Genomic DNA, 121,209 nt, shown 5'->3' on the forward strand with positions numbered 1-121,209 from the left:
CAAGAGCACCATCACTCTCCCCTCTTGGTTTCTGAAGCACTGCTACCTCTAACTGTGGGGGCAGAGCAGAGCCCTCCTGGCTAATAGTCACTGATAGCAGGGGTCAGCAAACTTTTTCAGCAGGGGGCCGGTCCACTGTCCCTCAGATCTTGCGGGGAGCCAGACTATATTTGGGGGGGGGGGTGATGCAAGAGCACCATGAGCCCCAGTGTCTACTTACCTGTGTTTTATGAGTGGCAGGGGCTGGAGGGACGATGAGTAGCACGCAAAAGGGCTCCTGAGAGGGGCTGCTTAAAATGGGGGCCGCTCGAGCGCTGCTGCTGCTGCTGGCACCAACAAAGCCCAGCCCCCTTCCTCCTCTAGGCAGGGCCGGGAGAAGCCAGGGGGGAGGGAGGGAGGATGCGCCACTGCCGCCGTGTGAGGGAGAGGGAAAGAACGCACACACTGGCGGCGATTCCTGGACCGCCCATGGGCCGGATCCAGAAGGCAGTTGGGCCTGATTCAGCCCGTGGGCATTAGTTTGCCGACCCATGGCCTTATGCTCCATGAATGTATCTACTGTATATTCTGGCATATAAGACTACTTTTTAATCCAGGAAAATCTTCTCAAAAGTCGGGGGTCGTCTTACACGCCGGGTGGAGAATCTGCGGTCGAGTGTATATCAAACTCTATATTTTAACTGGAAAAATTGGGGGTCATCTTATACGGCCAGTTGTTTTATACGCCGGAAAATACGGTAATCCTTTTTAAGCCACCCAAGTTGGTGGCCATCACAGCCTCATGAAACAGCAACATCCATAGTCCATCTCTGTGCTGCACAAAGAAGGAGTTTCTTTTATCTTTCCTGGAAGTTCCAACATTCATTTTTATTTGATGTCAACGAGTTCTATCGTTATTGGGGGGGGGGGAATTCTCTATTCAGTTTCTCCACACTATGCACATTTTTTAAAAATTTTCTGTCACCTCTTGCTTGCCTTCTCTCTAAACTAAGAAGTCCCAAATGCTGTGTAACCTTTCCTCACAGGGCTTTTCTGAACTTTTTCGAACTCTACAATAACTGTCGCTGCCAAACTACATTTGCCATTACCACCCATTCGCTCAGTTTGGAGGGGTCCATTTGGAGCTCTTCTTAATCTGTTTTTGTTTTAGCCACCCTGTACAATTTTAGCACACATAGCCACCTCACTGCTCACCCCTAAGTCTGGACCATTTAGGTAAAGGGAGCCCTGACCATTAGGTCCAGTCGTGGACGAGTCTGGGGTTGCAGCACTCATCTCGCTTTACTGGCCAAGGAAGCCGGCGTACAGCTTCCAGGTCATGTGGCCAGCAGAGCAGTGCACAGAAACGCCGTTTACCTTCCCGCCGGAGCGGTACCTATTTATCTACTTGCACTTTGACATGCTTTCGAACTGCTAGGTTGGCAGGAGAAGAAGAACAAGAAGAAGAGTTTGGATTTGATATCCCGCTTTATCACTACCCGAAGGAGTCTCAAAGCGGCTAACATTCTCCTTTCCCTTCCTCCCGCACAACAAACACTCTGTGAGGTGAGTGGGGCTGAGAGACTTCAAAGAAGTGTGACTAGCCCAAGGTCACCCAGCAGCTGCATGTGGAGGAGTGGAGACGCGAACCCGGTTCCCCTGATTACGAGTCTACCGCAGGGACCGAGCAACGGGAACTCGCCCCGTCATGGGGATTTGAACCGCTGACCTTCTAATCAGCAAGCCCTACGCTCAGTGGTTTAGACCACAGTGCCACCTGCGTCCCTTGGACCATTTAAAAACAAGTTAAAAAGCCAAGGTCCCAATATTGATCCTTGGGAGACGGCACTTTCTACATCCCTCCACTTGGGAAACTGGCCATTGATTTTTACTCTTTGCTTCTTGCTACTTAACCGGTTCCTTATCCACATCTTCTCTTATTTCATGTCTGCTAATCTTACTCAGGAGTCCTTGCTACCTTATTGAAACCTTGCAGCCCAGTGCATAAAGAGAGGCTCAGATCAGTACTTACCAAACATCTTCCGGCCAGCCATGTTTTATTAGGTCTTCATCTGCAGGAAAAAAGCCAAACCAAGCAGTGAGCAGAAATCATTCCCTCTCAGCCCTCTCTGAGAGTCAGGTTACAACTGGACTTTTGGGACAGAGATTATCACTCGAGTCCACTGGGTCACAAACCAAACTGTGAAACAGGAAAATCTCTCTGGAAACAATGGAACTTAGTACTAAACTTTCAAGACAGGAACCATTATTTCAGTTTGAACCAGGCTGCAAATTTTGAATGTTGAAGTTCCTAACTGGATCTGAGCAGATGTATAGCACTGCTGAACGATTAATGCAACACTAGCAGTTCAAAAAGGTAGACCCACGTTTCCCTTGGTTGTCTCTGCAAGGGAAATGCTTTTTGCACACATTAAGTATCGTGAGACAACAGAGGTCTAACCTTTTATTCTTTGGCTTCATCTGGTTAGACGTGCACAGGATTGTGCTGCTAAAGGTTTCTTCAGTTTAAAAACACAAACAGACTTCAAGAGAGATATTGGGAGAATAGCTCAGATATAATCTAGAAGCAGCTGTTTTATTTCAATAAAGGTGCTCTAAACAACCACCACTGTACAGCAAGTATAAGTAAGTAGGGAAAAGCCCTGTGTAATTAATATTACTAAATATATTTATGTCTGTGAAAATGACCTCATATTTCAGTGCATAAAATTAAGTGACCCTTAACAAAAAGGGACGGATGATTGCTACTTAATCTTCATAGATTAGCACAATTTGGGACAATTGCCTGGTAGAGAGGACATAAATTCAGAGGAGATTTCAAACATTATTTTAAAGGGACCAAGCTCAAACAACTGAACAATTCTGGAAAACGTTTTCCATAGGATTAAAAATAATGTTGGTATCTGAAAAGTCATGGGTGACCATCAGAGAGTAATTTTAACAGTTGCATGTGCAAAAATAATCAACCAGCTGATGTATTTCAAGGAACTGCTCATTAATTTCTTGAACTCCTACCAAAAAATATATATATATTGCTTCCACAATTTCAATATTATAACATAAGAAAGTCTGTGACAGTGTAAGTAGAAACTGTTTTCCCTTTCTTTTGAAAGTCAGGCAACTTTCGGGCTACAAACTAATCAGAAACAAAGAATCTAGAAGATGACTTGCTTTTGAGAAAGTATTTCAAAGCTGTTGCTTAACGAAAATTGGATACAGATACACAGCATTTAGCTAAATGCCAGTTTATACATCAGAATTGCCTGACTGGCCTCCCTGGATTCCAATTTTAAGATAAAATCCCCCACCCAATCTCAGTGAGGCTGAGATCACGGATCAAGCACTCGTTCACAGTCCTATGTTAGGAAGTTCACTAAAAGCAAGAAAATGCCCTTTTAAAAAAATACTAATTTACACCAGCATTTGGCTCAAATGAGGAATATTAAATTAGCGTTAATGCAGTTGCGTTTCACTTCAGCGTATCTAGAGGTACTTATGTTTCCCATGAATTTTACTCCTGGAAACTGTTTTGAGACTGGCATGTATCAAGCTATCACAAAGTGTCAGGGATTTAATTCTAAAATGGTTTTTGTTTTCTAAAACAATGCTGGGCAAGGAAATCCCCACTGATCAGGATAAAGGCTTGTTTTCTGCCATACCAAAGAGCCAATGAGTTCTGACTGAAGATGCACAACTTATCAGAAGGTCTGTTTAAAAATAAAAATGGGGTCAAACACAAAATACATAAAATCGGTTCCATCTTGACAGGCATATCCAGAGTACTGTACTTACTTTCATATTTATCTTTTCCCATGTAAATTGTGTAGGCAGCGCCAGGAACAACTGAGAGGATGCAAAAGGGAAACAAAATGAACCAGAGTTTCAGATCAAACCCCACACGGACATACAGTGTGTTCCCCCGCAAAACATATTTGCTCCCCACCCACAACACAATCCGTTCTAGGTCCTGCTCTAGCTCAGAGGTTCGGAAGCTCTGTTCAAGGACCACAAGTTCTCCCAGTTCTTTCAGGTAGGTGGCCGAGATGTGAAAATGCCAAGAGGTGACCCCTCTTCAGTCTCACAGCTTTGGCAAGGATAAAGAGGGGGGGAACCCCCAATAATTGTTACAACCTACTGCACAGGACTGATGTGAGGATGAAATGGAAGAGTGGGGGATAACTAAGTATGCCACCCTTGATTTTTTTGTCTTTGGAAGATTTAATTAAAAAAAGCCTTCAATGTTGTGGCCCCAAAGCTGCCATAGGGGGCCGGAGCTGAAGCATTCAGGGAAGTGGATCAGGATTCTGATGTCCATATCAGCTCCAAAGACTTTGAATCGGCAATGAGCTACGGACCGGATACTTTGTCAGCGCTTCCTCTGCCCGGAAGTATGTTTCCCAATGAAAGCAACCAAAGGAAAAACTCCACAGCTAAGGTTGCCTGAAATCTACAAAACATTTTCCTTCAGAATCTTTCTATAAACAAATCAAGGTAGATATGATGCCATGGTCAAACTGCATTTTGAACCCTCCATGGGATGTATAGTGTCTTTAAACATATATTTTGGTTATCAGGATTGAGGTTGAATTGTGACAAGGCGGAAGTGACATGGGGCAGGATGGTGTGGAGGACTCCCTGGTACTGAATGGGGTAACTGTGCCCCTAAAGGAGCAGGTGCTCAGCCTGGGAGTCATTTTGGACTCCCAGCTGTCCATGGAGGCACAGGTTAATTCTGTATCCAGGGTGGCTGTCTACCAGCTCCATCTGGTACGCAGGCTGAGACCCTCCCTGCCCGCAGACTGTCTCGCCAGAGTGGTGCATGCTTTAGTTAGGCCTATCTCTTGCTTCGATTACTGCAATGCACTCTATGTGGGGCTACCTTTGAAGGTGACTCAGAAACTATAACTAATCCAGATTGCAGCAGCTAGACTGGTGACTGGGAGCAGTTGCCAAAACCATATAACACCGGTCTTGAAAGACCTACATTGGCTCCCAGTACGATTCTGAGCACAATTCAAAGTGTTGGTGCTGACCTTGAAAGCCCTAAACGGCCTCGGCCCAGTAGACCTGAAGGAGAGCGTCTCCATCCCGGATACCGGGGTCCACCTCCAAGGGCCTTCTGGTGGTTCCCTCCCTGTGAGAAGCAAAGTTACAGGGAACCAGGCAGAGGGCCTTCTCGTTGGTGGCGTCCGCCCTGTGGAACGCCCTCCCATCAGATGTCAAGGAAATACACAACTATCTGGCTTTTAGAAACAGGTAGGTAGCCGTGTTGGTCTGCCATAGTCAAAACAAAATAAAAGAATAAAAGAATCCTTCCAGTAGCACCTTAGAGACCAACTAAGTTTGTTCTTGGTATGAGCTTTCGTGTGCATGCACACTTCTTTTAGAAGACATCCGAAGGCAGCCCTGTTTGGGGAAGTTTTTAAGGACTGAGGTTTCAATGTATTTTTTTATCTTTTGTTGGAAGCCGCCAAGAGTGGCTGGGGATACCCAGCCAGATGGGCAGAGTATAAATAAATTATTATTATTATTATTATTATTATTATTATTATTATTATTATTACCATCATCATTCTCTCCCCCCCCCAGAGTATACTGCTTTCTGTATTTTGAAAAATAAGAAATAAAGGAACTGGAGTGTGTGCGTGTGTAGAAGAACTATGTGCGCGACCCTTGAGCTCCCCTGAGGGAAAGGGCGAGATACAGATGCGATGAAGCAACAGCAGCAACAGCCTCGAACTACCTCTCGGGGTTGTTGTGAGGATGAAATGGTGCGCTGGGCCCCCCCTCCGTGCTCCCTTCAGCTTTTCTGAGGAAAAGGGGGGGTGCAAATGAAATACAGTAATGATAATAAGTAGATACAGGGCGAATAAACCGAGGCGAGGAACCCCCCCCCCCCCAAGGCCCTATGGAGAGGGCCGGCGCCGTCCCCTCCCCCCTCAACCCAACCCCCCCCCGCGCCACCTACCGTTGGACGTGAAGTAGAACACCATGGCAACGGGCCCGTCCGCACCGGGTGGGAAGGAAGCCAGAGGCCCTTCTGAGCGGCGCGAGAACAGCGGCCAGCGACTTCCGGCGGCGGCGGCGGCTTCCCGGAAGTGACGCTCCCCTCACGACCCATAGAGCTAGGAATAAACGAAAAGGGGCCCTCGGAGGCCGTTCGGCCTAGTGGGCTCGCTGAGGAGAGCCCGGCGCCTGGGCGGGAGCCTCGGGTTCAAATCCCCTCTCCTCCGGCGAGGCCAGTCGCCACCTTTCGCCCCGGGAAGGAGGAGCCCGTGTGGGGAACCCGTCAGGCATTGTGGACTACGACTCCCGTCATCCCCTGACCATAGGAGTCGCCGCTGGGGCTGATGGGAGTTGGAGTGCGAAAGAAGAAAATCGCCAGGCGGGAAACGGATCCTCCATTGCGAAGCCTACCTCAGTCGCGGGGGTGTTGTGTGAGGGGCGAAGCGCTGAGGAAAGGAGGTCCGTGCATGTTCTTTATAGCAGGAGGGCGGGATGAAAAATAAATTTTAAAATTTTAAAAAATAAATAAATTGAAATTGAAAAATTAATAGTAGACTCATAGAATTGTAGGTTTGGAAGAGGGTACATAGGGACATCTAGTCGAACCCCCTTAAATGCGGGGCTCAAACTCACCACCCTGAGATTCAGAGGCTAATGTTCTACCGAGTGCGATATTTTAATTATTTAAATATATATATGTGTGTGTGTGCTGGATGCACCCTTCGTTGCAATTACAGTGAAGGATTGTTTTTTAAATTTTGATTTTACATCAATTATTGATGGTAATAATTAAAAATAAATGATCCCCGAGAAGGGCACAATAAAACAATTATGATAATGGACTCCCAGCTCATGGCACATGGTTTCCCCACAGAAAATCCTGGGAACTGTAGTTCCCAGAGCTACAATTCCCAGGAGGCTTAACAAACTACAGTACCCATGCTTCTTTCAGAGGGGGAGGGAATCACGTACTCTAAATGTGAAAATATTGTGTTTTGAATCTGCTGGACGCACTTGATCTGCCCTTGGTTTTTTCTTTTCTTAAAACCCAACAATACCCTAAAACAAGAGCATATGAGAAACAAATACCAGCAGCAATGACAGAAATGAATATGACGATGATGATTTATTATTTATACCCCGTCCATCTGGCTGGGCTTCCCCAGTCACTCTGCGCGGCTTCCAGCAAAATATTAAAATACAAGAATTCATCCAATGTTAAAAACTTCCCTAAACAGGGCTGCCTTCAGATGTCTTCTAAAAGTCTGGTAGCTGTTTATCTCTCTGACCCCTGATGGGAGGGCGTTCCACAGGGTGGGCGCCACCACCAAGAAGGCCCTCTGCCTGGTTCCCTGTAGCTTTGCTTCTCGCAGGGGGGGAACCGCCAGAAGATCCTCAGTGCTGGACCTCGTCCGGGCTGAACGATGGGGGTGGAGACGCTCCTTCAGGTATACTGGGTCATTTAGGGCTTTAAAGGTCAGAACCTACACTTTGAATTGTGCTTGGAAACGTACTGGGAGCCAATGCAGATCTCTTTGAGACTCCTTCAGGTAGTGAAAAGCGGGATATCAAATCCAAACTCTCAGGACCGGTGTTATATGGTCTCGGTGGCAAGTCCCAATCATCAGTCTAGCTGCCGCGTTCTGGATTAGTTGCAGTTTCCGGGTCACCTTCAAAGGTAGCCCCACGTAGAGCGCATTGCAGTAGTCCGAGCGGGAGATAACCAGAGCATGCACCAGTGACCACTCACGCCAGACAGTCTAAGGGCAGGGAGGGTCTCATCCTGTGTACCAGATGGAGCTGGTAGACAGCTGCCCTGGACACAGAACTGACCTGCGCCTCCATGGACAGCTGTGAGTCCAAAATGACTCCCAGGCTGCGCACCTGGTCCCTCAGGGGCACAGTTACCCCATTCAGAACCAGGGAGTAGTTTCCAGGTCACCTTCAATGTCATATCCTCCCACATTTTTCTGGTGAAAACAGAGACTCCTATTCCATACCCTCCCACATTTCTCCGGTGAAAATTTGTTGTTGTTCAGTCGTGTCCGACTCTTCGTGACCCCATGGACCAGAGCACGCCAGGCACGCCTATCTTCCACTGCCTCCCTCAGTTTGGCCAAACTCAGTAGCTTCGAGAACACTGTCCAACCATCTCATCCTCTGTCGTCCCCTTCTCCTTGTGCCCTCCATCTTTCCCAACATCAGGATCTTTTCTAGGGAGTCTTCTCTTCTCATGAGGTGGCCAAAGTACTGGAGCCTCAGCTTCAGGATCTGTCCTTCTAGTGAGCACTCAGGGTTGATTTCTTTAAGGATGGATAAGTTTGATCTTCTTGCAGTCCATGGGACTCTCAAGAGTCCCATGAAAATAGGAATGTCTTAAGGCAAAGCGGGACATTCCAGGTTCAAATCAGAAACTGGGATGGCTTCTGTCTATCTGGGGAAGAGGGAGCCTGGGAGGGTCTGCAGTATCCAGCACAGGCATGCTTGAGCTTCAGGTCCTCTCATTTCAGAATCGAAACCTCAGCTGTGGGGCAGGAGCCACTCTTGGGGGTCAGGGGGCTGTTGCCTCTCAGCCCAGCCCAGCTCAGAGGGCTGGACGAATGCCACCCATTCTGCTGCTAAAAACCAACAGACAATCACGGAAATACCGGTAAGAATCAAATATGAAATACACAAAACCGTGAAAAACTCTGAAGTATGAACTATAAAGATATATTATGTGTTAAGTTATGCTATTTTCTGTCAAGTTGTTGGTATAATATATTTTTATAGAGTTTTTCACGGTTTTGTGTATTTCATATTTCATGTTTGATTACCCATTCTGCTGCTGGCTGACTGATCACAGAGAGGCCCTGAGCCAATCAGGGAGGGCTGCAGAAGACATTTGTGATGCAAGCATTACCCCGAGAGATTGGGCCCCGTGAACTCCCAGCCTGAGTCCAGTCAGAGCAGCTGCCTTGCCCCAAGACCATGCTGGAAAACCTGCTGGATGCCATCCCAAATAGCTGCCATTTGCTGTCGCTGCTGGTGGTGGTGATTTTGTTGCTGTTTGCCGGTAACTGGGCTGTCGAAAACGTGGAAATATTATGGGTAAGTAAGCCGCAGCCTTTGGACCCAGGTGAGATCTGGGGTTCTGGTTCTTGGCACATAGAACTGGGGTTCTGGTTCTTGGCACCGAGAACGGCATAGCCTACGAACCGGTTGCTGCTGGACTCAAGACGCCTGTCACTGCCTCCTGTGGGAGAGAGTTCCACAGCTTAACTAGGCTGCACGAAGAAGTTCTTTATTTTATCTGCCCTGAATCTTCCAATATTCAGCGTTGTTGAGTGTCCACGAGTTCTAGCATTGTGAGAGGGGTTAGAATAGATGACCCTTGGGTCTCTTCCAAACCTAAGATTCTATGATTCTCCCTCTGCTTTCTCCATGCCGTGCATAATTTTAAAAACTATTCTGCTGCCACCTATTATGTTCCTTTTCCTTAAAAAGTCCTAAACTCTAAAACCTTTCTTCATAGAAAATATGACTAAAGCGACAGTTGAGTTTTCCTGGCTAAACGTGTTTAGCTCCCTCCAGGGGCGCCAACTATGGGGAGCTGTGGGTGCCTGAGGTCTCTTGAGGTCTTGGAATCGGAGTTTCGGTACCACCGGAAGTCAGGTTCCAAGGCCGGGGGGGGGGGCAGGGATGACGTCATGACCTGGGGCCCAAGTTGGCTCCCCTGTTGTGGACTCCCCTTCCTTGGAGGTTTTTAAGCAGAGGTTGGAGAGCCATCTGTCATGGATGCTTTTAGCTGAGATTCCTGCCTCGCAGGGGGTTGGACTAGAGGACCCTTGGGTGTCCCTTCTAACTCTAGAATTCTATGAAAGTAGCCCTCTCCTCGCTTGTGATTCCTAGCTGCAAGTGGCTTTCAGATGCAGATCACCTCTGACAGTGGAGGATTATTGTATTTTAAACATTAAAATACAATAATCTATTAAACAATAAAAGCTTCCCTAAACAGGGCTGCCTTCAGATGTCTTCTAAAGGTCTGGTAGTTATTTTTCTCTTTGACATCTGGTGGGAGGGCGTTCCACAGGGCGGGTGCCACTACCGAGAAGGCCCTCTGCCCATAGCTGTCAACTTTTCCCTTTTTTCAGATGCAGATCACCTCTGACAGTGGAGGCAGAGAGACAGATGCATCTTTGCACTCTCTTTCTACAGGCATTTCTCCTGACCCCCCTCCCGCCTCTCCCTCTGTGCTGTTCTGATGCTTTCAGAGGAAGCAGTGAGGGCCAATTCTTGAAAACGGGATTGGACAAGTTCATGGATCAATAGGAGAATAGCATCAATAGGACTATAGCATCTAGATCAAGGGAAGTAATAGTACCACTGTATTCCGCTCTGGTCAGACCTCACCTGGAATACTGTGTCCAGTTCAAGAAGGATACTGACAAGCTGGAACGTGTCCAGAGGAGGGCAACCAAAATGGTCCAAGGCCTGGAAACGATGCCTTATGAGGAACGGCTTAGGGAGCTGGGTATGTTTAGCCTGGGGAAGAGAAGGTTAAGGGGTGATATGATAGCCATGTTCAAATATATCAAAGGATGTCACATAGAGGAGGGAGAAAGGTTGTTTTCTGCTGCTCCAGAGAAGCGGACACGGGGCAATGGATTCAAACTACAAGAAAGAAGATTCCACCTAAACATTAGGAAGAACTTCCTGACAGTAAGAGCTGTTGGACAGTGGAATTTGCTGCCAAGGAGTGTGGTGGAGTCTCCTTCTTTGGAGGTCTTTAAGCGGAGGCTTGACAGCCATCTGTCAGAAATGCTTTGATGGTGTTTCCTGCTTGGCAGGGGGTTGGACTGGATGGCCCTTGGGGTCTCTTCCAACTCGATGATTCTAGGATTCTATGGAGGAGGAGGACGCTATGGCTGGCTCCCAGCCACAATGGCTCTGCTCTGCCTCCACATTCAGAGGCAGGAAGGCTTGTGAATTCCAGTTGCTGGGATCCACAGGAGACAAGGGTGCTCTTGGGCTCAGATCCTGCTTACGGGTTTCCCATAGAGGGATCTGGCAGGCCCCTGTGAGAGCAGGATCCTGGGCAAGATGATCCAGCAGGCGATTCTTATGTTCTTAAGAAAAAAACTGAGGGGAACCTGAAACACATCAAGACTAACAGGGCCGGCACTACCATGAGGCAGGGTGAAGCAGTGGCCATAGATGGCAATTAGGGTGGGACAGAGCTCTGCCTGTGTGACATGCAACCTGCACCTGCACCCACTAAACCAGGCTTCCTCAAACTCGGCCCTCCAGATGTTTTTGGCCTACAACTCCCATGATCCCTAGCTAGCAGGACCAGTGGTCAGGGATGATGGGAATTGTAGTCTCATCTGGAGGGCCGAGGTTGAGGAAGCCTGCACTAAACCAAGCTGCTGTCCTCGGGGTGTAAGGAAGGGTGTTGAAATAAGATTCGGCCATCTGCCTGGGAGGAGGAAACTCCTTGTCCTTTGCTTCAGGCGGCAGAAAGCCTTGAACAGGCCCTGCAGGCTATGACAGGGATTCAGTCCCGTTCACCTTCCCCCTCCCCTGCCTCTGCTTTGCCTTCAGCTCTGTTGTTTTTGCCTTCCTGTTCTCCGACAGGTTCCTCTTTGCCTCAAGAAGCAGACCAAGCACCCAGCAGCATTCGTAAGATGGAACACAAGCACAGAATCGGGAAAGAGGTGAGCCTTGATTCCTGCAGTGCAGGGGGCTGGGCTAGATGACCCTGGGGGGTCCCCTTCCAACTCTACAGTTCTGTGATTCCAGATGGGCAGCATCATCTCTCCCAGTTCCCCAAAGGTCATAGAATTGTAGACACTGAGAGTCATCTAGGCCAGGGGTAGGCAACCTAAGGCCCGTGGGCCAGATGCGGCCCAATCACCTTCTCAATCCGGCCTGCGGACGGTCCGAGAACCAGCATGTTTTTACATGAGTAGAATGTGTCTTTTTATTTAAAATGCATCTCTGGGTTATTTGTGGGGCCTGCCTGGTGTTTTTACATGAGCAGAATGTGTCCTTTTATTTAAAATGCATCTCTGGGTTATTTGTGGGGCCTGCCTGGTGTTTACATGAGTAGAATGTGTCCTTTTATTTAAAATGCATCTCTGGGTTATTTGTGGGGCCTGCCTGGTGTTTTTACATGTTGAATGTGTCCTTTTATTTCAAATGCATCTCTGGGTTATTTGTGGGGCCTGCCTGGTGTTTTTACATGAGCAGAATGTGTGCTTTTATTTAAAATGCATCTCTGGGTTATTTGTGGGGCCTGCCTGATGTTTTTACATGAGTTGAATGTGTGTTTTTTTCCCAAATGCATCTCTGGGTTATTTGTGGGGCCTGCCTGGTGTTTTTACATGAGCAGAATGTGTGCTTTTATTTAAAATGCATCTCTGGGTTATTTGTGGGGCCTGCCTGGTGTTTTTACATGAGTTGAATGTGTGCTTTTTTCCCAAATGCATCTCTGGGTTATTTGTGGGGCATAGGAATTCGTTCATTCACATGGTCTGAGGGATGGTGGACCGGCCCACGGCTGAAAAAGGTTGCTGACCCCTGATCTAGACGGACCGCTGGCCTGATCCAGCAGACTCTTACTATGTTCTTATGCTGCCCTGCTTCTCTGGTTTTTCTTAGGCCATGCGGGACCCTGAACCTGCAGCGCACTCTGCACACCGTGGACAAGAACATCCAGTATGTCGCCTGGCAAATGCAACGCATCAGCAGCACGTAAGGAAGTCCTAGAAAACGCCATGCCCTGGCAGTCTGAGGGGCTTGCAGATCCGAGGTTCCTTGGCACAAAGCAGCCACACACACACACACACACATACAGCCGGATGCCCTCCAGATTATTACTGTTTACATATTTGTATACCACTCTTCATGCATAGATCTCAGGGCAGTTCACGGCAGAAAAGCAAAGGTGAAAACACAAACAAGAACAATGTCATTTATTGGATTAGAACTCCCACGGTCCCTGGCCATGGGCCATGCTGGCTGGCAGGAGTGCCAGCTTGGCCCCGTGACCGTGGGTGCCTGGTGCAGTGTGCGTGGCCCTGGCACTGAAATTTGTGGATGCCCGGCCCCTTCATGGTCAGGCACCCAGGACCCCAGGGTGTTGGCACTTATGTTGGCTGGGGCTGACAAGAGTTGGCATCCAAAAATGAGAGATGCTTGACAATATAAGAGACTCGCTCGGGAGCTGGAGGTTTTTAAGCAGAGGTTGGATGGCCAGCTGTCCTGCGTTGCAGGAGGTTGGACTAGATGACTCTTAGGGTCTCTTCCAACTCTACAATTCCTTGCATTAGGACTATTCTTTGAAATAACAACAACAACTGTTGTTGTTGTTGTTGTTGTTGTTGTTGTTGTTATTTATACCCTGCCCAACTACTCTGGGCGGCTCCCAACAGAATATTAAATCATGATAAAACACCAAATATTAAAAAAAAACCCCTTCCCTAAACAGGGCTGCCTTCAGATGTCTTCTAAAAGTCAGATAGTTGTTTCTTTCCGTGACATCTGATGGGATGTATGTTCCACAGGGCGGGCACAACTACAGTACTGAGAAGGCCCTGTGCCTGGTTCCCTCAAGACAGGAATGGACCTTTATTCTCCATAATGATAAAAATCCTAGGTGGAGAAAACTTTTGTATAATAATAATAATAATTATTATTATTTATTTATACCCCACCTATCTGGCTGGGTTTCCCCAGCCACTCTGGGCAGCTTCCAACAGAACATTAAAATGCAATAATCTATTAAACAATAAAAGCTTCCCTAAACAGGGCTGCCTTCAGATGTCTTCTAAAGGTCTGGTAGTTATTTTTCTCTTTGACATCTGGTGGGAGGGCGTTCCACAGGGCGGGTGCCACTACCGAGAAGGCCCTCTGCCCATAGCTGTCAACTCTTCCCTTTTTTTTGCGAGGAATCCTATTCGGAATAAGGGAATTTCCCTTAAAAAAAGGAAAAATTTGACAGCTATGCCTCTGCCTGGTTCCCTGTAACTTGGCTTCTCGCAGTGAGGGAACTTCCAGAAGGCCCTCGTCACTGGACCTCAGTGTCCAGGCAGAATGATGGGGGTGGAGACGCTCCTTCAGGTATACTGGACCAAGTCCATTTAGGGCTTTAAAGGTCAGCACCAACACTGTGAATTGTGCTCGGAAACGTACTGGGAGCCAATGTAGGTCTTTCAAGACCGGTCTTATGTGGTCTCGGCGGCCGCTCCCAGTCACCAGTCTAGCTTCCGCATTCTGGATTAATTGCATTTTCCGGGTCACCTTCAAAGGTAGCCCCACATAGAGCGCATTGCAGTAGTCCAAGCGGGAGATAACCAGAGCATGCACCACTCTGGTGAGACAGCCTGTGGGCAGGGAGGGTCTCATCCTGCGTACCAGATGGAGCTGGAAGACAGCTGCCGTGGACACAGAATTAACCTGCGCCTACATGGACAGCTGGGAGTCCAGAATGACTCCCAGGCTGCACACCTGGTCCTTCAGGGGCACAGTTACCCCATTCAGGACCAGGGAGTCCCCCACACCCGCCCGCCTCCTGTCCCCCAAGAACAGTACTTCTGTCTTGTCAGGATTCAACCTCAATCTTTAGTATCTGTAAAGTGAATATTCGGAGGAGTTTGATTCTATTGATTTGATTTGATCTACTGTATTTCCATCGCATTTTTATTCAGGTGCATCTCAAAGCAGCTTACAAAGAATAAATATCAATAGCATAATGGAACAGCACAAATATATCATATAAAATAATTAACAAACCATCAATAAAACAATTGCAACCTATAAAACACTTAACGAAACAGCAACTAAAAAATAACCTCAGCGTCACAATTACATCAAAAATCATATTATATGATTAGCAGATCAATAAGGCATTTATAATCCATAAAACAATGTTAAAAATGTTAACAAAATAGCAACTAAAAACATAAGCTAAACACTGTTACGGTCATACACACACTCTCCACACCTAGGTCTTAAATATTTCATACAGTGAAAATCCGGACAGAGCTTTTTGGGCAAAATCGCTTTTTTAAAATGCCATTTTAGGGGGATACGGCAAAAACAGCATTGCCAACATGAGCAGCCATACGTCTGGCTTTTCCTGGACATTTTCCCAACTTCCACCCAGACGCTACTGCTGCCTGCAGAATTCCCGGTATGTCCAGGAAAATTAAGAGATATGGCAAACCTATCTACCCCCCTGTGACTCATTGCTGTTGCACTGAGTGGATCAGTTTTCCAGGGGTTCCAGGCCTATGTTTCCTTGTGGAAATGAGGCACATTTAAACACCACAGATATATGGTTTATTCACACATATATACAAGCTGAGGCTACGATGGAGGGCTTCACAGCATTAACATCTCCAAAGGGCCTCGCTTCGCCAAGCCACAGCCTTGCAATGAAACAGAATCATACAGAATCAAATCATAGAACAGAATCATAGAGTGGGAAGGGACCCCGAGGGTTATCTAGTCCAACCCCCTGCAACGCAGGAACCTTTTGCCCAACGTGGGACTGAAACCCACGACCCTGAGATTAAGAGCCTCGTCCTCTACCAGCTCAGTTATCTAAGTTCCCATTGTCTCATCAGGAAGCTAGCCTGGCTCTTCTGAGAATTAGAAAGATGCCAACGCTTTCAGCCTCTAACGCCAACTGATAAAAATATTTTATTATCTTTGCACTTTTGTCCCCCTGGGCAAGGGTCCTTTATGGTTTATTTCTTTTTGTCCTTCTGTTTTCTTTCACAATCTTCTTCTTGTTGTTGTTCTATGAAAACTGCTGCCTTTCCCTTATGGGGTATTCTAGAGCCCGTATAGCATGGGTAGGCAAACTAAGGCCCGGGGGGCCAGATCTGGCACAACCGCCTTCTAAATCTACATGAGCAGAATGTGCCCTTTTATTTTAAATGCATCTCTGGGTTATTTGTGGGGCCTGCCTGGTGTCTTTACATGAGCAGAATGTGTGCTTTTATTTAAAATGCATCTCTGGGTTATTTGTGGGGCATAGGATTTCGTTCTCCCCCCCCCCCCCCGCAAATAGTCCAGCCCCCCACAAGGTCTGAGGGACCGTTTACTGGCCCTCTGCTGAAAAAGTTTGCTGACCCCTGCCGTATAGAGTCCTTTTGTAGGTTCTCTGTCTGTAGGGGAAAACAGCAGAGGCCAACCAGAGAATATTGAGAAGCAAAGCAGCTAGTAAGCCTGATCTTTATTAAACTGTTGCAACAGGGTCCCCGTTCCCCACACGCAGAAGGAAGGAGAACCCTGAACAATGGTGCGCAAGCCCTTATACTGTATAGACTTTTGAAATTGCCCACCCTGTAGTCCAAAACCACCCCCCAAAACATTACACATACACCACAGGAGGAGGCGGTCTACAGCAGAACTGCCTGCCAGCCAGGATACCTGATAATGGTCACTGATTGGATTACCTGGGCAGCCTGGCCATTCTTTAGAAAATTCTTTCCAGTAGCACCTTAGAGACCAACTGAGTTTGTTCTTGGTATGAGCTTTCGTGTCCATGCACACGAAAGCTCATACCAAGAACAAACTCAGTTGGTCTCTAAGGTGCTACTGGAAAGAATTTTCTATTTTGTTTCGACTATGGCAGACCAACACGGCTACCCACCTGTAACTGGCCATTCTTTTGTGATGGTTAATACTTTAGTTCCTGAGTCCAGGTCACAGGCTCACCCTCTTCATACACAAATACTCCCTTAAGACAGGATTTGCAAGGGAAAATGAAGGCTTTCCCCATTTGCCTCCCTTCCTGCAGGGGAATATTTGAGGTCACTGGGAGAGTCGAAATGGCTCCAGGATTGCTCTCCCATCCTATTTCAGACACATGGTTCATATAATTAGATGGGTGTGCATTTATGAGTATTTATTCTATATTTGAGACCTTAAAATTCTTATAACATTCTGTTGCTGGTGACAAACGGGACAAAGTGAAAGAAGGCCTTTTCTGACCTCCTTCCTTTGCCATTCTGCCTCTCCCTCCTGACCCTCTCCAGGATCTCGCGGACACCATCCAATATCTCCATGGCGTCCATCGCCTCCATCTGCGGCTCCAGCCATTCCTCAGGAGGAGGAGGAGGAGATGTAGAGGAGGAACAGCCACAAGCTGACACCACCTGCTCCATCTGGTCAGCAGTGCCCCCCTCCCTGGCTCTTGCCTCCCTGGACAAAGCAGCAGCAGCAGCTCCTCCTCTCCCCAAACCCCCCAGGGTGGTCTGCCACCAGCCCCATCGCCAACCCCACCACCAGCCCCACCCCTGCCCCAAGCAGGACTCCAGCCTGTACCAGAAGCGGCTGGAGGGGCAATGGAGGAGCCCCACGCCTCGCTCGGACTCCACCGCCAGGCGCATCTGCACACCCCCTCCCTGGCACCCCGCAAGCAAACTCCCCAGCGGCCCGGCCCACCCACCGAAACCGCCCAAGAGGATCAGCTTCCTAGACTACAAGTCCCAGGAGCTGCTCAACTGGCACGTCCACACCAAGCAGCGCCAGGAGGAAGAGGACGCGGTGCTGGCAGAGCTCTCCCGCCGGGACGCCAGCCCCAAAGGCAGGGCCTGGGTGGTCAGCCTCGAAGCTCCCATGGGCGGGGGCCCTCAATGGGCCACCAGCCCACAGCTACCCACAGGTCTGAGGTCGCGCAGCCACACGCCCCCTCAGCCCCACCCGGCAGGGCGCCAGAGCCCACCCAAGACCCTCCACATGCGCAGCCCATGCCCCAGGTCCCCCACGCTGCCCCGGGAAGAGCTGCTGACTCCCCCCATCCTCTTATGCAAGAGCGTGAGTCACAGCAGCCTCCAGGACCAGGCCGCGGGCGAGCTGGCCAGCGAGGCCATCAAGGAGGGCCTCGAAACCCTCCTTGGCCTCCTCGGCCCTGGCAAAAGCCCCCTGTCCAAGGAGCTGAGCAGACCCAGCACCCCCAAGGAGGAGAGGGATGGCGGGGGCAGTTGGAGGCCCCACAGCAACCCCAAGGAGACCAGAGCTGCCAGCCCGAAGGCCAGAGCCCCCAGCCCAAAGGCCAGAGCCCCCAGCCCAAAGGCCAGAGCCCCCAGCCCAAAGGCTAGAGCCCCCAGCCCAAAGGCTAGAGCCCCCAGCCCAAAGGCCAGAGCCCCCAGCCCAAAGGCCAGAGCCCCCAGCCCAAAGGCCAGAGCTGTTAGCCCGAAGGAGATCGAGATCAGCACCACCCTGGAACGCAAGGTGCGACGCCTGAGCTGGGCCGACGCCACTGTGCCCGAAGCCCCGAGGCCGCTGGCAAACCGCGATGTGACGAGCGCCACCCTCCCACCAGTCCTGGACCCATTATTCATGTGCCAGGCGCAGCTGGAGATGCCCTGCTTGGCCCTGGGCCCAGCCCAGCTGCAGCAGGAGGTGTGCCAGCCTGCTGGGCCGCCCAGGAAGACCCCGTGTCTGGCCCATGCGGTGGTGGAGTCGCTGGACCAGGACCAAGCCGTGCAGGACCTGTACCAGGCCCTGGCCAAGGGGCTGAAGAAGGAGCGCAACCATCCATACGTGGAGTACCCCGTCTGCCTGCTGTGCGGCCGCTGTAACCCCTGCTGCCCCCACCCGCCCACGCGGTACAGCCCTTCCCTGGTGGTCTACCCCCGGCTGAACGTGCAGGAAGGCGAGGTCCACATGGGCCTGGGCTTCTTGCTGAAGATTAAGCGGTCCGAGGCCAACGAATGGGGGCTGGTGTGCAAGCCGGACGCCTCCCGGACGCGCCCGGGCCAAGAGGGGCTGCCCTCCAAGCCGGACCGGAGCAAGGGCAAGCAGTGTAAGAGCAAGTCAGCCGCCCCCCAGCCTCGGGACTCAAAGAAGGCCGTCCGGCTGCCCAGGGAGCACTCGGCAGAGAGGCTGGACCTGAGGCCTAAAAGCCATGGCAGGAGCGTCCCAAAACCCACCCCGCAACCGAAAATGAAGCCTGAGCCAGAACTCCGAATGCCGGCCCCCAGCACAATACTTGCCGTGCCCCCCAAAAAGCGCCCCAACATCCTGAAGCGGCTGCTTCTCTGCATCAAGAACTTCTGGGCAAAGGTGCGATGCAAAGACGGCAAGCCCAAGAGGCAGGGCTCCCCGCCTCCCCTCCCCAAGTCCCCCGAGATGCCGTGGTCCCCTTCATCCTCTCCCAAGAGGCGGGGCTCCCCGCCTCCCCTCCCTGCCTCCCCCGAGATGCCGTGGTCCCCTTCATCCTCTCCTGATGAGCCCCCAAACCAAGAGGGGATCTTGCTCCACAGGCAGGACTCTCTGCTCACAAATGTAAATGCCATGGAGCGCAGTCCCAGGCAAAGTTCCCGGAGGGTGTCCCTGCAGCTCGGCACACCCAAGGCACCACGGAGCCCCCCAAAGTCTGGGGCGCTGAAGAAATTGTCCAGGCAACCCTCCCAGGTGCAACTCGGGAAGGCCTCGTCCAGGCAGAAAACCGGCAGGAGCCGCGCACCCTAAGGGCCTCGGCAAAGGCGCTCAGTCCGCTTGCCTTTGCGCAGGAAAGGCTCCTTGGCCAGAGGGCTGGGGAAGGGGCGAGAGTGAAGGCGGAATAAACGTCCTTAAACATAGGCGTCCAGTATTTGAAAGTGTTTGAAAGCCTGTTTGGTGCTCATTTATTTCATAACACTTCTCACCCATCCTATCCACAGAGGACCACAAGATACTGGCATTGTTCTTCCAATGCACCCGTTCTATTCTCACAGCAACCCTGTGAGCTGGATTTAATGGTGGGAGGTAGACTTGCTGGATCCATTTGGGGCGGGATCACCTAACTAACAGATCGTGCCTTCTGATGGTTACTCAGGAGTCTAGGCAGGGGTTAGAGCGCGGTGCTGGTAACACCAAGGTTGCAGGTTCGATCCCCGTATGCATTGCAGCTTCATTGCAGGGGTTGTACTAGAGAGGAACCTCAGAGAAGTGATACGGAAATTATGGGGGGGGGGGTCACCTAAGCAAAGTCTCCTCCTGAGTAAACTCATTTGGGGTATGGAGTGATGCCCTTAAGGGGACCCATCTCTCTGCCATGATCCAGTAGGCGAGAGACCACGTACACAGGGAAATGCCTCAGCAGGTAATCTCTGGGTGCTTCAGGCTAATATCCCTCAACCAGAATCCCATTGTTCTCTCCCAGATAAGTGCTCAAGGTATCCTTGCCAGTACTTAACACCCATTCACACTTCTCAGGGCTATCTCCCTGATATTGCTCTGTTTCCCCCATATGCTAATCTTGTCTTTCCTGTTTTTCCTATATGTAAATCATGTATAACCCTTCCCTTTTGTGAGGTAGTGATGATGTAGTGATGATGTTTCCAAACTGTATTCTGGGATATGATAGGAGTTTTAAAAGTTCTTGTAACACTGTTCTGGGGGTGCAGTTTGACTGTAACCTATTGCGCAATAAACCCTGTCTTGTCCTTGCTCCAGTGGCTGGACTTCTTTTATTTAACTCCGCAGAAACCAGTGGGCCTATCCCTAAGGGCCAGGTGGCTGGGCAGTTCCACACCTGGGATTTTTTCCGTAACAGAAGAGAGAAGGGAGCCCACCACCCCGAGAAGGGAGCCCACGACCCTAAGCCCTTTAGAGAAGTTCCCAGGAATTCCAATGAGATTATTTGCAGGTAAATTCAGCAGCGATCCAGCTGTTTCTGATAAAGCAAGCAGTGAAGCAGATCATTTTGAAGGGATCCCCAAGGATCATCTAGCCCCACCGCCTGCAATGCAGGAATTTCGGGATCTCCCTGAGCTGCACTGAGCCCAGCAAGCCACCAGACGCGCAATTTGATCCCTCCACGTTCCGTCTGAATCCGGGCAAGCGCGTTGCCTGCCCCTCCCGTTGCCTCCCTGCGTGGATCCCACGCCCCGCCCAGCCCTGCGACGCAATTTACCGAGAAACTACAATCCCCACAATGTCTTGCGCCAAAACCCGGGCTTCTCCCATCATCTGATTGGCCAGGACTTGTTGACAGTGAGAGGATGGCGCTTTCTATTGGTCGGGGAGCCCGCGAAAGACGGGCCTCTTCCTTTACTCCCGCCTCCAGAGATTACGCTCGGTGCTCGGGCCAATGATCGCCGAGGCAGCGATCGGACTGGCGGAGCGGCTGGCCAATGGGCTTGAAGGCGCGAACGGGGAGAGTTTCGAACGGAGCCGCGGCGCCGTGAGGGGAAAAGAGCGGCGGGAGCTCTGAGGCGCCTTTGGTTGTGAAACGTGAGGTAAGAAATGGAGCAGAAGCGCGTTTTCTGTGAGGGGGGAAGTGGGCGCAGGTAGAAAGAGGCGGGAGGCGAAGTTTTCAGGGTGGTCATGGCGCCCGAAATCTCCCTAGGCTCCCTTCCCCGGCGAAGAAGCCTCGGTCGAGGGAAGGGGCGCCTCGGCCTCCTTTGGCGCGGAACTCCCTGCACGTAGAAAAGGAGCCCCTCAGGGAGAAAGCGCAGGGGGCTTTAACCTAATCAATAAAAGATAAAGCGATTAATAAAATGAAGCGGGGAAGGGGGGGAGAGACATAGAAACAGTTCTTCTCCCTCCCGGCGCCGGTGCTTGTGGCCATGGAACGAAGCTGAAGGCTGTGGGGTTTATTTAGGACAGAGAAAAGAAAGGCAGGGTGAAGCTGCGGAACTCCCTGCCACCGGAGGCAGGCAGCAATGGCCTCCCTGCCTCCGACCCCGGGCGGCTTCGGAAGAGGAAGATGGCGGGTGAGCTTCGTAGGAGCAGCCAAAGGGAACGACATCAGGGAGAGAAATAACTAGAAGCCCATCTCTCTATACGGAGAAGCAGAACCAACTCCCCCCGTGTGTGTATAATCTATACAAAAATCGCTTTAAAAGAGGATTAGACATTCACGGGGGGGGACTGGGGGCTGGACTAGATGACCCCTGGGGCCCCTTCCTGTTGGGTCTGGTTTCAAACCCTAAACTATCTTGGCAACAGAGAGGCAATGAACTGCAAAGACAGGGAGGGTACATGAACAGATCTTTATTTTACCTAAGTACATGTACAGAAAGAATGGCCGGCCCATGGGACTCTTGGTAAAAGGCTTTGAAACATTCATTTTCTCCTTACTCCTTAATTCCTATTGGTTTAAGATTGGTGGTTCTTCCATCAGAGGCAGCAATGCTTCTGAATAGCAGTTGCTGGAAAGTGCTTTTTCTCTAAGCTTGCTTGTGGGTTTCCCTGTGGGGCATGTGGTTAACTGGATGGACCCCCATTTGGCCTGACCCAGAAGCCTCTCTTTATAATTTGATTTATTCTTTTATCATCTTCCAGTATGTATTTGTCATTTGCTATGGTTGAAGGAGCCTGCCCTCTAACCTATGGTTACCAGATTTTTTTCAATGAATCCGGGGACACTTTTTAAAAAAATATTATTTTTTAAATTACATGCTTTATTATCTCTAATTACATCTATACATCAACTGTTTTGCTGTCTTGAGAAGTCCAGAGGAGGAGAGAAACCTCAAGGGTGGAGTTGGAAGCAGAGTTTGAGAATACGACTGTGGGATGATCACAGATTTGGAAAGGACCTCTGAGGGGCATCTAGGCCAACCCCCTGCAATGAAGGGACCTCAAATAAAGCAGCCTCAACTTAAAAGAACATAAGGCTTCCCTGCTTGTCGGGGACACGCTTTCGTTCACACTCTCACGCTCAGCTGCCTGACTCCATGCCAGCTCCGCAGCCTCTCCAGTTGGCAGAGGGGATTGAAGTCATTTCACCCCTCCGTGCCTTGCCCAGCAGAGAAACTGCACCCTTTGCACCCCACCTGGGCAACTGCCCTCCGCCCGCCAGTGATTCCCAAGCCTCCCCTGATCTCCTGCCCCCTTCCCCCTTCGTTTTGAGAGATTAACAGGGTGCGAAAGAATAACTTTGCACTTGCCCAGCAGAGAAACCGCGTGCCTTGCGCCCCTCCTGGGCAAAGGCCACCAAACTGGCAGGGGGGTGGGTAGGATCAGGAATATCAGTGGATAGGCAAGGGATGCAAACATGAGTTCTCATTCTAATTCCGGCTCTGCAGGCAGATAGAGCACACCTGTCAACGCATAACTGACTAACGCACCTGCCTCTGACTTGTAGGTACTTTGCTGAGGATATGGCGCTTGTAACTCCGAGGAAGCGAAAACGCAGTAATGACAGGTGAGATTGTCGTTGCAAGTTATCCGAGAGCTTCAGCTACTGTTGTGACTTGAAAAATCAGGGGGATTTATTTTTATACATGTATTACTGTTGGTTTTGGGATGCTACAAAACGACTGGAATGTACAATATCCTGCTCTCTTCCTCTTAGGTACCTTCATTCTTCAATTTCAGAATTAATGATTAAGAGATTTGGTTTAACGTTTTCCAAATTGGAGTAAGATGTATTGTAAGAGACATTGTAAGGCCGCCCAGAGTGGCTGGGGAGACCCGGCCAGATGGGCGGGGTATAAATAATAAATTATTATTATTATTATTATTACTGTTGTGTTATTTCATTTAGATCCAGTTTGTGATCTCCAATATTTTGCATAATGAATTTCCTGTGGTAATACAGGAAACTAATTATGTTTCTTCTGAATTCACTGATTGCTTAACATAATTTAATAGGAAGAACAGAGGAAGGAGTAGGAACCCATATCCTTACCCGTAAATCTTTATAACTTGATTTTAAAAAAAAAAATCATCTTCCAATATGTATTTGTCATCTTACACATCCATCACACGTGGAAATTTTTCAATTTCAATGCACCAAATTTCAGTACTGTATCTTCAACTGGCTAATCTAGCTCTTTTAAAAGATTGCATAGGTTCTGCTAAAGTAAGAATGATGTGATGTGCAAAAAGTTTTATCCCCCCCCTTTAAGTAAAGAGTGAAATATTAACTTTATATTGTTACGGAAATTACAGGGAGTGCACATCTTTAATGTTGCGTAAATGTATCCTTTTGGTTTGACAGCTCAGGGAAGTTACCTAGCTTTAAAAATCATATAAAATCAACTCCTGTGCCAGTCTCCTCCATTCCAATGCTATTTTGCCCTTGAAAAAGGGACTTCAGGAAGTGCCCAACAATTGCTGAGCTAATTGTTGGCCAAGGAAAGCCTAATCCCTTCACCAGACTCGCAAGGAGTCCAGAAATGCAAAGGAGGTTCTATTGTGCTTTGGGTGGTGGGACTTCAGAGGTGTTTGCCTATGCTAATCTTATACCTGGGTCTTGCCCTGACATGTCTGCTTATGCTAATCTTGAACCAAGGACTTGTCTGGACATGTTTGCCAAGGTTAAACTAGCGTAACCCCTGTCTACCCCTCCCCTTTTGTGACATGTCAGTGATGTAAAGATGATGTATCAATGATGCTGAGTGAACTAACCTGGGATGTGGTGGGAAGTTTTAAAAGTTATTGTCACCCTGTTCTCAGGGTTCAAAAATTCCTCCTTGAACCTGTTGTGCAATAAACATGGTCTACAGCTATTTGCTCCGGTTGGTGGCTGGACTCCTTCTTTGTTCCGCAGGGACCTGCGGGCTCTGCCTGACGAGCTGGGTGGCTGAGCAGCCTCGCACCTAGATTTTTCCGTAACGTTGTTGTAATGGATTACACTTCCTCACACCAGCCAGACCCCGACACCCAGCCCAGTGCCCAAACCGTCAACGATGTAATGACTGTCCCTCAGGAACCTCTGGGGAATGTAATGGAAATTCTTACTGTGATTTTCTTTTCCCAGAATTTCCTGAAGGACAGTATCCACCACACTGGGAGAACCTTCATGGTTCACTAGTTGTATCTGGAGGAAGCAATTTAAACTCAGTGCACTAACTTTTCTTTTATATGGCCTGTGTATGATACTTTGGATATGGAGTCGTCACTGGCTATGGTTGGTGTTTTACTGTGTTATTTTTATGCATAATGAAAATAAACATTAACTTTACATTTTTCAGCTTGTTACTAGTGCACAGGAATCCAGCAAAAAAACTGATGATGGAATTTGTTGAGGATCTGCCTATAACAGATCCTGCAGGACGCAGTACTGTATCTCAAATGTTGAGATTCCAAGATGAAGAAAAAGAAAATCAAAACATGTCCCAAGCATCAATAATATCACAGAAGCTTGATACGTCTCCATTACAAACAGCCAGTGTGCCAAAGGGGATACAAAGGGAGTTTCCACAGAGAACGTCTCCTGAGTGTGGCACTGCATACTGTTCCATTGTACCCACCAGCTCCTTTTACAACAAAGGGAAGCAATATCTAAACCTACTGGAGAGGAAACTAGCAAACGAAAGCCATCCTCTGAATCCAATAAATGATGTCGGAAACCTACCTATTGCCAACAAGACTGAGACAACACAGCTGAAAGTGATGACAACCAAGAGCAGAACTTCAAAAACATCCAAGCGCCCTGCTGCTTCTAGGAAGGCCAAGGCTTTGCCAAGAAACATCAAAAAAGCCAAGGTGGAGGTGGTGCTTCCCAAGCCGGTGGAGGGGAACAAGGATGCTAACTGTGCTATTGAAAATAAAGTGGAGACTCCTTTTAAAGTATTAAGCATGAAATTCAAACCTGTGCCGAAACTCCAGACGGGGGCAGCATTCTTTGCCACTGGGAAGAAATGGCAGTCTGGCTCTAAGAAGATACTTTCATCTCCACCGGCCCCCTGCTCATTTAGCAAGCCCACAGTGAAAGAGAGACAGGACAGACACCTGACTCATTCCAAGCTCCACTTGTCCACTGAAAGAGAAGCAACTGGAGCAGGCAGGAAAGGAAGCCCAGAAGAGACAAAACACGATCGTGTAGAAGATGGTGTGAAATTGATTTGCAATACAAACCAGGAGACTCTGTGTGAAGTGAACCTGTTGCAAGATACCAGCCTCCTCCAAACGTCTCATTCTGGTTGCTCAGAGACTCTGGTAGAAAAGGAAACTGATGCTGGAACTCAGGTATGTAGAAGCTATGAAAACTGGTAACCAAAAGTTTGCATTTATGGAATTTCTGTTGTGGATACACATTTTTGGAACTTCACCGTGTGTAGACAATGTTTTGTCCATTGAATATTTATTTAATTTGTATACTGCCCTTCACCCAAAGAGTGATTCAAACATAAAAATACAAAATGAGAACACAAAATACATAATGCATAATAATGCAAATAGCAAACCAATAACCCCCCTCCCACAAACACATTTTAGAAAGCCATAGAATGGTAATCAGCCAGATGCCTGGTTGAAGAGAAATATTTTCACTTGGCGCCTAAAGATGATGAAGAAGAAGAGTTTGGATTTGATATCCCGCTTTTCACTACCTGAAGGAGTCTCAAAGCGGCTCACATTCTCCTTTCCCTTCCTCCCCCACAACAAACACTCTGTGAGGTGAGTGGGGCTGAGAGACTTCAGAGAAGTGTGACTAGCCCAAGGTCACCCAGCAGCTGCATGTGGAGGAGTGGAGACGCGAACCCGGTTCCCCAGATAACGAGTCTACCACTATAACGAGTCTAAGATATGTAATGAGGGCTCCAAGTGAGCCTCCCTGTGTGGAGCATTCCACAAACTGGGAGCAGAAAATTTCCTTTATTGTGTTCTCGCCCTCCGGACCTCTCGTGGAAGAGGCATAAAAAGAAGGCCCACAAATGATGATTGCAGGGTTTGGATCTGTTCATATGGGGAGAGGTGATCCTTCAGGAATTATGGTCCTGAATGGTGTTGAATGCACTGTACATCAGCAAGTTATATGCCATCCTTTAATTCTTTTTTAAATCTCACAAGCAAGCAAAGAAAATTTCAATATAACACAGTATAATGAACACTTAATACAGTCATACCTCGAGTTGCGTACGCTCCGTGTTGCGCACGTTCGACTTATGGATCTCCGCGACCCAGAAGTCCTCCCCGGAGTGCACGCGGGTGCGCAAAAATGCGCAAACTTCCGCGTTTTGGGGGGGCATGTTCGTGTTAAGCACGCCCCTGTTATGTAGCGCGATCCAGAACGGATCGCGTGCGTAACACGGGGTACTACTGTATTAAAACAGGTGTTAAAATCAGTAAGATCAAATAAAGCCATAAATTAAAACTACTTCAGAAAAAATACTTAAAGGCCAAGGCCAAAAATTCATAAAATTTGATATCTGGGTAGCCTCTCTGAAGTAGGCTTTCCAGAGACCTTAAATGGAAACTTCCAAAGGGGTAACCATGTAGCAAAACCTATTATTGAGGCACCTTGAAAATTTGCCTTGTTGAAAAAATGCTTGTCTTGTTCATTAGGACCCTAAAGAAATCTTGCAGGAATCACCAAAAAATGTGGACAAGCACAAGACTGCCTCTTCCAGCAAGCTTTCTAGTACGATAATCAAGGATATAAGTAAGTAAAATTGAGAATCGATTATAATTTCAGATGCATCTGTTATGTGGCCATAGAAAGCTTGGTAGGCCACCCTATCCTGTTCATCACAATACTCATCATTGGGACCTGGGACAAATCGCCAATGGAGGATAGAAATCACAATTTTTTTCTCCTCCTTTCCCCAGAGCCATCTTCAGCAAGTGACACCCATCCATTTTTCAATACACCTTCCAGCAACAAAAAAAGGTATGGCAACCTTGTTCTGATATTCAGAAGTGATATGCAGGTGAAAAGAGTTCTTCAGTTTTGATACTTTTCTTTATGAACCTGTTTCCCCCTGTGAATATTTACTACATTACTACAAGATATAAATTCCTTAAATAAATTTCAGGCCACACAGTCTCTCAGATGAGCAGTCTTCAGCTGTGGCATTAAGTCCAGTAGGACGGAAGGTCCCTGCCATTCTGAGAACCAGCAAGAAGACAAAGGGACTGAGCAAAGATCAGATGATCATTGTAAGTATATTTCTGAATATATTGTCATTGACTTGGAGCTTCTTTTTTAGAATAGAAAAGCCCATCTTTGCTGCTAATCAGCTTTATATGCACTCCTAAAACATTGTACGGGTTTTTTCTGGTGCCTCAGGCTGGTTTGGGCATTGCAACATGGTAATGCCCTCTTTCCCCTGACAGGATGCTGGCCAGAAACATTTTGGTGCCACGGTCTGTAAATCATGTGGTATGGTCTACTCAGCTGCAAGCCTAGAAGATGAAACACAGCATGCCCAGTATCATCAGCGGTTCCTTGAAGGAATAAATTATGTGGTAAGACACAAACTAAATGCACCATGGTATCCTTTGTGAATTGATTTTGTTTTGGACAACAGAATTCCCTAGAGCATACCTTGCTAAATGAAACAGGGAATTCTTAGGAAACTGAGCACTTTATCTGAGAGGGAGCTCAACAATCCAGCACACACTCCAGCATTTTGTGTGTGTTGCCATATAAAAATTATGGAAGTACTTCACTTGAGTGACTTTCGCATAGCTGAGACTCTTCCTGGTGCCCTCCAGATGTTTTGGAGTACAACTCCCATTGTTCCTGTATATCGGCCTTGCTGGCTAGGACTGATGGGAGTTGGAGTCCAACTTCTGGAGGGCCAGAGGTTGGGGAAGACTACCGTAAAGGAACATGCAGGCTTGTTTTAATCACAACTTTAATATACATAGTGGTTTACAACTCGCACGAATTAAACTCTTGGGCATCTACACTTTTCCCCCCACTGCTGTCTTTTTCTTCTTTTGATAGAGCTGGAAGAATGAACATGTCGCTGCAGAATTCTGGGATGGAAAAATTGTCCTGATTCTTCAGGATGATCCAAAATATGCCATCAAAAAGGTGCAGTGCTGACTTTCCTTCCAGTCTTGCTCCTCCAAATGGGAGTGGTCTGCTACTTTGTGCAAAGGAAGAATCTGGAGCATACACTCCTGATTCTTTTTTCCTTTAGTTGTGGCTTGACCCTTCTCACAAAGGTGGGTGTGGTTCACCCCAAACAGCTTGGTAGGCCTGCAGGTTGGAGATTCTCCACAACTGGTATAAAATACTTGCCCTACCTCCAAGTAAAATGAACTCATTTTAAAGTGTATATGTGTTCTTGGTTTTTTTAATAAGGGAAAGTCTCCACCTTCCTCACCAGTTCTACAGTATTTACACTGCACTTTTTCTGGCTCTTTTCCTTTTTAGTTTTAAATTTGAATTCTTTAAAAAAATATCTTGTTTGGAGCAAACTTAGGTGTTTTTTCCAGCCATACTTCTTGTATTGTTACAAAAAATAATAATACACCTGTTGCCTCCGATTTTAGGATTTAAGAGTTCTTCAGTTGTTTCTGCGGATAACTGCTGGAAGGCACAGTGCCAATGTATTTAGAAAAAAATGTTTGTTGTGACCTGGATTGAGTTTGTCTGATTTAGTTGCTGAGCTTTGTATATGGCATTTTCCTTGCACAGGCTGAAGCTGTACGGGAACTTGTAGATAATGAGCTTGGATTTAAACAAGTTGTGTTGCGCTGTCCAACCCAAACATACCTGTTTGTATCCACTGAAAAGAAGATTGTTGGCTGCTTAATTGCTGAGCCGGTCAGACAGGTGAGTAACTTGCCAAGTGGAAAGAGTGATAATCTGGTTCAGGGCAGACCCTTGCTGCAGGAGTTCATGCTTAGAGGCGTTTGTGACTTGGCAAAGAGAAGGAGCAATGCAGTTGACTGGACCTCTTTCAGCCATGTGTCTTGCTACTTGAATAAAGCAAACCACTTTAGTCCTGAGAACCAGGTCTGCTGGTAACGCTTACTGCACTGAAAGCAAGATTTTGTCACTTGGAGCAAACTCTTGACAGTATGGAAACCATTTAAAATTGATTGGGAAGGTCTGCTGTTCATTCTTAGATGTGAAGGGAAACATATTGCTATAAATGGGAAGTAAAAGCTCCTCGTCAAGTTTGATAAATGTGGAGTGGAGCTCTGGCTGCAAGTCTCCACTGTGCCTGGCAACTCCTCTTTCTGCTTGTAGTTCTACAGGTAGGTCCTTGCTAGATGAGACTCAGCGGGCTTATCCTTTCCTTAGCTAGTGGCTTCTGTTGGGTTGTTCCCTTTACGGAGAAAGAAGTGTCATGTGCTTAACAGAGCTGCACAATATACCTCTTCCAGAGCATTAAATCACTCTTTCCTAGATAAAGTAAATGGGGAGGAGAGACCAATTGCAAGAAAAATGAATATGCACAATCTCTGCTGCTGGTCCCTTATTCTGATCTGTTGCTGTAAAAATAGCTTCTTAAAGGCTAACAAATGTCTTATGGATAACATTTGTAGGTAACTCTCTACCTACAATAATTGAGGCACTTCTGGCATTTGGTGCAGACACCCCACCTGCTTTGGGCATCGTGGTGCATCCCCTTGAAGCCTTGCATAAGGCGTGCTTTGTTAGAGGCTTGCTGCTGTTTCCCCCACTCCACTGCCTTGTTATAAGCGCATCCTGTTGCTCCTAGGCTTACCAAGTGCTTTCAGAGCCTACAACAATGTCAGGGTCTCCTAGTGACAGTCTGGAGCATCAGCGTGCCTGGTGCTGCTCAACAAAGCCAGAGAAGGTGTTCTGTGGGATCAGCAGAATCTGGGTGTTCAGCCTGATGCGGAGAAGAGGCATTGCCAGTCGTCTAGTGGATGTGATGAGGTAAGGAAATGTAATATCTGAAATAAATGTATACAGCTCAGATATGACCTTCTGAGATTACAGCCAGTTTTCAGCTTGCTTTAAAGGAGGTTTACCAGCAAGTAATACTTAGGAGCTGGTTCCTGCTTAAAGACCTGGTGTATGAACCACATACAGCAGGATGTTGAGAAAACCTTGGACTCAACCCCCTCTCTGACTCCCAAGCCTGGTGCATATGCTTTAGTCAGCAATAGTTTGGGGCTCTGTATAACAGAAACGAAACAATCTTCCTTCCTCCTCACCCCACCCCAAGGCCCACTTTCTGATGCAGATCACATCCTTGCAACCACCCCATGAATAAAACATTCTTCATGAACCAAGGCTTGTGAGAATACATTACCATACAAAATAGAAAATTCTTTCCAGTAGCACCTTAGAGACCAACTGAGTTTGTTCTTGGTATGAGCTTTCGTGTGCATGCACACTTCTTCAGATACACTGAAACAGAAGTCACCAGATCCTTAAATATAGTGAGGGAGTGGGGACGGGAAGCCAGGCGTGGGGAGGGCGATGGGGAGCGCGGGGAAGGCGAGCAGGAGGAAGCCGGGTGTCGGGTGTGCGATCGGGGAGCGCGGGGAGGGTGATCGTTAGTGAGCGGCAAGCAGGGAGGGCCAGCGCAAGCGGGAGGGTTCTTCTTACAGTGGTACCGCGCAAGACGAATGCTTCATCTTGCGAAGCACGACCATAGAGAAATTCGTCTTGCGGGTCAACCAAAAAATCGCAAAACCCTTTCGTCTTGCGAGTTTTTCGTTGTGCGAGGCATTCGTCTTGCGGGGTACCACTGTAAATGGAAATGAGCATGAAAGCAGGACTGGATCCTTGCGTTACATTGATAACTTTTCTTTTCTTTTCCAGACGTACGTTCTTATTTGGCTCTTTCTTAAACACCAACGAAATTGCTTTTTCTGATCCCACACCAGATGGCAAGCTATTTGCAGCCAGGTATTGCCGAACACCCAACTTCCTTGTTTATAATTTCATTAGTTGAGGGTGTCTTCCTACAGCATGAGCTCCCCTTCTACGATGATTCAACAAGCTATTTTGTCATTTTCCTTGTGTTATATTCTGCATTTTAACATTGCAATATAAATTAGGAGTGGCAACAAACCATGTTTGTGTTGCTTTCAAAAGTTTTGTTCTGAAAGTTGAAACTTTCTAAGTTGATTGTAAGTTTTAGATGGTATGAAGAGAAGGCCAATTTAGTCTATCTACAGCTGACATCTGCTTGAGCTATTTGTCTGCTCTGCCTCCAGTGTTCCAAAACTTTGAACTCCTTCTGTCAAACCTATTAGTATAATAGAAGATGGGCTTCTTTGTTTAGCCAGCTGGATCTGCGGTGAGAGTTTGAAGTCAGGGGCCAGTGGTCCTTCAGATATTGGACCTAATGGTCAGATGACTGGAGGTGTAGTTCTGCAACATCTAGGTGACTGTTTCTCCATTCTTGCTTTAAGCTAAAGAAAGTCACTCTTGACAAAGAGTAAAATCTTCCTTACAGAATGGAGGTAGGAAGAGTCTGAGATGTTCTAATGCTGCTATGGACCAGTTAAATATTCTTTTTGCACCTGTTGGTGGCTGCACAGCACTTGAGGCTACTTCTGTAACCCTAAAGCATTGGATTTTGAGTCCTGAGCCTGTGCCTGCGAAATGCTGCAATTATTGCACTAAACTTTGTTCAAACAAGTCTGTTCAAATAAAAATATTGGTGTAATTTCATCTCTTTGTGTTCATGTCAATATTGCTGTGTCTGGTGGGGTTTGTTGGCTTCCACCTGGGAGACAATGGAAGAGTATGTCTTTGTGGGTGAAGTCTTTTAGGAATATGATAGGGATGCCAAAAAGTCTGGCCCATAAAGAGAACTTGTAGCAGTCCGCACAAGTTTAAACGGGGTTAAAACAAATATCACCTATATCCTTTCACTTGTAATGAAAATCATTGATAGCTAACTTACTACACTATTGTATATGCCCAGATGCTTTTCTATTCTACGTGCTCCAGAAATGTAAAACTGAAGAGCTTCCCCCCCCCCCCCGGCCATGCTGATTATGGGGTCAGAGAGATAGGGAACCAGGTGTAGATTCTTGTGTGAAAAGGTGTAGGGTTGATTCTGCTATTGATCATGAATTACTGGACTGAGCTTGTGCTCAGTGACATCATCCATAATTCTTCATTGTATCTGTGCTTCCTGCTGCAGGGGTTGGACCACAATCTAACTAGAATTTCCAAGTGTACAGTTCTATGATTCTGTGTCTGCCTGCTTCAGCCATGACCTCGCACTCTGCTCTAGTTGATAATTTCAGGGTCCTGGGGCAGGAAACAAATTAGATCCTACAAACTTGGAGTAGGCCCACCTCTGCTCTACTAGTGGCATCTGTTGGGAGGAGACAATAGAGTTACTTGTAATTAAATGACAGAAGGAAAAGATTCGCAATGGGCAAACACATTCTATCAAGCCTCTTGAAATGGAAAGGGGAGTTGCTCTCACTGGAAATGGGGCCTTGCTTTGTTATGTAATTTATATTTACCATCTAAGAGATAACTTCCTGGTTATCCCTTTCACTATAGCCTTGAGCTAATTTTCTGCTACACATACAACCTATTTGCTGGAAATGGGACTTTTGCCAGAAGGGTTTAAATAAAACTATCAAGCTGGAGTGGCAGGGGATTGCTTTCATTAATTTTCAGGAAGTTGGTGCACCAATGCAACTCTTACTTGTTTTACTCCTTTAAGAAGAAACAAAATCGAAAATTCTTTCTAGTAGCACCTTAGAGACCAACTGAGTCCTTTAAGAAGAGTTTGGATTTGATAACCTGCTTTATCACTACCTGAAGGAGTCTCAAAGCGGCTCACATTCTTCTTTCCCTTCCTCCCCCACAACAAACTCTGTGAGGTGAGTGGGGCCGAGACTTCAGAGAAGCGTGACTAGCCCAAGGTCACCCAGCAGCTGCATGTGGAGGAGCGGGGATGCGAACCTGGTTCCCCAGATTACGAGTCTACCGCTCTTAACCACTACACCACACTGGCCATTGAGGTTATAGAACACTAACATCACAAATACGCCTGTTAGACTGAACAGCTTATGATGCATTTTAGGAAAGTTGTTTTTTTTAAGTGGGAACATCATCTCTTGTAGGGGTCTGTGTCAGATTCAAATGAAGGAGGCTGCCTGAGGCACTTTGGGTTTATCAGAGCAGAATCTCTGAAACGAAACCCTCTTCAGCATCATGGTCCTAATCCCCACATGGAATCCTTTCAGATGTCTTGTGCATGAGATGGGATAGTCTTCTATAACCCACACAGCTTTTATGTCCACTATTTTGTGCCAAGCACTACGTAGTTTCCCCATCTTGGCTCAGAGCCTTATAGCACTAGCATATAAACAGCTAAACTTTGTGCACGTCAAAGTGCAAGTAGATAAATAGATACCACTCCGGCGGGAAGGTAAACAGCATTTCTGTGCGCTGCTCTGGTTTGCCAGAAGCAGCTTAGTTCTGCTGGCTACAGGACCTGGAAGCTGTCTGCGGACAAACACTGGCTCCCTCGGCCTATAGAGCGAGATGAGCACACAACCCCAGAGTCGTCCGTGACTGGACCTAACAGTCAGGGGTACCTTTACAGTTGCCATGCCATTTTGTTTGCCATTGCAGAGTGATCCTACATGAATGATCTGGACTATGAACACCCCAGTATTTGTCCCAATTTCTCCTCAGTAATTTACAAATCTAAGCCTCAACTCCATCATCTCAGCTGTCTTGTCTAGTTTTGACCCCCAAGCATGTTGTAAGAAGAACTGGGAGTATACTAACAAAGGTGCTGGATTTCACCTTCCTGCCTCACAAGCTCCTTGGAGGTTTGGACTCATCTGGGAATGAAACCCAGACTGTCTTGATCCTTAGCCCAACAAGTAGCTGAATGCAGAGGGACCTGACTTTACATTAGACAAGAGAACCCAGTTTAAAACCAGCAGCCACACAGAATGAGAATGCAGGTGTATGGGTGGTGCAACCAAAGCTAAGATAACCAAGGAACATCACCTCACTGCCAAACAGCCAGAAGAAAGAGGCATTTTCTAAACAAGAAAATAAACCAGTTTTTGTGCCAAACTGACAAGTTTGAAAGGTTTTAATTCAACAGCCACAAATGTTCTGATATCTACTCATAAGAGAAAAGTACAAGTCAAGATCAAAATGAACAATGCAAAGAAGAGGAGGAGCGGGGAAGGGAATTGAAAGACCTGACCAAGTTACTTTATATTTACAATACTGAAAAACTAATTACAAGGCTAAGCATCAGCTTATCAGCTAGGGGCGGGGTGTGTGTGTGTGTTACTTAAGACACAACTTTGTGGAATATGGAATATTTACCGTCAGCAATAAAAGAAAGTTCTAAAAGAAAAAGAAGCTGCCATAGTAGTGCAGGGTTGTAGAAGAGGGCACTTATTGTATGGATCCTTCCGCCTCCAAAGCATCCACGATATGTGCAGCTGCAGGGCGCTTTCCCGGCTCCTCCATCGTGCAGAGAGAAAACAGCTCAATGACCTTCTGATAGGAAGGATCCAACTCTTCCATGTTGAGTGGTGGCCGAGTCCCAAGGGCAGCGTAATAAGCGTCTTCGTCAAAGTCATCTTCATCAAAAGAAGACTCTAGAGAGACATGGCAAACAGGCCAGAGCAAGGCCAGATGAAATAAAGGCCCTCACGGTTGTTAGGCTGGTATCAAAGGAGGAGGGAAAGGGGATAGAAGGAGCATGCTCTAAGAAAGGCACAACATTAAATCACTTGATCTTTTTAAAACTCAAGTGGGCTGTTTTACACACACAAAAGTATTTCTCTTAGCACTTGGAAATGTTAAATAAGTACAACTGAGTAAAAGTTGTATTAAATCTTCCAGGTTTTGTGCTGTAAAATAATGCTCAAAAGTCCCTAGGCCAGAGCCTGTTCCCCAAGACCAGAGGTCTCCAAACTAAGGCCCGCAGGCTGGATATGGCCCGAGGGACTCATTTATCCGGCCCGCGGTGCCCCCCCTCCGCCCACTCTTACCGGCACGGTGCGGCTGCCCACTTCTGGGTCGGAGGAGCACTGGAAATAGCTTGTGTGCATGCGCAAGCGTTATTTCCAGTGCACATCCGGGTCGGAGGAGGCCCGTGCACATAAGCTATTTCCAGTGCTCCTCTGACCCAGAAGCGCACCGGAAATAGCGTGTGTGCACATGTATGGGCGCGCGCTCCACCACCCTTCGCGCAATCAGCACTAGAGACACCGTCCTGAGGCGCGGTAAGTTTGCTGACCCCTGCCCAGGACCATAGATAGCTTGGTCCAACAGAAAGCCAGCTTCATGAGCAAGTCTGCACTTGGCTGGACCAAAAGGAAGCACAAACACACCTTCATCTTCTTCCTCCAGGTTAAGATGAGGTATCGAGAGAGTCATCATTTCCCAGAGTGTAAGCCCAAATGCAAAGATGTCGGTCTTGTCGGTGATGATGCCATCTCCCTCGAGAGCTTCCTTGGGCTTCCAGGGCTCTGTGCCAATATAACGAGCTTCTGGGTCACTCACTGCATGGAAACAGATAATCCAAATCAAGATGTCAAGAGCCATCCTCATGACCCGAGGCACACCTCCCAGTTGCCAAGAGTAAAGCAGAACAGAGGCAGACGCAGCGATCCGGGGGCAGGAAGCAGAAGGGGAGATGCAGGAAAGAGGACATTAAAGGATGCCACACGTACCCATCATATTCTCATCCAGAGGCAGTGAAACGCCCACGTCACAGATCTTTATTGACTCAAAGTCACCTTTAATGACGACATTGGAAGATTTGATGTCACCGTGAAGCAAGTTCTTGTCGTTGTGTAGATACTGAAAGTCAAGAGGTTAGGATGAGTGCCAAAGGGAATCAGAACTGAAAGGTAATTTCAAGACAGGTGTGGGCTTCAATGCACGTCTCTCTTCAGGAAATGCCTCTTGAGTTTTCCCCTCAAGTGCCAGGCACTGTTAAGGCGAGGAGTAGAGAGATTCAAGGCCCCCTGCTTTTAGGTATCCTGCCCTGATTCACTCAGGATCCTTGGACCACACATCTTGGAAAGGCCTCATCTTTAAGCAATGTAGATGCGGGTAGGCACCCCAGTTTTTAAAATCCTGCAATGTGGCACCTTCAAAGGACACGAATAGCGTCAGCAATTGATTTCAATGACTTAAAGCTGCTTGCGATGGTGCCAGCATTGCCAAGACACAGAAATGTTAGAAAGGCATGTGGCCAACGTAAGGTGGCAAGCCAGATAGCTCACCTAGCTAACTATAAACCCCCCACGGACTTCTTCAGGACACCTCTGCCGAATTCCTCTCCTTCTGTTGAGTCATCCCTACTCAACTGCCCTCCTGAAATTCCTGTCCTGGTTCCATGCCACCCTTTGTATTGTGGAAAAGTCCATTTATGTAAGCAATTGTTTTCATTAGCTACTGGAGTTTAATATACGAGATAGACTCATGACATGCAAAGCCAGATACTGTATTTTTCGCTCCATAGGACGCACCGGACCATAAGCCGCACCTCGTTTTTAGAGGAGGAAACAAGAAAAAGTTTTTTTTCTGGTTTTCCTCCTCTAAAAGCCCTGTTTTTTGAGGATCAGCTAAAAGTTTTGCAGCTTTTTTTTTGCCAAGAGGGAAAAGCAAAGCTCCTTTTGCAAAGGTGGAAAAGCAAAGAAGAAAACCCCTGTTTTTATGGGGTTCAACTCACATTTCTGCAGCTTCTAAAGGAAAGGGAGCCTTTTCTACAGTTTCCACAGATAATCTAATCAGCCAGTCACATGTCGCTGGGGAAACAAACAACCTCCCTCTGCAGCACATTCAACAATGGAGGGCGGGGCTGAAAGGGAGCTGGGGACTCTTATCTCTCTCCCGATCTCTTGCTGATCAGCTGCTGAGCAGGGTCCTTTCAACACCCTCTTTTCTCTTTGTAAAATAAAAAGCATGATACTCTTTTGGCCCCTGGGCAATTCAGCTCCAGGGACCACCACTCACCCCATAAGATGCACAGATATTTCCCCTTACTTTTTAGGAGGAAAAAAGTGTGTCTTATGGAGCGAAAAATACGGTATGTCAAGCCTTTGCTTGTTATAATTGTGATGATTATGGCATACAGCTGATGAAAACCCCAAAGTTGAAATTGTTAATTTGGGGTTCTCATCAGCTGTACGCCATAATCATCACAATTATAATAAATAAAGGCTTGACATAGCTCGCTTTGCATGTCATGAGTCTATCTCATATATTAGTTTCACCTTTTAAGTTGAATTATTGAAAGCAATGAACCTTTCCACGATATTCTAATTTTTCGAGTTTCACCTGTGCATGTTATTACTGCTGAAACTAACTGACTGTGCAACAGACCACCAGCCTTGCAGCAGTAGACATGATATCACCACTCTGCATTCTAAGGGGCTTTCCAACCATGAACCAGTCTCCCCCAGTCCAAATTCCCCGTTTGCCCCCTTCACAGCTTGTTGCTCCCGCTGTGAACTGGACCTTTACCTGTCTCCCGCGGCCCCTTGGGACCTCTTATCCCTGGCACTCCAACCTCAGATAGTCACTTCCCTCTGAGAGAGACTCTTCCCTTGGCTTCAGAACCAGAGAAGCATTTTAGCCAAGCTAATGTTCTCGAGACCAGTGACTCTCCCGTCACTACAGCATCACATGCCAAAGCCTCCACAGACCTACCTTCAGGCCCCTTGCCATGTGCAAGGCAACTTTCAGGATGGTTGCAGCTGGAAAGGGCCCCAGTTTTTTCGTGTTCCTTTCTTCAATTAGGTCATTGAGAGACTTTTCTCCCCCGTATTCCATGGCAAGGCACATGCTGCCATCTTTAGCTTCAGCAAACCCACGATAGCCTTCAAAGACAAGCGCACAACCATTTGTTTACAGGCCAGAAAAGCTATCTCCATTTAATGCCGTTATTCCCAAACCTGGAATACTGTAACCCTTCAATGAACAGGGTTGGCATTCAGCCGGGGGAAAGCCAGGTTTTATACTTGTTACACAATTTCCCCCATGTTCAAGTACTGCTATTTTATTGATAAAGCTTCTAGCACAGTTTAACACATCCTATATAATAAAGTCCAAGTGTCTCTGCGTCCAGTCCCTGTGTCTGTGGGTTTGCGCTACTGCGCATGTGCCCCACGGACAGCCGTTGGGACTTGGAACGCAGAGACACTTCGGGACATGCCGGCTGCGGAGGCTGCGCCGGCGCTGGGCATGGGAGAGAGCAGGAGACTGAGCAGCCACTGCGGCATTGCACTGCCAGGGACTCGCAGCCACTGAGGAGCCCGCGGCGCCGGGGCTTGCGGGCGGCTCTCGCCTTGCCGCCCTTTCTCCCGCTCCCGGGGGGATACGCAGCTTCCATCCCCCGTTGCCAAGGAAACGGTCCGGGGGAGACGCCAGAGTAGAGGCGTCCCCCGCCTGCGGATCCTGTGAAAACGGCAATGCTTAGCAACCCCCCCCCCCCGCGAGAGGGAGTAACGTCATCCGCTGGCCTGGAGCAAGAGGGAGGTGGTGGTGGGCGTGGCCGCGGAGAGGCCACACCTCTCCTCTGGGAATCCCCGCCCACTTTCTTTCCCCATCTTGAGGGCCTGTGAGGGGGCTTCGAGGGCAGGGAAAATGGGGGTGAGGAGCGGGGTGGGGGGAGCCCTGTTCTAGCGCCACTAGTATTTATAATATAGTCGTACCTTGGTTCTCAAATGTAATCCATTTCGGAAGTCCATTTGACTTCGAAAAACATTTGAAAACCAAGGCTGTGGGAGCTTCCAGCACACGTTCGGGTTCCAAAGAACGTCTGAAAACCGGAACACTTACTTCCAGGTTTTCGGCATTCAGGAGCCAAAACGTACGAGTACCAAGGCGTTCGAGAACCTAGGTACGACTGTACAGTCATACCTCTAGATACGATCGCTGCGGGTTGCGTTCATCACAGGATACGAACGCCAAACCCCGAAGTACCAAAACGGGTTACTTCCGGGTTTGGTAGTTCGCGCATGCGCAGAAGCACCGAATCACACTTTGTGTAGACGCCGGGCTTCAGGTTGCGCACTGCTCATGTTGCGAACAGGGCTCTGGAACGGATCCCATTCGCAACCAGAGGTACCATTATAATGGTATTAAAAGTACACCTTGGAGAATAAGGATAAAATTTTTGCAACTACATATGCCTCCCTAGGGAGACAAACGAGGCGCCACCATCAAGAAGGCTCTCAGTTCATCACCCATTTTAACTCAGATGGCAAAGAACATGGAAGAGCGTCCAAAGATCACTTCAATAGACAGGCAAGTTGGTAGGATGCTTTGCAATTCCCAGCCACTAGTCGAGGCAGGTTCCTTATTCACATTTTACAGCCAGGGAACAAAAGCTGTTTTGACATGCCTGAATAATTTAGAAGCGCCACCTCCATCCCGTAGGCAGGAACAGGGCCAGCCCTGTCCTCATGTGCTTAAACACTGGCTTCTTCAACATGCCATAGCCCGGCAGACCGCAGCTGGTTTACAACTGCCAAACCTGCCCACTGCTATATTCCTATGGGACAGAACAGTGGATAATAATAATAATAATAATAATAATAATAATAATAATAATAATAATTTGTACCCCGTCCATCTGGCTGGGTTTCCCCAGCCACTCTGGGCGGCTTCCAACAGAGATTAAAAATACATTCAAACTCTTTCATGCCAGTTAGGCCTGGCCCATATGAGGCCGCAGGCCCCTGCATGTCCGCAGATAGGCAAATGGAACCTGGGGAATATCAGCCTGGCTAATGGGTCGGAATGAGGACCCCGCATTTCCCCCCATTCAAAGCTCACCCACAATGTTTGGGTGCTGAAGGGTTTTTAGGATCTTGGCTTCTTCACTCAGCCTTTCTTGATAGGTACTTCTCCGGCTGGCGTCACATTTGAGATTGATTTTCTTCACAGCCCAGGGAGAGCAAGAGATACCTTTGGGAGACCTGGAAACAAACTATGTAAATCAGAGAGAGGAATCTGGGCAAACAGATTTCTTGGACCACAGGGACGTCTGTTTTCTCCCTACTCTGAGGATGGCTGGGGTAGCAGATTCAATCAGTTTCAATTTGAGGCTATATTATGACATTTAGGAGGAAACGGCACATATTTATTTCTCTTACCCCAACCCTAGATCAGGTGTGCTGACAAATCCAAAATTAATTCTACTATAATATTGCCTCTAAGTACACCCTCACATCAGCCCAGAAGCCAGGAGATTCCATATCAATGAGCCTGCATAGCAGATAAGCGTTTCCAGCATCTGGACCACAGCGAAAGACAACTCTCCCCAATTGGCATATTGACCCAGGTGAGACACCGCCTTCTCTACCCTGAATCTAGCAGTTAGGTGCCATTTCTAAACCAAATATTCCTGGCAGCTTTTAAATGACTACCCGTGAGAGTATCTGCTTCTAGAAGTAGTTGTTTTATTTTTTAATTGCACTTGTTTTATTTTGAGTTTTTAACACCAATGTGCCCGGTGCTCCTTAGGGAGGAAGGGGCAAGATGTGTATTTAATAAATACATATTCTTTCCCAGCCCCAAGTAGCATAAATCCACTCCACTTGGCAATATCAATCTTGCCCCACCGCCCTTTAAGACAACTTACCTTTTCATGAGATAAACATTGACTCCAGTTCCATACCCAAGCTTCTGCATGAAGGGAGAGGCTGGAATAACTATTGAGGGTGAAGAGCTACCCTGCCCTGTATTTGCAAAAACAGAGATGTTGCTCTTGTTATTAGACATGCAACTACTCAAAAATCCCACGAGCTCCCTGGACACAATCAAAAAACAATGGGAGGATGACATAGGATACGAAATCAACCCCACCCAATGGACCAGAATGTGGTCTAAACCCCCCTTTAAATCCACATCAACAAAAAGAAGAGAACTCACCCTAAAACTAACCTATAGGTGGTATCTAACGCCAAGAAAATTAGCGCTAATACGCCCAGGAACCTCACCAAAATGCTGGAGAGGGTGCACCTCCACAGGCACATGCTTCCACATGTGGTGGGAGTGCCCCAAAATCCAAACATTCTGGACAACAACAGAACAGTAACACACCTCATACTTTCTTTCCCTTTTTAATGATGGCAAACCCCCTCACTGTTACAACAGTTTTTCAAACAGAGCAGGGCATGGCAACACCCCATTTGAATCCTTCTAACCAGCTTTCCCCAAACTTGTGCCCTCAGATGGACTCCACTTCAGCCTCCACCTGCCCCAACCACTATGGCCAATGCTGAGGCATGATGGAACCTGTAGTCCCAATATTTAGAGGCCATTCACTCACTGCTCTGGAGAATAGCAGCAGCAACGAAACAAAAACCTCTCAACTGCTAAATCTGCCAGGGAGATTTAGCTACAGCAGGGATGGGGGCTCTGTGGCCCTCAAGATGTGGTTGGATGCCAAATCCCATGAATCCAAGCCAAGATGGCCAGTGCTCAGAGATTCTGGGCCACAGATTCTCCATTTCTAACATGTGAAAGTGTTTACTTCTGGGTTTCGTCGCACGCACATGTGCTGAAGCTCTCAGCGAGGTCTGCGCATGCACAGAAGCACAATATCGCGTTTCCACGCATGCGAGATATCGCCACTCAGGTTGCGGACTTTTCAGGGTGCGAACGGCACTCCGGAACGAATCGTGTCCGCAACCCAAGGTACCACTGTACAGTACTTGGCATCTGAAGGCAGCCCTGTTTAGGGAATTTTTTAATGTGTGACATTTTAATGTGTTTTTAATCTTTGTTGGAAGCCGCCCAGAGTGGCTGGGGAAACCCAGCCAGATGGGCAGGGTACAAATAAATTATTATTATTATTATTATTATTATTATTATTATTATTATTATCTATAAAGATGTTTAAAGATTATTTTAAAGACTGTCTTAAGACCAAAAGACTTGATTCTCTTTTTGGATCATCTTTTAATTAATTTTTTTAACCTTATCTTGTTATTTATTATAGAGGGAAACATTTATGGTTAAAATGAGCACCCAATTTTGCCTGTAACACTCCCTAACACACATTGACAGAGCATAGCCTCACCAGATCTCTTCCCCCCAGGTGGCTTGCTAGGGGTCTTGAAAGCAGTTTCTGCATCCATGGCTGAGAATTATTCTGTTGGGAGAGAAAGCAGAGTTCTTGCAGTCACAATTGCACTCCCCACAGTTATTATCATCGCCGTTATCTACCCACTGTTCAACCCTAAGTTCCCAGGATGGGTTATTAGGGCACTTAAAACGCGACGTTAAAAGCAGTATTAAACAACTTTCAATCATAAGAATTAAAGGGGAGTTTGGGGAGCATTCGGGGTGTGGGTGTGTAGGGACTGGGGCTCGCGAAAACCCACTGCACTTCTCCCCACGTGACCATCACGACCCCCCCCCCAGTCCTAAGAAAAACTCCCCCTGAAGTGCCACGTCCCGGGGAGGGCGCCTCTTCTAGATTTTCAATTTTGTACAAACAAACATACATACATACATGTATGTAGTTCTTGTGTAGTGTTTTTATTTGTGTTATATTAAAAATCAATAAAAAAAAATTGGGGGGGAAATAGATTTTTAATTTCGACGGGGGAGGAGATCACAAAACGGACCCCCCCCGCCGCCGCCAGGGTCCTTTGCAACCCCCCCAAATAAAAGGCTGCGGGGGAGTTTGGGAAGATCGGGTGGGGGTAGGGCAGTTAGGGGCCAGGGCTTGCGAGCCCCCCAAGGCCCTGCGCAATCCAAGGGACCCCTCCCACCACCATCACTCCCCTTCCTTGGGAACTGAGGGGCGACGTCCCGGGGTCGCTTTTCCTCCCGGGCGTTTTATTTCTTTGTGCGATTTGAAGCGGGGACGGGGGGACGGACGCCGCAGGCCCCCTCCCCAGGGTCATTTGGCGGGGGCTCCCTCCCTCCCTCAGCGACCCCCCCCCCCGCGCCTCCTTCCAGCTTCTCCCCACCTTGGCGAGCCGGAGATCGCCTGGCCCCTTCCCAGCTGCCTCCGTTTGAATCTTGGCGGGAGACGGAGAAGGGCGACGGTGGCCGGCGAGGCTCAAGAAGCGGGCGGGGGAAGGGGCGGGGCCAAGGAGGAGGAGGAGATAGAGATAGGGAAGAATTGTGCTACCAAGTGTTTTGGAGGGGGGGCGTCTGCAAATGGCGGGGGGGGGTGTATGTTATTGGTGTACAGGGATGTCCAACCAGTAGATTGCGATCTACCGGTAGGTCCCCAGCTGATCCTGTAAGATCGCGAGATCCTTATCCTGTAAAAAAAAGTCATTGTTGTTGTTGATAGTCGTTCAGTCGTGTCCATTGTTGTTGTTGTTCAGTCGTTCAGTCGTGTCCGACTCTTCGTGACCCCATGGACCAGAGCACGCCAGGCACGCCTATCCTTCACTGCCTCCCACAGTTTGGCCAAACTCATGTTAGTAGCTTCGAGAATACTGTCCAACCATCTCATCCTTTGTCGTCCCCTTCTCAAAGTGTCCATAGCTGTCAACTTTTCCCTTTTTAAAAGGGAAATTCCCTTATTCTGAATAGGATTCCTCGCAAGAAAAGGGGAAAGTTGACAGCTATGGCTCGTGTCCGACTCTTCGTGACTCCATGGACCAGAGCACGCCAGGCACCCCTATCCTCCACTGCCTCCCGCAGTTTGGCCATGACAAAAAAAAGTCATGGGGGGAGCAAAAAAAACCCCTGTGCAATCCTCCCCAAAAAAGCTCAACAACTCTGGGCACTTCCCTCCTAAAAAAAGCCAATGACAGTGGGTAGATCACTGCCAGTTTTTACATATATATGTTTTTACTGACACAACTTTATTTTCATATTGCTGAAATCTACTTTTAGCGGACCACTGAATTTCATACCATTAAAAAATCATAATTGTCAGGTAACTGATCAGTTCTTTCTTTACTGTAGTTTAAATGAATAGTCTTAATTGTGTCCATCACCGAGCATCAACAATGAAAAATATCACTCTGCAGGGAAATGCTTGCTAGTCTCAAAGGTGCTCTCTTCCTTGGTGGTTTTGATGCTAATCTTCATAGTCATCCTCATTGTCATACTCTTCATCTTCCTCCTCCTTTTTCAATGGATTTCTTGAAATCTGCTGAACTATTCCAGGACAAGATTTGGATGAAGCAGTATATATATATATACTGGGAGTAGATCACAGTCTCTTGGGAATTGGACCTGCCTGGGTACACTAATGCCATTGTACTGGAAGAAGCAAAGATCACCCGTGTCGAAGCAAGGATTCTTCAACATCAACTTCGTCGGACGGGTCATGTTGTGCAGGGAGGCTCGGTTAATTTCATTGTACACAGGTTGTACATTCAATAAAGGTATTATTATTATTAACCCCCCCCCCAACTTTACAAAAATTCCAGTAACAGATCTTTTGTCGTGTTTTTAATATTCTGTTGGGAGCCACCCAGAGTGGCTGGGTAAAGGCCAGCCAGATGGACGAGGTAGGACAGCCGGGCAGGACTGCGTGTTCCTAAATGCTGGCAGGATGCCGACGGAGATTCGGGGCAAAGTCCCTCGCATTTCATGCAGAAGCGCCGCAGCAGAGGAAGGAGGAGAGCGGAGGGAGAGCGCCCCTTCCGGCGGAGGCGAGGAATGGCGCTTAGGGCAGCGGGCGGCGGAATGACGCAGGCAGGGAGCCGTCCGCAGCCTCCAACCCGGGGCCGGCAGCCTTCCGTAGGTTTATCCCGAGTCCCGCCCAATCAGAAGCTTCCAGGCAGAGTGGGTGGGAGGGAGGCGCCCATCAATCAATAGAAAAGGCAGGGACCGGGAAGAATTAAAGGAGCCGTATTGGACCCCAGGCCCTGAGTGACAGTGCTCGGTACCAATTGGGCGCTGGGGGACCGAGCGCGTCAGAGGGTGCCGTCGTCTCGCGTATGCAGGCGACGGGGGAGTTGCCTCCCTGACGTCACGCGTGGGCCGATCGCGTGCGCCGGAGCGCGACGCCGTCACGTGCCCAGAGGCGTCGGCGTCCGTGCCTCTCCCAAGATGGGGAGGGAGGGACGGACGGGGAGCGCCTTTTGACGTCACGGGTGGGCTGATCTGGTGCGGCGAGCGGGAAGGCGGGGGCGGGGCGAGGTACGGAAGCCGGCGAGGCCGGGCCGCGTCGCTCATTCCCGAAGCCCGGCGTGCGCGCTGTGAGGGAGCTCCCCGGCGGCGCCTGTCACGGCGGGCGGGCGCGTCTCTTTCTCGCTCTCTCTCTCTTTCTCGCTCTCCGACAGCCATGGCCGGCTACGAGTACGTGAGCGCCGAGCAGCTGGCCGGCTTCGACAAGTACAAGGTGGGCGCGCTGAGGGGGCGGCGGGCGCGGGGCCGGATGGATGACCCTTGGGGGACCCCCTTCCCCCTCTCCCTCTCCCTGCGCGCGGAACCCGCCCTTCCTCCCCGGGCGCCGGCGGAGGGGCCTCTGCGTCTCCCGCCGGAGGGGCCTCCTCCTCCTTCCCGACCTTCGTCCTTCCCGAAAGGGCCGCGATGGAGCTCCCTCCCCCCTCCCTCTGGCCGGGCAGGGCTGGCGCCTGCGGAACTCCCCGCTGGGCGGCGGCAATGGAGAAGAAGAAAGGTTGCCGGGCCTCGCGTGCCCGCGCTGCTGCTGCTGCTGCTCCCTGTGCAGCAAGATGCGCAGAGCCCGCCTGGGTGGTTCCCTCGTGCAGCCGGCCCTCGCGGGTCTCTTCTTTGCTCCGGAAGCCGGAGGGGTGGGGGTCAAGCGAGGACCCGAGAGAGACCCGGGCTCAGGCCCCTTCAGCTGCACTGCGAAGCTCCCAGGGTTGTTGTGAGGGTGGAATGAGGACGTGGGCGCCACCTGGAGCTCCTTGACCCCAATCAGTCGGTAATCGTAGAGCCACAGGATTGTGCAGATGGAAAGGGGTCCCAAGGGTCATCTAGCCCAACCCCATGCAATGCAGGAAATAGAATCGTAGGGCAGATTCTTATTAATGATTTTTTCCCCCCCATGTGGGACGAGAGTGTAAGGGGGCAGCTGCAAGCGCATGCGAATCCTCTCCCGCAGTGAGCAAGGAGCAGCCTGTGCATGGTCTCCCCACACGGGACTTGTGACAACTTTGGGGATTCAGGTTTCTCCTCCTTAGCCCTGTGGTGCTGAGGTTCACGAGGGACCTTACACACCCCCAAAGGGTTGACACGCATTCTTCTCCTCCGTCCCCTTCCCTGCTGTTATTTTAAGTTTGCCAGACTTGTGCTGACTGTCAGGACTGCAGGTGGTGAAAAAGCCATGTGGGAATGTACGGTAGAGGAGGGTGAAATTGCGAAATCTCAGCGGCTTCGTTCGAGCAATACCAAATGTTCTTTCCTTTGGCGAGGAGCAGATTGCAGGGTGTGGCTGGTAGTTACAACTCGGTGGCAGAGCAGTTGTGGGTTCAATCCCCATCCTCTCCAAGTACGGCTCAAAAAGACTCATTGTCCAAAGTCCTGCGAAGCCATTGCCCTGTCTGTGTCAACAATACTCAGCTAGAAGGACAGCGATCGTGACTCGGTGTTTATATCCCACCTTTTCGGCAAGGAGCACAAGGTGGTGTACGTACTTCTCCCCATGTTATCCTCATGGCAACCCTGTGATATATAGGGGATTTTTTTATGATACATCATGCCCAAGTGGGTGTTTGAATCCTGCTCTCCCAGGTCATGGCCTGGCACTCTACCCACTACACCACACTGCCTTTCTTAACAATGTAGTGGCCAAACCACTCCTGCCAATCTTGGAGTGGGGTAGAGAGGCCTATGAAATTCCAGGGCCGATCACCACCAACTTATGCAGCTCCGTGGCTGCGAAGGAGGCTCAGCTCACCACGCTCCCCGGATGATTAAATGAGTCAGGGGAGAGCCACGTATGCCACCTTGAGCTATTTGGAGAAGAAGGTGGGATAAAAATGCCATCCTGAACACCTCAGAGCTCCTTGGCTGAGTGGCAGCCAAATTTTCCCTGGGAAAGGGCGACTGGAGTCTTGCTTGGCAGCCACCTGGAGCACGTTGCCCAAGAGAGGACCACACAGGCAAGCGGCAGGCCTCCTGCTCTTGTTGCAAAATGAGATTGGGGTGGCCAGAGGCAGAGAGAGGCAGGCCGTCACCCTTTTTTACCTTGGTGAACAAGGCTAGTCCAAAATTGTGCATCCCTTTAGATGAGTGGTTTGAGTGGAGGAAACCATTTCCGTTTGCAAAACAGACCCAGTAGTGGGATTTTCCTACAAATGTCTGTTACTCTCCTGATGATATTTTGGGGATTGGGGTTGGTGAAATACGAGGGGGATGTGTAACCAACTGCTTCTCTGTGTCCCCAGTCTGCTCCCCCCTTCTCTTTCTCCCCCCCCAACCGCTTACTGTTCTTCCTGCTTCCATCCTCCCTGCACACAAAGGCGAGGCCCAGCATAAATATTTGTCCTCGGAGGTTAAAATCCATGCTGCCCTGTGTTTGGGTGGGTGGTTTTGCTCAATGCCCCCTCGCTTTTCTCTCCTGCTGTTGTTAGGATGCAAGCGCATTTATATACCATTCTTAATTTTTCTGGTGCTTTGGAGGGCGGGAGGAGTGTTTTCTTGTTTTGCTTGTTGTTTTTTTACTTCTTTAAATCTTGGGGTGGAATGCCTCAGACTTTCCTCTCAGTAGGGCAGTTTTGCAGTCAGAACGGCTGGCCCAGTCACCGTGGTTCTGCAGTCCATTAATGGGAACTGTGATTTTCTGCACAAATTATTCTTCTAAAAATCCACCTCTTGAGTGCTCACCCACATCACGTTCAGTTTGCATGGTCGTAGCTGCTGGAACCTTGGGCATAGGAATGCATCCTGTCTTGTCTGTGGCACAGATTGCCCCCTTAGGAAAAAAAAACCTTTTGCTTCCATCTGCACCTTTCTGCCATACATGAGACTCAAATGGTCAGACTTCCTTTCTCTAATAGAAGCTGCTTCAATAACAGACAGAGATTCCCCAGTTTGGAATATTGCTCCGTGGTGCCGACGCACTTATCTGCATGCCTTGCAATTTTTGCCGATAGCTGTGGATTTGGAGTGGCCTGGTTATTAACTTGAGGGGGCTGAGTCACTTGAGATTTCTGAATTGCTCTTGAGAGTTATAGGGAGGAGCTTCTTATCTGAGAGGCAGCCTTTTGGGGGGGGGGGACAGCCTCTTTGTCAACAGGAGGAGTTCATGCCTGCACATTGGTAACGATCTCAGAACGTGAGGCGAACCCTGCAGGATCACACCAAAGGCCCACCTAGTCCAGAATCCTGTTTTCTTCTGTCATCTTCCAGGGGCCCCCTGGTATTCAGAGGCATGACACTGGAGCTCATAAATAGCCATTATGAGTAGTAGCTTTTGATAGCTTCAGCCTCCATGATGCTCCCTAAACATCTTTTTAAGTTGATGGTGGTTGCAACATCTTAGAGTATCAGATTCCATAATTTAGCCGTGTATATATTTTATGAAGAAGGTATTCCGATCATTTTGGTTGCCCTTTTTTGTACCTTTTCCACCTTCTGAATTCTAATATCCTTCTTAGATGCAGGAGCCAGAATCAGTGAGTTGGATCAGAAGCCGACTGAAAGGTCTCTTGGCTCTGGATAATCACGGCGCTGCAGCCTGTTAAAATCCTTTTCTCCCTGTCAAAACAGGCTAACCATCTAATTGTAGTTTCTGTGCGGCTTCAGTTTTGATTTCCAAGAAAGCAAATGACAAAGCAAATAACAGGAGACCTAGGAACTTGAAGCTGCCTGAGGACAAAATCAACTATTTTTTCCCAGTCAGGAAATTGCAGCTTATAACTGTGATGGTCACCAAGAAAAGACAGATAATGTGTCGGCAATTTCCGTTGAAGGTGGAGGCCGTCCGGATTAAACTTTCATTAGACACACAACACACAGTTGTTTGTCCCTCTCTCCTGACCTCATTTTCATTGGTTTTGTTGCCAGGGAATATACGGTACCCAGAAGCCTGTCTAGAAAGATTTATATAGCCCCGGCCCATATTGGGACAGCCAGAATAATATTTTCACAAGGATAAGTCAGTGCACATGCACACAGATTTAGTAATTCATTCTGTTAACAAAACCTGATTTCTGGAAAACCTGAATATTTATTCTGTAGTGATTATAATAGACCGTAACTCAGTCGGCAGAGATGTGCATGTTTATGGAAATGTTGAATAAGACACTTTCTGGAAAATATCCTAATAATCCTAAATCAGAATCCAACTACTGTACCATGTCTCGATTATTTGTAATTATTGCTTCCCTCATCCAACCCCAAGTGTTCACACACATTCATAAAACACATTAGTGCGCAATATATATTGAATGCTTTCAAGGGTTGGTCACCTGGAAAAATGAATCACAACTTTCAGATTGTCCAACTTGTCTGTTGTACTCATTATTATTATTATTATTACTACTACTATTATTATTTAACATTAATTCCACAAAACAAGACATTATTTAGTAAAACGAGATAATGGGGAAAACATTTCCTGCCCTTTCACTGGTATTCAACTTACTCTGTGTTGATTTTTTGCCGCTAAATTGCATTGTGGTTTAATGAGTGGTGCAGGATCCCCCCCCTCCCCACCAGCTCCCCACTGTGTCTGCTGTGGGGTAGAAGCTTGCCCCAAGCAGATGGGGCTGTGCAGTCTCCTTTGCAAATGACTCGAGCGCTGCAAGATTCAAATAAAGAGTTGATTCCAGGTTTTCCTGTTGGAGCTTAAACTGAATACTCCTATGAGGTTATCCTGGGGACACCAATCTGATGGTCTTTAATTGCCACAGCCCCATCAAACTCCACTGTTGACAACAGCATGGGTGGCAGCCCGGGCTTGTCCTACTCAGAGTAGGCTCCTTGAAATTAATGTACATGACTTGTTTGTTTATTTAGAGCATTTGGCACCCCGCTCTTCAGCCAAAAAGGTTCCCAATCGAAACAAGACAGTCCCTACGCACAGGCTTACAATCTAAAACCCACAGCACACAAGAAAAAAGGAACGGGGCGGGATGAGGAAAATTAAAACTCAGGCACCAGATTCTAAACCAGGGGTCGGCAAAGTTTTTGTGGCTTGGGCCGGTTCACGGTCCCGCAGACAGCGCGGTGGACCAGAGTGTGCGCAAACGCTATTTCCGGCGCGGAGGAGACATGCGCAGATTCCCATTGGCTGCAGGAGCTTCCTGCAGCCAATGGGAAGCCGGCCAGCATCACGGAAGGCAGTCCTTGCTCTGCTCCATGCCGGTTTAGGCTGGTTAAATGACCCCCTTGGGCTGCTTGTGACCCTAGGCCTTAGGTTGCCAACCCCTGTTCTAAACACTTGCTCCTATAATGAATGATCTGCTGGCCTAGTTCAGGGGCAGGAGGTGCCTGATGGAGCTGGCCTGTCACTGATGGAGCAAACTCTGCTTCTCAGGTCTTCCTCTGTTGCAATGGCTGCCCCCAGGCAACAGCCAAGTAACTTTTCTCAGTGGACCTGCCCTGGGACTTTGTTGGATACGGCCCTATGTTTCGGAATACCAGCTGGTGGGAAGAGTGCTGCTCTTGTGTTCGAATCCTGCTTGTAGGCTTCCCTTTGGGGCATCTCAACCAGATGGGTGGGGTACAAATAAATTAATAATAATAATAATAATAATTTATTTATACCCCACCCATCTGGCTGAGTTTCCCCAGCGGCTTCCAACAGAATGTTAAAATACAATAATCTATTAAACATTAAAAGCTTCCCTAAACAGGGCTGCTTTCAGATGTCTCCTAAAAGTCTGGTAGTTGTTTTTCTCTTTGACATCTGGTGGGAGGGTGTTCCACAGGGCGGGTGCCACCACCGAGAAGGTCCTCTGCCTGGTTCCCTGTAACTTGGCTTCTTGCAGCGAGGGAACTGCCAGAAGGCCCTCGGCGCTGGACCTCAGTGTCCGGGCAGAACGATGGGGGTGGAGACGCTCCTTCAGGTATTATTATTATTATTAATCTGCTTGGCCACTCTAAGAACAGGATGCCGGACTTGATGGGCCATACATGCCCCTCTTACGTTCTCTCTTCCTGGTAGCAAACCAGCCTTCTAGAGCAGACACCCCAGTGTTTGTCTCTTCAGGAGGCCCCTTTTCCTGTCCAAGTCGAGGTTGGATTGCAGAGCTTGTGCTGCCTGTTTTCTTCAGGGGTTCTAGGTAAGCAAGGGATTTCCCTGCCGTCTCACGCATGCCTTTGCACACTCCAAAAACAAAGAGGCATTGTGCGGCAGCCCAGGCTTCTTAACGTTCAGAGTCCAGTCTGGAGCTGCGTGAGGCTCACGCTGCTGTCCTGTGACCCGGGCTCCCTGCATCCCACTTCCCCAGGATGCAAAGTCCTCCACTCTTCCAGTTTCCAGCTCGATGCCTCTGGGTGGAGAGTTTAAGGGGAGCGATGGGTTTGCTTCATTCACTTGGACATGAGATCAATGAGCTGGAATGAGTGGGAGGTTTCAGAGAAGCCAAAACTGAATGCTGTGTGAAACGATGGCTTATCACGGGGCAGCTTTTGCCTCTTATTATCAAGAATCATATTGAGAAGACCAAGATAAGCGTTTGGCAACAGTACCTTAAGCTTCTCATGCCCTGGTATCCGTGTTCTCCGTTCAACCTGCACCCCAAAATTTGCATGCATTTGACATGGTTTTCTTAGGTTGCGATACTGGAAAGCTGTTCGCTTAAGTCAAGCAGTTCCCAAGCTATGTATCAAATAAATATGATGACTAACTTGTAGCAGAGCAAATTCAATGTATGGATTCTCACCTTTCCTCCCGAAGGTATGTGTACTTTGGCCCCAGGTATATGAGGCTGGGTATATCACAACACCTGAAAACCTGTGCGTTGTCAGGGCTCAGAATCCATGCCTCTGCTGAATTGGGACGCCAAGCTTTTGCCTTTTAAGAGCTTGGAATCTTTTAGCAAGAGGAAGGAGTGGAATTGTGGAGCTGTAGAGTTGGAAGGGACCCCAAGGCTCATATAGTCTGACCCTCTCCTCCTCCATGTATTTGTCTAATCCTCTTTCAAACCCATCCAGTTTGGTGGCTATGCCTGCCTGCAGGAGTGCACTGCTTGAATGAATACTTTATTTTATCTTTCCTGAGCCTTCCCCCTCCTGCATTAAAGGAAAAGGGACCCCTGACCGTTAGGTCCAGTCGCGGACGACTGGGGTTGCGGCGCTCATCTCGCTTTACTGGCCAAGGGAGCTGGCGTACAGCTGTGGTCATTTCTGGCTTTGGAGACGTTCTTTGCTCCTCTTCAACCCTGGAGGCGATCCTGCAGCTGCATTGAAACTAGAAACTCTGGCCTGCGTGAGAGAGGCAGAGAGAAACCTGAGGCTCTGAGCCTGGCCCCTTCAGTGATATTCTAGACCCCTTCACAAATGTTTAGCCTTCTTAGAAGGTAACCTGTCTTCGGTTTCTGGATATACGAGGACTGGGGCAACAGGCAGGCTGAGTAAGACATAAATCATGGTTCACTTAGGAACATAGGAATCTGTGCACTTGGTGGACGGATGCCAGGGAAAGCAGCACAAAAGCAAATTCTGAAACTGCACCTTTTTCGTAGGAACAGGAAGCTGCCGTATACAGATGAAGGATATTCCCAGTTCTGCCTGGCTCGAACCTGGGACCTCCTTCAGCGAAGCAGATGCTCTCTTACTGAGCTTCTGCCCTTGGTGAAGGGAAGAGAGGAGCAGGGTGGCAGTACTTCAGAAAGATACACAGGGACTCTTGCCGTCTGGTTGTATTAAAGCCACAGATGTAAACGTTGAATTAAGATGCCCATCCCATAATACCAGACATACGGGGCTGGCTTGTGGCTGCTGCATCTCTTACAGTTGAGTACTGCAATCTCATATACGGCACTCTTAACGTTCCCTTGGGATCTGCAAGACTAAAAATAATTTGCTCCCCGTGGCTTGCTACCTTTATGGGCAGCAAAACAACTGTCAGCTGGTTTGAGAAAACAGCGCCTGGCAGGAGGAATCCTCCCCTGTCCTGCCCTCTCCAAACCCAGGAAGGTGTTAACGCAGTTCAGAGAAGGTCATGTGTGTCTCCACCACCAAGCAAGTGATTTTGATGTGGAGCAAATCATTGTGGGAGTTGTAGTTCGTGTAAGGATAAAAGCGGGTGGCGGGGGGGGGAGAGAAGAGAACCACGTAGTCTGTGCTGCTGGGATTAAATCCTGCCTCTTGTTTTTAGTGAGAGGAAGGAGGAAGTTATAAAGGGGGAAGGTGATGCAGCGAGAGTTTTGTGGCGAACGGAGTGAGGATCCCAGGACTGTGGAACTGGCGCACAGTGGCAAACAGAAATTGCTCTTTTATAAAGTCCCCAATATGCTTGACCTGTGGTGCAAGATTTCCAAGGAACAACATCCTTTGGTCTGCAGGAGTAATAATAATAATAATAATAATAATAATAATAATAAAATTTATTTGTACCCCTGGGGAAAGAATGAGACGTTGGCACGCACCCTGGGACCTGGACAGCAGGAAGCTAGGATGGAGATTGCAAGCACAGTTTAAGAACGTATGAACTGCTCTGTGGCAAACATATCGCCCATTCACACCTGAAAGCAACGCTGCTGGGTGCTTGGGTATGGTTCTGTGTTTGGGGGGCAGGAGGGCGAGGTGGCGGGGGATGCTTGTGTAAGCAAGAGTCCCCAAGACTTGGGGGGAGGGAAGGTTATATGGTGATACAATGGCTGATAGTTGGGGAAGGAGATGTATGGGTCAGGGTCTGCCTCTCTTGTAGCTTTTGGTTCCAGGTAGCGGTTGGCAAGAGACCAAATTGCGAACATGCGCTGGATTATGAAGAAAGCTAGCCAGGAAGGGAGGGCGGGGCCACTTTCCCTGCAACTCAAGGAGCAAGCTCTTTCGAACACCTGTGCTATCTTGAGGATATAATTGAGGTGTCCCATTCCCCCCACCACCACACAAAAAAAATTCAACTGCATTGTGTAGTATACTGCAGCCCCAGGCAGTGGTCCACGTGGGTTTTGAGGGAGGGCAGGGTGGTCGTAGAGGTGGTGATACGATTGCATCAGCCTACAGTGGTACCTCTGGTTACGTACTTAATTCGTTCCGGAGGTCCGTTCTTAACCTGAAACGGTTCTTAACCTGAAGCACCACTTTAGCTAATGGGACCTCCCACTGCCGTTGCGCCACCAGAGCACGATTTCTGTTCTTGTCCTGAAGCAAAGTTCTTAACCTGAAACATTCTTTCTGGGTTAGCGGAGTGCTCCAGAGAAGCGGACGCGGAGCAATGGATTCAAACTACAGTGGTGCCTCGCGAGACGAATGCCTCGCTAGACGAAAAACTCGCTAGACGGAAGGCATCCGCTAACGAAAGGGTGACTCGCAAGACGGAAGTTCCCTATGGCCGCGACTTGCTAAACGAAAACGTTTTGCGGTTTGTTTTTTTCGTAAAGCCGCACTTCCTCCGACCGTGCTTCGCAAAACGAAATTTCCGCTATACGACAGCACTCGCGGAACGAATTAATTCCGTCTTGCGAGGCACAAGAAAGAAGATTCCACCTAAACATTAGGAAGAACTTCCTGACAGTGAGAGCTGTCCGACAGTGGAATTTGCTGCCAAGGAGTGTGGTGGAGTCTCCTTCTTTGGAGGTCTTGAAGCAGAGGCTTGACAGCCATCTGTCAGGAATGCTTTGATGGTGTTTCCTGCTTGGCAGGGGGTTGGACTGGATGGTCTCTTCCAGCTCTAGGATTCTATGAAGCGTATGTAACCCGAGGTACCACTGTATTGACTTGGCTTTCTTTTGGTGATTTTGTGTGTGACCTTCTGGTGGTCATGTGGCCACCTGTCATGGACCCTGCGAGCTAAAGCTGTTTGCAGCCGGCTTCTCCACCCTAGGCCCACACAGCATGTGCTGTGCTAGGAAAGAGTTTAGGCTGGCAGGGCAATAGGGTGGGTCCTTCTCAGTTTGGAGATGCATTTGTCTCGTTTCTTGGTGACCTTCCAAGACAAAGTGCTTTGTCCTGGCAAGCCTTTGGTTGGTTGGCTCTTAGAGTCTATTCTCATTTGACTTTTCTAGCAGCCTGTTTCCTTGGCAGTATTTGACTTCTATTGTCTGCTGTCTCCTGGGATTTTTTTGTAGTGTGCCTCTTTATTGACGTGTGTGTCTTTCATCTTCTTGTGAGCCACCTTGGAGCAGGAATATAAACCAGAAGTGAGAGACCTGTGGCTCTGCAGATAACGCTAGACCACAACTCCCGTCATGGGTGAAAAGGATCTGGGGGTTTTAGTAGACCACAAGCTTAACATGAGCCAACCATGTAACGCAGCACCAAAAAAAGTGAATGCTATTCTAGGCTGTATCAACAGAAACTGAGTGTCTGTATCAAGGAAAGTAATAGTACTGCTCTTTTCTGCCTTTAGTCAGACCCCACCTGGAGTCCTGTGTCCAGTTTGAGGCACCACAAGTTAAGAAGGATATTGACAAGCTGGAACGTGTGCAGAGGAGGGAGGCCAAGAGGATCAAGGGTCTGGAAACTAAGCCTTATGAGGAGTGGTTGAAGGAGCTGGGTATATTTAGCCTGGAAAAAGAGGAGACTGAGAGGAGATATTATAGTCATGAAGGATGGAGCAAGCTTCCTTTCTTCTGCTCCGGATGGTAGAACCCAAACCAATGACTACAAGTTGCAAGAAGAGAGATTCCAACTAAACACCAGGAATAATTTTCCGGCAGTCAGAGCTGTTTGACAGTGGAACGGTCTCCCTCGGGAGGTGGTGGGCTCTGTTTCCCTGGAGGTTTTTAAGCAGAGGTTGGATGGTCACCTGTCACGGGAGCTTCAGTTGAGATTCCTGCACTGCAGAGGGTTAGGCTGCACAATTTCATGCTCCTTTGATCCTTTGGTGAGCCTGGCTGGGGCTGAGGGGAACTGCAGTGCAGCAACAACTGCAGAGGAACAGGTCAGGGAATGCTATTGGTCGTGGCTTTCTTTCCAGGGTTTCTTTCCAGGGACTTTTCTAGCCCTACCTGGATATTGTTCCTGCAAAGGTGCCTAGGAAGCTACCTGTTGTTGAGTCACAGCACTGGTCCATCTAGCGCAGCACTGACTTGCAGTGGCTCTCCAGGGTTTCAGACAAGGAATCTGCCTGGAGATGGTGTGGGTTGAACCTGGGGGCCTTCTGGGTGTGATTCAGGCACTCCACCCACCGAGCAATGAACCTTCCCTGAGGAAGTGTTCTTAGATGAACAAGCAGCCCGAGGTACATTGCAGCAAACTGCCCTTTTCTTGCTAAGTGAGCTGTAATTAGCTAGATCTGCACAGGTGACTAGCACCTCCCCATTTGGGAAATTCCTTTTTGCGTGTTGCAAGATTGCTCCTTTTCCAAATTGGGTGTAAATTGTGAAACATCCCGTGTGAAGCATGATGGATTTTTTTTAGGGCTAAGCTACCAGATTGCTGATCCTCTTGTGAATGTTTGTAGCCAGAGAGGCGTGTGGTTTTTTTGGGGGGGGTGTTCCGGTGATCGGAGAAGGGGTGGGTGGGTGTGACATTTCTCGCTCTTCTTGTCCATCTCCTCGCCTCTGTTGCCCAGCCCACCTGCCCCCGTCTCCTCGGATAGAATAGAAACGGTTTGCTGAATTGATTTTGTACACTAACATCCTGCCTTCCTTCTGTCGGTAGGTAGCTTGCTGTCTCTTATTTATTACTATCTAGCCACAGTGGTTGCTTTGTCCTGCCTTTCATTGAATACATGCACCCAGGAGGGTTTCACAAACAGAGCAGGAACAATAAGTGCACAATAAGCAGAATGTGGAACAATAAAATGGTCCATAGTGTCATTAAGCATGCATAGTTCAAGTTGGGACTGCATGCTGGGATAAAGCTGTCTTTGTTGCCCGCCGAAAGGCAGGCAGCGAAGGAGCCTGGGTGGGAAGGCAGGCAGGAAGCCTCCACCTCCGTCAACCCTCCCTCCAGTCCAGCAAACCTGAAAGAGCAAAAGCAGTAAGGAAATTCCACTAGAGAGGGACAAGGGGAATGCCACTCTGAAACCAAATTGGGTGGGGATGATGAGTCTTGTGCCATCGTCGTCTTTCTTTGGCGATCCCTCGTAGCCGAGGAAGATTGTCCTCCATAAACACAGATTTGACAGGGAGTCCGTAAGTGACTGTGGAGGCCAATTCTGGATCCACATGTCCTTCCACAGTGGGGACATTGGTTTCCGGGCGGGAGTTGATCACGGTGTGGATGTGGTCTCCTCACCTCAAACAAAGACATTGTAGATCTGGGAAAGACTCCGAAAAGGGGAAGCAAAATGATCAAGGAGGTGGAGCAGCTGGTGAGCAAATGTGAAGATGTTTGCAGAGGACCCCTGCAGAGGGTTTGGTAAAATTCCTCCCCCAGGAGAGTTTTGTCTCACCCCTGGTATAAGCTGCTCTTCTTCTGAGAAGCTCCGGGTAGCTGCTTGGCTTGACTTGCTATTTCCACCTGCAACGCATTGCAATTGTGCCATTTTTTAATTTGTAAGTTCCTTGCAGGAGGGACCTGTTTTCTTGCTGACCCGTCTAAGGTGACCTGGTGAGCTCGGTCGTGGCTGAGTTGGGGAGGAGAGCCACAGTTTACCCACGTAAAAATCCCAAACTCGACATGCCGTGTGTGCTTCATCATCAGTTCCCCGTTAGGTTGGGAAACAATCTGAGGCATCTCCTCAGGAAGCTGGACCTCAGTGACGTGGGGGGCTGCTAGAACTGCTGTTCGTGCGTGGGTGCAAAAAGAAGCAGGTGATACAGGAGTTCAACAAAGCTGGTGCCCTCCTCAGCTTGCATGGGCATTGGGCAGCCCTTTCCTCTTGGCTGAGAGATGAGCCAGGAGCTGTTCAAGGTCTCTTGCTCGGCTTCGCTGCAGTTTGCTCGGGGAAACACCTTTGATCATCGTGGAAACTGAACGATTTCCACGTAGGAACTTCAAATATTTGTTTTATTTCAGCGGCTGACAAAACGGAGATTAAATTTTAACAGTCAGGCATTTCAGCTCCTGCCTCCATCAGGTCCTCTGACGCGAATCAAAGGATGCTGTTGCCAAGGTGATTTTAGTTTAGATTTGGCTGCAACCTGCCAGAACCCAAACTTGTACGAAGTGCCGTACGGAGCTTTAAAGACTGTGCATATGCAACTCATGCTCTGGTAAGCAATATCTTGATGTCATAGAATCATAGAGTTGGGAGGGACCCCCCCCAAGCAGGGTGGATTTGATTTAAATGAAATCGATTTAAATCACTAGTCAGTAAGGCTTGATTTAAATCATTTTTTTGCAGAAAGACTCATTCTTGCTGGTACAATCTTAATATTTGCAACCAGATGAAGGTTTAATTTTTGGAATAATAAATTTTCAGAGTAGTTTTTACAGTTATATTAAAAAGGTACTGATTTGGTGATACTATTAGAAATACATCGACAGATAATTATGAAATTATTGTTTATATTTCAACAACGTTTCTGCTGTACTTTATTGGAAGGAGAAAAATAATCATTTCCTTAATAACAATTTAAACAATTTATTTAACTAAAACAATAACATTATAGCATATGTATCCATGTTTGTTACCTGATGTGGTTAAACAATATTTTTTTTAGCACACATGAAAAACTTAAAACAAATCCTTATTTCCTATTAATAGCCTTTGGAGTATAACGTAACTTAAATAGAAAACTATCTTTAGTAAGATTTTTCCTCCAAAAGCATTTTATTTTTAAAAATCTGATTAAAAATTTTAAAAATCTCTTTATTTTATTTTTAAAAATCATTGATTTTTACCATCCTGCCCCCAGGTGTCATCTAGTCCAACCCTCTGCAATGCAGGAATATGCAGGTGGCCTGTGTGGGGCTCGAACCTGCAACCATGGCTTTATCCACGTCTGAAAACATGTTTATGTCCTTCTCTTCTCCTCCTGCTACTGGAACTTGTCTGACGGGCAGTTCACAGCTTGCATTCAGGCTTTAAGAGCAGTTCAGCTTGCAGAAAGCTTTGAGGAAGGGCTACAGCACAGAGGCAGAGCACTTGCTTTGCATGCAGAGGGTCCTAGTAGCATCTCCCAAATGATGCTGTTGTTCAGTCGTGTCCGACTCTTCATGACCCCATGGACCAGAGCATGCCAGGCACTCCTGTCTTCCACTGCCTCCCGCAGTTTGGTCAGACTCATGTTGGTAGCTTCGAGAACACTGTCCAACCATCTCATCCTCTGTCGTCCCCTTCTCCTTGTGCCCTCCATCTTCCCCAACATCAGGGTCCTTTCCAGGGAGTCTTCTCTTCTCATGAGGTGGCCAAAGTACTGGAGCCTCAGCTTCAGGATCTGTCCTTCCAGTGAGCACTCAGGGCTGATTTCTTTAAGGATGGATAGGTTTGATCTTCTTGCAGTCCATGGGACTCTCAAGAGTCTCCTCCAGCACCATAATTCAAATATAGAATAGATCTTCATAAATGCACACATATCTAAATAGATCAGGGGTCAGCAAACTTTTTCAGCAGGGGGCCGGTCCACTGTCCCTCAGACCTCGTGGGGGGTCTGAGGGACAGGATCTGTCCTTCCAGTGAGCACTCAGGGCTAATTTCCTTAAGAATGGAGAGGTTTGATCTTCTTGCGGTCCATGGGACTCTCAAGAGTCTCCTCCAGCACCAGAATTCAAAAGCATCAATTTTGAACTGGAAATGCTTTTGAATGGATGCATCTCCCAAACAGGGCTGAGAAAAAGACTCCTGCCTTGAAACCCTGGAGAAGCGCTGCCTATCAGTGTGTACAGTATTGAGCTAGGTGGGCTAAGTGTATAAATAAGTTTCCTGTGTTTCCCCCCAGAGGCTCACCAGGCATTCATGCAGTGCTCCTTCTCTCCCTGCCCCCATCCCACCTGTAGTTCTGTGCTGCTGCTGCAACCCAAACCTCCTTGAACTTTGCAGACCATGCTTTCATCTGCAATGACCTTGCATAATTTGAGGGGTTGGTTTCCTCATGCAGGTAGCGCAAGGCAAAGGTACTTCAGGCTCTGTGCCAGAGGTGGAAGATGCAATAGGTTTATAGCAATGTTGCACCCATCCAGCGTTTGAAATTAGCCAGGTGCCAAGGCACATTTTCTACCTGGCTATCAGTCACTTGCAACCAAGTGAAGGTGCCAGGGTGCCGCCTGATGACTCCCCTGTCTGGAGGTACATGCCTGGGGATCCTTGACTCTTCCCTGTTTTAACACACTAGCAACACCTCCTCTAGAATTCTGACTGCGATAATTTCACCTGCACAATCGGAACAAATTCCAGGAACCAAAAAGCCCTATTGAAAAATATGGCTTTCGAGCCACCTGCCCCCCCCCCAAATGGCAACTAGGCATTCCGTTTTGGCCACTGTAACCCTGGTTTAAGGAACTATTTGGTGCCTAGCCTATGTATATCTTGAGTTTCTAAAACTGCACCCATCTTAAATTGCTCCAGGTGTGCAATTCTGCCCACATGAAAAACATCCACAATCATTTTAACAACTGGTTCTGTCTGTTTTTCCTTGGGGTTGGAATCATGTGCCTTGGAGGTCTACATGGCAACTTGGCGAGGTGTATTCCTGTTGGTGTGATCACGGGTGGGGACCATGGTTGTCCTTAAACCTGTTCAATCTTCCGATCTCCCCCGCCCCCAATGGTTCCTGGAGGCCTTGCTGGCCCTGCCCTCGGGGCTGTTGAATCTGCTTCCCAATGCCAGGATGGTCCATAATATCTTTTTATTATTATTATTATTATTATTACACTTAATTATGATTCTCTCATAACACTAGACCTCATGGACATCCAGCAAAGCTGAATGTTGGAAGATTCAAGGCAAACAAAGGAAGTCCTTCACACAAAGCACAGTTAAACTATGGAACTCTCCCCCCCAGGAGTGAGTTGTCCACCAAGTTGGCTTTAAAAGACAGTCAGGCAAATTCAAGGGGGGGGGGGGGCTATCCATGGTTCCTAGCCAGGATGGCTCTGCTCTGCCTCCGCAGCTCTTGTCATCATCTTCTTTGGTGATCACTCATAGCCGACAAAGATTGTCTTCCATAAACACGGTTTTCACAGTGAGTCTGTAGGTGAGAAGCAGCAATGCCTTCTGGATCCCAAACAAAATAAAATAAAAAATATCCTTCCAGTAGCACCTTAGAGACCAACTAAGTTTGATCTAGGTATGAGCTTTTCACGTGTATCTGAAGAAGTGTGCATGCACACGAAAGCTCATACCAAGAACAAACTTAGTTGGTCTCTAAGGTGCTACTGGAAGGATTTTTTTATTTTATTTTGTTTTGACTATGGCAGACCAACACGGCTACCTACCTGTTCTGCATCCCAATAATGATTATAAAAGAGGCATACTTGCCACTGTTAAAATTCATAAAGCCGGCGGCTGCCGAAGACATGAGGTCCAAAATTCATGTGGCAATGAATCAGTGGGCCACCTTACCGAGTAAGTTTGGACTTGTGGGTTGCCATGCGAAGAAGATTGGGAGCCGCTGGTGGTCTGGAGGCATGCCACTGCCCTCTTCCAGGAGTGTCTGCCCCTTGTGTTGGGCTCTGGGAACAGGTTGGGGATTCCTTCGCACCCTCTACCTGAGCAGAAGGAGATTGTCTTGGGTGTGGCATTGAGCGCCCCTGAACTGCTGTCCTAGGGAACAGGGTGGCTCACTTTGTGGTTGCCATGACAACCGTGGCACTGTCCCAATATGTTATCGGCTTGGTGCACATGGCAGGACACGCTATTGATTGGGAAGAGGGAAGGGTGTTGGAAAGCGGAGAATTTTAACACGCAGCCCTTGGTCGTTGTCAGACCAGTGTCAAGGTTTAGGCTTTCAGCAGCCTTTTTCCTCTGCAGGGGGGTGGGGGGGGACCTGTTAGGACCGTCTGGGTCTGAAGGCTTATGGATCCAAATGTATCTTGGAGGACTCTGGGCCGGGGGATTTTCCATCTGATGTGGCCGGTGCTTCTTTCAGAGTCCCAGTTGCTGTGTGGGATGTGAAGACGACTGTAGTGATTATCTATTGCAGTCTATTGCGTTAAAATTTAAGTTCTGTTGCATTCAAATTCTAATCTCATAATTACAATTAAGAAATGAAGGAAGCAATAAAAGTGCAGTTGGAAATAAATGTGAATACAGTGGTAGCTCGTGTTGCGTATCCTCCAGGTTAGGGAATCTTCAGGTTACGGCCGCAGCAACCTAGAAGCGTATACTTCTGGGTTTTTCCGCATGTGCAGAAGCACTCTGTGAGCCGTGTGCATGCATAGAGCACAGAAGTGGCACCTCTAGTTATGGATTTTTGGGGGGGGCGCATGGCACCCCGAAACAAATTAAATCTCCTGCCTTCAACTGTGCACCCCCAGACAGACCACTGGACCACAAATCAGGAAGCCCACATAATTTTTCTCTTTTCTCACACACACGTGGTTTGCATGTGACCCTAGCACAAATGGCCAAGCGTGAGTGTGAGGGCACTCCCAGGAAACTGGTGACTGCCTTTCGCAAGTGTTTAGGAGCTTGGTGCAGTCTGTCCTCACTGGACGTATCCAGTGAGATATGTCCATTCAGCCCTCAGCGGCATCTTGTGACATTTTTGAATGTCACATGCATCTCTTGCACCAAGTTTCAGGTCTCCCCGTTCCATGCAGTTCCATTAGCGGAGGCATCCAGGATGCTATCTGACCCGGTGCTGTTGGATGTCTTTCGATTGTTGAGGCCTGAGGATGTGGGAAAGGCGTTGGACGTGTTTGGCTGGTGGCTACCTGCCAATGATACTTGGACCGGTTGGGTTTTTGCAGCACGTTCTCTGCAAGGTTATCTTTGAAAGCAGCATCAGTTGATTTAAAAGAGGGCGGTGAGGTTGCAATTGGGGAGTGGTAGATAGATATGATCTGCTTGCAGGTTTCCTGTAATGGGCATCTGGGGACACCATTGGCCTGATCCAGCAGGTGCTCTTCCTGCGTTCAGCGGGACCTGAACACAAGAACTCTCTTGATGCCCTGCACCCACTGTGGTTTCCAGCAACTGGTATTCAAAAGCATTGCTCTTTATGATGTGGTCACTTCATTTTGTGTTCTGTGTCCCAGCTGAATGGATGAAGGGGTGTTTTAAAAACAATTAAAGAGGTTTTTGGGGGGAGTAGGGCATTATTTTTTGAGAGGTTTGTCCTTATTTTGGCCCTGTGTGCCATCTAAAACTCTGCAGGCACACTAACATACTATGAAACGCCTTGGGAGCATGTGACTCCTGGTGTGGTCAACTCAAGGCCTCTGATACATGAAACACAAGTTCCTCCAGGTTGCTAGTAAGTACAGTGGTACCCCGTGTTATGCACGCAATCCGTTCTGGATCGCGCCATGTAACACGGGCGTGCTTAACACGAACGACCCCTGAAAACCCCCCGAAAACCCGGAAGTAGCGCAATTGGAGCGCTTCTGCACATGCACAAAGTGCGCAGAAGCATTCTTCGCATCTGGGGGTCGTGCGTGCTCCGGAAACGCTTCCGGGTTGCAGGTGTTCTTAACTTGAACGTCTGCAACCCAGGGTGTGCGCAACCCGAGGTATGTCTGTAGTCGTACTCGGTAAGATATACAGTGGTACCTCGGGTTACAGACGCTTCAGGTTACAGACGCTTCAGGTTACAGACTCCGCTAACCCAGAAATAGTACCTCGGGTTAAGAACTTTGCTTCAGGGTAAGAACAGAAATCGTGCTCTGGCGGCGCAGCGACAGCGGGTGGTCCCATTAGCTAAAGTGGTGCTTCAGGTTAAGAACAGTTTCAGGTTAAGAATGGACCTCCGGAACGAATTAAGTTCTTAACCCGAGGTACCACTGTAAATACTTTCTTGGGCAGTATCCAGACCAGTCAAGCTGCCTGCTTGCAACTGCGGGTTGACTGAGTTCATGTTGCCCCCGGTATCCTCTCCTCCTCTGCTCAGTCTGAGATGTGTTGGTCCATTGGGATAAAAACAAACCTGAACCATTAACGGGATAATGAGGAGGACCAGCTCAAAGCTACAAAGTAGGTAGCAAGCTTCGAAGAACTCCTCTCCGTGTTATGTTCAACGAAGATGATTGGGCTTGAGCGCATGGTAAGAAAAAGAAGCCCCCAGTATTGGCCAATTTCAGAAATACTGTAGAGGAAATGTCATTTCAGAATTAAAATGGAAGATGTTCTTTCTTGTCTCATGACTATGGTCGGCAGGCATTCAACCGTAGGTTTTACTTGGCATATACCAGGTATAGGCAAACTCTGGCCCTCCAGATGTTTGGGACTACAATTCCCATCATGCCTAGCTAACAAGACAAGTTAATGCATCTAGCGAGGGCCTTCCCAGATAGCTCAGGTGGCAGAGCAGGAGACTCTTAATCTCAGGGTTGCGGGTTTGGGCCCCACATTCGGGGCCAAAAAGATTCCTGCACTGCAGGGGGTTGGACAAGGTGACCCTCATGGTCCCTTCCAACTCTACAGCTCTGTGATTCTATGTTAATTTCAGTGGGTGTATTCTGAGTAAACCTTAGTCGAATACCACCCGTTGTATATATGGGATGGGAGCCTGATACGCATGTGGGACGGGCTCCATGGTGCTTGGCTCCCCCTCAAAAGAAATGAATGGTTTGGCCCTGGCCAGCAAATTCACATTGCATGGTGCTAAACTGCTTCAGCGAGCAGAGTGGTACAGCCATCCACTTACAATCATAGAATCATCAAGTTGGAAGAGACCCCAAGGGCCATCCAGTCCAACCCCCTGCCAAGCAGGAAACACCATCAAAGCATTCCTGACAGATGGCTGTCAAGCCTCCGCTTCAAGACCTCCAAAGAAGGAGACTCCACCACACTCCTGGGCAGCAAATCTCACTGTCCAACAGCTCTCACTGTCAGGAAGTTCTTCCTCATGTTTAGGTGGAATCTTCTTTCTTGTAGTTTGAATCCATTGCCCCGTGTCCGCTTCTCTGGAGCAGCAGAAAACAACCTTTCACCCTCCTCTATATGACATCCTTTGATATATTTGAACATGGCTATCATATCACCCCTTAACCTTCTCTTCTCCAGGCTAAACATACCCAGCTCCCTGAGCCGTTCCTCATAAGGCATCGTTTCCAGGCCTTGGACCATTTTGGTTGCCCTCCTCTGGACACGTATAGCCAAGGTGTACTTAATGTATAGCCAAGGTGCTTTTCAGTCCGTATTCATGGCAGACCAGTTTGCGTTGACACCGACTTGCAGGATCAGTGTCTCTGACTCAGAGCGCTCTTAGAAAACACTAAGGATATGGGAATGCTGGCACAGAATTGTGTCATGAAAGCTCTGAAGAGCTGGTAGGACTTGTCATGGCTCCCGGTTCAGTGACCCTCTTACCTGCGTTGCGTGAAAGTTCAGGCAGGCTGCCTAGACAAGGGTGAGCTAGGATGCAAGCTCACCCGTCTATTCCAGAATGAATAATAATGCTTGGCATTTCTGTGGCGCACTTCAGGTTATTTCCGTAACCCTTAAAACACTTCAGTGAGGTAGACAAGTGTTGTCAGTTGTTTTGAGTGGATTTACTATGGTGCTATACCCACCCTAGGAGAGAAAATATGGCAAGGGCTTTTGTGTTTAAACCGCAGTCCTGCTGGGCATGTCCAAACCCTTGAGTGTGCCCGAAGTGGCTCCTTGGATCATGGCCACAGAGAGCTTGCCACATGCAACATCCAATAAAAAATATTCTCATTTATTCCCTTCCTCCTCCTCCTCTCCAATGTGAGAGAGAGAGGTGGCAATGTAATTTGTCGAGGGCTTCCATATGGAAGAAATAGCCTGAAATGGTTAAAGGTATGACCTCTCAGTGGAGGTGTGGTTTTTTTTTGGGGGGGGGGGTTGAGATGGAGAAATCTATTTCAGGGGTTTTCTGTTTGCAGCTGTTTTACTTTTACTTCTTTTTTTAAAACTTCCATCACGCAGGACATAGTTAAACTATGGAACTCTCTCCTGCAGGAGGCAGTAATGGGCATTCACATAGATCAGGCATGTCCAAAGTCCGTTTTGGGGGCCTAATCTGGCCTGCTGGTCGATTTAATCCGGCCCCTGTGTAAAATAAAAAATAAAAAAGCTCAACAACTTTGGGGTTAAATCCTAAAAAAAAACCTGTGGCCCGCCCTCTTTGAGAAAGGTTTGGGCACCCCTGCCATAGATGGATTTAAAAGATAAGATGAATTCATGGAAGAGAGGCCTATTGATGGCTGCTAGCCAGGATGGCTCTGCTCTGGATCCTCAGTCAGAGGCAGAAATGCTTCTGAATATTGTTTCCTGGAAACTACTGGAAGGGGAGAGGGCCCTTGTGCCTGAATCCTACTTGTGGGTTTCCCATAATGGGCATTTGGTCGGCCGCTGTGAGAAGAGGATGCTGGACTGGATGGGAGACTGGCCTGATCCTGCAGCCTCTTCTTACGTTCCAACTTCCAATTGTTTACTATCCGCGCACTGGAAATGCACACAGAACAGGGCATGAACACCTGATCTTTGGGAAATGAAAAAAAGCATATGGATGAGCAGCTCCTTGTGGGTAAACACAGTGGTGTAGCAGGACCAACAGCTTCAAATTACAAGAAAGGAGATTCCGACTAAACCTCAGGAAGAACTTTCCGACGGTCTCCCTCTGGAGGTGGTGGACTCTCCTTCCTTGGAGGTTTTTCAGCAGAGAGGTTGGGTGGCCACCTGTCATGGATGCTTTAGCTCAGCATTGCAGGCAGTGTTCGAAGCTCCCGTCGTTCTAGGCACATTTTGCGACAGGGAATTCCATTAGCGCGAGAGCAGCTCCTGCGCTCTGGGTGCAGTACTGCGCTTAAGATTTCAGATTAAAACTGCAGAGGGGAAGGAAAGGAGGACTTTTTCTGCCTCCCCACTTCCAGCTACTCTCTGAAGACTGGAGAAGAGACCCTCTTAAGAATATTTGGGGGGGGGAGAAGCAGGGGAAGGACTAGAGCATTTGAAAAATGAACGTATTATTTTAGCTGCAGTTCATTCATTTTCAGCACTGTATTCTTGTTATAAAAAAGCGCGCCTAGACATTCCATTGCTGCGCCCATAACCTGTGTTTAAGGTGCCAATTAGCTCCTAGCTTCCAGAAAGTGAGATATGGGGTCCCTTCCAACTTTACAATTCTTTGGTTCTATCAGTATGGCTTGAAGGATGAGCAGCAGCAGCAGCAGGCTGGTGATTCTCAGTGGTTGTACAGATCTACTACTTGGGTTTTCTCACCCAGAGGCCTCTAATGAAATCTGTTTGTGGTCTTCTCCTACCTGGGGCAAGGTTCGGACCGCCTTCTCCTACCTGGGGCAAGGTTCGGACCCAGGGAACGCAGCCCATGCAGACGCCATTCCTTTGCTCTCTGCAGTCCTGGAAAAATCTTTGCTTTTGCCTTGTCAGAAGCCTTGATCCTAGGAAGAACCTTGTGTAGCTGGATCAAACCAAAAGCCTGTCCAGTTTTCCTGCTTCCCAAAGTGACTGAGAAGAAGACCACAAGCAGGGCACGAACAAAACAGCACTCAGTGGAAAAGGAGGATTTTGAAGACTCAAGCCTTGGCTTTCAAGGCTAAATTAATTAATTTTTATTTAGCATGTTTTTAATGCTACTTCTATGCTATGCTGATTTATAAAGCATTTTGAACAGTCGAAAAGCAAAGTGCAATCCATTAAAGAATTATAAGCAGTGAAATCTAAAACGGTTTGACAGATGACATAAAAAGCAGCAGGTTTCATCCTTGATACTGGCCAGCAAAAAGGGCCTCTTTCTGAAAGATCCAGCAGAGCAAACATATTTTTGCAGTTCTCCGAAAAAGAGGCGAAACAAAAATGACAGGTAGCCACAGTGATGTAGCACACCTTTTATTAGGACCGTCTACATTTTTGCAAAATAGGGAGCAAGGTTGGAACAAAGGTGACTCTGGAGTGTGAATCTAAATGGGGCCACAATCGAAGCCGTTTCCCAGGCAGAGCTTTGAACGGAGTGGATTGGCTCAGTCCAGAATCTGCATTTCAGCGGCGTTGACAGCTCTGCCTGCCCTCCTCCTCTGGGATCCCAGCGGAATGATTAAAGTCTTGCGGCTCAGGCAGTCTGAGGCTTTTGGTGTGCTTCTGCAATGCGCACAAAGGACGGAGAGCTGGGAATGGCTCTCCCTCGAGCTTGCCGCTTGGCAGCCGCTGCTGCCTCTTGCTGACATGTTAGGAGGCCAGCATTATGTGCTGCAGCCACAGAGAAAAACGCCACAGGGCTTTGGGCCGGGCTGCTTCACTTCCACGCAGGTGCCGCCTTCTCCCCATCTGGCTCCCTTTGGGACGAAAGGGAACCCAGCAGCTTCTCCCCTAGGGGGGAGGAGGAAGCCCCCTCTTGCATGTGGGTCAGTTGCATTGCACCAGGTGTGGGTTGTGAATGCCTGGAAAGGCAGGTAGCTGCTTTGCTTGCCTCTGTGCAAGGAAATTGAATTATGGGGGCTGGAGGAGACTCTTGAGAGTCCCATGGACTGCAAGAAGATCAAACCTATCCATTCTCAAGGAAATCAGCCCTGAGTGCTCACTGGAAGGACAGATCCTGAAGCTGAGGCTCCAGTACTTTGGGCACCTCGTGAGAAGAGAAGACTCCCTGGAAAAGACCCTGATGTTGGGAAAGATGGAGGGCACAAGGAGAAGGGGACCACAGAGGACGAGATGGTTGGACAGTGTTCTCGAAGCTACTATCATGAGTCTGACCAAACTGCGGGAGGCAGTGAAGGATAGGGGTGCCTGGCGTGCTCTGGTCCATGGGGTCACGAAGAGTCGGACACGACTGAACGACAACAAAGTGCTGGACTCAATGCATCTCTCTCTTCTTCTTTTTTACAAAAATTCTGCAGGCAAAAGCCAGTGATGCCTGATGAGGTTACGGGGCAGAGCTGAACCTAGTTGTACCAGGGGAGGCCAGAGAGTGGCATCTGGCTGCACAGAGATGGGCTGGATGTGGGGATGCAGCAGGCAGAACAAATGGCCTGTGGATCTTGCACAGCAAGCTTTGCACCCCATAATTCCTCCTCCTCCTGCTGCACAAGACTGTCTCCCTCCTCTTTGGAGCACCCTGGCTCCTTGAAATTGTAATTCAGCGACCTCTGGCTTCTGAAACTTCATCAGACCACACACACAATTCAGTCCCAGGTTTCTATCCTAAAGAGGCAAGAAACCTGCCTTGGAAACACAGAGTTTCTTTGAAATCCAGCATCCTAGCCAATGTGCATTGTTTGCCAGCAGCTATAGAAGGGTTGTGTGTATTAATATAGTTCCAAGCAGGTTTAGAACGAAGGCCAGGCCTGGAGCAGTTCCAATTCTGTATTGGAAAAAGAAAAACTGGAGCCACTTTTGGATTGTTTGCAGTGGTTTAAACTCCAGATACACGAGGGGCAGAAAGCAAATAGTCTAATTATTTTTACAGGAACAGATCCCTGATAAGGGTAGTGCACACCCGCCAGAATCCAGGCCTACTGTCAAATGCAAAATGTTTCATAGTTTAGCATCCAGCCGATGGGTACCGCTTTCTAGCTTAGAGCTTGGAGCGTGGGTGGATAGTTTTGATACTGGGTGGTTGTTGCTGTTGTTTTGCTATTCTGTTATGAATTTTGCGTTCTTATGTTGTAAACTGCCCTGTGATCTTCAGATGAAAGACAGAGTTAAATTGCGGAACTCACTTGTGCAGGTGACGGTGAAAGCCAGAGACCTAGGTGGCTATGATGGCTGGGCTGGGCCTTCATGCTCAGAGGAAGCAATGCACCTGAATAACAGTTGCTGGAAACCACAGCGGACGGAAACACTCTTGTGCTGCGATCCTCCTTGCGGGTTTTCCCTGGACATCTGGTTGGCCACGGCGAGAACAGAATGCTGGACTAGATGGGCCACTGGCCTGACCCAGCAGGCTTTTCTCATGTTTTGATGTTTAGCTTGTGGGTTCACTTTTACCTGTGTGATGCCGTAGCCTCTAGAATAGGCATAGGCAAACTTGGCCCTCCAAATGTTTGGGGACTGCAACTCCCATCATCCCTAGCTAATGGGACCAGTGGTCAGGGATGATGGGAGTTGTAGTTCCAAAACATCTGGAGGACCGAGTTTCCCTATGCCTGCTCTAGAAGGAGGAGCGGAGTATCTGTTAACGTGTTTTTTAATTCAGACATCAGCCCGGGCTCAAGTTAACCTTCCATTTGGCCCCGAGATGCTTCTGGAAATGTTAGTCCTTTGAAAGGGTTGCGTATATCTACCGGCAGACTTGTGTTTTTATCCTGACCAAGAGAGGTTTGGTTTTGCTGTCTTCCGACTAAAGAAAATGTTGCTTCTGGCTGCTTTATGATGGGCTTAGTAATTGAATGTGGCTAATTAGGAGGGGCGTTATCGCAGGGCAGTCTCCCGGCACTTGAGCCTCGATGCTCTGCCTGGCTCATAATTCTGCAAAGAGACGATAGCTGGGAGGAGGACTCATCAAAAGGCAGTTTCTGTCGCTTGGCTGTGGAACAGCGATTTGCTGTGCTTTGCTTTATATGGCTGCCCATCAATAAAAATTCTCTCGGAGGCTTGCAAAATCAATTCTGCAGTATTTTTAAATACAAATTAATTAAAGCAAACAAAAATCGGTAAGAACATTGCCCTTTTACAGAAACAGAATAAAACAGTTTGAGGCTCAGCTCAAAGCTACACTTCGAGAGACTGCATAAGGCTTGAAATTGCATTGAAACAGCAAAGGTCTGCATTTACTGTGAAATATTTGTGGTTTTTCTGCAGGGGAATATAATCCCACCCCACGCCCCCAGCAAAATAGACTTGGATTTTTATATTTGCTGTTTTGTAGCCAGCGCTTTTATAAATAAGAGAGCAGATTGGCATGATTTTTCATTGACTTCTAACTATCCTTACCTCTGTGATGTAATTATTTATTCTTCTGAGTTGCTGTGGACTCTCCTATGCTGGGGGTGAGTTGCGAGGAGGCTAAGATCACTGATGATGCTAAATGGTTCAGGGTTCTTAAAGGGGGAAAAGGATTGTGAAAAGCTCCAAAAGGACCTCTCCAAAGTGAGTAAATGGAGCAGCAAATTTAGTGTAAACGAGCGCAAAGTTATGCACGTCAAGGCAAAAAAATAAAATCTAAATTTCACAAATAGGCAACTCCCCATTTGAACAGGGGTTGCGTTGTGAGGCACCAATCCCACCCTGCTCCACCCCCACCCCCTTGCAATGCCGAAACTGGCGCACACGTGCCAGTCGTGCTCAAATGGGGAGTTGCCTTGCACACTTGTGTGGTTTGAACCAGTGGAGAAGGTCCAGGAGCAGGTTCTTGGTGTTGGCGTGAATAGCTGGATGAAGACGTCAACATAGCGTTCAGCAGCTCTGGAAAAAGCAGACTCCGTGCTTGGGAAACAATTTTGACATTGTTTTTGTAAGAAATCAACAAATTATACACGCTTACAGCAAAGAAGACTGGTGTGTGATTTGATCAGAATTGGAGGACATTCATTGATGAGAAAATTAAATTATGCTATTTTATTATGTTTTAGACCAGGGGTAGGCAACCTAAGGCCCATGGGCCACAAGCGGCCGCGGGGGTCGTTTAACCGGCCCACGAGCCACTCGCTTGGCGAGTCCCCGCACACCGCGCTAAACCGGTACGGCACAGTGCGGGGACTCGCTTCCGTGGTGCCGCAAATCGCATCTAGGCAGACGCCGGAAATCGCTTACGCGTGCGCAAGATCCGGCCCACGGAGGGATCTCTGCTGGAGTGAACCAGCCCAGGCGAGGTAAACCTTGCCGCCCCCTGTTTTAGGCATTTTTTTTTTCATTCTAACATGCAAAATAAACTTCATGTAAAGGAACTGAGGGCCGTGCTCAGGTGCTTTCTCTGTAGGCTGGAGTTGCAGGTATCTTGTGTTCTCTTGGCAGCGGCTGGGCTCTGAAACCAGAGCAGGTGCTTCTGTAATGGAACCGGAGGCTACGTGATACCCAGGCTAAAGATTACACCAGTAATTGTGTCCCAATACTTTCCCTCCTGCCAGATCAACTTCAAACCATGCCAGCCAGCTGCCGCCTCCTCCTCCCCATTCCTCATTGCCAGAAAATGTCCCTGCATTGAAAGTCCATTTCTCTTGAAACTCTCTGTGCCAGCCTTGTCCAACCTGGTGCCCTCCAGATATTTTGGACTACAACTCCCATCGTAGACCTGCCGGCTGGGGCTGATGGGAGTTGTAGTCCTGAACACCAGGTAAGGCAAGGCTGGCATCTAGACCAGGGGTCCCCAAACTTAAGGCCCAGGGGCCGGATGTGGCCCAATCGCCTTCTAAATCCGACTAACAGATGGTCCGCGAATCAGCGTGTTTTTACATGAGTAGAATGTGTCCTTTTATTTAAAATGCATCTCTGGGTTATTTGTGGGGCATAGGAATTCATTCATTATTTTTTTCAAAATATAGTCCAGCCCCCCCCCCCCCCACAAGGTATAAGGGACAGTGGACCGGCCCCCTGCTGAAAAAGTCTGCTGACCCCTGATCTAGACAGTTTTAAGTAACTCCATGCTAGATCTGTTTTCTGAAGGGGAAGCAGAAACTGTTAGCTTACTTCTCTAACTGAAGTGTGTTGTTTTCAAACTGCAGCACAGGACTATACGTAATCAGTAGCGCTTCTAGAGAAAATGAGCCACTTGGCTGTGATGGAGATGAACTAGTTTATTGTGACGCGAGGCTGGAAGTTCCTGCACCAAACTGGAGGCTGGAACCTTCTGTCCACCAGGTCTGCCTTAGTTTCCAGCCAGAAACTGGAGTTAGCTTGGCCCCTTGACTCTGACATGATGAGTTTTAACAGGGAGAAATGTAAAGAACTACACTTGGGCAAAAAAAATGAAAGGCACAAATACAGGATGGGTGACCCCTGGCTTGAGAGCAGTACATGTGGAAAGGATCTAGGAGTCTTGGTAGACCACAAACTTGACATGAGTCAACAGTGTGATGCAGCAGCTAAAAAAGCCAATGCAATTCTGGGCTGCATCAATAGGAGTATAGCGTCTAGATCAAGGGAAGGAATAGTACCACTGTATTCCGCTCTGGTCAGACCTCATCTGGAATACTGTGTCCAGTTCTGGGCACCACAGATCAAGAAGGATACTGACAAGCTGGAACGTGTCCAGAGGACGGCAACCAAAATGGTCCAAGGCCTGGAAACGATGCCTTATGAGGAACGGCTTAGGGAGCTGGGTATGTTTAGCCTGGAGAAGAGAAGGTTAAGGGGTGATATGATAGCCATGTTCAAATATATCAAAGGATGTCATCTAGAGGAGGGAGAAAGGTTGTTTTCTGCTGCTCCAGAGAAGCGGACACAGGGCAATGGATTCAAAGTACAAGAAAGAAGATTCCACCTAAACATTAGGAAGAACTTCCTGACAGTAAGAGCTGTAGGACAGTGGAATTTGCTGCCAAGGAGTGTGGTGGAGTCTCCTTCTTTGGAGGTCTTTAAGCGGAGGCTTGACAGCCATCTGTCAGGAATGCTTTGATGGTGTTTCCTGCTTGGCAGGGGGTTGGACTGGATGGCCCTTGGGGTCTCTTCCAACTCTAGGATTCTATGATTCTAGTTCCAACACAGCACAGTGGTACCTTGGTTGTTGAATAGTTTAGTGTTCAAACAAATCGGCTCCTGAACGTTGCAAATCTGGAAGTGAGTTTTCCGGTTTGCAAACATTTTTTGGAAGCCGAACGTCTTCCACAGCTTCTGATTGGCTGCAGGAAGCTCCTGCAGCCAATCGGAAGCAGCACCTTGGTTTTCGAAGCATTTCAGGAGTCGAGCAGACTCCTGGAACGGATTAAATTCAAGAACCAAGGTACAAGATTATGGATGATACCTTCCCTAGCTTCTGAGCTTAGAAAAATGGCAATATATGTAAGACGTTTCTGTGCGCTGCTCTGGTTCTCCAGAAGCGGCTTAGTCATGCTGGCCACATGACCCGGAAGCTGTACGCCGGATGAGCGCCGCAACCCCAGAGTCGTCTGCGACTGGACCTAATGGTCAGGGTTCTCTTTACCTTTAAGACAAAGGAATGTTGTGTGATTTGGCATCTTTAGGATATTGGAGCATGGATATGAGTTTGCTGACCTGGTTTACTGTTTAGTTTGGTCCATTCCTTTGAAATGGCAAATACCTATTGATCCACAAAAGATGCTCATTTGGCAGGTCTGGTTTGCAGTTAACAGATACTTGCCAGACCAGCTGGAAGGATTTGCAAGTGAAAGAGCTATTGGGAAAGAAAAAAAAAGGAATTTTTTATTTTGTTTTGACTATGGCAGACCAACACGGCTAACTACCTGTAACTGGAACTATTGGGAAAGGTTTTCCAAGATGAACAGAGAAGGCTTTGGGATTACTCATCCCAAATAATAAAATGAAGTGTAATTTTCTCAGGGAATATTTCCTCAATTTTGAAGGGCAAAGGGTTGGTTTTCTGTAGAGTGTGTGTCTGCTATGTGTCTGCACCCTAATAAAACGCCCCTCAGCCATGACGCCTTACCTTGGACCAACCACCACCTCTCAGCCTCAACTGCTTCGAAGTTTACCTTGTAGATCTCCGGGGCTGTCATTGGAGAGAGTGAAGTGGCCACTGCTTCAAATGATGCATGCTGAAGGCAGCCTCAAGCTGCAATGTGCATTGAGGTGTCAGCCTTGTATATCTTCAGGAGGAAAGAGAAGGAGGTTCCTTCACTGAGGCCTGTTCAGTCTGTCTTTGCACCAACCACTTGCAAAATAGTAAGTGACTTGATTGCTTGGCTTTGTCAGCTGCATTTAGGAGTCCTGCCAGGTGATTAAATTGTAACTTGATCTTGATCGCCTTCAGGTCTGAAGATGGATCTTGATTATCTTCTGGTGTGAAGATTGCGCCATCAAGCCACCCTTCCCTCTAGTATTGCTTTGTCCCAGGCCCAAGATCATGCAGCTTGCTTTTCTTCCTCCGCCTCCTACTCAGTACTTCCCGTAAAAGTAATCTGACTCTCTAGTGTTGAAAAGCCCAACAATTGAGAAATGAATGGTCTGAGGCTGCATCTCAGCAGGAGCTGTCAAGGGAAGAATGAATGGGATTATTATCTTCATCTAGTCCTTGGTGCTGTCCAAAATTACAAATATTAAGGTTGACTGATCTGTGGCAGGGCTTGTTTGTGTGTAAACATGGGTGGCAGTGGTACTAAAAACTCAAACCCAAGACCACTATAACCCACATTCTTCTCTAAAGTAAGCAGAATTCTGTGACCTCTTTAAATTACACATATGAAGCCGATTGCTGAGTATTGTAGACTTGGATGTCCTGGTTGGGTTTTCCCTCTTCCCTTGCTCCTGATGCTGCCAGGAAACAAACCATGGTCTGGCTCAGCATTACGTCTCAACCTGGGCTCATAGCCTGCTTCTCTCCAAAGAAACCATGAAAAGTAACAGGGCCAGCCCACCCATGAGGCAAGGTGAGGCGATTGCCTCAGGCAGCAGGATCCACAGGGACGGCAGATCCATAGAATCCTAGAATCATACAGTTGGAAGAGACCACAAGGGCCATCCAGTCCAACCCCCTGCCAAGCAGGAAACACCAACCTGGGATGCAACCAAGGAATGCATCGCTCACTGCCACAACGGCGGCTGCAGCACACTCCTTGCAGGCCAGATCGGCCACCTTCTCGGCAGCCCCCTCAATGCCTCCTGTACAGCGGCCTCTCAGCGGATAGGAGAAGCTGCTGGTCTCCTACTCACCGAGACCAGTAGCAGCATCTTGGGCTGGTCACCCAGCCCAAACTGCCTCACAGGGTTGTCGTGCGGTTAAATGAAGGGAGAACCATGGAATCCACTTCTAGCTCCATGGAGAAAAAGGTGGAGTATAGATAAATAAACTTAGTAAGCAATAACCAACAAAATAAAATCCAAAGCCCCGAGTTTGCTGGTGGTACTGAATACCTGGGTATAAAAACGGCTTTAAGGCCCTAACCCAGCCTTTGCCAACCTGCTTTTGACGGCAACTCTCCTGCTATCTGGGGCTGATGGGAGTTGTAGGCTAAAACCGCTGGAAGGCAGCTGCTTGGCAAAGGAGGTCCTCACCCCTCCTTCCATTACCTGCAGAAAAGAATAGATTTCAGTAGAGAGCTTTGCTCAACTGGAGGTATGAAGCCAACGAGAGCAAAACCTTTTGCTTTTGCAGACGGGATGCTAAATGTTTGACAAGTTGCCTTCTGGCATTCTGGGGCATTAGCAGCGGCTCACTAGACCCAGAAAGGGGCTCTTCCTCCTCCTTCTCTTGCTGCTTGTCTGCCACAGCTCAGGGCGCAATGTTTGCAGCCCTTCCTGCAGGGCCAAAATACTGGATTTACTACAGTGCAAGCAAAGCAAAGCACTCAGCTTGAGGGATCCCTTCCACTTACTCCAAATGCTCAGGAGCAGCCTTTCCCGACTTCCGCAAGAAGGACAGAGATAATGGGATTTGAACAAATCTGCCAAGTACCCCCCTGCCATTAACTGAAATCTCATTACCTCCTAAATCGCTTGGTAGTTCCGTCCTTGGAAACGGAATGGAGCTGGTGAATCAGGTACCAGGGAGGCTGGCCAAACGTCACTCTGGAGACTCAGCGGCGTAGCAAGGCGTCACTCGCCCTGCCTGCCTGAAGCAGGCGGCTATTGCACAGCAAAACTGACCTTCCGACTGACGTTGCCCGTTTCTCAAGCGCTTCTGGGGCACGACATGACGTTTGAGAGGGAGGGAGGTTGGAAGCATTATATATAGAGAGAAGCGCCATCATCTGGAATAATTACTCTGGGGTGGGATTATTGCAGCAGCTTGGTGTGTTTAGGAGACTTCAAACGTGCAAGTTGTGTGTGGCTGAGTTTCTGGCCTGTGGAGGCAGGTGGAGCCAGAACTGTTTCCCGAAAGCAACCTCTGCCAAGCGGGTGGGCGCATGCCCTTGGCACCCTGAACCACCACAGTGGAAGAATTGCCCTCTTCTCCCATGCTTTATCCCAGCTTTCTCTAACCTGGTGCCCTCCCTTTCTTTTGGAATACAGTTCCCATCAACGCCGGCCAGTTGGGCTGTGTTGGCCTGGGCTGTTGGGAGTTGTCGTTTGAAACACCTGGAAAGCTGGTGTTTGGTGTGCATTTCTCACTATAAGAACGTAAGAGCCTGCTGGATCAGGCCAGTTCCCTAGAAGTGGGGAGTCTGCCATCGTAAGGCTTGCTTTCCCCCGTACGTCTTGGGGACAGCCTGATCCCTGCATGGATCCAAGAGAGCCTCGTTTGACAGCCTGTTCCCTCCAGCTGCACCCTGCCTTGAAACTCGGACCAGGAGCAGGCGTGGCATTGCCACCTACTGTGTTTTCCCTCTGTCCCTCCCCTTGCTTTGCTTACCATCTAGCCCAGTGGTTCCCAAAACGGGCCGTATCACCCACCCATCCCTTGGGGGGGGGGAACAGTGGGATTACCTGGGGGGGTGCTAAGATGCAGGGAGGGGGACTGGAGGTGTAAAAGATTACCAGGCTTTTAAAACCTGGTGTCACTACATCAAGTTACAGTGGTACCTCGGGTTACAGACGCTTCAGGTTACAGACTCCGCTAACCCAGAAATAACGCTTCAGGTTAAGAACTTTGCTTCAGGATAAGAACAGAAATCGTGCTCTGGCGGCGCAGCGGCAGGCCCCATTAGCTAAAGTGGTGCTTCAGGTTAAGAACACTTTCAGGATAAGAGCAGACCTCCAGAACGAATTAAGTACTTAACCAGAGGTACCACTGTATTTTTATTATTTATAAAATTTCTATTCCACCCTTCACTTGAGGACCACAGGGCATTTTACAATACAAATAAGGAAGCAAAAACAATAACCCTCGCTTACACAGTCTTTGTTCTTTATTAAATTTCTTTATAAATCATTTTTATTAGATTTTCCACATTAACAAACCACTCAAAATCAGAAATATTCTGAATTATTTATACAAATATTGAATAATCCAAATCATTTGCCAAATTTTTATTTTTATTGGGACTTCGCATGCTTCAAACTTGAGGATTTCTGATCAACATTGATTTTCTGTTGCCATCCATAGTCCTTTCTGATGATTTCCATATCCTTCCTGATATTATCCTTCATTATTTCTGTATAGATTTAATGTCCATACTTCTCTTCCATAAATTGCAGTACCTCCTGAAACACTGGTGTTTCTGTCACATCCAAAAGTCCTATTGCAAGCAACCGCCATCTTCACTCGGTCCCGCTAAAATCCAAACATAGCATCTGCTCCATAACTTTTCCAAACCGGCTGCACCAAACTTTAGCCTTTCCAGGAGAGGGTTGCCAGTCTGGCTGGACGTTTGTATATAATGAGATATTTGAAAGGCTTGCCTCTCCCTATGGCTTTCAAGTTCCGCAGCCCGGTCTCAATCTTCAACATGGCGGATTCCTAATTAAAACTGCGACACTTCCCACAAAGCCAGAGAATGTCCGGGAAACCATCCAAAATCCTCCAAAGAAAGACAACCAGTGGCCAGGAGATTCTGTCTCTTCCAAAATCTACAAATTGAAGCGCTTTTTATCCTCTTCCGAATAAATCAAAAGTATAATGCCTTGTTAAATGGGGATAGCGCTATTATATAGTATTTCCATTTCCACACAGTTTATAGTTTTGGAGCCAAATTATGTCCACAAATATCAAACTTCCAGTCTTTCAAATCTCGCTTGTTATACATGGTGAAAACGTCTCTTCTAGGGGGGTTTTGCCCATTAATGTAATTTAATGTAACAAAGTACCGTAACATAGATAAAAGGCTCACACACACACCCTTTCCGTTCCGTTCCCACATACCAATTAGTTGTTAAAACTTATTCCTCTTGATCTTTCTTAGCTCCTCAGTGGCTGGGTTATTTAGCAAAATGCTTTTCCTCTTTCTTGTTTGAAGCATGTCCAAAACTTATATCCAATTATTCATTTTAAGAATTGGAACTTCTGCGCTAGCGGAGTAGCTTCCAGGAGTGCCGGGCCCTCTCGGGGGGCTTTCCACCCTGGCCCCCCAGCCCCTCCTTCCTTCAGAATTCGGAGCCAGGTTGATGGGCATCTGTGGGTGAGCCAGTGTCTTCCCATAACCCCTGGGAAGATTTTGGGAGGCAGATTACTCCCATCTCAGCCTCTAATTAACCCGTGAGGGTCGGAGCGATGTTAAAGTCAGCCATCATCCGTCGCACTCAAGCGGAAGTGTTCTTTGTCCTTTATTAATTTTCATCCATTTTGTTGAATTAATTAAATAGTTTCAATTGGATTTCAAATAAGTGTGCAGCTCATGGTTCCTGTATGGCTTTTCATCGGGTTATTGCCTTCCTCAGGGAGTTGTGCAACCCCCTACCCTGAATAAGACCTCCTATAGGACAGGGTGCACTGGGGATGAGTTTGGTCACTCGAAAAAGTTCGGAAACTGCTGCTCCAGCCTGATGTGATTGTTCTGGAGAACTCAAAAGCTTGCCGGCGACCTTTATGCCATTTTGGTTGGCCTGATGAAGGCATGCCACAAATATGCATTCAGGTATTTCTCTGTAGCTCTTGCTGGTGGACTTTCTAGAGAATCTTGCTGGGTTAGAAGATCTCCAGCCTAACCTTTCTCCCCTCTCTGTTTCCTTCACAGTACAGTGCTGTGGACAGCAACCCCCTCTCCCTGTACGTCATGCATCCCTTCTGGAACACGGTGGTCAAGGTGAGTTGGCCCTCCTGCCTCCCTCCGTGCCCTGTCGAGTGCGCTTTCTGTGCTTGAAGTGGGTCTGCTGGCAGTGGCGTCGCTGGGGGGGGGGTGCGCGAGCGGAGTGCCGCCATTACCACGCCCTTCCATTCAGGAGGTGGGGTGACATGTTGAGCCCTGTGCCATGCGAGCGGGCAAGCCAGCCCAGCCACCACTGCACTGAGCCTGGGGGGAGGGTGACACTCGGTGCCACCCCCCCCACGACTCCCAAGCCGCTGCCTGGCACCCTTCCACGGCAGCTGCTTGCGTGGCAACTTAAAAGTTGCTGCGCAAGCAGCCACCGCAGAATGGGTGCCTGCTACTATCCTGGGTGGACTGTGCATGTGCAGTCCAACCAGATGCCGCGCATGCGCCATGATGCCACGACGCATATGTCGTGATGTCACGGCGCACACCCCCGCCCCCAGGGGGTGCCGCTTCGCTTGCCGCTCCCGGCAGCCAAGTGGCTTTGAACGCCACTGCCTGCTGGCATCCCTGTTGGTGGAGAAGTCGCCAGAGATGCACAAGCTACACTCGTGGCCTGGAGTCCTTTTTGTGTTGCCACACAAAGGATAAGCAAGAAAGACGAACGTCACCCTAACTCTCAAGGAGAGTCTCTTTCTCCTGCCTGAAAGTCACGGAGGGAGCTCAACTGTACATGGCTGATCAATTGATGTGGGTTTTCAGCATGTGTTTTTGCTGCTTTCTCACAGATTTTCCCTATGTGGCTGGCCCCAAACTTGATAACGTTTAGTGGCTTCCTCCTGCTTGTCTTCAACTTCTTCCTCATGGCATACTGGGACCCTGACTTTTATGCATCCGGTAAGACAGTTTTTCTTTAAACAACAGGAACAGGAACAGCAAAAGCTGTATACACGTTTATGGGCATGAAAGTGATATGAGCTGAGATGGTGCATGTTCTTCACTCTGTCTCTGCGCATTGATGGCACCTTGACTTCCTTGTGTCTACGGTGACACACTCAAACGTCAGTCCTGGACTGGAGGGGGAGAATGGCCCACGACTGTCTCGTCACCCCACACATCTAAAGGGGAGCAGAGTATTGGGTGTGCCTAAAGGCGGCCAACACAGCTGGGAACCTTAGGAAGGGCTGGTTCTCTTGCGCTCAAATCCTGCTTGCAGGTTTCCCGTAACGGGCATCTGGTTGGCCACTGTGAGAACCGGGCACTGGACTGGATGAGCCGTTGGCCAGATCCAGACAGCTGTTCTCATGAGGGGGCACCAAGTTGTGAGAGGCTGCCACAGACCTAGCCCCTGTCATTGCAGGGCTAATGTCCCTCTGGGTCCCTTCCAGCTCTAGGATTCTATCCAGATCGGCTGGGAGTGCCGGGGTGGGGGTGGTACCCTATGCCTAGGGAGTTGCCTTCTAGCCTTGGAAACCTGGCAGGTGGGAGAAGGTGTTGGTGGCAAACCTCTTTACAAGCTGGAAGATAAGCTCCAGGGCTCTGCCCTTGGCTGGCATGAGCAGGGAGTTGTTGTCACCTTGCAGAGGGGATGATCACCAGTTATCTGATGGCCTGGAGCTCTCTGTCGAAACCCTACCAGGAGGGTTGTGGTCCTGTACTGGGCCTTCACTAGCCTCCCTGGAGGTGTCTCCTGTTTTTTGGCCTCTGAGCATCATTCTTCTGTTGCAACATTTAAACCTCTGCCCCAAACTTAATTGCCAAGCCGATGCGGGCAATTAAGAAGGCATCTTTCGGCAGTGGTTAATTGGCGTCTGCTTTAAACCTCTTATTGCAAGGTGTTAGTGGCTTATATTGCTGCAAATTGCTTTGATGTATTTTTTTTCTATTCTACAACGGTATACAAATATTATTACAAATAAAATAAATATGTAAGTCCCGTTGCCTGCCGGCTGCTCCTGTTGCTGCTGCTTGTGTGGCCTCCTCCTTGTCATCCTTCACAGTTGACATCTCAGCGAATCATCCCAGTAAATTGTCCTGGATAGTCCTTGCAGCATCTCTCTTGCATGTTTCCAGTTAACCCGTTTATTGTCCTGACCTTGCAGCTGCTGCGGCTGTTTCATACGAGCCCTGCAAGTTCTGTGCTTCATTTCCGATCATGCCCCTCCCTGTATGTCCTATGCCAGGGGTCAGCAAACTTTTTCAGCAGGGGGCCCGGTCCACTGTCCCACAGACCTTGTGTGGGGCCGGACTATATTTTGAGAAAAAGAAATGAACGGATTCCTATGCCCCACAAATAACCCAGAGATGCATTTTAAATAAAAGCACACATTCTACGCATGTAAAAACACGCTGATTCCCGGGACCGTCTGTGGGCTGGATTGAGAAGGCGATTGGGCCGGCTCCTGGGCCTTAGTTTGCCTTGATGCGGAAATGTGCCAACCTGGACTAGTTTGACACAGCAGAGTACGCGCAGACCTTCAGGAAACTTTCAGACCTTCAGGAAACTGTCCTATGCGACACCTGTCATGCTGGTGTTGAGTTTTAGCAGTCATGTTTCTGGGGAAGGTAGAAAACCCAAGGCGGAGAAGCAATGTAGTGAAATTCTCAGTCCCTCTGTGTTTGTGAACTGAGAGGACACGATGCAGGAAGTATTGCTCCTACAGGTAATTGGTCTAGATCAGGGTTCCCTGAACTTGGGTCTGCAGCTGGTTTTGGACTACAACACCCATCATCCCTAGCTAGCAGGACCCAGTGGTCAGCGTTGATGGGAATTGTAGTCCAAAAACAGCTGGAGACCCAAATTTAGGAAACCCTGGTGTAGAGGTAATGCCCATTAAAGTCAAAACAAAATAAAATAAAATAAATCTTTCCAGTAGCACCTTAGAGACCAACTAAGTTTGTTCTTGCTATGAAGAAGTGTCCATGCACACGAAAGCTCACACCAAGAACAAACTTAGTTGGTCTCTAAGGTGCTATGGTTTTCCCAGTAGTAATGTACGGAAGTGAGAGCTGGACCATCAAGAAGGCTGATCGCTGAAGAATTGATGCTTTTGAATTATGGTGCTGGAGGAGACTCTTGAGAGTCCCATGGACTGCAAGAAGACCAAACCTATCCATTCTCAAAGAAATCAGCCCTGAGTGCTCACTAGAAGGACAGATCCTGAAGTTGAGGCTCAAGTACTTTGGCCACCTCATGAGAAGAGAAGACTCCCTGGAAAAGACCCTGATGTTGGGAAAGATGGAGGGCGCAAGGAGAAGGGGACGACAGAGGATGAGGTGGTTGGACAGTGTTCTCGAAGCTACTAACATGAGTTTGGCCAAACTGCGAGAGGCAGTGAAGGATAGGCGTGCCTGGCGTGCTCTGGTCCATGGGGTCACGAAGAGTCGGACACGACTGAACGACTGAACAACAACAACAAGGTGCTACTGGAAGGAATCTTTTATTTTATTGTATTTTGACTATGGCAGACCAACATGGCTACCTACCTGTAACTACCCATTAAAGTGTTACCTTAATACAGATATTGGGATTTTTTTTCACGGGCCAACACAGCTTTTTCTGTACAAGGCTGAAAGTGAAAGGTTCAGTTTGTAGGCTTCCGCAGCAGGTGTGTTTAGGCACCTGGGGTTATCTCCCTGTTCTGGTCCCAGAAATGCCAAACCCGAACTGAGAACACCAGTTGGGCTCTAGAGTTGGTCCCGCAGTCCAACTTCCCCGGGGGCTCTTCCTCTTAGGCTTGGGTGCAGACGGGCGAGCATTGGCTTGTTGACACGTACAAAGGTGGCAGGTTGTGAACTGCTCTGGGTCTTCAGATGATACAAATATAAGATATAATGATGATCATAAAAACAATAATGATTGTGCGGCAAACATGTCCCTACAGATTGTGTTGACGCTCAAAACGGTTTTCTTTCCACAGCACCCGATCAGCAGCACGTTCCGAACAAAGTGTGGGTCATGGTGGGCCTCCTCAATTTCATGGCTTACACGCTAGGTAAAAGCTGGTTCTTTACTGTATCTTTGTGTCTGTGCAAGAGGCGATAGAAAGTGAAGGTAAAGGTAAAGGTACACCTGACCGTTAGGTCCAATTGCGGATGATTCTGGGGTTGTGGCGCTCATCTCGCTCTATAGGCCGAGGGAGCCGCCGTTTGTCCGCAGACAGCTTCCGGGTCATGTGGCCAGCATGACTAAGCAGCTTCTGGCAAACCAGAGCAGCGCACAGAAACGCCGTTTACCTTCCCACTGGAATGGTACCTATTTATCTACTTGCACTTTGACGTGCTTTCGAACTGCTAGTTTGGCAGGAGCAGGGACCGAGCAACGGGAGCTCACCCCGTCGCAGGGATTCGAACCGCCGACCTTCTGATCGGCAAGCCCTAGGCTCTGTGGTTTAGACCACAGCGCCACCCACGTGCCTTGTAAGAGGTAATAGAAGGGGGTATTTGCGACAGTGGTCTCAGCCAAACGACTTGCATGCAGGAGCCCCCTTCCACCACCACAGTGTTCATTGCCCCGCTCTAACAAGGGGGGTGTGCAAGGAGGACTCTGCTGTCCCCTTTGTATCGAAGCTGCTTTTAAAAGCACACCTTGAAAGAAGACTCGGCTCCGTCAGAGGTGGCCTGGGGTTCATCTTCCTTGACTCTTTAAGTGATGCTTTAAAAAAAAATCCCCTTTATATTTCCCCTAGAGGACCCTCCCCCCAACAAAAAATTCATTCTGAAAACCTGCATCCATGAACACCACAGCTTACAATAGTGTATATGTGTTAAATATATTCTTACTAACCGATCCACAAGCTGCTATAATTCTTCGGGAGAAGGCTTTGGTTTTCTGGAGGGCTTGTGAATGAAAGAAATCCCCACCGTTCTCCAACAAAGGTCTCTTTGTGCTTTGTTCCTCTTGCCCGCCTCAATATGTGGGTCAGTTTCTCCGTAAGGGCACCATGCCACCCTCTCTTGTACCAAGCGTTCACGTTCGCGCCTTCTAAGCCCTCCCAGGACACGGCAGTAAGAGAAATCCCGTTAGCGGTTTATCCACCGAATCCTGATTCTGTTCAGGAGCACAAGAAGCTACAGAGTCAGACCACTGGTCCCCCTAGCTCAGTATTGTCTACACTGACCGGCAGCAGTGGCTTTCCAGGGTTTCAGGCAGGAGTCTCTCCCAGTCTCACCTGGAGATGCCATAGAGGTTTGAACCCGGGGCCTTCTGCTTGCAAGGCAGACACCCTGCCCCAGATCTAGGACCCTCCGACATATAAATACAGATTCTTTAACACAAGCTCTGGCTTTTGGGCTTGTGCCTCACCTCCCAGCCAGCCACTGAGACTGCAGAGAGTTGACCCGTGCCTCTGACCGCGCCCCACCTCTCCTTATCTCCCCCCCCCCTTCTAGATGGCGTGGATGGGAAGCAGGCCCGGCGCACGCAGTCCAGCACCCCTCTGGGAGAGCTCTTTGACCACGGCCTGGACAGCTGGGCCTGCATGTTCTTTGTGGTGACGGTCTACTCCACCTTCGGCCGGGGCCCCAACGGCGTCAGCGTCTTCGTCCTCTACCTCCTCCTGTGGGTGGTCCTGTTCTCCTTCATCCTCTCCCACTGGGAGAAGTACAACACGGGGGTTCTCTTCTTGCCCTGGGGGTACGACATCAGCCAGGTGGTAAGTGCGCCGCTTCCTTCCTGACCCTCCGGTTCCCTCTCCCCACTTCACTGATTTGCTTTATTTCGTTTACAGTCGTACCTTGGTTGTCAAACTCAAATCCGTTCTGGAAATCCGTTCGACTCCCGGAACCGTTCGGAAACCAAGGCACGGCTTCCGATTGGCTGCAGGAGCTTCCTACACTCAATCGGAAGCCACGTCGGACATTCGGCTTCTGAAAAATGTTTAAAAAACCAGAACAGTCACTGTTTGCGGCGTTTGGGAGCCGAAACATACAAGTACCAAGGCGTTCGAGAACCAAGATACGACTGTATAGGCGAGATGGCGCACATAGCTCTCCTGCTCCCCATTTTGCTTTGGGTTTTTTTAGGTTTCAGAAAGTTTACAAATTTGATACGTATTTCCCCAAATCACATTCATTTCAGATTTGACTTCCCCTCCATGATTTTCCCATGTTTTCTAAAAATTTCTGCGTATTAATGGTTATTCTGTGTCCTAACTTCTCCACAATATTCTCCCAACAAATATTTCGCCGATGTTCTTCATTCAAATCCTACCTGTGTTTTTACATGTTTACAGTAATGCTTTAAATATTCTTCAACAACAGGTTTCCGGTCCTCCTTATAGCCTGCCTCTTCTAGCTCTCCTCCTCCCCATTTTACTGCACAACAACTCTGTGAAGTATAGGTTAGGCCGAGAGGCAGCGATTGGCCCCCAAAGTCACACCCAGTGGGAGGATTCGAACCCAGGTCCTAGTCCAGCACTCTAACCACTACACCGCAGTGGCTGCAGCCTATAACCTTTACCTGCATGTGGATTTAATTTTATTGGTTTGTTTTTCATGCGCTGTTTTATTTTGACAATTGAGTGTTTTTGTTATTGTTATTTTTTGGTGTTGTGAAGCCCAGAAAGAAAGGCTTGGTTACTTGAAATCAAGCTCCAGAAAAAAACTCTGGCCTGGCTTGCAGGGCTATGTAGTCATTTCGCCTCCCAAGGATGCATTTCTGCAGTCAGAGTGGGTGCAGAGTTTGTCACAGTGTCACAGAGTGCCTCTTCTTAAGGAGGGTTGCCTTGGGCTAGTCAATGTGACAACAGAATTTCAGTGCTGGGAAAGACTAAAGACCTGCCCCAGGCCAACTTGAGCAAGCCATGCCTGCTTCTTGCTTTGCTGGATTGGAAATGACAGGGTGTTCCCCTCCAAAGATTGCAAGACGGTCATGGAAATCTTTGGAACTCCCTGCCTATTGATGTCAAGCAGGCACCCTCGCTGTATTATTTCTGGCACCTGCTAAAAACATTCTTGTTCAGACAAGCCCACCCAGATGCTTAGAAAACTGAGGTGGATTTTAACCAGGTTTTAGTATTTTAACTTCTTGTATGTTTTAAAATGTTTTCCCTTGATTTCCTCGTTTTAATCTTTTTGTAAACCACATTGGGGTTTTTTTTAGTTTTGTTTGCAATCAAGTGGTGCATAATTTTTTATGAAATAAATGCAAACAAAACATTGCAGGTAAAAGTTACAGCGGAGGAGTGCCATAAGGTCTCTTGCAATGAATTCCCGTGTTGAGTCAGATGGGTTGCATTAGGAGGGAATGAACTGCAAACAATAGGGCTGCAACCCTTTATGGGGCAATTGATTTCACAACGCTTTTGATCAGCTCTTTATTTGTGCCAGTGATAAGCCAGGCGCCTGAGGAATGGAAGCTAATTTCAAAAGCTTCCAGGCAAGAGGCAACACCTTGGAAGAGGCTGCTCTGCCTTCCTTCCACTGCAAAACACAGCAGTGGCTTCTCACCTGTGGTTTCCCCCCTTCCTTCCTTCCTTCCTGCTGCTCCACATTTTAATAGATGAGTCTGTCAGCCAAAGCAGTCAACATTCATCGACTAAGATCTGCAGGGTCCTCTCTGACTTAATTACTTGGCAGACGTAGTTGCCTTGGAGTGGGGAGGAAGGGGGTCACGTGTTCTGCCAGCCACCAGCATCTCAGTCAGCTGCGCTCACAAGAAGAAATGGCTGGATCAGATAATAATAATAATAATAATATTTATTATTTGTACCCTGCTCATCTGGCTGAGTTTCCCCAGCCACTCCCAATCAAGTGTTAAAACAATACAGCATTAAATATTAAAAACTTCCCTAAACAGGGCTGCCTTCAGATGTCTCTTAAAAATAGGATAGCTGCTTATTTCCTTGACATCTGATGGGAGGGCGTTCCACAGGGCGGGCACCACCACCGAGAAGGCCCTCTGCTTGGTACCCTGTAACCTCGCTTCTCGCAGGGGGGGAACCGCCAGAAGATCCTCAGTGCTGGACCTCAGTGTCCGGGCTGAACGATGGGGGTGGAGATGCTCCTTCAGGTATACAGGACCGAGGCCATTGAGGGCTTTCAAGGTCAGCGCCAACACTTTGAATTGTGCTCGGAAACGTCCTGGGAAAACGTATCAATGGCCCAGCTTCCTGTTCTCACAGTGGTTGACCAGAAGCCTGTGGGAAACCAGCCAGCTCCCCTCCAGTGGTTTCCAGCAACTGGGATTCAGAAGCATCGCTGCCTGTGACTTTGGAGCCAGAGCAGAGCCTTCCTGGCTGGTACCCATTGCTAGGCGCCTTCATGAGTTTGTCCAGTCCTCTTTTGACCATTGCTGCCTCCCGTGATCACCTGCAGGAGCGCAGCTTCTGCCTTCTCTCCCTCTTGGCAGGAAAACACCTCTGGGCAATCATTTCCCTCCTGTCCTTCCCCTCCCCTCCCCTCCCCAGCCCATGGCCATTGATCACTTTCTGAACTCGCCACGCTGGAACCTTGGAAGGGCCCTTTGCCCCCGGATGTTTGCCGCCTCGCACACCCAGCCAGAGGTTTTGTTGACTTGGACTTGAACATTTCCGTGGCTGAGCCGAGGCCTCTGCACAATGCTGTCCCGTAAATTGCACTGGGGGGAGAAGAGGGGGTGTGTGCCTGCGTTGGTCAATAGATTTTGCAGGTGGGAACGTCAGGCTCTTGGGGCAAATTTCATTCCTGAGCCAAAAGGGAAGAAGCGCCTTGAAGTGTCCCTCTTCCTGTCCACCTTTGGTTGTGTGTTTTCAAGAGTTAAACTATCCTCCCCCAAGAGGCAAGGGTGGTTTTAAAAGAGGACGAGACCAAATCAAGGAGGAGGAGACAGCCATTGGTGGCTCTGTTCTGCCTCTGTTCTGGTGGCGGCAGTGCTTCCAAACACCATTTCCTGGAAAGTGCAGAAGGGAAGAGGGTTGCTGTGCTGCTCTGGTCCTGCTTGCAGATAGATTTCCCTTTGGAGCAGGCATAGGCAAACTCGGCCCTCCAGATGTTTTGAGACTACAACTCCCATCATCCCTGACCACTGGTCCTGTTCGCTAGGAATGATGGGAGTTGTAGTCCCAAAACATCTGGAGGGTGGAGTTTGCCTATGCCTGCTTTGGAGCATCTCATTGGCCCCTGTGAGAAGAGGATTTTGGACCAGATGGGCCCGTTTGGGCCTGATCCAACAAAACTCTTCTTGTGTTCTTAAGACTCGAATGAATTCAGATACCTCCCTCTCAATTTTCTGTCTGTAAGACGACCCCTATTTTGGGGGACCCAGATTTAGGAAAGGGGGGGGAGATGTATCCGTGTATAAGACACCCCCTAATTTTTGACACTTTTAAGGGGCAAAACTTAGTCTTATACACGGAAAAATATGGTAACTTACAGGCTGTGCAAATTGCCCATGGGACTTAACTCCCGCAGAGTGCTAATACTTTGGGCTCAAATCCGTGTCCAAGCAGGAAGGCATTGAAATGGCACCCTTGGGTGACCAGAGAGCACAGCCCAGGAGCACTGTGGGTGCTGCAGTGTGTTTTTACATCTTCTGAGCCAGACCTTGCTAATCACGTTTTTTTAAAAGAAAAATAATAATCAAGAAGAACTTTCTGACAGTAAGGGCCGTTCGGCAGCGGTTCGGTCTCCCTCGGGAATTTGTGGGCTCTCCTTCCTTGGAGGTTTTTAAGCGGAGCTTGGATGGCCATCTGTCGGAGGTTGGACTAGATGACCCTCGGGGTCCCTTCCAGCTCTTACGATCTCTTCCTTCAAAAAGCTCAGGAGCAATATAAGTGGTTTTTATCCGCCCCTCCCATGAAGTCGCCAGGGAGTGAGTGGGCTTTGTGACTGAGCAGAGGTTTGAATTCTGGTTTCCTCTCATCGAAGCCCTTCCCTGCTTTCTCCCCTGCATGTCTGGTGGTGGAAAGCGAGGCGAATCATTTTAAAAACAACAACTTGCCAAAAGCAAAAACTCAAAGGAGTGGTTGGATGGTTCCTAGCACCTTTGTAAATAAGCGTATGTCTGCCTGCCTGTTCAGAGACCACTTCACGTTGTTTTGACTGTCTTTGGAAGAGCAAACCTGTGATGCAGACCAGTGCAATCCCCGTCTTCCAGCTGAGGCTGCGGGTGACTATCCCAGCCGTGGCCCAGCAGGCACCCTCGAGATTTTTCAGGCTTCAACTCCCACCAGGCCCAGCTGGCCCATCCCAGGGGAGCTTCAAGCCGGGCAGGTTTTTGGGTCTGCTGTTCGCAGCCGGCAATTGCCACTGGGGATGCATTTGTAGGGACGGGGTGGGATGGAGAGGGGGGAATGGCTCTGCGGGGGCTGCTTTTCCACCCCAGGGGCATAAGCCCAGGCTCCTTTGGGCGGTGTCATAACGTGGCTAAGAGCTCTGTGATCGCTAAGCCATTCTATCCAAACACCAGCTGGCCGGATGAGTCTTTCCAGATGCTGCAATTCTGCCCCCCCCTCTCTCTCTGTGATTACTTTTCAGACCATTTCCATCGTGTACATTGTGACGTCTATTGTGGGAGTGGAGGCCTGGTACAACCCTTTCCTCTTCAATTTCTTGTATAGAGACCTATTCACTGCAATGATCTTTGGTAAGGAGCTTCCTCTGAAAGACTGTATTTTAAAATACGGTGCCATAATCCCATGTTGGCCTTTCTCTGTTTTCTTTTGTTTCCCATGTGCTCCCCTGCCCTTTCTTTGGAGTACACAAACTGGGTCACCATTGAGAAACTGCTTGCTCCAGAGTTTTAGACCCTATTTAAGGTCAACGAGGTATTCTGGACTTGTGGATAGTGGCAAGATTTCATTGAGGGCCAGTCTTCTAAAAAGTAATGTAGTGGCTTACCCCAGTGGACTTCGAAAAGAGCACATGTAATTAATCTGAAAATAATCAGTTGTTCCACAGTGGAAACTATCTTAACATGCACAGCCAGAACAGCAAGAGGGAGCATACTAATATCTTCCTGTTTCATTGTACCTATATGGCTGTATGGCAATAGAAGCATATAGTGTTAGAGTCCTTATTTATCTTAAAGAGGTTGACATCTAATGGGAGGGCGTTCCACGGGGAGGACGCCACTACCGAGAATGCCCTCTGCCTGGTTCCCTCTAGCTTCACTTCTTGCAGCGAGGGAACCGCCAGAAGGCCCTCGGCACTGGACCTCAGAATGATGGAGGTGGAGACGCTCCTTCAGGTATACTGAGCCGAGGCCATTTAGGGCTTTCAAGGTCAGCACCAACACTTTGAATTGTGCTCGGAAACGTACTGGGAGGCAATGTAGGTCTTTCAGGTGTTATATGGTCCCGGCAGCCGCTTCCAGTCACCAGTCTTGCTGCCGCATTCTGGATTAGTTGCAGTTTCCGGGTCACCTTCAAAGGTAGAACGCAATGATAAAAGCATTCAACAGATATATTTACAGGGTTGGGAGCTAAAAATCCACACTTCACCTGTGAAGGCCCAGAGTTAAGACGAGTATAATGGAAGTACCTGGTGAAATGTGCAAAGTGTCCGGCCCAGGCAGACCTCTATAGGGAGGGATGTTGCACTGTTCAGCAGCCACAGCAGAGAAGGCTCTGTCTGAGAAAGCAGCTGCCCCAGAGACTCCCTAGGGCAGTGGCAGGGCTTTCTCCTCTGATCTCAGTACCGAAACTGGTACACACGAGAGCTGCTTCAGAAATGTGTGGCCCAAGATCATTCAGGCCGTAATACTTTGGCATTACCATGACTGGGCTTGAAGCCAGACAGATGTGCTCCAGATACAGCTGGGTGGGGCAGGGGGCAGCTGTAGTCTAAAACATCTGGACCGGACCAGGTTGTCTGGGTTGCTCAATCCTGTTGCAGCACTATCTTCCCTCTCCCCTGCTCTCCAACTTTGGCAAGTCAGTGGAACCACCCACCTGTCAGTCAGCTGAGATGAGTATGGTGTCAGATGACTGGGGTGTGTGAGGTCCCTCCCACCCGTCAAAGTTGGCCCCTGGGGGAGTGAAGGGAGATAAATACCTGCTGGGCTCTGCTGGGCCAAAAAAGTCCCCCATCCCTGGGATGGAGGATGCTGGGGTAGACAAAGGCCTTTTGGCCTGAATAGGCAGAGCTCTTATTAACGTGTCTCTCCTCCTGCCCCCCTTTGCTGACCTCAGGAATCCACAGTATTTCTAAGCTGTTGCCCTGATTCAGCTTTGGGGGGGGGGTGTTGCTGTATTGATGTTTTAAAAAAATGAAACCCAAACAGTCACAATGTGCAGAACAGTGGAACCTCGGAAGTCGAACACAATCCTTTCCGGAAAGACGTTCGACTTCCAAAACGGTCGAATTCTGAGTCGCGGCTTCCGGCTGGCTGGCAGCTAGGCTTTTTGCAGATCGGAAGCTGCGTCGGACGTTCGGGTTCCAAGGAATGTTCAAAAACCGGAGCACTTACTTCTGGGTTTTTGACGTTCAGGAGCCGAAACATTGGAGAACGGAGCGGTTTGAGAACCGAGGTTCCACTGTATTTCCTTTTATAGCCTGCCTTTGGGTCCTCAAGGAAACTCGGCACTGCATGGTGGTCCTGGTGAATGCCCAACATGCTGAGTATTAACAGAACAGAACGAGGCAATTGCATTCTTCCATGAATGATAAAAATGGCCAGCAGTGCAGGATGTGAAGCTGCCGAGACACCCCACCAGCCCAGAAAAAGCTTCCTTTTTCACCAGCAGCTACTCTCCCCTTTTCGGAGACACTCGCGTTCCCCTGCCTCAAGTGGCTCTTACAAATCCAAGTGAGGGTTGTGGAACAGACTTTGCTGTGTGGTGACGTCTGTGTGAAGGGAAACGCATGCTCTGAGTCGTAACCTGGCCCTCCTCTCTCTCCCTTAGGCTGCGCGCTCACTGTGACGCTCCCCATGAGCCTCCTGAACTACTACAAGTAAGTCCTGTCTGCGCTCGGTTGTCAGTGCCCCATGCGCTTGGCTGCCCCGGTTCTGCTGGGGTGTCAGTGTCTCCCCCAGCAGGGAGAGTTTTGGGAAAGCAAAAAGTGGGCACGGGTGATGCTGGGGCAAGCCTTTGCTTTTGAGACTATTGACTGGCCCCTTTCTCTGAGCCAGCTAGGCCAGGCCTCTTGGACAAAGCCTGGCCTCCTATGTGTACTTTATTTTATTTATTTTGAACATTTTGTGCCCCGCTTTTCAGCCAGGAAGGTTCACAGAGTGGCTTGTTGTTGTTGTCATTCTGTCGTTCAGTCGTGTCTGACTCTTGGTGACCCCATGGACCAGAGCACGCCAGGCACTCCTGTCTTCCACTGCCTCTCACAGTTTGGCCAAACTCATGCCAGTAGCTTCGAGAACACTGTCCAACCATCTCATCCTCTGTCGTCCCCTTCTCCTTGTGCCCTCCATCTTTCCCAACATCAGGGTCTTTCCCAGGGAGTCTTCTCTTCTCATGAGGTGGCCAAAGTACTGGAGCCTCAGCTTCAGGATCTGTCCTTCCAGTGAGCACTCAGGGATGATTTCTTTGAGAATGGATAGGTTTGATCTTCTTGCAGTCCATGGGACTCTCAAGAGTCTCCTCCAGCGCCATAATTCAAAAGCATCCATTCTTCAGCGATCAGCCTTCTTTATGGTCCAGCTCTCAGGGTGGCTTATGTACTATCAAAACGAGACCGTCTCGCAGATTTATAATGCCCTCCCCAAAAAACCCACGACACGCAAGGAGAAAGGGACAGGGAGGGAAGAGGAAAATGAAGACGCAGGCACCGAATTCTAAATAGTTGTTCCTCTAATGACCAGCTGGCCCAGTTCAGTGAAGGAACTGGACCTGGTGGAACGATCCCTGCCTCTTTTCTGTCTCTCCCACTGAGGCATTGGCTGCCCCCAGGTGACTTTTCAGGGGGAGGAGGCCTGATGGGGCTGGCCTGCTCCCGATGGAGGGGGCTCTGCTTCTCATTCCCAATCTTCCTTTTGCTGGCCACACTGCAGCCTTGCAGATGAGACCCCGTTGGAAGAACTATATCAGGTTCTGCCTCCTTCAGGGCTAGTCTGATGGTGCTTCTAGCTGCCCTTCGGGACCCCGGCCCCTTTTTTGAAAATTTTATTTATGAAAAATCTCGTATACCGCTGTGTCATTTTAAAATATCAAAGCGGTACCGTATAAAGTTAAAAAACGGACATCAGTTAACCATTGCGGAAGGATGCATTTGTAATTGCCTGGCAGAATAGAAAAGTTTTCAGCAGATGTTTAAAAATTGGCACAGAAGGCGCCTGCTCAGTCCCCAGTGGCAGAGAGTTCCACAGGACTGGGCGGGTGACACTAAAGGCTCGGGTTTTTGTTGTCAAGCGAGCCTCACCAGTTCTTGACCAGCAACGCTCCTGCAGGCGACCTCTTTCTTGCTAGTGTGGGGTGAGCTTGCTGACGCCTCTCCCGCCTTTCAGAGCCTACAGAAGCAACTCCCTGAAGCACCACTCCTTCTACGAGGCGATGCTGCCCTTCCTCTCGCCGGTCCTGCTCTTCGTCCTCTGCACCGTTTGGATCTTCCACTCGCCGACGCAGATCCTGGAGACCCAGCCCCGCCTCTTCTACTTCATGGTCGGCACGGCCTTCGCCAACATTTCCGTAAGTTCCTCCTGCTGCAAAGACCCGTGCGCAGGAGCAAAGCCGCTTTGCCTCAGGGGTGGGGAACCCTGGGTGTGGCCCTCCAGCCCTCTTTACCTGGCCCTCAGCAATCTCCCTTGGCCACGCTCCACAACCCTCCTCCAGCATTTCCCCCCGGCTTCCCCTTACGTCCTTGAGCTGTAATCAGTTCCTCCGGTGGCGAGATGCGCATGTCGAAACCTCTGGCTTCCATGTGGCTGGACTCTAACTTCCTTGCGCAAGCGTTCACCCAGGGGACCGCTTTGCCCTGCATGTGCCACCGCTTTGATCAATGGAATGGGTGCTGCTAGAGGCGCAACACGAGACCCGCACTGCATTGAGGAGGGCAGCACCCACCCTTGGGAACTCCCTGGCGGTTGATAATAATAATAATAATAATAATAATAATAATAATAATAATAATAATAATAATAATAATATTTATTATTTGTACCCTGCCCATCTGGCTGGATTTCCCCAGCCACTCTGGGCGACTTCCAACAAAAATCAGATACAAAAATATCACACATTAAAAACTTCCCTGAAAAGGGCTGCCTTCATGTTTTTTTTCTGAATGTCAGGTAGTTGTTTATCTCCTTGACCTGTGATGGGAGGGTGTTCCACAGGGCGGGCGCCACTACCGAGAAGGCCCTCTGCCTGGTTCCCTGTAGCTTAGTTTCTCGCAGTGAGGGAACCGACAGAAGATCCTCAGTGCTGGACCTCAGTGTCCGGGCTGAATGATGGGGGTGAAGACGCTCCTTCAGGTATACAGGACCGAGGCCATCTAGGGCTTTAAAGGTCAGCGCCAACACTTTGAATTGTGCTCGGAAACGTTGATATCAAGCAGCGCCTTCACTGTACTTTTCGGCACCTGCTAAAAATATTCTTCTTTAGACAAGCCTACCTGGATGATGGGATGCAGATGGCGCTGTGGGTTAAACCACTGAGCCTAGGGCTTGCCAATCAGAAGGTCGGCGGTTCGAATCCCCGCAATGGGGTGAGCTCTCATTGCTCAGTCCCAGCTCCTGCCCAACTAGCAGTTCGAAAGCACATCAAAGTAGATAAATGGGTACCGCTCCGACGGGAAGGTAAACAGTGTTTTCCGTGCTCTGGTTTGCCAGAAGCGGCTTAGTCATGCTGGCCACATGACCCAGAAGCTGTACACTGGTTCCCTGAGCCAGTAAAGCGAGATGAGAGCTGCAACCCCAGAGTCGACCGCGACTGGATCTAACAGTCAGGGGTCCCTTTACCTTTACCTTACCTGGATGTTAGGCAGGTTGATGTGAATTTTAATCTGTTTCAGTAGTTTAACTTTTTTGTTTTTGTTTTAAAGCATTGTTGTATTCTCCCCTGCCCTTCCTTGATTTTATTGGTCTATCTTTTGGTAAACCAACCACTTTGAGGTCTATTCCCCCCCCAATCAAACAGTGTCTAAATTTTTATGAAATACATAAATAAGAGTCATGTGGTACAATGGCCCCTGGAAGGCCGTCTGCTGAGGATCATAGGAACATAGAATCATAGAACTGTCGAGTTGGAAGGGACCATGAGTGTCATCTAGACTAACCCCCCCCCCCAATGCAGGAATATTTTTGTGCAACGTGGGGCTTGAACCCACCACCCTGAGATTAAGAGTCCCATACTCTGCTGACGGAACTACTGTGAATCTTTTTTTTAAAAAAAAATACTATTTTTATTTTTTTGACAAAGTAATAACCATAAATAAATACGAATAAACATGTGCACCCCACCACCGAGACCATTCCATTGTAACTATCCAACCTCCCAAAATTTCAACACCTCTTGCGATGGTTTGACCCCTTTTCCGTTTTAACAGTGCAAATTCTACAAACACCTTCCATATCTCCTCAAAACCATTTCTCCTGCATGTTCCCCATTTTACCTTAACGGCACATGTTTATTTATCATCAATAGCTATATCCCACACCTCTTTATTCCATTCTTCCATTCTATATTCCCCTTGCCCCTTCCACTTCCTAGCTATAATGACTTGTGCGGATGTCAATAAATTTGTGAGCAAGCCTGCAAACTTTCCACCCCGCCGTAAATTGATAATCATGCTAACCCAGTGATTTCTGTTATCTCCTTAAACACCCTTTGCCAATAAATATGTGAATCTTTTTAAGGAAGAAGCTTTTTAGGAAAAGCCAGCCCCTCTTTTTTTTTTTTTTAGGAAAAAGCTTCCCTATCCCTGGTCTAACTTTTCAGAAACAAAATAGGAAATTCTTTCCAGTAGCACCTTAGAGACCAACTGAGTTTGTTCTTGGTATGAACTTTCGTGTGCATGGTGTTGATTTAAGCCAGGATCTATCCAGGTCTTGTGCCCCACTTCGTGCCCCGACTGGGCCAGGCGATAAGACTGGAACACCTACAGCTCAATCATAAATATCTGGACTCAAGACTGTCTGTCATGAGCACCCTCACTTCCTCAGAGGTCGAATAAAGCGCTGGCTATTTTAACTTGAAACAGTTCTTCTTTATTTTTCTACAAGCTACAATATATACATAACTATACAGCCTGTGTGGCTAGGTTTTCTTCCACACATCTTATCTACAGAACGAACCCTGTCTAACACACACAGTGAAGGTCACATTCTGTCTGACACAGAGAAGTTAATTAGGAGATCAAAGACTCAGTTCCCTCCCCCTTCTCTCAGACCATAAGTCACACGATTCTCACAAAGGGAGGGGGTGAAATACTAACATACTCCCCCATTTCATCCCGAGGTTTGGGAGAATCTAACATAACTGTAACTGTTTAACATATATACCAAGTTGTTCTTTGTTTACAGCCTTAGTCAACACATCAGCAGGAATTTCCTTCCCTGGTACATATGAAACCTTCACAACATTTTTCTGAATACATTCTCTGGCGCGTTGTAATTTTATCTGCAAATGCTTTGTTCTTTGCTTGCAACCTTCAGAATGTATCAGTGCTATGCAAGATTTACTGTCCTGGTATACATTAACTGGACAAGTAACTTTCAGTCTAATGTCTTGGCATAGCTGCAGTAACCACTCAATATCCATAAGTGAGTGAGTTAATGCATTGAGCTCTGCTTCGCATGAACTCAAACTTACAGTCGCTTGCTTTTTACATGCCCAATCAAAAACACATTGGTTGTACATATAACAGATACCTGAAGTGCTTTTTCCATCAACTGCGTCACTTCCAAAACTGGCATCCGTGTAAATTTCTAGACCACCTGACTTCTGGCTAGAAAGACGCAAGCGATAGTGCCTAGTACCTTTAAGGTAGTTCACAATGCGTTTGAGCGCTTTAAAGTCTTGCACTGTGGGATTGTTTGAATATCTGCTGAGCAGATTTACACTAATGGCAATATCAGGCCTGGTACATCTAGCTATGAAACTTAGCTTGCCCAATATGCTCCGAAACAATGTGACATCAGGAAACATTGTAGCAGTTGTGTCATGTTGGTACCCTGTGACCATGGGAGTGTCCACTGCATTTGACTCAGTGAGTCTCAATTTCTGGACCAAATCATTAATTTTGCATGTCTGGTGTAACAGAACATCACCTTTGTCATTTCTTTCAACTTCTAATGACAAGTAATTAGTCACATCTCCCAGATCTTTCATATCAAAATGTTTCTGCAACTTCGTGAGTGTGTCTTTGTAAATATTTACATTTTTCCAAAAGAATAAGAGATCGTCAACATAAAAGATGCAATACAACTTCTGTTGCTTGTGCTCTTTTACAAAAACACAGGAATCGGCCTTTCCTTGTTCAAAACCTAAGGAAAACAGTATTTCAGTAAGTTTGGTATACCAACAGCGAGAACTTTGTTTGAGGCCGTACAAAGACTTTTTTAACTTGCACACCATTCCTTGCTTTACTTGTACACCATCTGGTGGTTGCATATAAATGTTTTCATCTAGAACACCGTATAAAAATGCGGTATTCACATCGTGGTGTGAAATTGTCATGCCTTCCTCAGCAGCAAGTTTCATCAACAGTCTGACACTTTCAAACCTAACTGTTGGTGAATATGTCTCGTGGTAGTCTTGATTAGGAATTTGAGAAAAACCACGAGCTACTAGTCTAGCTTTGTGTCTGACCACTTTACCATGTTTGTCAGTTTTAGCTTTGAAAATCCACCTGCTATCTACCAATTTCATGCCTGGTTCTTGTGGAACCAATTCCCACGTTTCATTCTGCTTGAGGGAATTCAATTCAGATTTCATAGCATTAAGCCAAGGTTCTGCGTCTTTGGCTGACATGTTTTGAACCTCTTTGTAACTGGTTGGTTCAAACACAGAATCTGAATTACTGGCAGTAACAGCAGTTTTGGCAAACTCAATAGAAAAACGCTTTGGTGGTTTTCCCTTGGTGGTTCTTTCGGACCTTCTTACAGTCTCCTGATCATCTGGATCTACTTCCTCTTTAGGAGAATGAGGATCTATTGTGAACAAAGGTTGTTCATCTGCACCAGCCTCTGGCTCATCTTTAACTGAGGCTTGGGCACTGTGAAGGTCTGTATCTGGATCAGACTCTCCACCATCACTAGAATCAGCATCATCAGACTTAACCTTTTTCTTTTCTGGTTTTGGTTTTACATTTCCATCATCAGACAGTGGGTAACATTGGAAAATACCAACTGTGTCCCATTTGGGATTGCAGTCTATGCTCCTGGTCAACCTTATTGCTTTTGTGTCTGTCATCAGAACACGATAAGAACCTTTCTCATATCCTAGAAAGATACCATGTTGACCACACTTACTCAATTTGTCATTTTTCACAGTGTGTACCCAGACTTCTGAACCAAAAATTTTCAAATGTTTTACAAATGGTTTCTTCTGAAACAGCATCTCATACGGAGTACTCTTAATACTTGAGTGAAATCTCCTGTTATAGACATAAGTGAAGCAAGACAGAGCTTCCCCCCAAAAAAGGTTAAAGAGGCCTGAATCATGCAACAGAGTTCTTATCCCTTGTTGCAACGTTTGGTTCATTCTCTCACACAGGCCATTTTGCCATGGTGACCTGGGTGTGGCGGTCAAGTGTTCAATTCCCTGTTCAGAGAGGAAACTTTCAAATTCTTCTGAACAAAACTCACCACCTCGGTCAGTAAAAAAACAGCGTACATGTTCATTGTGCACATTCTTAAGCCATGCACAGAATTGCTTAAATCTCTGAAAAGCCTCTGATTTCTTTTGCAACACATAAACCCAGACATATCTGGAAAATGAATCAATCAGAACTAGAAAATACCGTGAATTTCCTCTAGAGGGCGCTAGAGGTCCCACCAAATCAGCATGAATTACTTCATAAGGTTTTGTAACCTCCCTTCCTGATTCTGCACCTTTGGAGGCCTGTTTGATTTTGTTCTCTGCACAAGAGATACATTTCATGTGGTAAGGACACTTCTTAACCTTCATACCATCAACCAAATCTTGCATTTTTGTTAAAGCCTGAAAATGAAGATGGCCAAACAAGCGATGATAATCATGAATACAATGGTTATGCAACTTCTCATTCTTATCAATTGATATGTTGCAGTGGGCCTGTTTAGTTTTCTTAGCTGTACCAGCTGTTGCACCTGTAACAAAAGGCAATACATATAAACCATTAACACATTTGGCATAAAGAATGAGTTTGTTGTCTCTAATAATGTCACATCGGGACTTTGTGAACACCAGCTTGAGACCTTGAGAAGTAAGTTGAGAAACACTCAGCAAATTGTCCTGCAAATGAGGTGCATACATAACATTCTTAACTGTTGCATTAAGATTCTGCAGAGAAATCGTTCCTTGGCCAGGAGACTTTATCTCTGACCCATCGGCCTGTTGAATTCGGCCTTCTTGCCTCTGCAAATTAATGAAAATACTCCTGTCGTTAGATACATGGCGCGTCGCCCCAGAATCTACAACAAAAACAGAGTATGCATCCTTATCAGTACAACGAGAGATCAAAGCCTTTTGTGCAGCTGGCCCTTGAGGTCTGCGTTGTCCTCCACCACCTTTGAAGTTGCCCTTCTTCTTTGAAGCTTTCTTGCAATTACTCCGATAATGACCTAGCTCTCCGCAGCCATAGCAACGTACTGACTTCAGTGCCTTTGCAGTAGTTTCACTTTCTCCTGCTGAAGTCTTAGAAATATTTTCAGCAGCTTTGCCCCGGCTTTCTTTAACAGTTTGTCTGCGGTCAAACTCATTTAAGAGCACACTAGATACATGATCCGGTGTTAAACGATCATTAGGCAATGCTGATAACTGAGAAGCAATAGCATCATACGACTCATCCAGGCTATTAATCATTAGCATGGAGAAAACAGCATCAGAAAAAGTCAAGTCTCTTTGGATGAGGTCTTGTCTAAGGCGTTGTAATTGGGACAGATGGCTGGGCAAATCGCCATCTTTCTGCAACTCCAGTCTACACAATTTCTTGAAAAAAAGAATACTGCTCCCTGCTCCCTGCCTAAGATGCAAATTACGAAGTTTGTCCCAAACAGCTCTTGCCGTTTCAGCATCTTCTAAACTAACCAACAGGGTATCACAAACGCCCAGAACAATAGTCCCTCTGGCTCTTTGATCAGCTTCATGCCAGGCATCCCAATCATCGTCATCTTGCTGTGGGGGATCATCCTCAATGGTATGGAAAAGCCTTTCCCTTTGTAAAAGCGCTTTCATTCTAACTTGCCAGGTAGGGTACGTCTCTGGCGTAAGAGGAGGAAAAGAGAGAGATATCTGGCCAAACTGTGCAGAAGACATGCTTGCGTTTTTAACTGTAGCAAACACCACTTCTTCATACAACAAAATAAGCCTTAACTCCCTTTAACTTCACTCCCCCAAACTCAGCGCAATTAGCAGGAATCTGGAAAAGCGTCTCTGCTATCTGTTCTGGCAGCTAAACAGCATACCATTGTAAATCAATTCTGTAGCTTGAAAACAGCTCCGAAATGAAGCAGCCGAACTGTCTCACCAAACACAGCAGCAGCTCTCAGCAGCCAAACAGCAAACCGTCCGCCTTCATCTGCAGAGGAACGAAAACCAGCCGCTCTGCAACACAGGAGGAACGCCAACCAGCCGCTTGCCACCATAGGAGGAACGAAGCCATCCGCCTCTGCTACCATATGTTGATTTAAGCCAGGATCTATCCAGGTCTTGTGCCCCACTTCGTGCCCCGACTGGGCCAGGCGATAAGACTGGAACACCTACAGCTCAATCATAAATATCTGGACTCAAGACTGTCTGTCATGAGCACCCTCACTTCCTCAGAGGTCGAATAAAGCGCTGGCTATTTTAACTTGAAACAGTTCTTCTTTATTTTTCTACAAGCTACAATATATACATAACTATACAGCCTGTGTGGCTAGGTTTTCTTCCACACATCTTATCTACAGAACGAACCCTGTCTAACACACACAGTGAAGGTCACATTCTGTCTGACACAGAGAAGTTAATTAGGAGATCAAAGACTCAGTTCCCTCCCCCTTCTCTCAGACCATAAGTCACACGATTCTCACAAAGGGAGGGGGTGAAATACTAACACATGGTTGCACACTTCTTCATGCACACGAAAGCTCATACCAAGAACAAACTCAGTTGGTCTCTAAGGTGCTACTGGAAAGAATTTCCTATTTTGTTTCGACTATGGCAGACCAACACGGCTACCCACCTGTAACTCTAACTTTTCAGGTTACCTGAACTGGGGAGTTTGCTCAAGGGGCAAGGAGGAGAGCCACAAAGCCGGGGGGGGGGGTCCCAGAGTCCCCTTGACAACTATGTGGGTTTGCTTGTGCAGAAAGCATCTCCGCGCCAAGAGGTGTTTGTGTTTTGGGCTGCCTGCCCTCCGGCGTTTCCCTTGGATTCCTGCCCACGTGTGGGACTGAGTCTCTGTTACAGAGGATCCGTCCACGCTGCAGCAGTAGAGTTCTGCCAGCAGCCCTAGAGCGGCGCCTCTGGAGCAGTGACGTTCTAGAGCGGCACCCTCCGTGGTGCTCCAGGAAATGGCCCTGGATGGACTGGAGCGGCTGTTGGTGGAACAGTGCCCCCCTGCCTTGGAGGGCAGGCAGCTGCTGGGTGGACCTCTCCTCCCATCCTGGCCCTCCCTTACCGGCTGTTCCTCCTCCTCTCCTCCCAGTGCCGCCTGATCGTCTGCCAGATGAGCAGCACCCGCTGCCAGCCTCTCAACTGGATGCTCTTCCCGCTGGCCCTGGTCCTCTTCGTGGTGCTGACGGGCGCCTTGCCGGAGAGCGAAACCTTCCTCCTCTACCTGCTCACCACCTTCATCACCGTGGCGCACATCCATTACGGAGTCGGCGTGGTAAGTGATCCTCAGCGCCACCCTTGCCCGCTGCTGTTCGCCGCAGAGCCCAGCCCAAGCCTCCCATCTCTTCTCAGTGGCCTGGGCTCACCTTAGGCTTGCTCTTGCGGCAGCCGAGTCTCTGAGGCAAGCTGAGCTGGGGGCTGGCCTCATCTGCTGCTGCAGCCCTTCCCCTGAGCCTTGACAAAGGACCCACGGTGGTTTGGCAGGCAGGTCAAAATGCCACCAGAGCCTCGTTTCTGCCGCAGCAGACCCTGGGTGGCTCACCTGTGGGCCAACCCATCTTTTTTTTTCTTTTAAATTTTTTTTATTGGGTTTTACATTTTTAACATAATCACATCTGACAATATACAGGTGAAACTCTAAAAATTAGAATATTGTGGAAAAGTTCGTTTATGTAAGCAATTGTTTTCATTAGCTACTGGAGTTTAATATATGAGATAGACTCATGACAATGACATGCAAAGCGAGATATGTCAAGCCTTTGCTTGTTATAATTGTGATGATTATGGCGCGCAGCTGACGAAAACCCCAAAGTTGAGATTGTTAATTTGGGGTTCCTCATCAGCTGTACGCAATAATCATCACAATTATAACAAATAAAGACTTGACATATCTCGCTTTGCATGTCATGAGTCTATCTCATATAATAGTTTCACCTTTTAAGTTGAATTACTGAAAGAAATGAACCTTTCCACGATATTCTAATTTTCCGAGTGTCACCTGTTGTCACAAAATAAATTCCCGATTACCCCCTCCTCCCCCAACATCCCCCAATTTCCCCTTCTGGTTTATAACATATTAACTTCTGCTTGCTATCTTATCCCTTCTTCTTAGCTGTTGAGCAAGAGGGAGAGAAGGTCATAGAAGTGTTAGAACGGGCCGTGGGCCTGATCCAGCAGCCTCTTCTCACGTTCTATGTTCTTGGCACTTTTCAAGTGGTCCTTGGGGAAAGGTTTGGGAGCCCCTGACCCAGCTCCAACCATTTTCTCCTCCTCAACGATGTTGCCTCTGCCCTACGCCCCTTCCATTTTCAGGCAAGGCAAAGGGGGAGGCCACACACTCACAGCGAAACGGCCAACATCGGCCCCTGACCTTCGACTTCCTGCCCATGTAGTTCTGGGCAAACCAATCCGAATCCATCGCTTTCATATTAGCTAGAATCTGCCCCTAGGAGGGAAAAGGGAGAGGAAGGATGATGCTCTGGGGCAGTCCTAGAACTGTATGGCCGGAAGGGACCCCCAAGGGCCATCTAGTCCAGCCCCCTGCAAGGCAGGAATCACAGCTGAGGTGCTGCTTCCCCGTCTTTCTGCCCAGGAGCAGAGCAGGTGAGGGGAAAGATACAGGGAAAATTGGTGGGCAGAGCAGAGGGGTAAGTGGAGGTGTCCTGCAGAAGGAGTGCTCTATGTAGAACTCGAAGGCAGGCAGAGGAGAAGGAAGGATGGTGCCACGGTCAGGAGTCTGCCTTCCTGCGACCCCCCCCCCAACCTTGCCCGTTCTCTCTACCTCTGCTTTCTCCCCCTCCCAGGTGAGCCAGCTGAGCAAGCACTTCAACATCCGCCCCTTCTCGCTACGAAAGCCCAGCTCCGATTGACTAGACGTGGAGGCGGCAGAGAAGAAAGTCGGCCCACCGCCTGCAGGGGCTCTGCGAACACAGCCGCCCGTGTAAATACACCTCGGCCATCACCACGGAACTGAACCTGACCCACTTTGGCTGGCAACGAGGCCTGGCAGCCTTGCAGACCCTTCTTGCCCCGCCTCTCCCCCTTCTCCCGCGGATGCGCAGGTGGCTGGGGCGGGGAGGGGGGGGACTGAAGCACCGCCAGCAGGTGCCGAACCAGCATGATGCCTCCAGACCAAGCATGGCTCCATGCCACCCAGAACTCTTGAGGGAGACACCAAAAAAACCGCAGGCAGGGGCACCAGGGGCGTCTCTGAAGCCACATGGGGGCCACAAAACACCTGCAGGTTACGCTGAGGACAACGTGGCCTGCGAAACCACCCCCTGCAGGCAAACGGAGGACCACGTGGCTGGCTCTTGGTGGACCCAGCCACGCAAGAGGTTTTTTTGTGTGTGTGGCTAGAACGAATCAGCTGCTTTAAGTAAGGGGCCTTGGTGGCGGTAATCACACAGTGAAAACATGACTATTATATGTCGGTTATATTATCCCTCGTTCACTTCCTCCTCTCCTCCCCCCCCTCCATCCCCCCCCCCCTTGTGGCTTCCACATGGCCAAACCAGATGTTGAACCAGGCAGATGCTGTCTCCACTCAACATGCTATGGGAGGAGGAGGAGGAGCCTGTCCAAACTGCTCCGGAGAGCAAAGCTGCGACCCTCCTTCGCGTTTCCGATTACGTTGCGGCAAGCAGCACTCTTCTGTGGGATAAGCTTTGCGCTCGCTGTCGGGGTGGGGGACGGAGATCGGCCGTTTCCAAGAACTGTTTTTGTCAGGCGTATAACTCGTGCCTGCGGGTCCATTCCGAGCAGCTCTGCTTGCCTCTACAGGAAATAATCCAGGTCTCCTTTCGTCGAAACGGCAACGGAGCTCGGTGCTTGCCCCCATGCCCAGCTCTGGTAGATGAAGGTGGCTTTCCTCTGTGTTTGTTCTCCAATTGGAAATGTTGTGTTCAGCCACCCTAACCCTGCTCAAACTGTCTGGTGGCGAAGTCAGCGCTGCTTCTCCCTCGCTTCTTCTGTTTAATTTCGTGATCAAGCCTCGTATTTGCGTTTGGGGTGGGTGGGTACGCCTGTGCGTCCTGGTATGAAGGGTGCAGCCTAAACCCAACTTTCTTGGAACGGTGGCACCCGGAAGAAACCAGAGCACAGCGAAGGATGTTCCTCCATGATTCTGAGGGCAGGGGCTGCTTATGGCTTCTGGTCCTAAAATGAGAGGGGGCGGCCACCTCTTGTGGATGACACATTCCACTCTGGGAAGGGAGGGAGAGAATGGGAATTGTGGTATGACTCTTTAACATTTCTTTTTGTAAGCTTAAATCATTATGTCAACAAGCAATGTGAAAATCCAGGGGCCAGTTCTTAGCTCTTTCCTGCCTCCGCTCCTTGCAAATAGATTCTTTTCTTTTCTGTTTCCTTCTCACACCTGACTTTAACTGCCTTTTTATTTCTTTTTGTGTGTTAATGAGCAAGGGAAGGGCTTGTTCTGACCCTTCTTAGCGATGCAGCAGGAAAGAGCACTGGCCTCTGGGCATGGATGATGAAACAGAAACAGGTTCTCATTCATGCTTCTTCTTCGCTTGTTTGGTGAACGTTTTCATGGCTGTAAAAGGTGAACCAGAGGTGGGGATTGGGGAGACTTTTTCTCTCGCTCGCTTTTTTGTTTTTTTTTTTAATTACATGATTTTGCACAGAAAAAGTTGGGTGTACAGAGGAATGGAGACGTGCTTTGAATACTTGACGCTATCACAGCCGAAATGCAACGCAGCAATCAGTTGATCATTTATCAAGAAACGGTGCACTGAGTTAGACCCACCGCAGGGCCGGCTTCCAATTCTGGAGGCGGCTGAGTCAGAGGGAGGGTCTCCTTTATTGCTTGTGTGTGTGTGTGTGTGTGTGTGTTTGACAAATGAATCATTGTGAGAACATGTGTTCCTCTTTACTTTCTCTCTTTGCTTTGGAAGCAGGGGTTCTCAAATTGACAGTAACCGGCGGCAAAATTGCACAGGCCCTGATGGCGTAAGACGAGATGACGGCTTTTTGAAGGGAAGTCGGGGTGTGTGTGTGTGTGCGTCCTAGGCATGCCTGTGACAAACCATTCACTAAATCATTCCTCGAAGTCCTGCCTTGGAAACATCGTCCGTGCTCCAAGGGGGCCAGGCCAGCACTGAGTGGACAAAAGGTGGACGAAAGGTGTTCACTTTCTGGCTTTCCTAAGACAGGCTTCTTTCTGGTTCTGCTTCCCTCACCTCTCTAGGCTTCTTGATAAGGAACCCGGTGCCTTAAGAAGATTTGCCTCAAGTTGAGGAAGAGGTCGGCTGTCTTAAGCAGAAGGTTGGGAAAGTAGTTGTCCAAGCTAAAGGGAGTGCAGCGCAGCATCTTCAGCTGCAGAAACCGGGGAACGGGTTTAATTGCTGCTTTCGTCGTCTTTATTGTTTGAAGCACCATTTAAAAATTATTATTTCTGTCTCGGGTGTTGGTGGCATCAGGGGTTTATTTTTGTGTTCATCTCAGATATTCTTCAAAATAAAGGTATTGCATGTTGAAGAGGTGAGTGTGTGCCCCCTGGCCCACTCTCGGGAGGCGATTGTAAAAACACTTCGAGGAGTCTTCTCCGAACCCTCCTCCTCCTCCCGATATTCCCTCTGTGTCCAAAAGGGGCATTTGAGGCAGCGCTTGCTTGTGACTCTCCCTTAAACTACTTGCTCCACGTTTTGGAGTCCTTGGTTCCCGTCAGAAATCGCTGCCCCGTGTTTTCGTACGTCCTGAGAGCAAAATCTTCCTTTGTCTGCCTTGATTCACTGCTGCCTGTGTACCTGCAGATGTGCTCCCGGTTTGCTCGACCTTTTATGACGCACCTCGGAAGCGGTTCTCTGGAGGCGTGGGCAAAGGAGCTGCAGGGACCGGCGTAGCACCCCCCACCCCACCCCAAATCAGGGCTCTGCAATCCTGCAAGATTCAGGCCTTGGTAGTGGCAACCTTTGGTCCAAGCACTGGTTTGCACGGAGACACGGCCAGCTTCCCCTGTTGCTCAGCAACTCCCTGGCAGGCAGAGAGGTGTAGATCTAGCAAGTCCCTCTCTTCCTGCACCCCAAGCCCAACTGCAGGCGTGAATAAGACGGATCAGAGCTGGATGCAAACAGCTTGGCGGCTCAGAGCTGGCCTGCAACCCAGGCTGCTCCTCTGCTTCCCCCCCCCCTTCCCACCGCCTTGATTTCAGAGCAGGGTGTTTGGCACATGAGTCTCCACTGCTGTGGGTCTGCAGTTCATGCGTGTGGGGCTGGGCAGCTATTCCAAAGTGCCATTTTCATTTGAAAAGCGATCCCAGGAAGTAAGATATTTCGTGATAACTTAGAGCAGGTGTGGGGGATAATTGTGTGCCCCCCCCTCAATCTTGCTGGACTCCTGCTGCCATCAGAATTGCCAGCGGTCTAGAGTGATGTGAGCAGGAGTCCAGAAAGATATGCCCCCCCAGGTTTCTCGCCCCTAACTTAGATACCCCTGTTTGCGATCTCTCCATTAAACGGGCTCCATTGCTATCTTGGATTGCTCTGTTTCTCTGGGTAGGACAGACACACACCCTGCCTGTGTGGTTCAGGCCTTCTTCGCCTTCCCTATGCAGCAAGTTGGACAGGCTCCCCCACCCCCAGAATTGGAAAGGGGGCTCTCGGTCCACAGCTCACCCCTTTAGACAGGACTCGAGAGCTCTCACCTGGAAGGCTTCAACAGCAGGGCAACGGCGCACACCAGATCTCTCGCGGTTGGGGAGGAAGGTAGTTGAACCCTTTTCTCTGCATGACAGCCTTACTCTGAAAATGCAGGCAACTGGGAACGGGAATGAACCATGCATGCATTTTGGACCAGTTTACCTTCTGGGTCTCTGTGACCCTGGCGATTTCCCTTTTTTAGAAGCTGGTTTTTAAGCTATCACGTGAAAGGTGAGGTTGGAACCCTTCCTTCTCGCCAATGTATTGTACTGGGGGGTAGGGGGTCACGTTTTGAATGAATGGCTTTGATCGCTGCTGCTTTTGTCCCCCGCTAAATATGAGGGCAAATGTTGGGCCTCCGCAGCTTGCCTCCGCCTTTGCCGGTGCTCTCTCTCTGCTAGGAAGGACCATCCTCGGACAAAAGGGGGGGGGGGTCCTCTGCGGCCGGTATTCTGCAAAGCACCGCTTGCGCCAGACTCTGCCAAGGGCTGGGTTGTGTCAAAGCAAACGGACCTGTACAGATCATTATTATTATTATTAGTGAAAAATATTGCAATAGGAAACCTGTGCATTTCTCGCGGCAGATTTCTCCGCAGCCTCTTCTTCGCGCTTCCATCAGGATTCATGTCTGTCTCATGTGTACATTGTTGGAGGTTGACAGTCTTGCAAATGGATTCGGGTTCCATTCCATTGAAATGCTATTGGTGAATATTTATTGTATTTAAAAACGGAAACAACAAAGCTTCAAAAAAGAGAACCTATTATGAAATAAAACTTCAATTAAAAAATTTCCCAAGCTTTTTAACATCTCTGTCTCCTCATCTCTGTGGGTGCTTCTGCTGTGGAAACAGTTTGGGGAGGAGGGTTGCTCTTGCAAATGCTGAATTAGTGACTGAAAGCTAGCAAAAGAGCTGCAGCTTCTGCCACCAAACTCTGATCAGCTTGCTAAGACTCGCTGGGTAGAAAGATCGAAAATTCTTTCTAGTAGCACCTTAGAGACCAACTGAGTTTGTTCCTGGTATGAGCTTTCGTGTGCATGCACACTTCTTCAGATACACAGTGTATCTGAAGAAGTGTGCATGCACACGAAAGCTCATACCAGGAACAAACACAGTTGGTCTCTAAGGTGCTACTAGAAAGAATTTTCGATTTTGTTTTGACTATGGCAGACCAACACGGCTACCCACCTGTAACTAGGTAGAAAGATGACGGTGATAATTCCTTTTCCCCAGACCTGGACTCAAGGTCTTAATATTGTTTTAATTCTTCATAGAATTTAAACAATACAAGAAACAAATGTGGAGATAATAAAAACATGGCACTATAAAAAGCCTTTTCCTTTAAAAAAAAAACAGTTCCCAAAGAAAGGCCTTTTGGAACAAGAAGATCTTCTCTTGACGGCGGAAAAACAAGGAAGGAGCCCATCTGGCTTCTCTAGGAAAGGAGTTCCAAAGTTGCCCTGGGAACAGCCACCGATGCAGCCCTACCAAGTAGGCCTCCCCTGAAGACCTCAAAACTTGGGCTCGTTCATAAGGGGTTCTTCTTCATCCTGGAGAGAAGTGACTAGTGGGGTGCCACAGGGTTCTGTCTTGGGCCCAGTCTTATTCAACATCTTTATCAATGACTTGGATGATGGGCTCGAGGGCATCCTGATCAAGTTTGCAGATGACACCAAATTGGGAGGGGTGGCTGATACCCCAGAGGACAGGATCACACTTCAAAATGACCTTAACAGATTAGAGAACTGGGCCAAAGCAAACGGGATGAATTTTAACAGGGAGAAATGTAAAGTACTACACTTGGGCAAAAAAAAAATGAAAGGCACAAATACAGGATGGGTGACACCTGGCTTGAGAGCAGTACATGTGAAAAGGATCTAGGAGTCTTGGTAGACCATAAACTTGACATGAGTCAACAGTGTGATGCAGCGGCTAAAAAAGCCAATACAATTCTGGGCTGCATCAATAGTAGTATAGCGTCTAGATCAAGGGAAGCAATAGTACCACTGTATTCCGCTCTGGTCAGACCTCCCCTGGAATACTGTGTCCAGTTCTGGGCACCACAGTTCAAGAAGGATACTGACAAACTGGAGCGTGTCCAGAGGAGGGCAACCAAAATGGTCCAAGGCCTGGAAATGATGCCTTATGAGGAACGGGTTAGGTCCCTTCAAACTCTCTGATTTTTAGTGTGGGGGTGCCTTTTTAGGATAGGGGGTGCAGAGTTGCGAGAAGACCTCAAATGCAGCGCTGGTTCCTAATATTAATAATACAGGTGAAACTCGAAAAATTAGAATATCGTGGAAAGGTTCATTTCTTTCAGTAATTCAACTTAAAAGGTGAAACTAATATATGAGATAGACTCGCGGCATGCAAAGCGAGATATGTCAAGCCTTTATTTGTTATAATTGTGATGATTATGGCGTACAGCTGGTGAGAACCCCAAATTAACAATCTCAACTTTGGGGTTTTCATCAGCTGTGCGCCATAATCATCACAATTATAAGAAGCAAAGGCTTGACATATCTTGCTTTGCATGTCATGAGTCTGTCTCATATATTAAACTCCAGTAGCTAATGAAAACAACTGCTTACATAAATGAACTTTTCCACGATAATCTAATTTTTCGAGTTTCACCTGTACTGGTTCCATGTTCTCTGCCTGCTGGTTTCTTTCTCTCGCTCACCACCTTGTGGTTGAACGACTCAGCACAACATCCCAGCAACAGTCCCTGCACACTTCAAGGAATTTAAAACACGCAAGGACTCAGCCTCATATATTCCAAAGTAATATTTTTGTATGGTACACTGTAATAAAAGGTGATTTAACTTTGCAGGGCAGGAAATAGGTTACGTATCTGTTTCATTTGCAGCATCTTACTGGGCTTCCAGGAAGCAAAGTCCTGTTGGATTCAAAATGACAAACACTTTCTCGGATTACAGTTTCGTTGTTCTACGTAATAAATCAGTCAGACCCCTGGTCCACCAAACTCAGCATGGCCCACTTTGACTGGCAGCATCTCTGCAGGGATCCCACCCCGGCCTGCAGCTCCCAGGGGCTGAGCATTGTACCTTCTGCATGACAAGCAGCACACCTTCCGCTGCTGAGCTGCAACCCTTTGCCGCCACCACCTACGAAGCGTGGGCCATCCTCCTCTGACCAGATGTTTGCAGGAGGCCCCTAGGAGGCTACAGGCATGGGGGGGGCAGCCCCCTTCCCCAAGAAAACCCACATTCTGCCATGAAAGCCATTGCCCCCGGGGCTGAAAACTGAGTCCAAACTGCAAAGCAGCTCCTTCTATGCTGCGGTCCTTGAAGCCTGGCCTGGCATTGGGCTTTGGGCTCCACCGTCCTGCTCGGAGGTCCAGTTGCGGCCAATTCCTTTTTTGCATCCCAGACGGAGCAGCTCCCTTGACAGCGGGCCTCCCTCGATCACGCTGTGTGCGGAAGAACGGAGAAGGGATTGTTGAGTTTCCTTCAGAAATACTGCAAATCCGCTTATTAAAACGCTTCCATTGACAGAACTGGTGCTGCTACAGGTGCGATGAACACCCGCTGCACATTTGTAAGAACTCAGATTTAAACATGGCAGCCCCTGCACTTTGGAACTCCCTGCCTATTGACGCCAGGCAGGCGCCTTCACTCTCCTCTTTTCGGCACCCACTAAAAACATTTGCCTATCCAGGTGCTTAGAAAGTTGATGCGAGTTTTAACCTGTTTGTAGCCTATTGTTATTTAAACTTTCCAAAGTGTTGTTAATCTTTCTAATGGATCGTTTCATTGTTTTGTCTGTTTTGCAAGCCACTTTGAGGGTCTTTTCAAATACCGTAATCTAACGGCGTATAAATTTTATTACACACCCATTTTTTTTATTTTTATTTTCTTACCATGTTTCATTACAGATCTATTCCTCCGGTTGCACGCATGATACAAAAGCAAGGGAATGAAGATTAATGTTTCTGTTGGACCCACCTCGTATTCAGCATACAGTACTGGCAATCACTGCAGAATTTTCCTTCCCAAATATTTATTTGTTAAGCCCGAGCAATATTCTGCGGAATTCATGTTCCATGTCCGCACTAACGCTGCAAAACGCTCTTTTTTTTGTCTCCTGGTATCCTGCCCCCCCTTTTCCTTTCTTATTTTTCCATCTGTAATTTTCCCCTTATAATTTTAAAATTTCAATTAAAATTTATATGTGGGGGATAAATTTTATTAAATAAATCAATGCCCTCGGTCTCCCCTCCCCCAACCGTACACATTCTGCTTCCTTTCCAGTTCCAATAAGGACTTTGACAACACCCAGTAGGCAGTGGCGAACCGTGCCACTCAACTGCCCGGGGCGGCAAACACGGAGGCACCCCAAGGGGCGGGGCGTCGCTCTGCAGCGTGCGTGCGTGCGTCATGACGTCACGACACGCATCAGGCCGAACGGCGTATGTGCCGCGGAGGTGAGGGGCAGGCCAGCGAGGCGGCGTCACACTTGTGGGTGGCGTGATGCCCCTCGCTGGCTCGTTCCTCCCCTCCGCGGCTCCGCCCAGGCCCCAGCAGCAGGAAGGGAGAGTGCGAGCCGGCCGAGAGAGCAAACTGAGCCCTGCTGCTGGCAAAAACCTCACTCGGCCGGTGGCTGCTTCCCTTCCCTTTTTTAAAAAATGGCTTTTTTCAGCGCTGGCCCGGACAGAGCCGCAGAGGAAAGGAAAGGAAAGCTTGGCTCGGCTTTTGGAGGCACCGATCGCGGGGGCCGAGTCATGCCCCGAGTGTCACCCCCCCAGGGCGGTACCCAGGACGCACCACCCCCTACACCCCCCTCGCTCCGCCCCTGCCAGTAGGTAGGGGCAGTTACGGGGCACCCATGCAATTCCCCACCCCCGCCTGCTTTGGGTGCCCGTCCTCACCTCCTGTAATGTCCAGCAAGTCCTTCATCTCCTGCTGAATGCGGAGGTGCAAGACTTGGCGCAGCAGCTCCTGCCGCAGGCTCCAGGGCGCGACCCCCATGCGCTCGAGCGTCTCGTCCGTCAGACGCAGCAGGGCCTTTCCGGAGATGGCGTGGCTGTGCGCCGCTTCCAGGAGGGGCTTCCCCAGAGCCCCCAGGGACCCTCGGCTCAGCCAGGAGCAGACCTCTGAGACAGTCCACTGGGCCACTGGCCGCCTCTCCCGGCCGTCCTCTTCCAGGTCCTCCTCCAAGCCCTGCAGGGAAGAAGTTTGGCATGCTGATTTCTCTGCCGTTCGCTTTTGAATTCACCCCATCCAACCTCAAGCACGGGCATAATAAAGTAAAAAAAAATCTAGCGTTTTGTTTGTATATTTCAATTTATTCTCAAGAACAGGCACCCCCAAACTCGGCCCGCCAGCTGTTTTGGGACTACAACTCCCAGGACCAGTGGTCAGGGGTGATGGGAATTGTAGTCCCAAAACAACTGGAGGGCCGAGTTTGGGGGTGCCTGCCAAGAATACTATCTCTGTACAGAATAATAAAGATGTCAGTAAGAGTTATAGCAAAGGGTGACACATGCAATACATCAAGCGGCAACAGAAGAAGTAGCTACAGTATTTGGTGCAGCAATAAAACTGCTGGCACAACTGCAGTCTGCAAAGGTAAGCAGGGTTCAGTAGGGTTTCAAATTGGGTGGGGGGCTGCATGCTGAGGTTGCTGCATTGCAGGGGGTTGGACGAGATCAGGAGTCAGTGAACTTTTTCAGCAGGGGGCCGGTTCACTGTCCCTCAGACTTTGTGGGGGGCCGGAGTATATTTTGAAAAAAAATAATGAACGAATTCCTATGCCCCACAAATAACCCAGAGATGTACCGGTATTTTAAATAAAAGCACACATTCTATTCATGTAAAAACAACAGGCAGGCCCCACAAATAACCCAGAGATGCATTTTAAATAAAAGGACACATTCTACTCATGTAAAAACACGCTGATTCCCAGACCGTCCGCGGGCTGCATTTAGAAGGCGATTGGGCCGCATCCAGCCGCCGGGCCTTAGTTTGGGGACCCCTGGACTAGATGACCCTTGTGTCCCTTCCAACGCTACAGTTCTCCGATTTATCGCCACCACCCCAAATTATTTTTGGTTTGCAATCCCCACACTCTGCATTCTCCACTTTAGCAAAACTTGATCTTTAAGCACAGAGGCGTCTTTCCCATAGGGCGCCGGCTTCTCGGGGGCACCCCAGCGAGTGGGGGGGCTTTGCGGCTTTGCCGGCGGCCTCCCCTTTCCCTGCACTCCGCCAGATGGTTGGCAGGGCGCAACGAGCCGCTAAGCCCTATGGCTCCGCAGCTGCTTCTCCCTCGGCCGCAGGAATCCCCTCATCCGCCACCCGCCGAACCGAGGGGCGACTGCGCCACCAGTGCCCACCACCACCACTCCCCGGGGCACAGGCAGCGTCATGGCAACCGCCTCCTGCTCCTCGGGCTGCTGGGCAGCAGCGAGAGCAATGACAGCGGACTGTCACTGTAAGGCAGCGGAGGAGGAGGAGGAGGAGGCGCCCTGGAGCCCAGCAAGCGTGCGCGGGTTCCAGCGCTGTGGCCAGCCGCACCGCAGCCACCACATCGGCGGCATCTTCTGTGGGTGGCGGCTACCGGGGCTACAAGGTGGTGCGCAAGTTGGGCCCCGAGTTCTAAATTCTGGGAAAGGGAGTGGGTGCCAGGGGGATTTTTGCACCACGGCGCCGGATTTGCTTAAGACGGCCCTGTTTAAGCACATAGAGAAGAACCAGCTGGGTCAGGCGAAGGGCCCATCTAGCCTCGCGTTTCTCACTGCGCCGGCCAGATGCCCATGATGGGAACCCGCAAGGAGGATCTGAGTGCGAAAGCAGTCTCCCAGGGCGGACCCAAGACATTTGGGCACCCGAGGTGAACCGCAAGAAAAACACCGCCACCTCCCTCCGGGGGGGGGGGGGATTTGAAGATCTACATCAGGAACAAGAGATGGGGGTAAAATCAGCCTTACCCAACGGCTGAATCGGAGCGCATTGCAGAGGCAAGAGGCCCACTCTGAATCAGACAGGGCGGGTGCAGAGCCCAGGAGACCCCAGAGGGCACCCCGTGGGGTTGCTGCCGAGGAGGAGGCAGATCTAGTCTCCGAGGAGCGCACCACAGCTATCGCTGTCACCATGGAAGAAGCAGCAGTAGGTGAGGCATTCCTCGTAGGCCGGATCTGCTGCCCGAGGCGGTTGCCTCACCCTGCCTCGTGGTTGGGCTGGCCCTGCCATCGATAGCCCTCTGCTCCTCTCTGAATTTGCCCAGTCCTCTTTTAAAGCCAATCAAGTTGGTGGCCATCATTGCCTCCTGCAGCAGGGAGTTCCGCAAATGAACTGCATGCCGCGTCGAAGGACTTTAAGGCGTCACCATTGAAAGACTGGCTCTCAGAGGCTTGGCAAAGTTCAAATTGGGAAGGGTTGGGGTTTTGAGAGAAGGCTGCGTTGAGAGGTTGGCGTGGAATAAAGGCACTCACCGTGTCTACAGTTGGGGGCTCTCCCAGTTGAGCTGCCAGGCCATTCAGGACCCCCACCAAGCCACTCCCACGACTTGTCTCCATGAGGACCCTGCGGTGGAAGAGGCAGGGGTCGGAGGCTGCAGGGTGGCGGCAGCAGGTGAGGGGCTACCTGCAGACAAGGCAGGAAAGAGATCTAAGCAGAGAAAGAGAAAGGGGTGGGGGCAGAGGCGTCTGAGCTGTCCCCCATCGGAGACTGGTATTCCCCAGGATGCTTTTTGAGTAAATGCAAAGGGCTGTAACAGAGAGAGCTAAAGGGGGGGGGACCCCTCGCACCTCTGCTGCCAAACATTCCTCTCTATCGCAGTCTCAACCAGCGAGTGAAATGCTGGCTTAGAATCATCGAGTTGGAAGAGACCCCAAGGGCCATCCAGTCCAACCCCCTGCCAAGCAGGAAACACCATCAAAGCATTCCTGACAGATGGCTGTCAAGCCTCCGCTTAAAGACCTCTAAAGAAGGAGACTCCACCACACTCCTTGGCAGCAAATCCCACTGTCCAACAGCTCTTACTGTCAGGAAGTTCTTCCTAATGTTTAGGTGGAATCTTCTTTCTTGTAGTTTGAATCCATTGCCCCGTGTCCGCTTCTCTGGAGCAGCAGAAAACAACCTTTCTCCCTCCTCTATAGGACATCCTTTTATATATTTGAACATGGCTATCATATCACCCCTTAACCTTCTCTTCTCCAGGCTAAACATACCCAGCTCCCTAAGCCGTTCCTCATAAGGCATCGTTTCCAGGCCTTGGACCATTTTGGTTGCCCTCCTCTGGACACGTTCCAGCTTGTCAGTATCCTTCTTGAACTGTGGTGCCCAGAACTGGACACAGTATTCCAGGTGAGGTCTGACCAGAGCGGAATACAGTGGTACTATTACCTCCCTTGATCTAGACGCTATACTCCTATTGATGCAGCTATACTCCTATTGATGTTGACTCATGTCAAATTTATGGTCTGCCAAGACTCCTAGATCCTTTTCACATGTACTGTTCTCAAGCCTGGTGTCAGGCTTATCAGTGCTATTTATACCCTGCCCGTTTGGCTGGATTGCCCCAGCCACTCCAGCCCCCTTTCGATGGTTAACATAATCTTCTTTCTCCTTTGGCGACCACTCCAATGCCAAGGAAGATTGTCTTCCCTAAACACGGTTTTAACAGTGAGTCCATTGGGAAGACTTTCCCCATTTCCCTCCCTTCCTGCAGAGGAATATTTGAGGTCTTTGGGAGGGTCAAAATGGCTTCAGGATTTGCTCTCCTGTACTATTTCAGACACATGGTTCATCTATTTCAGGGGTCCCCAAACTAAGGCCCGGGGGCCAGATCCGGCACAATCGCCTTCTCAATCCGGCACACGGACGGTCCAGGAATCAGCGTGTTTTTACATGAGTAGACTGTGTGTCCTTTTATTTAAAATGCATTCCTGGGTTATTTGTAGAGCATAGGAATTCATTCATATTTTTTTTCAAAATATAGTCTGGCCCACCACAAGGTCTGAGGGAATGTGGACCGACCCCCTGCTGAAAAAGTTTGCTGATCTCTCTCTGATCTATTTAGATATGTGTGCATTTATGAAGATCTACTGTATTCTATATTTGAATTCTGGTGCTGGAGGAGACTCTTGAGAGTCCCATGGACTGCAAAAAGACCAAACATATCCATCCTTAAAGAAATCAGCCCCAAGTGCTCACTGGAAGGACAGATCCTGAAGCTGAGGCCAGGGGCGTCGCTGGGGAGGGGCGGTGGGGGCGGTACGCCCCCAGTGACAGGGTGAGCAGCGGCGGGTGGGGGTGTCAAGCGGCGGCCCCTCCCGCCACTCCCACGCGCCGCCGCTCCCTCCGTCACCCCGGGAGCAGCAGCACACGGATGGGGTGCTTCTGCCGCTTTTTTCGGCGGGGGGGGGCGACCAGCGAGGGGGGTTGTCACGCTAGTCACCCCCTCCTCGCTGGTCACCACCCCCCGCCGAAAAAACCGCGGGGGTGGGGGCGGGGAAAGCCTGGAAAGGAAGCAGAGCAGGCGCGTTTAAGCGCCGCTCTGCTTCTTTTTCCGCTTTCCGCCGCTTTTTTCGGCGGGGGGGGGGGCCGACCAGCGAGGTGGGGGTCACGCTTGTCACCCCCTCCCTGCTGGTCACCACCACCCACCGAAAAAACCGCGGGGGGGGGGGGGCGGGGAAAGCCTGGAAAGGAAGCAGAGCAGGCGCGTTTAAGCGCCGCTCTGCTTCTTTTTCCACTTTCCGCCGCTTTTTTCGGCGGGGGGGGCCGACCAGCGAGGTGGGGGTCACCCTTGTCACTCCCTCCTCGCTGGTCACCACCCCCCGCCAAAAAAAAGCCTCGGAAAGGGGGAAATCCCCCCTTTCTGTATACACGTGCGTCGTGACGTCATGATGACGTCACGGGGGGCGCGTCGTGCCCCTCCCCCAGGGGGTGCCTCTGCGCTGCCGCCACCCCCAGCAGCGCAGAGGCTAGCGACGCCACTGGCTGAGGCTCCAAGACTTTGGCCACCTCATGAGAAGAGAAGACTCCCTGGAAAAGACCCTGATGTTGGGAAAGATGGAGGAGGGCACAAGGAGAAGGGGACGACAGAGGACGAGATGGTTGGACAGTGTTCTCGAGGCTACTAACATGAGTCTGACCAAACTGCGGGAGGCAGGGGAAGACAGGAATGCCTGGTGTGCTCTGGTCCATGGGGTCATGAAGAGTTGGACATGACTGAACAGCAACAATAAAAATTCTATATTTGAGACCTCAAAATTATCATAGCACAGGCTGCGCGGCACAGGTTGTCCCAAGCAGCACACACATCTCAAGCAGCCCTCAGGAGCCCGGGGGCAGTCTGAGCTGCCCTGAGATGCCAAATGAAATGAAGGCCCTGCATTTGAGAGAGGTCCCTCTGCAGAGGAGCCTCTCACCACCCAGCCGGATCCGGAGACATTTCCAGGGCCAAAGACAGATGTGGGAAATGGTCTTGCTATGGTTATCACGGGGGACCCAGTCTGAGCATCCAGTCCTGACAGGCTGCAGCCCTTGAACTCACCTGCCTCCCCGCTCCAGCTTTCTCATCCGTCCCCAGCGAAGGCTCCTCCAGGGGCTTCGGCTGTGCCCCCCACTGCAGAAGATCTCTCCAGTCTTCCTGCCCGTCTCCAGACCTGCCTCGGAAATGATCTCAGCTGTTTTGCCTTCCTCTGTCTGCATGCTCCTCCCTGGAGTTCAGGCCCAGGCAGGATAGGACTCTGTCTCCTGGTTTGCTGCCCAGCCACCGACACGCCCTTTCGTGTTCCTGATAGAGCAAGTGTTGCAGAAATCTGGTAATAGGCTGCCCTCCTCCTCCTCCTCTTCCCCCGGCATGCAAAACTCTGCCTAATCTGATGCAGATAAGCACGCGAGTTTCACTCATGCACAGTCTTCAACGGACACACCCATGTGTGTGGGCACACAATACCACATCCCTTTTAATGAGAGGGAAAATGTAGAGTGCGAAAAGGACACTTTGCTTCAAATCTCTTGGGGTGTAGGAACAGACTCTGATTAATCCCTGAGGAACAGAAGGCACTCTGCTCATTCTCAGAGGAGCTCTCTTATTTATTACTGCACTATATATTCAAGAGCTGTGGGCACTGCCATTTGAATGAGTTCTGGTGAACATAAGGGGAGCCTCCAGGATCAGGCCAAAGGGGGCCCATCCAGTCCAGCATCCTCTTCACACAAGTGGCCAAATACCCCCAAGAACCTAGGAATACAGATAGACTGCCTCTGGATCTGGAGGTTCCATAAGAACGTAATAAGATTCTGCTGGATCAGGCCAAGGGGGACCCATCTACTGTAGTCCAGCATCCTGTTCTCACAGTGGCTGAGATGTTGCCTGTGGGAAACCGGCAAGCAGGATCCGATCACAAGAGCAGCTCTCCCCTCCTGCACCTTCCAGCAACTGGTATTGAGAAAAATTGACTGCCTCCAACATTTAAAAGTCACCCAGGGCTAGCAAACATAAAGAACTGCATAATATTTAGAAGACATCTAGAAGCTGCCCTGTATCAGGAAATATTTAATGTTTGTTATTTTACTATGTTTTATATACAGATGAAACTCGAAAAATTAGAATATCATGGAAAAGTCCATTTATGTAAGCAATTGTTTTCATTAGCTACTGGAGTTTCATATATGAGAGAGACTCATGACATGCAAAGTGAGATATGTCAAGCCTTTGCTTGTTATAATTGTGATGATTATGGCGCACAGCTGATGAAAACCCCAAAGTTGAGATTGTTAAATAAATAAATAAATAAAAATTCTTAATAAAAAAAGAAAGGAAGAAAAAAAGCCCTGATGGAGAGACTTCCCTATGAATTAAGGTTTCAGCGTTTGGGATTTTTCCGTTAAGAGAAAAGGCAAGCAGCTGGAATGCCTGACGAGAAAGCACAGCCTGGCGAGAATGGATAGAGGGAAGATTTTCTCGTTCTCCTAACCCCAGAACTCATGGCGATCCAATGAAGCTGGAAACTTTAAGATTCAGGACAGATAAAAGCAAGGACTTCTTCACGCACTGCAGAGTTAAACAGTGGAACTCCCTCCAGAAGGAGGGCTATAAAAGAGAATTAGATGGTATGTGCGAGACTGGCCACTGGTCCCATCACCTCCTGGCAAATAGAAGGGGAAGAAATGGAGGCAGTGAGAGATTTCACTTTCTTGGGTTCCATGATCACTGCAGATGGTGACAGCAGTCACGAAATTAGAAGACGCCTGCTTCTTGGGAGGAAAGCAATGACAAACCTAGACAGCATCTTAAAAAGCAAAGACATCACCTTGCCGACAAAGGTCCGTATAGTTAAAGCTCTGGTTTTCCCAGTAGTAATGTACGGAAGTGAGAGCTGGACCATCAAGAAGGCTGATCGCCAAAGAATTGATGCTTTTGAATTATGGTGCTGGAGGAGACTCTTGAGAGTCCCATGGACTGCAAGAAGATCAAACCTATCCATTCTTAAAGAAATCAGCCCTGAGTGCTCACTGGAAGGACAGATCCTGAAGTTGAGGCTGCAGTACTTTGGCCACCTCATGAGAAGAGAAGACTCCCTGGGAAAGACCCTGATGTTGGGAAAGATGGAGGGCAGAAGGAGAAGGGGACGACAGAGGATGAGATGGTTGGACAGTGTTCTTGAAGCGACTTGCATGAGTTTGGCCAAACTGCGGGAGGCAGTGGAGGATAGGCGTGCCTGGCGT

At 48.7% G+C, this 121,209-nt stretch overlaps 5 protein-coding genes across 5 annotated transcripts in view; 2 read left to right on the forward strand and 3 right to left on the reverse strand.

The window, feature by feature from the left end:
• Window positions 1-6,053, reverse strand: part of CCDC25 (coiled-coil domain containing 25) — an 18,516-nt gene extending 12,463 nt beyond the window's left edge. The window contains exons 1-3 of the mRNA XM_033145232.1: window positions 5,969-6,053; window positions 3,793-3,843; window positions 2,012-2,051 (exon numbers count right to left, since the gene is read on the reverse strand). Of these exons, the coding sequence (XP_033001123.1) occupies window positions 2,012-2,051; window positions 3,793-3,843; window positions 5,969-5,993 (116 nt within the window). The 5' untranslated portion in view covers window positions 5,994-6,053. The remainder of the gene's footprint in view (window positions 1-2,011; window positions 2,052-3,792; window positions 3,844-5,968) is intronic.
• An 18,814-nt stretch (window positions 6,054-24,867) lies between these two features.
• ESCO2 (establishment of sister chromatid cohesion N-acetyltransferase 2) lies at window positions 24,868-32,281 on the forward strand. Its single transcript, XM_033145233.1, has 9 exons — window positions 24,868-25,911; window positions 27,229-27,325; window positions 27,493-27,553; window positions 27,699-27,822; window positions 28,000-28,131; window positions 28,616-28,705; window positions 29,315-29,452; window positions 30,348-30,529; window positions 31,424-32,281. Exons 1-9 carry the CDS (start codon window positions 24,883-24,885, stop codon window positions 31,554-31,556), a joined length of 1,986 nt encoding a protein of 661 aa, XP_033001124.1. The 5' UTR covers window positions 24,868-24,882; the 3' UTR covers window positions 31,557-32,281.
• Window positions 32,282-34,670: 2,389 nt separating this feature from the next.
• Window positions 34,671-42,728, reverse strand: PBK (PDZ binding kinase). Its single transcript, XM_033145234.1, has 7 exons — window positions 42,657-42,728; window positions 41,214-41,310; window positions 40,406-40,548; window positions 38,276-38,445; window positions 36,289-36,418; window positions 35,947-36,117; window positions 34,671-35,208 (listed from the first exon to the last, which is right to left on the reverse strand). The coding sequence occupies exons 1-7, from the start codon at window positions 42,712-42,714 to the stop codon at window positions 35,003-35,005; spliced, it is 975 nt and encodes a 324-aa protein (XP_033001125.1). The 5' UTR covers window positions 42,715-42,728; the 3' UTR covers window positions 34,671-35,002.
• Window positions 42,729-45,815: 3,087 nt separating this feature from the next.
• SELENOI (selenoprotein I) lies at window positions 45,816-104,839 on the forward strand. The gene is made up of 10 exons (XM_033145235.1): window positions 45,816-45,896; window positions 80,234-80,302; window positions 81,037-81,145; window positions 84,169-84,243; window positions 85,640-85,902; window positions 90,704-90,812; window positions 93,073-93,121; window positions 94,623-94,803; window positions 102,944-103,126; window positions 104,655-104,839. The coding sequence occupies exons 1-10, from the start codon at window positions 45,840-45,842 to the stop codon at window positions 104,793-104,795; spliced, it is 1,236 nt and encodes a 411-aa protein (XP_033001126.1). The 5' UTR covers window positions 45,816-45,839; the 3' UTR covers window positions 104,796-104,839.
• A 6,941-nt stretch (window positions 104,840-111,780) lies between these two features.
• On the reverse strand, window positions 111,781-119,285 carry LOC117044761 (sterile alpha motif domain-containing protein 12-like). Its single transcript, XM_033145539.1, has 4 exons — window positions 119,030-119,285; window positions 115,965-116,115; window positions 113,400-113,691; window positions 111,781-111,941 (listed from the first exon to the last, which is right to left on the reverse strand). The coding sequence occupies exons 2-4, from the start codon at window positions 116,046-116,048 to the stop codon at window positions 111,937-111,939; spliced, it is 381 nt and encodes a 126-aa protein (XP_033001430.1). The 5' UTR covers window positions 116,049-116,115; window positions 119,030-119,285; the 3' UTR covers window positions 111,781-111,936.
• Between the last annotated feature and the right edge of the window lie 1,924 nt (window positions 119,286-121,209).

Source organism: Lacerta agilis, chromosome 3, assembly GCF_009819535.1.
Source record: "Lacerta agilis isolate rLacAgi1 chromosome 3, rLacAgi1.pri, whole genome shotgun sequence".
In the NCBI taxonomy this organism is placed as follows: domain Eukaryota; kingdom Metazoa; phylum Chordata; class Lepidosauria; order Squamata; family Lacertidae; genus Lacerta; species Lacerta agilis.

Excerpts from the sequence above, each read along its gene's own strand:
- ESCO2 (XM_033145233.1), top strand. The coding sequence starts at position 24,883 with ATGAAAATAAACATTAACTTTACATTTTTCAGCTTGTTACTAGTGCAC. Across the intron at positions 25,912-27,228 it reads AAACTGATGCTGGAACTCAG|GACCCTAAAGAAATCTTGCA; the intron begins GTATGTAGAAGC and ends CTTGTTCATTAG. Across the intron at positions 29,453-30,347 it reads TTGCTGAGCCGGTCAGACAG|GCTTACCAAGTGCTTTCAGA; the intron begins GTGAGTAACTTG and ends TGTTGCTCCTAG.
- PBK (XM_033145234.1), bottom strand. The coding sequence starts at position 42,714 with ATGGATGCAGAAACTGCTTTCAAGACCCCTAGCAAGCCACCTGGGGGG. Across the intron at positions 40,549-41,213 it reads AATGTTTATCTCATGAAAAG|GTCTCCCAAAGGTATCTCTT; the intron begins GTAAGTTGTCTT and ends GTTTGTTTCCAG. Across the intron at positions 36,419-38,275 it reads ACATGGCAAGGGGCCTGAAG|TATCTACACAACGACAAGAA; the intron begins GTAGGTCTGTGG and ends CTTGACTTTCAG.
- LOC117044761 (XM_033145539.1), bottom strand. The coding sequence starts at position 116,048 with ATGGAGACAAGTCGTGGGAGTGGCTTGGTGGGGGTCCTGAATGGCCTG. Across the intron at positions 113,692-115,964 it reads AGCCCCCAACTGTAGACACG|GGCTTGGAGGAGGACCTGGA; the intron begins GTGAGTGCCTTT and ends TCTTCCCTGCAG.